The sequence below is a fragment of the Petromyzon marinus genome (genome assembly GCF_048934315.1).
Source record: "Petromyzon marinus isolate PM22_M1 ecotype Great Lakes invasive population chromosome 70 unlocalized genomic scaffold, UKy_Petmar_22M1.pri1.0 chr70_unloc.2, whole genome shotgun sequence".
In the NCBI taxonomy this organism is placed as follows: domain Eukaryota; kingdom Metazoa; phylum Chordata; class Hyperoartia; order Petromyzontiformes; family Petromyzontidae; genus Petromyzon; species Petromyzon marinus.
This window is the reverse complement of record NW_027422604.1, coordinates 199,158-329,162: the sequence shown is the minus strand read 5'-3', so window position 1 is coordinate 329,162 and position 130,005 is coordinate 199,158. Positions and strand designations below refer to the sequence as shown.

The 130,005-nt window shown below is 54.9% G+C and overlaps 4 protein-coding genes across 13 annotated transcripts in view; 3 read left to right on the top strand and 1 right to left on the bottom strand.

Moving 5' to 3' along the window:
• The first annotated feature begins 8,556 nt into the window (after positions 1-8,556).
• On the top strand, positions 8,557-47,465 carry LOC142908099 (monocarboxylate transporter 14-like). 4 transcript variants are annotated; one of them, XR_012931596.1, is made up of 6 exons: positions 8,557-9,133; positions 14,529-14,672; positions 15,389-16,707; positions 19,581-19,866; positions 40,471-40,851; positions 40,907-47,465. XR_012931596.1 is itself a non-coding variant. In XM_076058308.1 (5 exons), exons 1-5 carry the CDS (start codon positions 8,557-8,559, stop codon positions 40,743-40,745), a joined length of 2,601 nt encoding a protein of 866 aa, XP_075914423.1. In that variant the 3' UTR covers positions 40,746-47,465. The 4 variants fall into 4 exon arrangements, 1 of the variants encoding a protein (XP_075914423.1); XR_012931598.1 differs by having other exon boundaries at positions 40,471-44,686; positions 45,099-47,465; XR_012931597.1 differs by having other exon boundaries at positions 40,471-44,686; positions 44,742-47,465.
• A 7,447-nt stretch (positions 47,466-54,912) lies between these two features.
• Positions 54,913-93,577, top strand: LOC142908100 (uncharacterized). Of its 7 annotated transcripts, none has more exons than XM_076058309.1 (12): positions 54,913-55,219; positions 58,987-59,093; positions 60,735-60,841; positions 64,276-64,374; positions 66,194-66,298; positions 68,739-68,794; positions 70,070-70,435; positions 79,658-79,732; positions 81,571-81,653; positions 85,757-85,925; positions 89,171-89,521; positions 90,443-93,577. In XM_076058309.1, exons 1-12 carry the CDS (start codon positions 55,088-55,090, stop codon positions 90,659-90,661), a joined length of 1,869 nt encoding a protein of 622 aa, XP_075914424.1. In that variant the 5' UTR covers positions 54,913-55,087; the 3' UTR covers positions 90,662-93,577. The 7 variants fall into 7 exon arrangements, with proteins under 7 accessions (XP_075914424.1, XP_075914425.1, XP_075914426.1 ...); XM_076058310.1 differs by having other exon boundaries at positions 54,914-55,219; positions 90,476-93,577; XM_076058311.1 differs by having other exon boundaries at positions 54,915-55,219; positions 90,503-93,577.
• An 18,560-nt stretch (positions 93,578-112,137) lies between these two features.
• LOC142908098 (mid1-interacting protein 1-B-like) lies at positions 112,138-114,553 on the top strand. Its single transcript, XM_076058307.1, has one exon. It carries the CDS (start codon positions 113,905-113,907, stop codon positions 114,538-114,540), a length of 636 nt encoding a protein of 211 aa, XP_075914422.1. The 5' UTR covers positions 112,138-113,904; the 3' UTR covers positions 114,541-114,553.
• Positions 114,554-124,954: 10,401 nt separating this feature from the next.
• The window catches only part of LOC142908106 (tetraspanin-7-like), a 21,782-nt gene continuing 16,731 nt past the window's right edge, over positions 124,955-130,005 (bottom strand). Inside the window, exons 6-8 of the mRNA XM_076058333.1 lie at positions 128,180-128,263; positions 127,560-127,629; positions 124,955-126,270 (exon numbers count right to left, since the gene is read on the bottom strand). Coding sequence (XP_075914448.1) covers positions 127,561-127,629; positions 128,180-128,263 — 153 coding nt within the window. The 3' untranslated portion in view covers positions 124,955-126,270; position 127,560. The remainder of the gene's footprint in view (positions 126,271-127,559; positions 127,630-128,179; positions 128,264-130,005) is intronic.

Genomic DNA, 130,005 nt, shown 5'->3' with positions numbered 1-130,005 from the left:
ACAGTACACACAGTGTGAACACACACAGTACACACACAGTGTACACACACAGTGTACACACATACAGTGTACACACACAGTACACAGAGCACACACACAGTGTACACACAGTAAACACACACACAGTGTACACACAGTGTACACACAGTACACACACAGTACACAGAGCACACACACAGTGTACACACAATGTACACACACACACTACGCACACAGTGTACACACACACAGTGCACACACAGTGTACACACACAGTGTACACACACAGTAAACAGAGCACACACAGTGTACACACACACAGTACACACACAGTGTACACACACAGTGCACACACACACACACACAGTACACACACAGTGTACACACACACAGTGTATATTATGTTGTGTATGTGTGTGGTGTGTTGTGTGTTGTGTGCTGTGTATGTGTGTTGTGTATGTGTGTTGTGGGGTGTGGGTGTGTGGGGTGTGGGTGTGTGTGTGTTTTGTGGTGGTGTGTGTTTTGTGTGTGTGATTTGTGTGGTGTGTGTTGTGTGCGTGTTGTGTATGTGTGGTGTGTGGTGTGTTGTGTATGTGTGGTGTGTTGTGTATGTGTGGTGTGTTGTGTATGTGTGTTGTGGGGTGTGTGGTGTGTGTGTTGTTTGGGGTGTGTGTTGTGTGTGTGTTGTGGGTTGTGTGTTCTGTGTGTGTGGTGTGTGTGTGTGTTTTGTGTGTGTGGTGTGTGTGTTTTGTGTGTGTGGTGTGTGTGTTTTGTGTGAGATTTGTGTGGTGTGTTGTATGTGTGGTGTGTGTTGTGTGTGTGTTGTGTGTGTGGTGTGTGTGTGTGGTGTGTGTGTTGTGTATGTGTGGTGTGTGTGTGTGTTGTGTATGTGTGGTGTGTGTGTGTGGTGTATGTGTGGTGTGTGTGTGTGGTGTATGTGTTGTGTTGTGTGTGTGTGGTGTATGTGTTTGTGTTGTGTGTGTGTGGTGTATGTGTTTGTGTTGTGTGTGTGGTGTGTGTGTGTTTGTGTTGTGTGTGTGTGTTTGTGTTGTGTGTGTGGTGTGTGTGTGTTTGTGTTGTGTGTGCGGTGTGTGTGTGTTTGTGTTGTGTGTGCGGGGTGTGTGTGTTTGTGTTGTGTGTGCGGTGTGTGTGTGTGGTGTGTGTTGTGTATGTGTGGTGTGTGTTGTGTATGTGTGGTGTGTGTTGTGTGTGTGTGGTGTATGTGTTGTGTGTGTGTGGTGTATGTGTTGTGTGTGTGTGGTGTATGTGTTGTGTGTATGTGTCTGTGTGGTGTATATGTGTGTGTTGAGTGTGTTGTATATGTGTGGGGTGTGTGGGTTGTGTGTTTCTGTGTTATGTGGGATGTGTGGTGTGTGTGTGGGGTGTTGTTTGTGGGATGTGGTGTGTTGTGTGTTGTGTGGGGTGTGTGTGTGTGTGTGTTGTGCGGGTGTGTTGTGTGTGGTGTGTGTGCTGTGTGTGTTGTGTGGGGTGTGTGGTGTGTGTTGTGTGGGGTGTGTGGTGTGCGTTGTGTGGGATGTGTGGTGTGTGTGTGTGTGGTGTGTGTGCTGTGTGTGTTGTGTGGGTGTGTGTTGTGGGTTGTTGTTTGTGGGGTGTGTGGTGTGTGTGTGTTGTGGGTTGTTGTTTGTGGGATGTGGTGTGTCATGTGGTGTGTTGTGTGTTGTTGTTTGTGGGATGTGGTGTGTCATGTGGTGTGTTGTGTGGGGTGTGTGTGTGTGTTGTGGGATGTGGTGTGTCATGTGGTGTGTTGTGTGGGGTGTGTGTGTGTGTTGTGGGTTGTGTGTTGTGTGGTGCGTGTATTGTGGGTTGTGTGTTTTGTGTGTTGGGTGTGTTGTGTGTGTGTTGTGTGTGTGGTGTGTGTGGTGTGTGTGTGGTGTGTGTTTTGTGTGTGTGGTGTGTGTGTTTTGTGGTGTGTGTTTTGTGTGTGTGGTGTGTGTTTTGTGTGTGTTTTGTGTGTGTGGTGTATGTGTTGTGTGTGTGGTGTATGTGTTGTGTGTGTGGTGTGTGTTTTGTGTGTGTGGTGTGTGTTTTGTGTGTGTGGTGTATGTGTGTGTGTGATGTATGTGTTGTGTGTGTGTGTGGTGTATGTGTTGTGTGTGGTGTATGTGTTGTGTGTGGTGTATGTGTTGTGTTGTGTGTGTTGCGTGGTATGTTGTGTATGTGTGTTGTGTGTGTGTTGTGTGTGTTGTGTATGTGTGGTGTGTTTGGGGTGTGTTGTGGGTTGTGTGTTTTGTACGTGGTGTGTGTTGTGTGTGTGTTGTGTGTGTGATTTGTGTGTTGTGGGGTACGTGGTGTGGGTGTGGGCTGTGTTTGGTGTGTGTTTTGTGTGTGGATTGTGTTGTGTATATTATGTTGTGTATGTGTGGTGTGTTGTGTGTATGTGTGTTGTGTGTTGTGTATGTGTGTTGTGGGGTGTGGGTGTGTGTGTGTTGTGTGGGGTGTGTGTTGTGTGTGTGGGGTGTGTGTGTTGTGTGTGTGTTTTGTGTGTGTGGTGTGTGTGTGTTTTGTGTGTGTGGTGTGTGCGTGTGTCTTTTGTGTGTGTGGTGTGTGTGTGTGTTTTGTGTGTGATTTGTGTGGTGTGTTGTATGTGTGTGATTTGTGTGGTGTATTGTATGTGTGGTGTGTGTTGTGTGTTGTGGGGTGTGGGTGTGTGTGTGTGTTGTGTGGGGTGTGTGTGGTGTGTGTGTGTTTTGTGGTGTTGTGTATGTTTTGTGTGTGTGGTGTGTGTGTTTTGTGTGGTGTGTTGTATGTGTGGTGTGTGTTGTGTGCGTGTTGTGAATGTGTGGTGTGTTGTGTATGTGGGGTGTGTGGTGTGTGTGTTGTTTGGGGTGTGTGTTGTCTGTGTGTGTTGTGGGTTGTGTGTTCTGTGTGTGCGGTGTGTGTGTGTGTTTTGTGTGTGTGGTGTGTGTGTGTTTTGTGTGAGATTTGTGTGGTGTGTTGTATGTGTGGTGTGTATTGTGTATGTGTTTGTGTTGTGTGTGTGGTGTGTGTGTGTGTGGTGTATGTGTGTGTGGTGTGTGTGTGGTGTATGTGTGTGTGTGGTGTATATGTATGTGTGTGGTGTATATGTATGTGTGGTGTATATGTATGTGTGGTGTATATGTGTGTGTTGTGTGTGGTGTGTATGTGTGGTGTGTGTGGGTTGTGTGTTTCTGTGTTGTGTCGGATGTGTGGGTCTGTGTGTTGGGTGTTGTTTGTGGGATGTGGTGTGTTGTGTTGGGTGTGTGGTGTGTGTGTGTGTTGCGTGGTATGTTGTGTATGTGTGTTGTGTGTGTGTTGTGTGTGTTGTGTGGGTGTGTGTTGTGGGTTGTTGTTTGTGGGATGTGGTGTGTCATGTGGTGTGTTGTGTGGGGTGTGTGTGTGTGTTGTGGGATGTGGTGTGTCATGTGGTGTGTTTTGTGGGGTGTGTGTGTGTGTGTGTCGTGTGGTGTGTATATTGTGGGTTGTGTGTTTTGTGTGTGCGATGTGTGTGTTTTGTGTGTTGTGTGTGTGTTTTGTGTGTGTGGTGTATGTGTTGTGTGTGTGTGTGTGGTGTATGTGTTGTGTGTGTGGTGTATGTGTTGTGTGTGTGTGTGTGGTGTATGTGTGTGTGTGGTGTATGTGTGGTGTATGTGTGTGTGTGGTGTATGTGTTGTGTGTGTGTGTGGTGTATGTGTTGTGTGTGTGTGGTGTATGTGTTGTGTGTGTGTGGTGTATGTGTTGTGTGTGTGTGGTGTATGTGTTGTGTGTGTGTGTGGTGTATGTGTTGTGTGTGTGTGTGGTGTATGTGTTGTGTGTGTGTGTGTGGTGTATGTGTTGTGTGTGTGTGTGTGGTGTATGTGTTGTGTGTGTGTGTGTGGTGTATGTGTTGTGTGTGTGTGTGTGGTGTATGTGTTGTGTGTGTGTGTTGTATGTGTTGTGTGTGTGTGTGTGGTGTATGTGTTGTGTGTGTGTGTGGTGTATGTGTTGTGTGTGTGTGTGGTGTATGTGTTGTGTGTGTGTGGTGTATGTGTTGTGTGTGTGTGTGGTGTATGTGTTGTGTGTGTGTGTGGTGTATGTGTTGTGTGTGTGTGTGGTGTATGTGTTGTGTGTGTGTGTGGTGTATGTGTTGTGTGTGTGTGTGGTGTATGTGTTGTGTGTGTGGTGTATGTGTTGTGTGTGTGGTGTATGTGTTGTGTGTGTGTGGTGTATGTGTTGTGTGTGTGTGTGGTGTGTGTGTATGTGGTGTGGTGTGTGTGTATGTGGTGTGGTGTGTGTATGTGGTGTGTTTGTGTGGTGTGTGTGTTGTATGTGTGTGGTGTGTGTGTGTATGTGTGTGGTGTGTGTGTGTATGTGTGTGTTATGTATGTGTGTTGTGTATATTGTGTGTGTGTGTGGTTTGTGTGTGTATGTGGTGTGTGTGTATGTGTGTGTTATGTATGTGTGTTGTGTTTTGTGTGTATACGAGTCTGTGTGTGTCTTGGGAGCGGTGGTGCAGCGGTTAACGCTCACGGCCACCGCCAGTGACGATTATCTGAACCGGTCCTGGACCTCCCCTAGGTCGACTCAGCCTCAAATGAGTACCTGGTGTAGCGCTGTGTAGTAAACATCGTCACTGGGGAGACAAAGGCGGCCGGGCGTGGTACTGGCCACCCACCCCCTCGTGTGCCACAGTGCCGGTAGCCTTCACAGGTGCTGCTCGCTAACAGCACTTGCCCCTACAGCCTGTCAGAGGCTACACGGGGGATCTTTGTCTTTGTGTAGGTGCTGCTGCTACTCGCTACTAACAGCACTTGCCCCTACAGCCTGTTAGAGGCTACACGGGGGATCTTTGTCTGTGTATAGGTGCTGCTGCTACTCGCTACTAACAGCACTTGCCCCTACAGCCTGTTAGAGGCTACACGGGGGATCTTTGTCTGTGTATAGGTGCTACTACTCGCTAACAGCACTTGCCCCTACAGCCTGTTAGAGGCTACCTGGGGGACCTTTAGCCTTTGTGTCTTTGGGGGGGTTGGGGGGTTAAGCCACTTCATTTATTTTTTCCGCTCTGCTGCTGCTGCTGATGATTAATGATGATAATGGTGGTGATGGTGGTGGTGGTGATGACTCGTGTGTGTGTGTGTGTGTGGGGGGGGCCTTCAGAGGATTAAATATATAATAGGCGACGTTTCAGGCAAAGGCTCTTCTTCATGGCACGTTAATAGCCACTCACTCAGTCACACACTCACTCACTCACACACTCACACACTCACTCACACACTCGCTCACACACTCGCTCACACACTCACACACACACTCGCTCACACACACTCATTCACACCCACACACCCACTCACTCACACACTCGCTCACACACTCACAAACACACTCACGTAAACACTAGCTCACCCACTCACTCACCGACCCACTCACACACTCACACACCCACTCTCCTAACCACTTGGTCATACACTCACCCACCTACTCACTTTCTCAACTGCCCACTCACACACTCACTCTCACCTAACCACTTACACACTCACTCACACACTCGCTCACACACTCGCTCACCTACCCACTCACACACTCACTCACACACTCGCTCACACACTCACTCACCTACCCACTCACACACTCACTCACACACTCACTCACACACTCGCTCACACACTCACTCACCTACCCACTCACACACTCACTCACACACTCGCTCACACACTCACTCACCTACCCACTCACACACTCACTCACACACTCGCTCACACACTCGCTCACACACTCACTCACCCACCTACTCACTCTCACTCACACACTCGCTCACCCACTAGCTCACCCACCCACCCACTCTCTCACCTAGTGAGTCATACACTCACTCATCCACCTACTCACTAAACTACCAACTCACACACTCACTCTCTCACCTACCCACTGACACACTCACTCACACACTCACTTACACACTCACTCACCCACCTACTCACTCTCTCAACTACCCACTCGCCCACCCACAGGGTCTATGACACGGCCATTGTGAACCCCCTGAGAGAGAGAGACACCCAGACCCAGGACTAGAACCCAGACTCTCAGTGTCTTTGACACGGCCATCGTGAACCCCCTGAGAGAGAGAGGCACCCAGACCCAGGGCTCTAACCCAGGCCCTCAGTGTCTCTGACACGGCCATTGTGAACCCCCTGAGAGAGACACCCAGACCCAGGGCTTGAACCCAGACTCTCAGTGTCTCTGTCACGGCCATTGTGAACCCCCTGAGAGACAGAGACACCCAGACCCAGGGCTCTAACCCAGGCTCTCAGTGTCTCTGACACAGCCATTGTGAACCCCCTGAGAGAGAGAGACACCCAGACCCAGGGCTTGAACCCAGACTCTCAGTGTCTCTGACACGGCCATTGTGAACCCCCTGAGAGAGAGACACCCAGACCCAGGGCTAGAACCCAGACTCTCAGTGTCTCTGACACGGCCATTGTGAACCCCCTGAGAGACACCCAGACCCAGGGCTCTAACCCAGACTCTCAGTGTCTCTGACACGGCCATCGTGAACCCCCTGAGAGAGAGACACCCAGACCCAGGGCTTGAACGCAGACTCTCAGTGTCTCTGACACGGCCATCGTGAACCCCCTGAGAGACACCCAGACCCAGGGCTCTAACCCAGACTCTCAGTGTCCCTGACACGGCCATTGTGAACCCCCTGAGAGACAGAGACACCCAGACCCAGGGCTCTAACCCAGACTCTCAGTGTCTCTGGCACGGCCATTGTGAACCCCCTGAGAGACACCCAGACCCAGGGCTCTAACCCAGACTCTCAGTGTCCCTGACACGGCCATTGTGAACCCCCTGAGAGAGAGACACCCAGACCCAGGGCTCTAACCCAGACTCTCAGTGTCTCTGACACGGCCATTGTGAACCCCCTGAGAGAGAGAGACACCCAGACCCAGGGCTCGAACCCAGACTCTCAGTGTCTCTGACACGGCCATCGTGAACCCCCTGAGAGAGAGACACCCAGGGCTAGAACCCAGGCTCTCAGTGTCTCTGACACGGCCATTGTGAACCCCCTGAGAGACACCCAGACCCAGGGCTCTAACCCAGACTCTCAGTGTCTCTGACACGGCCATTGTGAACCCCCTGAGAGACACCCAGACCCAGGGCTCTAACCCAGACTCTCAGTGTCCCTGACACGGCCATTGTGAACCCCCTGAGAGAGAGACACCCAGACCCAGGGCTCTAACCCAGACTCTCAGTGTCTCTGACACGGCCATTGTGAACCCCCTGAGAGAGAGAGACACCCAGACCCAGGGCTCGAACCCAGACTCTCAGTGTCTCTGACACGGCCATCGTGAACCCCCTGAGAGAGAGACACTCAGACCCAGGGCTAGAACCCAGGCTCTCAGTGTCTCTGACACGGCCATTGTGAACCCCCTGAGAGACACCCAGACCCAGGGCTCTAACCCAGACTCTCAGTGTCTCTGACACGGCCATTGTGAACCCCCTGAGAGGCACCCAGACCCAGGGCTCGAACCCAGACTCTCAGTGTCTCTGACACGGCCATCGTGAACCCCCTGAGAGGCACCCAGACCCAGGGCTCGAACCCAGACTCTCAGTGTCTCTGACACGGCCATCGTGAACCCCCTGAGAGGCACCCAGACCCAGGGCTCGAACCCAGGCCCTCAGCGTGCCGGGCCTCTGCGCCGCGTCTCCACGAGGCAACGCGCTGCCCCGGTGGACCCCACCGATACTCATTAACCGGCCCAACTCCTCCCGGCGGTTAACCGGATCACTCATTTACCGGGCCAGAGGTCCCAGCGTGCGGCCTCTCCACTTGCAGGCTACCTGGGACCACCTTTGTCTTTGTGTCATGTCACGTGAGATGAGAGCCCTTGCCCCAGCTGTCTGTGTGAGCTACCTGGGACTACCTTTGTCTTTGTGTCATGTCACGTGAGATGAGAGCCCTTGCCCCAGCTGTCTGTGTGAGCTACCTGGGGCTACCTTTGTCTTTGTGTCATGTCACGTGAGATGAGAGCCCTTGCCCCAGCTGTCTGTGTGAGCTACCTAGGGCTACCTTTGTCTTTGTGTCATGTCACGTGAGATGAGAGCCCTTGCCCCAGCTGTCTGTGTGAGCTACCTAGGGCTACCTTTGTCTTTGTGTGTGATCCACATCCCAACCTCATGCACCCTTTCATCTTTTGCAGCGTCTCAAAACAGCATCATCATCAGTAGCACCACCACCATCATCATCATCAGCAGCAGCACCATCATCACCACCAGCAGCAGCACCATCATCACCACCAGCAGCAGCACCATCATCACCACCAGCAGCAGCACCATCATCACCACCAGCAGCAGCACCATCATCACCACCAGCAGCAGCACCACCAGCACCATCATCAGCAGCACCACCATCATCATCAGCAGCAGCACCATCATCACCACCAGCAGCAGCACCACCAGCACCATCATCAGCAGCACCACCATCATCATCAGCAGCAGCACCATCATCACCACCAGCAGCAGCACCACCATCATCATCATCAGCAGCACCACCATCATCATCAGCAGCAGCACCATCATCATCAGCAGCACCACTACCAGCACCACCACCGCCGGCTGACCATGGGTGTGTGTGGACCTCACCTCGCCCCGCTGGACGCTCGCGATGCTGACGGCGGCGAAGACGACGAAGACGACGACGATGGCGGTGGTGGTGGTGGTGGGCACGGCGGGGGCAGGAGCGGTGGTGGCGGTGGTGGTGGTGGTGGCCACGGTGGAGACAGCAGAGGCGGTGGTGGTGGTGGTGGTGGTGGGCACGGCGGGGGCAGGAGTGGTGGTGGTGGCGGTGGCCACGGTGGAGACAGCAGAGGCGGTGACATCCTCCGTCCGCACGGACCCCACAGCGCTGCTCACCGCAAGCGACGAGGAGGAGACTACGACGATGCCTCCTCCTCCTCCTCGTCGTGGAGGAGGAGGAGGAGGTTGGAGCAGGATGAGGATGAGGATGAGGAGGATGAGGAGGCGTGTGCCACGTGGGGGTGGGTGGTGGTCTTCTCCTCCTTCTGGATCCACGTCCTCACGCTCGGCTTCCAGATGGCCGTGGGAGTCCTCAACGTGGCCTGGCTCCAGGAGTTCGGGGCCAGCAGAGGAACGACCGCCTGGGTTGGCTCCCTGTCCATGGGCGTCACGCTGGTGGTGGGTGAGTCTGGTGGTGGTGTGGTGGGGGTGGTGGGTGTGGTGTGCTGGGGGTGATCTCCCAAGCGAAATGCTGAGGGAGGGTGGGGTTTGTGCACAGACTGCCCTATATGACATCATAACAACAGTCTGGACCACTTGACGGGTTCCGCAGGATTGGAAGGATGCCCTGGTGGTCCCCCTCTTTAAGGGAGGGGGACCGCACAGACTGTAACAACTACAGGGGCATCTCACTCCTCAGTGTGCCGGGAAAGGTCCTGGCAAGGATTATTCAACATCGCCTCGCCAGGCACGCTGAGGAGAGGCTTGCGGAGCCCCAATGCGGTTTCAGGAAAAGGCGGTCCTGCACAGATGCCATATTTTCTGTCCGTCTGCTACAGCAGAGGTGTAGAGAATTCCAACAAGACCTACATCTCTGCTTTATTGACCTGGTCAAGGCCTATGATACCATCAGTAGGCCTGGGCTCTGGGTCGTTCTTCGTGCTTTTGGAGTCCCTGACCCCCTGCTCACGATCATTAAGGACCTTCATGATGGTGAGCGGGCCCGGGTAAAACTACGTGGCCGGGAGTCAGAGCCATTCCCTGTACACCTTGGGGTGCGACAGGGATGTCCTCTGGCTCCCACATTATTTAACATCTATTTTGACCACTTAGTTCGTGAAGCCTTCAATAGCTGTACCGGGGGAATCTCCATTTGGTACAGATGTAATCGGAGGCTGATCGATGCCCGGGTGTGGTCAAGGGATGGCTCCCTATTGCTCAACCATGTTATGTATGCCGATGATTTGGTATTAGCTGCTCATTCAGAGGAGGAGTTGGTGACGCTGCTGCTGAGACTGGAGCGTGCCACTAAGAGATAGGCGCATTACCATCAGCCCCACCAAAACTAAGCACCTGCCTGGGTATTTTGTATCATCGGACACTCCACCCCCACAATTCCCAATCGGTGATGGGGCAGTTGTGGAGAGAGTGGAGAGTTTTCAATACTTGGGCAGTGTGCTTATGACCGGCTCCAGTTTAACAGCAGAGGTCTCACTCCGAATCAGTCGAGCGGCAATAAAGCTACCTGGTCTGTCGCTCCACACTAAGCTTCAGGTCTTCTCGGCCACGGTCATTCCCTCCCTCTACGCTTGTGAAACGTGGACCCCCTTAATGGAACATCTTTGCCGGTTAGAAACATTTAGGCTAGCCTGCCTTTCGATCCATCCTGGGTTTAACCAGGCTGGATTGTGTGAGGAGCTCACAAATCCTTGAAAAACATGCGTTTTTCTATATTTTGTTGTTGTTATTCTGTCTCTCACTGTTCAAATAAACCTACCATTCAAATTATAGACTGATAATTTCTTTGTCAGTGGGCAAACGTACAAAATCAGCAGGGGATCAAATACTTTTTTCCCTCACTGTATGTCCGTCCACTTCACGAAGGGGGCCCTAAAGATCATCCAAATAACTAGCGACCTCTCTCAATTGCTTTCTCCCCCCGTTGATGAACATTTTTCGAAAAATTATTGAGCTACCAAATTAGCAGTTTTCCCGTCCGACAGCAATCTCCTGCATCGAAACCAATCTGGGTTCCGGAAAAAAAATACCGCGCCACATCTGCTGCATCAGACTCTCTGAATCACAGACACGGTAGTCCTTGATGACAATCAGTAATGCTCCAGTCTTTTTCCTCGCTTGTCCAAAGCCTTTTGATACAGTCGACCACGACATTCCAGATTTGAAGCTTTTCGTGACTGCAAGGATTCATACGCTTTGGTTTTTTTCGGTAAAGTCGCGGCGTAGGTAAATAAAATAATAATAATTAACGCTTCAGTGCGTCTCAGAGTTGTCTGTGACGAGGGATTATCCAGTAGTCGTGGGGCGTGGAGAGAGGCCGGGTAGGGGAGGGGGGGAGGAGCCATGGTGATTGTGGGGGCGTGGCTTGGGCTGGGAGGTAAAGTTGAGCAGCCGATGGTGCGATGGGAGGCAACGACTTGGGCCGAGACTGAGGCTTCGTGATGCAGATGACGGAAGTAGATAAGCAAGCCAGGATTGAGCCTCGTTTTGTCATGCTGCCGGGTGGGTAAATTTCCCTTGGTAAAACGAAGTTGCCTCCGTTTCTCCGGACACGCAGGAGAATGGTTAACAACAAAAAATGTTTTAACCTCTTTTCTCGCACCCAAATCGTATTCACAGATGGTTGGAGGTCAAACGGTGTTAAGATAACAGAAATGGGGTTCCGCAGAGTTCCATCCTCAGCCCCCTCTTGTTCTCTCTTTATGTCCAACGGCTTGGGCACTGACCCGGATCATTCCAGGGTCAATCTGTTTGCGGATGACGCGATGCTGATTACTGCTGGCCGCTCTCCGGATGACGTGATTGCTAGGCTCCAGGGTGATTTCAACAAACTGCAACATCAGCTGGTTGCTCTTAAAACTAGTCCTTGAATACCTCCAAAAACCAAGGTGCTATGCTTCTCACCAGGACTAAAGCAGGAAGTTCATTTCCCCCCCCCCCCCCAATTATTTTACTTAAATAATCATCGAATAGAGCAAGTCAAGATCTATAAGTATCTTGGGGTCACCTTTGATTCAAAACTGCATTTTCATAATCACATTGATTTTATTGGTAAAACTAAAAAATACAAAAATTGGTTTTCTGTATCGACACAAGCACTGCTTCCCCCCAATGTTCCGCTTGGAATTGATAAAAAGCTACCACACTCCCTCTACTTGATTACTGTGACATCGTGTATAAATCAGCCCCAAGTACTGTACTGAAGAAGCTTGACTCAATGTATCACTCGGCCTTGAGATTTGCATTGAACTGCCCATACAGGACTCGCCACTGAGATCTCTACATTGGGTCAAACTTAACATCCCTTAATGTTCGACGGCCTGTGCACCAGACCTTATTTATTCACGATGTACTTACAAAAAAAATCCGCAGACTACCTGCTGCTGACCGGCTCCAGTTTAACAGCAGAGGTCTCACTCCGAATCAGTCGAGCGGCAATATCTTTTCATTGGTTGCGTAACGCTGTGTGGAAGCTACCTGGTCTGTCGCTCCGCACTAAGCTTCAGGTCTTCTCGGCCACGGTCATTCCCTCCCTTCTCTACGATTGCGAAACGTGGACCCCCCTAATGGAACATCTTCGCCGGTTGGAAACATTTAGGCTGGCCTGCCTACGATCCATCCTGGGTTTAACCAGGCTGGATTGTGTGAGGAGCTCACAAATTCTTGAAAGATCTGGGCAAGGTCCCATCGGTGAGCTCCTCCGGCGGGCAAGGCTGCAATGGCTGGGTCATGTAACCCGCATGCCCAGCCACCGCATGCCGAAACAGCTTTTGTTCGGCCGGATCGAGGGGGCTAAACGGGCGCGGCATGGGCTAGAGAAGAGATGGTACAGGAGGACGTGGAGCTGAGTGTACTTGCCGATGACTGGTACCAGCGGCGGTACCAAGATCGGCCTCTGTGGAGGAGGCTCATGAAGGACGCTACTGAGCAGTTGGAGGCAGTCGCCCTCCAACAACAACGGAGGGCGGAGGAGCGACACTCACAACAACGAGCGGAGCGACGCTCACAACAACGAGCGGAGCGCCGGGTGGCTATAGCACAGCAGGTTGGCACAGTAGGGGGCACAGGTGGTGCATCAGCCTGTCATCTCAGTCAGTCGACCCGTGGCACCTGGGTCTGCCCCGTGACCTCCTGCCAGCGGGCGTTCGACACTCCACGTGGCCTCAAGGTGCACATGTCCTGGCACAAGCGTCGTGGTGACGTCACCGCCACTTAGTGGCGAATGGCGGTTGTTGTTGTCCGTGTGTGTGTCACTGTGTGTGTCACTATGTGTGTGTCACTGTGTGTGTGTCACTGTGTGTGTCACTGTGTGTGTCACTGTGTGTGTGTCACTGTGTGTGTCACTGTGTGTGTCACTGTGTGTGTGTGTCACTGTGTGTGTGTGTCACTGTGTGTGTCACTGTGTGTGTGTGTCACTGTGTGTGTCACTGTGTGTGTGTCACTGTGTGTGTGTCACTGTGTGTGTCACTGTGTGTGTCACTGTGTGTGTGTGGGGAGCGATAGTGTAGCGGTTAGCGCGCTGCGCTATGAACCTGGCGACCCGGGTTCGTTTCCCGCTCACGGACAACACCAGTGACGGTTATCTGAACCGGTCCCGGGCCTCCCCTAGGTCGACTCAGCCTCAAATGAGTACCTGGTGCGGTGTGTAAACATTGCCACTAGGGAGACAAAGGCGGTCGGGCGTGGTGCTGGCCACCCACCCCCTCGTGTACCGTTCCGGCCTTCATAGGTGCTCGCTAACAGCACTTGCCCCAACAGTCTGTTAAGGCTATATGGGGGATCTTTGCTTTGTTTTGTGTGTCACTGTGTGTGTGTCACTGTGTGTGTGTGTCACTGTGTGTGTGTCACTGTGTGTGTCACTGTGTGTGTGTCACTGTGTGTGTGTCACTGTGTGTGTCACTGTGTGTGTGTGTCACTGTGTGTGTCACTGTGTGTGTGTGTCACTGTGTGTGTCACTGTGTGTGTGTCACTGTGTGTGTCACTGTGTGTGTCACTGTGTGTGTGTGTCACTGTGTGTGTGTCACTGTGTGTGTGTCACTGTGTGTGTGTCACTGTGTGTGTCACTGTGTGTGTCACTGTGTGTGTGTCACTGTGTGTGTCACTGTGTGTGTGTCACTGTGTGTGTGTCACTGTGTGTGTCACTGTGTGTGTGTCACTGTGTGTGTCAGTGTGTGTGTCACTGTGTGTGTGTCACTGTGTGTCACTGTGTGTGTCACTGTGTGTGTGTCACTGTGTGTGTCACTGTGTGTGTGTGTCACTGTGTGTGTGTGTGTCACTGTGTGTGTCACTGTGTGTGTCACTGTGTGTGTGTGTCACTGTGTGTGTCACTGTGTGTGTGTGTCACTGTGTGTGTCACTGTGTGTGTGTCACTGTGTGTGTCACTGTGTGTGTGTGTGTGTCACTGTGTGTGTCACTGTGTGTGTCACTGTGTGTGTGTGTGTCACTGTGTGTGTCACTGTGTGTGTCACTGTGTGTGTGTGTGTCACTGTGTGTGTCACTGTGTGTGTGTCACTGTGTGTGTCACTGTGTGTGTGTCACTGTGTGTGTCACTGTGTGTGTCACTGTGTGTGTGTGTGTGTCACTGTGTGTGTCACTGTGTGTGTCACTGTGTGTGTGTGTGTGTCACTGTGTGTGTCACTGTGTGTGTCACTGTGTGTGTGTGTGTGTCACTGTGTGTGTCACTGTGTGTGTCACTGTGTGTGTGTCACTGTGTGTGTCACTGTGTGTGTGTCACTGTGTGTGTCACTGTGTGTGTGTGTCACTGTGTGTGTCACTGTGTGTGTGTGTGTCACTGTGTGTGTCACTGTGTGTGTCACTGTGTGTGTCACTGTGTGTGTCAGGCCCTCTGGCTGGTCACCTCGTGGACCGCTATGGCTGTCGCCCCGTGGCCTTAGTGGGCGGGGTCATCACGGCCGCCTCCTGGGGCCTCAGCGCCTTCGCTCAGAGCATCCACTTCCTGTTGCTGTCCTTCGGCATTCTGGGAGGTGAGCGGACCCGGGGTACCTCGTCAGTCACCTCGTCAGTCACCCAGTCAGGCAGGCAGTCAGGCAGGCAGTCACCTCGTCAGTCACCTCGTCAGTCACCCAGGCAGGCAATCAGTCACCCAGTCAGGCAGGCAGTCACCTCATCGCCAATTGTCACTGCATCGCCAGTCACCTAACCCAGCAAACAGTCACCCAGCCACTCACTCACTCACTCACCCAGCCACCCACCCACCCAGCTAGTCACCCACCCACCCACCCAGCCACTCACTCACTCACTCACCCACCCAGCCACTCACTCACTCACCCAGCCAGCCACTCACCCAGCTAGTCACCCACCCACCCAGCCACTCACTCACCTACCCAGCTAGCCACCCATCCAGCTAGCCACCCACCCAGCTAGTCACTCACTCACCCAGCCACTCACTCACCCACCCAGCCACTCACCCACCCACACAGCTAGCCACCCACCCACACAGCTAGCCACCCACCCACCCACTCACTCACTCAGCCACCCACCCACCCAGCCACTCACCCACCCAGCCACTCGCCCACCCAGCTAGTCACCCACCCACCCAGCTAGTCACCCACCCACCCACCCAGCTAGTCACCCACCCACCCAGCCACCCACCCACCCACTCACTCACCCAGCCACCCACCCACCCACTCACCCACCCACCCACCTCCTCCCCCCCCACTCCACCACCACCACCACCCAGGTATCGGCATGGGCCTCTCCTACCTGCCCGCCGTGGTGGCCGTTGGGCAGTACTTCCAGCGTCGCCGGCGGGCGCTGGCGCAGGGGCTGAGCACGACGGGCACCGGCGCCGGCACCTTCCTCGCCAACGTGGCCCTGCAGGCGCTGGGCGCCGCCTACGGCTGGCGCGGCGCCATGCTCGTCAGCTCCGGCATCAGCCTCAACCTCTGCGCTTGCGCCGCGCTCTTGCGCCCGCTGCCCGCCGGCACCGGCGGCGGCGCCGGTGCCGGTGCCGGTGACGGTAAGGAGGGGTGGTGGTACGACACGGAGGAGGAGGAGGAGGAGGGGGAGGAGTTGGGAGGGAGGTTTCGCTCCGCCCGCATCGTCTACAGCGGGGAAGTTTTTGGCGGCGGCGGCGGCGGCGACGGCGGTTCGGCCGTCGGACTCGGCACGGAGTTCGTGGCCCGGTGCGGTGACAATTCCGGCGGCCCGGACAAACCTCACGACGGCCACGGCGAGCGTGGTGACAGCCACGGCGAGCGTGGCTACGGTGACGGCGAGCGTGGCTACGGCGGCCGCCTCCCGGCACCGCTATCCAACGCCGACGACGGCGACAGTCGCCGGCAGCATCGCCCGGCGCCGCCGGATCCATCGGCCGTCCCCCTCCTCCCCCTCCTCCCCTACCCCTCGTCGGCCGTCCGTGGTGCCGAGCCACCGGCACCGGAGGCGGAGAGCCGGCGGAGGACGAGCGGGGTGCGGCGGCAGGGCCCCGTGCCGGCATCACCACCGGCATCGCCGCCACCGGCATCACCACCACCAGCAGCGCCACCGTCGCCACCACCACTGCGGGCACTGGCATCGCCGGCATTGCCACCACCGGTATCACCACCAGCAGCAGCACCACCACCACCGGTATCACCACCAGCAGCAGCACCACCACCACCGGTATCACCACCAGCAGCAGCACCACCACCGGTATCACCACCACCACCGGTATCACCACCAGCGCCACCGTCGCCACCACCACTGCGGGCACCGGCATCGCTACGGTCGCCACCTCCATCGCCGCGGCCGCCGCCACCACGGGAAGGCACCGGCGGCGTCACCGGCGTCACCGGCGTCACCGGCGCCACCGGCGTCACCGGCGCCACCGGCGTCACCGGCGGCGTGTTTGCGAACCGCTTCTTTGTCGCGTTCCTGCTGTGGGCGCTGTGCACCTACTGCAGCTTCGTGGTTCCCTTCGTCCACCTGCCCGAGATGGTGGCGCTGGCCGGCTACGGCGCCCAGAACGAGCGCTTTGCCCTCACCTCCATCATCGGCGTGCTGCACATGCTGGGCAAGGTGGGTGGGGGGGGGCACGGGGCGGGGGGGGGGGGGGGGGCACGGGGGGGGGCAAGGTGGGTGGGGGGTTCACGGGGGGGGGGTAGGGGGGTAACAAGACAAAGACCCCCCCCCGCGTGTAACCTGAACGAGCTGTTGGGGCAAGCGCTGTGCGCTACCACTGCGGTAGTAAGTAGTAGTAGTAGCGCGGTAGCAGCGCTGCTGCTACAGTTGTAGCGCTGCTACCGCCATTCGCCACTAAGTGGCGGTGACGTCACCACGACGCTTGTGCCAGGCCATGTGCACCTTGAGGCCACGTGAAGTGTCGAACGCCCGCTGGCAGGAGGTCACGGGGCAAACCCAGGTGCCACGGGTCGACTGACTGAGATGACTGGCTGATGCACACCTGTGCCCCCTACTGTGCCAACCTGCTGCGCTTTAGCCACCCGGCGCTCCGCTCGTTGTTGTGAGCGTCGCTCCTCCACCCTCCGTTGTTGTTGGAGGGCGACTGCCTCCAACTGCCCAGTAGCGTCCTTCACGAGCCCACTCCACAGAGGCCGATCTTGACACCGCTGGTACCAGTCATCGGCAAGTCCACTCAGCTCCACGTCCTCCTGTACCACATCACTCCATCTCTTCTCTAGCCCGTGCCCCGCCCGCTTAGCCCCCTCCATCTGGCCAGACAAAAGCTGTTTCAGCATGCGGTGGCTGGGCATGCGGGCTACATGACCCAGCCATCGCCCAGATCTTTCAAGGATTTGTGAGCTCCTCACACAATCCAGTCTGGTTAAACCCAGGATGGATCGTAGGCAGGCCAGCCTAAATGTTTCTAACCGGCGAAGATGTTCCATTAGGGGGGTCCACGTTTCGCAAGCGTAGAGAAGGGAGGGAATGACCGTGGCCGAGAAGACCTGAAGCTTAGTGCGGAGCGACAGACCAGGTAGCTTCCACACAGCGTTACGCAACCGATGAAAAGATATTGCCACTCGACTGATTCGGAGTGAGACCTCTGCTGTTAAACTGGAGCCAGTCATAAGCACACTGCCCAGGTATGGGAAACTCTCCACTCTCTCCACAACTGCCCCATCACCGATTGGGAGTTGTGGGGGTGGAGTGTCTGATGGTACAAAATACCCAGGCAGGTGCTTAGTTTTGGTGGGGCTGATGGTAAGGCCCCACCTCTTAGTGGCACGCTCCAGTCTCAGCAGCAGCGTCTCCAACTCCTCCTCTGACTGAGCAGCTATTACCAAGTCATCAGCATACATAACGTGGTTGAGCAATAGGGAGCCATCCCTTGACCGCACCCGGGCATCGATTAGCCTCCCATTATATCTGTACCATATGGAGATTCCCCCGGTACAGCTATTGAAGGCTTCACGAACTACGTGGTCAAAATAGATGTTAAATAATGTGGGAGCCAGAGGACATCCCTGTCGCACCCCAAGGTGTACAGGGAATGGCTCTGACTCCCGGCCACGTAGTTTTACCCGGGCCCGCTCACCATCATGAAGGTCCTTAATGATCGTGAGCAGAGGGTCAGGTACTCCAAAAGCACGAAGAACGACCCAGAGCCCAGGCCTACTGATGGTATCATAGGCCTTGACCAGGTCAATAAAGCAGAGATGTAGGTCTTGTTGGAATTCCCTACACCTCTGCTGTAGCAGACGGACAGAAAATATGGCATCTGTGCAGGACCGCCCTTTCCTGAAACCGCATTGGGGCTCCGCAAGCCTCTCCTCAGCGTGCCTGGCAAGGCGATGCTGAATAATCCTTGCCAGGACCTTTCCCGGCACACTGAGGAGTGAGATGCATCTGACTCATCGGCTTTGCCTGCATCCCTTCACGGATGTTCATCTTCGGTGGGGGCATAAGTAACCACGACCACCATTCCTCGCCTCCGGTTGATGGGAAGGCGAGCCCAAAGTAGCCTGGGGCTTACAGTTTCCCACACCTCACCGCCACGCTCCCACGCCCCCTTCATTCTTTTGTTCAAAAGAAGACCCACACCCTGTTGTTTGGCAGTCTGCTGCCCCGAGTAGAGGACTGTCCACCCCTCATGGTGGCAGGAGCCAGAGCCGGTCCACCGGACCTCCTGAATGCCGCATAGATCCAGGCGGTACCGGTCCAGCTCCCGACAGAGGAGTGGCAGCCTCTCCTCTGCAGTGAGCGTTCGAACATTCCACGTGGCCAACCGTAGTGGCTTTTCGTTGTTTCTGGAGTGGCCCCGAGGGTAGGTATTCAATCTCCTGGCTCCGCCAATTGGGGTTTGGCCAGGAGACGTCATAGACGCCTGGCCCCCCGGGGCCTCCGGCACAAGCTTAGTTGTTACATATTTCAGTTTAATTCGTAGTTTCGTGGTAATTAATTGAAGGTGGAGGGGTTACCAGCCCCTCGCACCCGTCCAGAGCCCCCGTTTAGCCCCTGTGGTGGACACATATGCCATGAGGGGAGGAGCCAATCAAAATTGGATCTCCCCCCACAGCGCTGTCCACGACAGAGTTGCCCGTCCGGCACCGCGAGGAGGTAGGGGGTTGTTTTGCCGGACACACACACAGACACACACACACAGACACACACACAGATACACACACACAGACACACACTAACCCCTATACAAACACAGTGACACACACACAGACAAAGATCCGCCGTGTAGCCTCTAACAGGCTGTAGGGGCAAGTGCTGTTAGCAGCGATTTGCAGCACCTATACACAGACAAAGATCCCCCGTGTAGCCTCTACCAGGCTGTAGGGGCAAGAAGCCTTCCGTGGCACACGGGGGGGGGGGGTGGGGTGGTGTTGGTGTTGGTGCCAGCGCCACTCTCGGCCGCCTTTGTCTCTCCCCCGTGGGTTTGGGGGGGGGCGACGTTTAAAACGGCGCGCGCCCTACCGCAGGTGTCGCTGGGCGCTCTGAGCGACGTCCCCCACGTGGACACTTGGGGCCTCTTTGTGGCCACCAACGCGGCCCTGGGGCTCGCCATCGGCCTGTTCCCCGTGGCGGCGCTGGGCGGCTACACCGGCATGGCGTGCGCGTGCGCCGCCATCGGCTTCGCCAGCGGCTACTTCTCGCTGCTGGCGTGCGTCACCGGAGACCTGGTGGGGACGCCTCGCCTGGCGCGAGCCTTCGGCCTGGTGCTGTTCGCTGATGGAGTCTCGGCCACGCTGGGCCCGCCGCTGGCCGGTGAGCGTGGCGGCACGCGTCTCCTGTACCACACCGTGTCTCCTGTACCACACCGTGTCTCCTGTACCACACCGTGTCTCCTGTACCACACCGTGTCTCCTACACCGTGTCTCCTGTACCACACCGTGTCTCCTGTACCACACCGTGTCTCCTACACCGTGTCTCCTGTACCACACCGTGTCTCCTGTACCACGCCGTGTCTCCTGTACCACACCGTGTCTCCTGTACCACGCCGTGTCTCCTACAACGTGTCTCCTGTACCACACCGTGTCTCCTGTACCACGCCGTGTCTCCTGTACCACGCCGTGTCTCCTGTACCACACCGTGTCTCCTGTACCACACCGTGTCTCCTGTACCACACCGTGTCTCCTGTACCACACCGTGTCTCCTACACCGTGTCTCCTGTACCACACCGTGTCTCCCGTACCACACCGTGTCTCCTGTACCACGCCGTGTCTCCTGTACCACACCGTGTCTCCTGTACCACACCGTGTCTCCTGTACCACACCGTGTCTCCTGTACCACACCGTGTCTCCTGTACCACACCGTGTCTCCTGTACCACGCCGTGTCTCCTGTACCACACCGTGTCTCCTGTACCACACCGTGTCTCCTACACCGTGTCTCCTGTACCACACCGTGTCTCCCGTACCACACCGTGTCTCCTACACCGTGTCTCCTGTACCACACCGTGTCTCCCGTACCACGCCGTGTCTCCTGTACCACACCGTGTCTCCTGTACCACACCGTGTCTCCTACACCGTGTCTCCTGTACCACACCGTGTCTCCTACACCGGGTCTCCTGTACCACACCGTGTCTCCTGTACCACACCGTGTCTCCTACACCGTGTCTCCTGTACCACGCCGTGTCTCCTGTACCACACCGTGTCTCCTGTACCACACCGTGTCTCCTACACTGTGTCTCCTGTACTACGCCGTGTCTCCTGTACCACGCCGTGTCTCCTACACCGTGTCTCCCGTACCACGCCGTGTCTCCTACACCGTGTCTCCTGTACCACGCCGTGTCTCCTGTACCACACCGTGTCTCCTGTACCACACCGTGTCTCCTGTACCACACCGTGTCTCCTACACCGTGTCTCCTGTACCACACCGTGTCTCCTGTACCACACCGTGTCTCCTGTACCACACCGTGTCTCCTACACCGTGTCTCCTGTACCACACCGCGTCTCCTGTACCACACCGTGTCTCCCGTACCACGCCGTGTCTCCTGTACCACACCGTGTCTCCTGTACCACACGGTGTCTCCTATACCACACCGTGTCTCCTGTACCATGTCTCCTGTACCACACCGTGTCTCCTACACCATGTCTCCTGTACCACACCGTGTCTCCTACACCGTGTCTCCTGTACCACACCGTGTCTCCTACACCGTGTCTCCTGTACCACACCGTGTCTCCTGTACCACGCCGTGTCTCCTGTACCACACCGTGTCTCCTACACCGTGTCTCCTGTACCACACCGTGTCTCCTGTACCACACCGTGTCTCCTGTACCACACCGTGTCTCCTGTACCACACCGTGTCTCCTACACCGTGTCTCCTGTACCACACCGTTTCTCCTACACCGTGTCTCCTGTACCACACCGTGTCTCCTGTACCACACCGTGTCTCCTGTACCGTGTCTCCTGTACCACGCCGTGTCTCCTGTACCACACCGTGTCTCCTGTACCACACCGTGTCTCCTACACCGTGTCTCCTGTACCACACCGTGTCTCCTGTACCACACCGTGTCTCCTGTATTACACCGTGTCTCCCGTACCACACCGTGTCTCCTGTACCACACCGTGTCTCCTGTACCACACCGTGTCTCCTGTACCACACCGTGTCTCCTGTACCACACCGTGTCTCCTACACCGTGTCTCCTGTACCACACCGTGTCTCCCGTACCACACCGTGTCTCCTACACCGTGTCTCCTGTACCACACCGTGTCTCCCGTACCACGCCGTGTCTCCTGTACCACACCGTGTCTCCTGTACCACACCGTGTCTCCCGTACCACACCGTGTCTCCTGTACCACGCCGTGTCTCCTGTACCACACCGTGTCTCCTACACCGTGTCTCCCGTACCACGCCATGTCTCCTGTACCACACCGTGTCTCCTGTACCACACCGTGTCTCCTGTACCACACCGTGTCTCCCGTACCACACCGTGTCTCCTGTACCACACCGTGTCTCCTGTACCACACCGTGTCTCCTACAACGTGTCTCCTGTACCACACCGTGTCTCCCGTACCACACCGTGTCTCCTACAACGTGTCTCCTGTACCACACCGTGTCTCCTGTACCACACTGTGTCTCCTGTACCACACCGTGTCTCCTGTACCACACTGTGTCTCCTGTACCACACTGTGTCTCCTGTACCACGCCGTGTCTCCTGTACCACGCCGTGTCTCCTGTACCACACCGTGTCTCCTACACCGTGTCTCCTGTACCACGCCGTGTCTCCTGTACCACACCGTGTCTCCTGTACCACACCGTGTCTCCCGTACCACACCGTGTCTCCCGTACCACACCGTGTCTCCTGTACCACACCGTGTCTCCTGTACCACACCGTGTCTCCTACACCGTGTCTCCTGTACCACACCGTGTCTCCTGTACCACACCGTGTCTCCTGTACCACACCGTGTCTCCTACACCGTGTCTCCTGTACCACACCGTGTCTCCTGTACCACACCGTGTCTCCTGCACCGTGTCTCCTGTACCACAGCGTGTCTCCTGTACCACGCCGTGTCTCCTGTACCACACCGTGTCTCCTCTACCACGCCGTGTCTCCTACACCGTGTCTCCCGTACCACGCCGTGTCTCCCGTACTACGCCGTGTCTCCCGTACCACGCCGTGTCTCCTGTACCACACCGTGTCTCCTGTACCACGCCGTGTCTCCTGTACCACACCGTGTCTCCCGTACCACACCGTGTCTCCTGTACCACACAGTGTCTCCTCTACCACGCCGTGTCTCCTACACCGCGTCTCCTGTACCACACCGTGTCTCCTGTACCACACCGTGTCTCCTGCACTGTGTCTCCTGTACCACACCGTGTCTCCTGTACTACACCGTGTCTCCTGTACCACACCGTGTCTCCTGCACTGTGTCTCCTGTACCACAGCGTGTCTCCTGTACCACGCCGTGTCTCCTGTACCACACCGTGTCTCCTCTACCACGCCGTGTCTCCTACACCGTGTCTCCCGTACCACACCGTGTCTCCCGTACCACGCCGTGTCTCCTGTACCACGCCGTGTCTCCTGTACCACACCGTGTCTCCTACACCGTGTCTCCTGTACCACACCATGTCTCCTGTACCGTGTCTCCTGTACCACACCATGTCTCCTGTACCACACCGTGTCTCCTACACCGTGTCTCCTGTACCACACCGTGTCTCCTGTACCACACCGTGTCTCCTACACCGTGTCTCCTGTACCACACCGTTTCTCCTACACCGTGTCTCCTGTACCACACCGTGTCTCCTGTACCACACCGTATCTCCTGTACCGTGTCTCGTGTACCACGCCGTGTCTCCTGTACCACACCGTGTCTCCTGTACCACACCGTGTCTCCTACACCGTGTCTCCTGTACCACACCGTGTCTCCTGTACCACACCGCGTCTCCTGTACCACACCGCGTCTCCTGTACCACGCCGTGTCTCCTGTACCACACCATGTCTCCTACACCGTGTCTCCTGTACCACGCCGTGTCTCCTGTACCACACCGTGTCTCCTACACCGCGTCTCCTGTACCACACCGCGTCTCCTGTACCACGCCGTGTCTCCTGTACCACACCGTGTCTCCTACACCGTGTCTCCTGTACCACACCGTGTCTCATGTACCACGCTGTGTCTCCTGTACCACGCCGTGTCTCCTGTACCACACCGTGTCTCCCACACCGTGTCTCCTGTACCACACCGTGTCTCCTGTACCACACCGTGTCTCCTGTACCACACCGTGTCTCCTGTACCACACCGTGTCTCCTACACCGTGTCTCCTGTACCACACCGTGTCTCCTGTACCACACCGTGTCTCCTACACCGTGTCTCCTGTACCACACCGTGTCTCCTGTACCACACCGTGTCTCCTGTACCACGCCGTGTCTCCTGTACCACACTGTGTCTCCTGTACCACACCGCGTCTCCTGTACCACACCGCGTCTCCTGTACCACGCCGTGTCTCCTGTACCACACCGTGTCTCCTGCACCGTGTCTCCTGTACCACAGCGTGTCTCCTGTACCACGCCGTGTCTCCTGTACCACACCGTGTCTCCTCTACCACGCCGTGTCTCCTACACCGTGTCTCCCGTACCACACCGTGTCTCCCGTACCACGCCGTGTCTCCTGTACTACGCCGTGTCTCCTGTACCACACCGTGTCTCCTGTACCACACCGTGTCTCCCGTACCACGCCGTGTCTCCTGTACCACACCGTGTCTCCTGTACCACACCGTGTCTCCTGCACCGTGTCTCCTGTATCACAGCGTGTCTCCTGTACCACGCCGTGTCTCCTGTACCACACCGTGTCTCCTCTACCACGCCGTGTCTCCTGTACCACACCGTGTCTCCCGTACCACGCCGTGTCTCCTGTACCACACCGTGTCTCCTGTACCACGCCGTGTCTCCTGTACCACACCGTGTCTCCTGTACCACACCGTGTCTCCTGTACCACGCCGTGTCTCCTGTACCACACCGTGTCTCCTACACCGCGTCTCCTGTACCACACCGTGTCTCCTGCACTGTGTCTCCTGTACCACAGCGTGTCTCCTGTACCACGCCGTGTCTCCTGTACCACACCGTGTCTCCTACACCGTGTCTCCTGTACCACACCGTGTCTCCTGCACTGTGTCTCCTGTACCACAGCGTGTCTCCTGTACCACACCGTGTCTCCTGTACCACACCGTGTCTCCTACACCGTGTCTCCTGTACCACACCGTGTCTCCTGTACCACACCGTGTCTCCTGCACCGTGTCTCCTGTATCACAGCGTGTCTCCTGTACCACGCCGTGTCTCCTGTACCACACCGTGTCTCCTGTACCACGCCGTGTCTCCTGTACCACACCGTGTCTCCTACACCGTGTCTCCTGTACCACACCATGTCTCCTGTACCACACCGTGTCTCCTGTACCACACCGTGTCTCCTACACCGTGTCTCCTGTACCACACCGTGTCTCCTGTACCACACCGTGTCTCCTGTACCACACCGTGTCTCCTACACCGTGTCTCCTGTACCACACCGTGTCTCCTGTACCACACCGTGTCTCCTGCACCGTGTCTCCTGTATCACAGCGTGTCTCCTGTACCACGCCGTGTCTCCTGTACCACACCGTGTCTCCTGTACCACGCCGTGTCTCCTGTACCACACCGTGTCTCCTACACCGTGTCTCCTGTACCACACCATGTCTCCTGTACCACACCGTGTCTCCTCTACCACACCGTGTCTCCTACACCGTGTCTCCTGTACCACACCGTGTCTCCTGTACCGTGTCTCCTGTACCACACCGTGTCTCCTGTACCACACCATGTCTCCTGTACCGTGTCTCCTGTACCACACCGTGTCTCCTGTACCACACCGTGTCTCCTACACCGTGTCTCCTGTACCACACCGTGTCTCCTGTACCACACCGTGTCTCCTGTACCGTGTCTCCTGTACCACGCCGTGTCTCCTGTACCACACCGTGTCTCCTGTACCACACCGTGTCTCCTACACCGTGTCTCCTGTACCACACCGTGTCTCCTGTACCACACCGCGTCTCCTGTACCACACCGCGTCTCCTGTACCACGCCGTGTCTCCTGTACCACGCCGTGTCTCCTGTACCACACCGTGTCTCCTGTACCACACCGTGTCTCCTACACCGTGTCTCCTGTACCACACCGTGTCTCCTGTACCACACCGCGTCTCCTGTACCACACCGCGTCTCCTGTACCACACCGTGTCTCCTGTACCACACCGTGTCTCCTGTACCACACCGTGTCTCCTGTACCACACCGTGTCTCCTACACCGCGTCTCCTGTACCACACCGTGTCTCCTGTGCCACACCGTGTCTCCTGTACCACACCGTGTCTCCTGTACCACACCGTGTCTCCCGTACCACACCGTGTCTCCTGTACCACACCGTGTCTCCCGTACCACACCGTGTCTCCTGTACCACACCGTGTCTCCTGTACCACACCGTGTCTCCTGTACCACACCGTGTCTCCTACACCGTGTCTCCTGTACCACACCGTGTCTCCCGTACCACACCGTGTCTCCTACACCGTGTCTCCTGTACCACACCGTGTCTCCCGTACCACGCCGTGTCTCCTGTACCACACCGTGTCTCCTGTACCACACCGTGTCTCCTACACCGTGTCTCCTGTACCACACCGTGTCTCCCGTACCACACCGTGTCTCCTGTACCACGCCGTGTCTCCTGTACCACACCGTGTCTCCTACACCGTGTCTCCCGTACCACGCCGTGTCTCCCGTACCACACCGTGTCTCCCGTACCACACCGTGTCTCCTGTACCACACCGTGTCTCCTGTACCACACCGTGTCTCCGACAACGTGTCTCCTGTAACACACCGTGTCTCCCGTACCACACCGTGTCTCCTACAACGTGTCTCCTGTACCACACTGTGTCTCCTGTACCACGCCGTGTCTCCTGTACCACACCGTGTCTCCTACACCGTGTCTCCTGTACCACACCGTGTCTCCTGTACCACACCGTGTCTCCTGTACCACACCGTGTCTCCTACACCGTGTCTCCTGTACCACACCGTGTCTCCTGTACCACACCGTGTCTCCTGCACCGTGTCTCCTGTACCACAGCGTGTCTCCTGTACCACGCCGTGTCTCCTGTACCACACCGTGTCTCCTCTACCACGCCGTGTCTCCTACACCGTGTCTCCCGTACCACACCGTGTCTCCCGTACCACGCCGTGTCTCCTGTACTACGCCGTGTCTCCTGTACCACACCGTGTCTCCTGTACCACACCGTGTCTCCTGTACCACACCGTGTCTCCTGCACCGTGTCTCCTGTATCACAGCGTGTCTCCTGTACCACGCCGTGTCTCCTGTACCACACCGTGTCTCCTCTACCACGCCGTGTCTCCTACACCGCGTCTCCTGTACCACACCATGTCTCCTGTACCGTGTCTCCTGTACCACACCGTGTCTCCTGTACCACACCGTGTCTCCTACACCGTGTCTCCTGTACCACACCGTTCCTCCTACACCGTGTCTCCTGTTCCACACCGTGTCTCCTGTACCACACCGTGTCTCCTGTACCGTGTCTCCTGTACCACGCCGTGTCTCCTGTACCACACCGTGTCTCCTGTACCACACCGTGTCTCCTACACCGTGTCTCCTGTACCACACCGTGTCTCCTGTACCACACCGCGTCTCCTGTACCACACCGCGTCTCCTGTACCACGCCGTGTCTCCTGTACCACACCGTGTCTCCTGTACCACACCGTGTCTCCTGTACCACACCGTGTCTCCTGTACCACACCGTGTCTCCTACACCGCGTCTCCTGTACCACACCGTGTCTCCTGTGCCACACCGTGTCTCCTGTACCACACCGTGTCTCCTGTACCACACCGTGTCTCCCGTATCACACCGTGTCTCCTGTACCACACCGTGTCTCCCGTACCACACCGTGTCTCCTGTACCACACCGTGTCTCCTGTACCACACCGTGTCTCCTGTACCACACCGTGTCTCCTACACCGTGTCTCCTGTACCACACCGTGTCTCCCGTACCACACCGTGTCTCCTACACCATGTCTCCTGTACCACACCGTGTCTCCCGTACCACGCCGTGTCTCCTGTACCACACCGTGTCTCCTGTACCACACCGTGTCTCCTACACCGTGTCTCCTGTACCACACCGTGTCTCCCGTACCACACCGTGTCTCCTGTACCACGCCGTGTCTCCTGTACCACACCGTGTCTCCTACACCGTGTCTCCCGTACCACGCCGTGTCTCCCGTACCACACCGTGTCTCCCGTACCACACCGTGTCTCCTGTACCACACCGTGTCTCCTGTACCACACCGTGTCTCCGACAACGTGTCTCCTGTAACACACCGTGTCTCCCGTACCACACCGTGTCTCCTACAACGTGTCTCCTGTACCACACTGTGTCTCCTGTACCACGCCGTGTCTCCTGTACCACGCCGTGTCTCCTGTACCACGCCGTGTCTCCTGTACCACACCGTGTCTCCTACACCGTGTCTCCTGTACCACGCCGTGTCTCCTGTACCACGCCGTGTCTCTTGTACCACGCCGTGTCTCCTGTACCACACCGTGTCTCCTACACCGTGTCTCCTGTACCACGCCGTGTCTCCTGTACCACACTGTGTCTCCTGTACCACGCCGTGTCTCCCGTACCACACCGTGTCTCCTGTACCACGCCGTGTCTCCTACACCGTGTCTCCTGTACCACACCGTGTCTCCTGTACCACGCCGTGTCTCCTACACCGTGTCTCCTGTACCACACCGTGTCTCCTACACCGTGTCTCCTGTACCACACCGTGTCTCCTGTACCACACCGTGTCTCCTGTACCACGCCGTGTCTCCTGTACCACGCCGTGTCTCCTACACCGTGTCTCCTGTACCACACCGTGTCTCCTGTACCACACCGTGTCTCCTGTACCACACTGTGTCTCCTGTACCACGCCGTGTCTCCTACACCGTGTCTCCTGTACCACACCGTGTCTCCTACACCGTGTCTCCTGTACCACACCGTGTCTCCTGTACCACACCATGTCTCCCGTACCACACCGTGTCTCCTGTACCACGCCGTGTCTCCTACACCGTGTCTCCTGTACCTCGCCATGTCTCCTGTACCACACCGTGTCTCCTGTACCACACCGTGTCTCCTACACCGTGTCTCCTGTACCACACCGTGTCTCCCGTACCACACCGTGTCTCCTGTACCACGCCGTGTCTCCTGTACCACACCGTGTCTCCTGTACCACACCGTGTCTCCTACACCGTGTCTCCCGTACCACGCCGTGTCTCCTGTACCACACCGTGTCTCCTGTACCACACCGTGTCTCCTGTACCACACCGTGTCTCCCGTACCACACCGTGTCTCCCGTACCACACCGTGTCTCCTGTACCACACCGTGTCTCCTACACCGTGTCTCCCGTACCACGCCGTGTCTCCTGTACCACACCGTGTCTCCTGTACCACACCGTGTCTCCTGTACCACACCGTGTCTCCTGTACCACACCGTGTCTCCTGTACCACACCGTGTCTCCTACAACGTGTCTCCTGTACCACACCGTGTCTCCCGTACCACACCGTGTCTCCTACAACGTGTCTCCTGTACCACACCGTGTCTCCTGTACCACACCGTGTCTCCTGTACCACGCCGTGTCTCCTACACCGTGTCTCCTGTACCACACCATGTCTCCTACACCGTGTCTCCTGTACCACACCGTGTCTCCTGTACCACACCGTGTCTCCTGTACCACACCATGTCTCCCGTACCACACCGTGTCTCCTGTACCACGCCGTGTCTCCTACACCGTGTCTCCTGTACCACGCCATGTCTCCTGTACCACACCGTGTCTCCTGTACCACACCGTGTCTCCTACACCGTGTCTCCTGTACCACTCCGTGTCTCCCGTACCACACCGTGTCTCCTGTACCACGCCGTGTCTCCTGTACCACACCGTGTCTCCTACACCGTGTCTCCCGTACCACGCCGTGTCTCCTGTACCACACCGTGTCTCCTGTACCACACCGTGTCTCCTGTACCACACCGTGTCTCCCGTACCACACCGTGTCTCCCGTACCACACCGTGTCTCCCGTACCACACCGTGTCTCCTGTACCACACCGTGTCTCCTACAACGTGTCTCCTGTACCACACCGTGTCTCCCGTACCACACCGTGTCTCCTACAACGTGTCTCCTGTACCACACCGTGTCTCCTGTACCACACTGTGTCTCCTGTACCACGCCGTGTCTCCTGTACCACGCCGTGTCTCCTGTACCACGCCGTGTCTCCTACACCGTGTCTCCTGTACCACGCCGTGTCTCCTGTACCACACTGTGTCTCCTGTACCACGCCGTGTCTCCTGTACCACACCGTGTCTCCTGTACCACACCGTGTCTCCCGTACCACACCGTGTCTCCTGTACCACGCCGTGTCTCCTACACCGTGTCTCCTGTACCATACCGTGTCTCCTGTACCACGCCGTGTCTCCTACACCGTGTCTCCTGTACCACACCGTGTCTCCTACACCGTGTCTCCTGTACCACACCGTGTCTCCTGTACCACACCGCGTCTCCTGTACCACACCGCGTCTCCTGTACCACGCCGTGTCTCCTGTACCACACCGTGTCTCCTGTACCACACCGTGTCTCCTGTACCACACCGTGTCTCCTGTACCACACCGTGTCTCCTACACCGCGTCTCCTGTACCACACCGTGTCTCCTGTGCCACACCGTGTCTCCTGTACCACACCGTGTCTCCTGTACCACGCCGTGTCTCCTGTACCACACTGTGTCTCCTGTACCACGCCGTGTCTCCTGTACCACACCGTGTCTCCTGTACCACACCGTGTCTCTTGTACCACACCGTGTCTCCTGTACCACACCGTGTCTCCTACACCGTGTCTCCTGTACCACACCGTGTCTCCCGTACCACACCGTGTCTCCTACACCGTGTCTCCTGTACCACACCGTGTCTCCCGTACCACGCCGTGTCTCCTGTACCACACCGTGTCTCCTGTACCACACCGTGTCTCCTACACCGTGTCTCCTGTACCACACCGTGTCTCCCGTACCACACCGTGTCTCCTGTACCACGCCGTGTCTCCTGTACCACACCGTGTCTCCTACACCGTGTCTCCCGTACCACGCCGTGTCTCCCGTACCACACCGTGTCTCCCGTACCACACCGTGTCTCCTGTACCACACCGTGTCTCCTGTACCACACCGTGTCTCCGACAACGTGTCTCCTGTAACACACCGTGTCTCCCGTACCACACCGTGTCTCCTACAACGTGTCTCCTGTACCACACTGTGTCTCCTGTACCACGCCGTGTCTCCTGTACCACACCGTGTCTCCTACACCGTGTCTCCTGTACCACACCGTGTCTCCTGTACCACACCGTGTCTCCTGTACCACACCGCGTCTCCTGTACCACGCCGTGTCTCCTGTACCACGCCGTGTCTCCTACACCGTGTCTCCTGTACCACACCGTGTCTCCTGTACCACACCGTGTCTCCTGTACCACACCGTGTCTCCTACACCGTGTCTCCTGTACCACACCGTGTCTCCTGTACCACACCGCGTCTCCTGTACCACACCGTGTCTCCTGTACCACACCGTGTCTCCTGTACCACACCGTGTCTCCTGTACCACACCGTGTCTCCTACACCGCGTCTCCTGTACCACACCGTGTCTCCTGTGCCACACCGTGTCTCCTGTACCACACCGTGTCTCCTGTACCACACCGTGTCTCCCGTACCACACCGTGTCTCCTGTACCACACCGTGTCTCCCGTACCACACCGTGTCTCCTGTACCACACCGTGTCTCCTGTACCACACCGTGTCTCCTGTACCACACCGTGTCTCCTACACCGTGTCTCCTGTACCACACCGTGTCTCCCGTACCACACCGTGTCTCCTACACCGTGTCTCCTGTACCACACCGTGTCTCCCGTACCACGCCGTGTCTCCTGTACCACACCGTGTCTCCTGTACCACACCGTGTCTCCTACACCGTGTCTCCTGTACCACACCGTGTCTCCTGTACCACACCGTGTCTCCTACACCGTGTCTCCTGTACCACACCGTGTCTCCTGTACCACACCGTGTCTCCTACACCGTGTCTCCTGTACCACACCGTTTCTCCTACACCGTGTCTCCTGTACCACACCGTGTCTCCTGTACCACACCGTGTCTCCTGTACCACACCGTGTCTCCTGTACCACACCGTGTCTCCTACACCGTGTCTCCTGTACCACACCGTGTCTCCTGTACCACACCGCGTCTCCTGTACCACACCGCGTCTCCTGTACCACGCCGTGTCTCCTGTACCACGCCGTGTCTCCTGTACCACGCCGTGTCTCCTGTACCACACCGTGTCTCCTACACCGTGTCTCCTGTACCACGCCGTGTCTCCTGTACCACACTGTGTCTCCTGTACCACGCCGTGTCTCCTGTACCACACCGTGTCTCCTGTACCACACCGTGTCTCCCGTACCACACCGTGTCTCCTGTACCACGCCGTGTCTCCTGTACCACACCGTGTCTCCTGTACCACACCGTGTCTCCTACACCGTGTCTCCTGTACCACACCGTGTCTCCCACACCGTGTCTCCTGTACCACACCGTGTCTCCTGTACCACACCGTGTCTCCTGTACCACACCGTGTCTCCTGTACCACACCGTGTCTCCTACACCGTGTCTCCTGTACCACACCGTGTCTCCTGTACCACACCGTGTCTCCTACACCGTGTCTCCTGTACCACACCGTGTCTCCTGTACCACACCGTGTCTCCTGCACCGTGTCTCCTGTACCACAGCGTGTCTCCTGTACCACGCCGTGTCTCCTGTACCACACCGTGTCTCCTCTACCACGCCGTGTCTCCTACACCGTGTCTCCCGTACCACACCGTGTCTCCCGTACCACGCCGTGTCTCCTGTACTACGCCGTGTCTCCTGTACCACACCGTGTCTCCTGTACCACACCGTGTCTCCTGTACCACACCGTGTCTCCTGCACCGTGTCTCCTGTATCACAGCGTGTCTCCTGTACCACGCCGTGTCTCCTGTACCACACCGTGTCTCCTCTACCACGCCGTGTCTCCTACACCGCGTCTCCTGTACACACCGTGTCTCCTGTACCACCCCGTGTCTCCTGTACCACACCGTGTCTCCTGTACCACGCCGTGTCTCCTGTACCACACCGTGTCTCCTACACCGTGTCTCCTGTACCACACCATGTCTCCTGTACCGTGTCTCCTGTACCACACCGTTCCTCCTACACCGTGTCTCCTGTACCACACCGTGTCTCCTGTACCACACCGCGTCTCCTGTACCACACCGCGTCTCCTGTACCACGCCGTGTCTCCTGTACCACACCGTGTCTCCTGTACCACACCGTGTCTCCTGTACCACACCGTGTCTCCTGTACCACACCGTGTCTCCTACACCGCGTCTCCTGTACCACACCGTGTCTCCTGTGCCACACCGTGTCTCCTGTACCACACCGTGTCTCCTGTACCACGCCGTGTCTCCTGTACCACACCGTGTCTCCTACACCGTGTCTCCCGTACCACGCCGTGTCTCCCGTACCACACCGTGTCTCCCGTACCACACCGTGTCTCCTGTACCACACCGTGTCTCCCGTACCACACCGTGTCTCCTGTACCACACCGTGTCTCCTGTACCACACCGTGTCTCCTGTACCACACCGTGTCTCCTGTACCACACCGTGTCTCCTACACCGTGTCTCCTGTACCACACCGTGTCTCCCGTACCACACCGTGTCTCCTGTACCACACCGTGTCTCCTGTACCACACCGTGTCTCCTGTACCACACCGTGTCTCCTGTACCACACCGTGTCTCCTGTACCACACCGTGTCTCCTACACCGTGTCTCCTGTACCACACCGTGTCTCCCGTACCACACCGTGTCTCCTACACCGTGTCTCCTGTACCACACCGTGTCTCCCGTACCACGCCGTGTCTCCTGTACCACACCGTGTCTCCTACACCGTGTCTCCTGTACCACACCGTGTCTCCCGTACCACACCGTGTCTCCTGTACCACGCCGTGTCTCCTGTACCACACCGTGTCTCCTACACCGTGTCTCCCGTACCACGCCGTGTCTCCCGTACCACACCGTGTCTCCCGTACCACACCGTGTCTCCTGTACCACACCGTGTCTCCCGTACCACACCGTGTCTCCTGTACCACACCGTGTCTCCTGTACCACACCGTGTCTCCTGTACCACACCGTGTCTCCTGTACCACACCGTGTCTCCTACACCGTGTCTCCTGTACCACGCCGTGTCTCCTGTACCACACCGTGTCTCCTACACCGTGTCTCCCGTACCACGCCGTGTCTCCCGTACCACACCGTGTCTCCCGTACCACACCGTGTCTCCTGTACCACACCGTGTCTCCTGTACCACACCGTGTCTCCGACAACGTGTCTCCTGTAACACACCGTGTCTCCCGTACCACACCGTGTCTCCTACAACGTGTCTCCTGTACCACACTGTGTCTCCTGTACCACGCCGTGTCTCCTGTACCACGCCGTGTCTTCTGTACCACGCCGTGTCTCCTGTACCACACCGTGTCTCCTACACCGTGTCTCCTGTACCACGCCGTGTCTCCTGTACCACACTGTGTCTCCTGTACCACGCCGTGTCTCCTGTACCACACCGTGTCTCCTGTACCACACCGTGTCTCCCGTACCACACCGTGTCTCCTGTACCACGCCGTGTCTCCTACACCGTGTCTCCTGTACCACACCGTGTCTCCTGTACCACGCCGTGTCTCCTACACCGTGTCTCCTGTACCACACCGTGTCTCCTACACCGTGTCTCCTGTACCACACCGTGTCTCCTGTACCACACCGTGTCTCCTGTACCACGCCGTGTCTCCTGTACCACGCCGTGTCTCCTACACCGTGTCTCCTGTACCACACCGTGTCTCCTACACCGTGTCTCCTGTACCACACCGTGTCTCCTGTACCACACCATGTCTCCCGTACCACACCGTGTCTCCTGTACCACGCCGTGTCTCCTACACCGTGTCTCCTGTACCTCGCCATGTCTCCTGTACCACACCGTGTCTCCTGTACCACACCGTGTCTCCTACACCGTGTCTCCTGTACCACACCGTGTCTCCCGTACCACACCGTGTCTCCTGTACCACGCCGTGTCTCCTGTACCACACCGTGTCTCCTGTACCACACCGTGTCTCCTACACCGTGTCTCCCGTACCACGCCGTGTCTCCTGTACCACACCGTGTCTCCTGTACCACACCGTGTCTCCTGTACCACACCGTGTCTCCTACAACGTGTCTCCTGTACCACACCGTGTCTCCTGTACCACACCGTGTCTCCTGTACCACGCCGTGTCTCCTACACCGTGTCTCCTGTACCACACCGTGTCTCCTACACCGTGTCTCCTGTACCACACCGTGTCTCCTGTACCACGCCGTGTCTCCTACACCGTGTCTCCTGTACCACGCCATGTCTCCTGTACCACACCGTGTCTCCTGTACCACACCGTGTCTCCTACACCGTGTCTCCTGTACCACACCGTGTCTCCCGTACCACACCGTGTCTCCTGTACCACGCCGTGTCTCCTGTACCACACCGTGTCTCCTACACCGTGTCTCCCGTACCACGCCGTGTCTCCTGTACCACACCGTGTCTCCTGTACCACACCGTGTCTCCTGTACCACACCGTGTCTCCCGTACCACACCGTGTCTCCCGTACCACACCGTGTCTCCTGTACCACACCGTGTCTCCTGTACCACACCGTGTCTCCTACAACGTGTCTCCTGTACCACACCGTGTCTCCCGTACCACACCGTGTCTCCTACAACGTGTCTCCTGTACCACACCGTGTCTCCTGTACCACACTGTGTCTCCTGTACCACGCCGTGTCTCCTGTACCACGCCGTGTCTCCTGTACCACGCCGTGTCTCCTACACCGTGTCTCCTGTACCACGCCGTGTCTCCTGTACCACACTGTGTCTCCTGTACCACGCCGTGTCTCCTGTACCACACCGTGTCTCCTGTACCACGCCGTGTCTCCTACACCGTGTCTCCTGTACCACACCGTGTCTCCCGTACCACACCGTGTCTCCTGTACCACGCCGTGTCTCCTACACCGTGTCTCCTGTACCATACCGTGTCTCCTGTACCACGCCGTGTCTCCTACACCGTGTCTCCTGTACCACACCGTGTCTCCTGTACCACACCGTGTCTCCTGTACCACGCCGTGTCTCCTGTACCACGCCGTGTCTCCTACACCGTGTCTCCTGTACCACACCGTGTCTCCTGTACCACACCGTGTCTCCTGTACCACACCGTGTCTCCTACACCGTGTCTCCTGTACCACACCGTGTCTCCTGTACCACACCGTGTCTCCTGTACCACACCGTTTCTCCTACACCGTGTCTCCTGTACCACACCGTGTCTCCTGTACCACACCGTGTCTCCTACACCGTGTCTCCCGTACCACACCGTGTCTCCCGTACCACGCCGTGTCTCCTGTACTACGCCGTGTCTCCTGTACCACACCGTGTCTCCTGTACCACACCGTGTCTCCCGTACCACGCCGTGTCTCCTGTACCACACCGTGTCTCCTGTACCACACCGTGTCTCCTACACCGTGTCTCCTGTACCACACCGTGTCTCCTACACCGTGTCTCCTGTACCACGCCATGTCTCCTGTACCACGCCGTGTCTCCTGTACCACACCGCGTCTCCTGTACCACGCCATGTCTCCTGTACCACGCCGTGTCTCCTGTACCACACCGTGTCTCCTGTACCACACCGTGTCTCCTACCCCGTGTCTCCTGTACCACGCCATGTCTCCTACCCCGTGTCTCCTGTACGACGCCGTGTCTCCTGTACCACACCGTGTCTCCTGTACCACACCGTGTCTCCTGTACCACACCGTGTCTCCTACACGTGTCTCCTGTACCACACCGTGTCTCCCGTACCACACCGTGTCTCCTACACCGTGTCTCCTGTACCACACCGTGTCTCCTACACCATGTCTCCTGTACCACACCGTGTCTCCCGTACCACGCCGTGTCTCCTGTACCACACCGTGTCTCCTGTACCACACCGTGTCTCCTACACCGTGTCTCCTGTACCACACCGTGTCTCCCGTACCACGCCGTGTCTCCTACACCGTGTCTCCTGTACCACGCCATGTCTCCTGTACCACACCGTGTCTCCTGTACCACACCGTGTCTCCTACACCATGTCTCCTGTACCACACCGTGTCTCCCGTACCACACCGTGTCTCCTATACCGTGTCTCCTATACCACACCGTGTCTCCTACACCGTGTCTCCTGTACCACACCGTGTCTCCTGTACCACGCCGTGTCTCCTGTACCACACCGTGTCTCCTGTACCACACCGTGTCTCCTACACCGTGTCTCCTGTACCACGCCGTGTCTCCTGTACCACACCGTGTCTCCTGTACCACACCGTGTCTCCTACACCGTGTCTCCCGTACCACACCGTGTCTCCTGTACCACGCCGTGTCTCCTACACCGTGTCTCCTGTACCACACCGTGTCTCCTGTACCATGCCGAGTCTCCTACACCGTGTCTCCTGTACCACACCGTGTCTCCTACACCGTGTCTCCTGTACCACACCGTGTCTCCTGTACCACACCGTGTCTCCTGTACCACACCGTGTCTCCTGTACCACGCCGTGTCTCCTGTACCACGCCGTGTCTCCTGTACCACACCGTGTCTCCTGTACCACGCCGTGTCTCCTACACCGTGTCTCCTGTACCACACCGTGTCTCCTACACCGTGTCTCCTGTACCACACCGTGTCTCCTGTACCACACCGTGTCTCCTGTACCACACCGTGTCTCCTGTACCACACCGTGTCTCCTACACCGTGTCTCCTGTACCACACCGTGTCTCCTGTACCACACCGTGTCTCCTGTACCACACCGTGTCTCCTGTACCACACCGTGTCTCCTACACCGTGTCTCCTGTACCACACCGTGTCTCCTGTACCACGCCGTGTCTCCTGTACCACGCCGTGTCTCCTGTACCACACCGTGTCTCCCGTACCACGCCGTGTCTCCCGTACCACACCGTGTCTCCTGTACCACACCGTGTCTCCTACACCGTGTCTCCCGTACCACACCGTGTCTCCTGTACCACACCGTGTCTCCTACACCGTGTCTCCTGTACCACAGCGTGTCTCCTGTACCACGCCGTGTCTCCTGTACCACACCGTGTCTCCTCTACCACGCCGTGTCTCCTACACCGTGTCTCCCGTACCACGCCGTGTCTCCTGTACCACGCCGTGTCTCCTGTACCACACCGTGTCTCCCGTACCACACCGTGTCTCCTACACCGTGTCTCCTACACCGTGTCTCCTGTACCACACCGTGTCTCCTGTACCACGCCGTGTCTCCTGTACCACACCGTGTCTCCTGTACCACACCGTGTCTCCCGTACCACGCCGTGTCTCCTGTACCACACCGTGTCTCCTACACCGTGTCTCCTGTACCACACCGTGTCTTCTACACCGTGTCTCCTGTACCATGCCGTGTCTCCTGTACCACACCGTGTCTCCTACACCGTGTCTCCTGTACCACGCCGTGTCTCCTGTACCACACCGTGTCTCCCGTACCACACCGTGTCTCCCGTACCACGCCGTGTCTCCCGTACCACGCCGTGTCTCCCGTACCACACCGTGTCTCCCGTACCACGCCGTGTCTCCCGTACCACGCCGTGTCTCCCGTACCACGCCATGTCTCCCGTACCACGCCGTGTCTCCTGTACCACACCGTGTCTCCTACACCATGTCTCCTACACCGTGTCTCCTGTACCACGCTGTGTCTCCTACACCGTGTCTCCTGTACCACACCGTGTCTCCTGTACCACGCCGTGTCTCCTGTACCACACCGTGTCTCCTGTACCGTGTCTCCTGTACCACACCGTGTCTCCTGTACCACACCGTGTCTCCTGTACCGTGTCTCCTGTACCACACCGTGTCTCCTACACCGTGTCTCCTACACCATGTCTCCTGTACCACGCCGTGTCTCCTGTACCACGCCGTGTCTCCTACACCGTGTCTCCTGTACCACGCCATGTCTCCTGTACCACACCGTGTCTCCTGTACCACACCGTGTCTCCTGTACCACGCCGTGTCTCCTACACCGTGTCTCCTGTACCACGCCGTGTCTCCTGTACCACACCGTGTCTCCTGTACCACACCGTGTCTCCTGTACCACGCCGTGTCTCCTGTACCACGCCGTGTCTCCTGTACCACACCGTGTCTCCTGTCCCGTGTCTCCTGTACCACACCGTGTCTCCTAACCCGTGTCTCCTACACCGTGTCTCCTACACCGTGTCTCCTACACCGTGTCTCCTGTACCACACCGTGTCTCGTACACCGTGTCTCCTACACCATGTCTCCTGTACCGTGTCTCCTGTACCACGCCGTGTCTCCTACACCGTGTCTCCTGTACCACGCCGTGTCTCCTGTACCACGCCGTGTCTGCTGTACCACACCGTGTCTCCTGTACCACGCCGTGTCTCCTACACCGTGTCTCCTACACCGTGTCTCCTGTACCACGCCGTGTCTCCTACACCGTGTCTCCTACACCGTGTCTCCTGTACCACACCGTGTCTCCTGTACCACGCCGTGTCTCCTGTACCACGCCATGTCTCCTACGCCGTGTCTCCTCTACCACGCCGTGTCTCCTACACTGTGTCTCCTGTACCACACCGTGTCTCGTACACCATGTCTCCTACACCGTGTCTCCTGTACCGTGTCTCCTGTACCACGCCGTGTCTCCTACACCGTGTCTCCTGTACCACGCCGTGTCTCCTGTACCACACCGTGTCTCCTCTACCACGCCGTGTCTCCTACACCGTGTCTCCTGTACCACGCCGTGTCTCCTGTACCACACCGTGTCTCCTCTACCACGCTGTGTCTCCTACACTGTGTCTCCTGTACCACACCGTGTCTCCTGTACCACACCGTGTCTCCTGTACCACGCCGTGTCTCCTGTACCACACCGTGTCTCCTACACCGTGTCTCCTGTACCACACCGTGTCTCCTGTACCACACCGTGTCTCCTCTACCACGCCGTGTCTCCTACACCGTGTCTCCTGTACCACACCGTGTCTCCTGTACCACACCGTGTCTCCTGTACCACACCGTGTCTCCTGTACCACGCCGTGTCTCCTACACCGTGTCTCCTGTACCACACCGTGTCTCCTACACTGTGTCTCTTGTACCGTGTCTCCTGTACCACGCCGTGTCTCCTGTACCACACCGTATCTCCCGTACCACACCGTGTCTCCTGTACCACGCCGTGTCTCCTACACCGTGTCTCCTGTACCACGCCGTGTCTCCTACACCGTGTCTCTTGTACCACACCGTGTCTCCTGTACCACACCGTGTCTCCTGTACCACACCGTGTCTCCTGTACCACACCGTGTCTCCTGTACCACACCGTGTCTCCTACACCGTGTCTCCTGTACCACGCCGTGTCTCCCGTACCACGCCGTGTCTCCTGTACCACGCCGTGTCTCCTGTACCACACCGTGTCTCCTACACCGTGTCTCCTGTACCACGCCGTGTCTCCTACACCGTGTCTCCTGTACCACATCCTGTCTCCTGTACCGTGTCTCCTGTACCGTGTCTCCTACACCGTGTCTCCCGTACCACACCGTGTCTCCTGTACCACGCCGTGTCTCCTACACCGTGTCTCCTACACCGTGTCTCCTGTACCACGCCGTGTCTCCTACACCGTGTCTCCTACACCGTGTCTCCTACACCGTGTCTCCTACACCGTGTCTCCTGTACCACGCCGTGCCGCCTGTAGGCTGACAGCGAGGCTGTGTGCGGGTGCGTGCAGGCTGGCTGTACGACGCCACGCACAGCTACAGCTACCCCTTCTACGTGTGCGGCCTCCTCTACATGGTCGGCACGGCGCTGCTTCTCACGAGGCCCTGCCTGGAGGCCCCGCCGGGCGCCGCAGGGGAGCTGCCGGATCACCGCCGCCGTCACCGCCACCGTGGCGGTGGTGGCGGTGGTGGCGGTGACGGTGGTGATGGTGGCGGTGGTGGCGGTGGTGGTGATCGCCAGCGACGGGATGCACGCTCATCACGGCGCCCGTCCGTGGCCGTGTGAAGGTCGGATTAGGGGTGTAGGGTTACTGGTAGTGGCTAGTGAAGGAGTTGGTTAGTGGCTAGTGAAGGAGTTGGTTAGTGGCTAGTGAAGGAGTTGATAGTGGCTAGTGAAGGAGTTGGTTGGTGGCTAGTGAAAGAGTTGGTTAGTGGCTAGTGAAGGAGTTGAAGGAGTTGGTTAGTGGCTAGTGAAGAAGTTGATAGTGGCTAGTGAAGGAGTTGATAGTGGCTAGTGAAGGAGTTGATAGTGGCTAGGGAAGGAGTTGAAGGAGTTGGTTAGTGGCTAGTGAAGGAGTTGATAGTGGCTAGTGAAGGAGTTGGTTAGTGGCTAGTGAAGGAGTTGGTTAGTGGCTAGTGAAGGAGTTGGTTAGTGGCTAGTGAAGGAGTTGATAGTGGCTAGTGAAGGAGTTGGTTAGTGGCTAGTGAAGGAGTTGGTTAGTGGCTAGTGAAGGAGTTGGTTAGTGGCTAGTGAAGGAGTTGATAGTGGCTAGTGAAGGAGTTGGTTAGTGGCTAGTGAAGGAGTTGGTTAGTGGCTAGTGAAGGAGTTGGTTAGTGGCTAGTGAAGGAGTTGGTTAGTGGCTAGTGAAGGAGTTGGTTAGTGGCTAGTGAAGGAGTTGGTTAGTGGCTAGTGAAGGAGTTGATAGTGGCTAGTGAAGGAGTTCATAGTGGCTAGTGAAGGAGTTGATAGTGGCTAGTGAAGGAGTTGATAGTGGCTAGTGAAGGAGTTGGTAGTGGCTAGTGAAGGAGTTGGTTAGTGGCTAGTGAAGGAGTTGATAGTGGCTAGTGAAGGAGTTGGTTAGTGGCTAGTGAAGGAGTTGGTTAGTGGCTAGTGAAGGAGTTGGTTAGTGGCTAGTGAAGGAGTTGATAGTGGCTAGTGAAGGAGTTGATAGTGGCTAGTGAAGGAGTTCGTAGTGGCTAGTGAAGGAGTTGGTTAGTGGCTAGTGAAGGAGTTGGTTAGTGGCTAGTGAAGGAGTTGGTTAGTGGCTAGTGAAGGAGTTGGTTAGTGGCTAGTGAAGGAGTTGAAGTGGCTAGTGAAAGAGTTCATAGTGGCTAGTGAAGGAGTTGATAGTGGCTAGTGAAGGAGTTGATAGTGGCTAGTGAAGGAGTTGGTAGTGGCTAGTGAAGGAGTTGGTTAGTGGCTAGTGAAGGAGTTGATAGTGGCTAGTGAAGGAGTTGGTTAGTGGCTAGTGAAGGAGTTGGTTAGTGGCTAGTGAAGGAGTTGGTTAGTGGCTAGTGAAGGAGTTGGTTAGTGGCTAGTGAAGGAGTTGATAGTGGCTAGTGAAGGAGTTCATAGTGGCTAGTGAAGGAGTTGATAGTGGCTAGTGAAGGAGTTGATAGTGGCTAGTGAAGGAGTTGGTAGTGGCTAGTGAAGGACATGGTTAGTGGCTAGTGAAGGAGTTGATAGTGGCTAGTGAAGGAGTTGGTTAGTGGCTAGTGAAGGAGTTGATAGTGGCTAGTGAAGGAGTTGGTTGGTGGCTAGTGAAAGAGTTGGTTAGTGGCTAGTGAAGGAGTTGAAGGAGTTGGTTAGTGGCTAGTGAAGAAGTTGATAGTGGCTAGTGAAGGAGTTGATAGTGGCTAGTGAAGGAGTTGATATTGGCTAGGGAAGGAGTTGAAGGAGTTGGTTAGTGGCTAGTGAAGGAGTTGATAGTGGCTAGTGAAGGAGTTGGTTAGTGGCTAGTGAAGGAGTTGGTTAGTGGCTAGTGAAGGAGTTGATAGTGGCTAGTGAAGGAGTTGGTTAGTGGCTAGTGAAGGAGTTGGTTAGTGGCTAGTGAAGGAGTTGGTTAGTGGCTAGTGAAGGAGTTGATAGTGGCTAGTGAAGGAGTTGGTTAGTGGCTAGTGAAGGAGTTGGTTAGTGGCTAGTGAAGGAGTTGGTTAGTGGCTAGTGAAGGAGTTGGTTAGTGGCTAGTGAAGGAGTTGGTTAGTGGCTAGTGAAGGAGTTGGTTAGTGGCTAGTGAAGGAGTTGATAGTGGCTAGTGAAGGAGTTCATAGTGGCTAGTGAAGGAGTTGATAGTGGCTAGTGAAGGAGTTGATAGTGGCTAGTGAAGGAGTTGGTAGTGGCTAGTGAAGGAGTTGGTTAGTGGCTAGTGAAGGAGTTGATAGTGGCTAGTGAAGGAGTTGGTTAGTGGCTAGTGAAGGAGTTGGTTAGTGGCTAGTGAAGGAGTTGGTTAGTGGCTAGTGAAGGAGTTGATAGTGGCTAGTGAAGGAGTTGATAGTGGCTAGTGAAGGAGTTCGTAGTGGCTAGTGAAGGAGTTGGTTAGTGGCTAGTGAAGGAGTTGGTTAGTGGCTAGTGAAGGAGTTGGTTAGTGGCTAGTGAAGGAGTTGGTTAGTGGCTAGTGAAGGAGTTGAAGTGGCTAGTGAAAGAGTTCATAGTGGCTAGTGAAGGAGTTGATAGTGGCTAGTGAAGGAGTTGATAGTGGCTAGTGAAGGAGTTGGTAGTGGCTAGTGAAGGAGTTGGTTAGTGGCTAGTGAAGGAGTTGATAGTGGCTAGTGAAGGAGTTGGTTAGTGGCTAGTGAAGGAGTTGGTTAGTGGCTAGTGAAGGAGTTGGTTAGTGGCTAGTGAAGGAGTTGGTTAGTGGCTAGTGAAGGAGTTGATAGTGGCTAGTGAAGGAGTTCATAGTGGCTAGTGAAGGAGTTGATAGTGGCTAGTGAAGGAGTTGATAGTGGCTAGTGAAGGAGTTGGTAGTGGCTGGTGAAGGACATGGTTAGTGGCTAGTGAAGGAGTTGATAGTGGCTAGTGAAGGAGTTGGTTAGTGGCTAGTGAAGGAGTTGGTTAGTGGCTAGTGAAGGAGTTGGTTAGTGGCTAGTGAAGGAGTTGATAGTGGCTAGTGAAGGAGTTGATAGTGGCTAGTAAAGGAGTTCGTAGTGGCTAGTGAAGGAGTTGGTTAGTGGCTAGTGAAGGAGTTGGTTAGTGGCTAGTGAAGGAGTTGGTTAGTGGCTAGTGAAGGAGTTGGTTAGTGGCTAGTGAAGAAGTTGGTTAGTGGCTAGTGAAGGAGTTGGTTAGTGGCTAGTGAAGGAGTTGGTTAGTGGCTAGTGAAGAAGTTGGTTAGTGGCTAGTGAAGGAGTTGGTTAGTGGCTAGTGAAGGAGTTGGTTAGTGGCTAGTGAAGGAGTTGGTTAGTGGCTAGTGAAGGAGTTGGTTAGTGGCTAGTGAAGGAGTTGATAGTGGCTAGTGAAGGAGTTGATAGTGGCTAGTGAAGGAGTTGATAGTGGCTAGTGAAGGAGTTCATAGTGGCTAGTGAAGGAGTTGATAGTGGCTAGTGAAGGAGTTGGTTAGTGGCTAGTGAAGGAGTTGGTTAGTGGCTAGTGAAGGAGTTGATAGTGGCTAGTGAAGGAGTTGATAGTGGCTAGTGAAGGAGTTCATAGTGGCTAGTGAAGGAGTTCATAGTGGCTAGTGAAGGAGTTGATAGTGGCTAGTGAAGGAGTTGGTTAGTGGCTAGTGAAGGAGTTGGTTAGTGGCTAGTGAAGGAGTTGATAGTGGCTAGTGAAGGAGTTGATAGTGGCTAGTGAAGGAGTTGATAGTGGCTAGTGAAGGAGTTGATAGTGGCTAGTGAAGGAGTTGATAGTGGCTAGTGAAGGAGTTGAAGGAGTTGGTTAGTGGCTAGTGAAGGAGTTGATAGTGGCTAGTGAAGTAGTTGAAGGAGTTGGTTAGTGGCTAGTGAAGGAGTTGGTTAGTGGCTAGTGAAGGAGTTGGTTAGTGGCTAGTGAAGAAGTTGATAGTGGCTAGTGAAGGAGTTGATAGTGGCTAGTGAAGGAGTTGGTTAGTGGCTAGTGAAGGAGTTGGTTAGTGGCTAGTGAAGGAGTTGGTTAGTGGCTAGTGAAGGAGTTGGTTAGTGGCTAGTGAAGGAGTTGATAGTGGCTAGTGAAGGAGTTGATAGTGGCTAGTGAAGGAGTTGATAGTGGCTAGTGAAGGAGTTCATAGTGGCTAGTGAAGGAGTTGATAGTGGCTAGTGAAGGAGTTGGTTAGTGGCTAGTGAAGAAGTTGGTTAGTGGCTAGTGAAGGAGTTGAAGGAGTTGGTTAGTGGCTAGTGAAGAAGTTGATAGTGGCTAGTGAAGGAGTTGATAGTGGCTAGTGAAGAAGTTGGTTAGTGGCTAGTGAAGGAGTTGGTTAGTGACTAGTGAAGGAGTTGGTTAGTGGCTAGTGAAGTAGTTGGTTAGTGGCTAGTGAAAGAGATGGTTAGTGGCTAGTGAAGGAGTTGATAGAGGCTAGTGAAGGAGTTGATAGTGGCTAGTGAAGGAGTTGATAGTGGCTAGGGAAGGAGTTGAAGGAGTTGGTTAGTGGCTAGTGAAGGAGTTGATAGTGGCTAGTGAAGGAGTTGGTTAGTGGCTAGTGAAGGAGTTGGTTAGTGGCTAGTGAAGGAGTTGAAGGAGTTGGTTAGTGGCTAGTGAAGAAGTTGATAGTGGCTAGTGAAGGAGTTGATAGTGGCTAGTGAAGGAGTTGGTTAGTGGCTAGTGAAGGAGTTGATAGTGGCTAGTGAAGGAGTTGGTTAGTGGCTAGTGAAGGAGTTGGTTAGTGGCTAGTGAAGGAGTTGGTTAGTGGCTAGTGAAGGAGTTGATAGTGGCTAGTGAAGGAGTTGGTTAGTGGCTAGTGAAGGAGTTGGTTAGTGGCTAGTGAAGGAGTTGGTTAGTGGCTAGTGAAGGAGTTGATAGTGGCTAGTGAAGGAGTTCATAGTGGCTAGTGAAGGAGTTGATAGTGGCTAGTGAAGGAGTTGATAGTGGCTAGTGAAGGAGTTGGTAGTGGCTAGTGAAGGAGTTGGTTAGTGGCTAGTGAAGGAGTTGATAGTGGCTAGTGAAGGAGTTGGTTAGTGGCTAGTGAAGGAGTTGGTTAGTGGCTAGTGAAGGAGTTGGTTAGTGGCTAGTGAAGGAGTTGATAGTGGCTAGTGAAGGAGTTGATAGTGGCTAGTGAAGGAGTTCGTAGTGGCTAGTGAAGGAGTTGGTTAGTGGCTAGTGAAGGAGTTGGTTAGTGGCTAGTGAAGGAGTTGGTTAGTGGCTAGTGAAGGAGTTGGTTAGTGGCTAGTGAAGGAGTTGATAGTGGCTAGTGAAAGAGTTCATAGTGGCTAGTGAAGGAGTTGATAGTGGCTAGTGAAGGAGTTGATAGTGGCTAGTGAAGGAGTTGGTAGTGGCTAGTGAAGGAGTTGGTTAGTGGCTAGTGAAGGAGTTGATAGTGGCTAGTGAAGGAGTTGGTTAGTGGCTAGTGAAGGAGTTGGTTAGTGGCTAGTGAAGGAGTTGGTTAGTGGCTAGTGAAGGAGTTGGTTAGTGGCTAGTGAAGGAGTTGATAGTGGCTAGTGAAGGAGTTCATAGTGGCTAGTGAAGGAGTTGATAGTGGCTAGTGAAGGAGTTGATAGTGGCTAGTGAAGGAGTTGGTAGTGGCTAGTGAAGGACTCGGTTAGTGGCTAGTGAAGGAGTTGATAGTGGCTAGTGAAGGAGTTGGTTAGTGGCTAGTGAAGGAGTTGGTTAGTGGCTAGTGAAGGAGTTGGTTAGTGGCTAGTGAAGGAGTTGATAGTGGCTAGTGAAGGAGTTGATAGTGGCTAGTGAAGGAGTTCGTAGTGGCTAGTGAAGGAGTTGGTTAGTGGCTAGTGAAGGAGTTGGTTAGTGGCTAGTGAAGGAGTTGGTTAGTGGCTAGTGAAGGAGTTGATAGTGGCTAGTGAAGGAGTTCATAGTGGCTAGTGAAGGAGTTGATAGTGGCTAGTGAAGGAGTTGATAGTGGCTAGTGAAGGAGTTGGTAGTGGCTAGTGAAGGAGTTGGTTAGTGGCTAGTGAAGGAGTTGATAGTGGCTAGTGAAGGAGTTGGTTAGTGGCTAGTGAAGGAGTTTGTTAGTGGCTAGTGAACGAGTTGGTTAGTGGCTAGTGAAGGAGTTGATAGTGGCTAGTGAAGGAGTTGATAGTGGCTAGTGAAGGAGTTCGTAGTGGCTAGTGAAGGAGTTGGTTAGTGGCTAGTGAAGGAGTTGGTTAGTGGCTAGTGAAGGAGTTGGTTAGTGGCTAGTGAAGGAGTTGGTTAGTGGCTAGTGAAGAAGTTGGTTAGTGGCTAGTGAAGGAGTTGGTTAGTGGCTAGTGAAGGAGTTGGTTAGTGGCTAGTGAAGAAGTTGGTTAGTGGCTAGTGAAGGAGTTGGTTAGTGGCTAGTGAAGGAGTTGGTTAGTGGCTAGTGAAGGAGTTGGTTAGTGGCTAGTGAAGGAGTTGGTTAGTGGCTAGTGAAGGAGTTGATAGTGGCTAGTGAAGGAGTTGATAGTGGCTAGTGAAGGAGTTGATAGTGGCTAGTGAAGGAGTTCATAGTGGCTAGTGAAGGAGTTGATAGTGGCTAGTAAAGGAGTTGGTTAGTGGCTAGTGAAGGAGTTGGTTAGTGGCTAGTGAAGGAGTTGATAGTGGCTAGTGAAGGAGTTGATAGTGGCTAGTGAAGGAGTTGATAGTGGCTAGTGAAGGAGTTGATAGTGGCTAGTGAAGGAGTTCATAGTGGCTAGTGAAGGAGTTGATAGTGGCTAGTGAAGGAGTTGGTTAGTGGCTAGTGAAGGAGTTGGTTAGTGGCTAGTGAAGGAGTTGATAGTGGCTAGTGAAGGAGTTGATAGTGGCTAGTGAAGGAGTTGATAGTGGCTAGTGAAGGAGTTGGTTAGTGGCTAGTGAAGGAGTTGGTTAGTGGCTAGTGAAGGAGTTGGTTAGTGGCTAGTGAAGGAGTTGGTTAGTGGCTAGTGAAGGAGTTGATAGTGGCTAGTGAAGGAGTTGATAGTGGCTAGTGAAGGAGTTGATAGTGGCTAGTGAAGGAGTTCATAGTGGCTAGTGAAGGAGTTGATAGTGGCTAGTGAAGGAGTTGGTTAGTGGCTAGTGAAGTAGTTGGTTAGTGGCTAGTGAAGGAGTTGATAGTGGCTAGTGAAGGAGTTGATAGAGGCTAGTGAAGGAGTTGATAGTGGCTAGGGAAGGAGTTGATAGAGGCTAGTGAAGGAGTTGATAGTGGCTAGTGAAGGAGTTGATAGTGGCTAGGGAAGGAGTTGAAGGAGTTGGTTAGTGGCTAGTGAAGGAGTTGATAGTGGCTAGTGAAGGAGTTGGTTAGTGGCTAGTGAAGGAGTTGGTTAGTGGCTAGTGAAGGAGTTGAAGGAGTTGGTTAGTGGCTAGTGAAGAAGTTGATAGTGGCTAGTGAAGGAGTTGATAGTGGCTAGTGAAGGAGTTGGTTAGTGGCTAGTGAAGGAGTTGATAGTGGCTAGTGAAGGAGTTGGTTAGTGGCTAGTGAAGAAGTTGGTTAGTGGCTAGTGAAGAAGTTGATAGTGGCTAGTGAAGGAGTTGATAGTGGCTAGTGAAGGAGTTGGTTAGTGGCTAGTGAAGGAGTTGGTTAGTGGCTAGTGAAGGAGTTGATAGTGGCTAGTGAAGGAGTTGATAGTGGCTAGGGAAGGAGTTGAAGGAGTTGGTTAGTGGCTAGTGAAGGAGTTGATAGTGGCTAGTGAAGGAGGTGAAGGAGTTGGTTAGTGGCTTGTGAAGGAGTTGGTTAGTGGCTAGTGAAGGAGTTGGTTAGTGGCTAGTGAAGGAGTTGGTTAGTGGCTGGTGAAGAAGTTGATAGTGGCTAGTGAAGGAGTTGATAGTGGCTAGTGAAGAAGTTGGTTAGTGGTTAGTGAAGGAGTTGATAGTGGCTAGTGAAGGAGTTGATAGTAGCTAGTGAAGGAGTTGGTTAGTGGCTAGTGAAGGAGTTGATTAGTGGCTAGTGAAGGAGTTGGTTAGTGGCTAGTGAAGGAGTTGATAGTGGCTAGTGAAGGAGTTAATAGTGGCTAGTGAAGGAGTTGAAGGAGTTGGTTAGTGGCTAGTGAAGGAGTTGATAGTGGCTAGTGAAGTAGTTGAAGGAGTTGGTTAGTGGCTAGTGAAGGAGTTGGTTAGTGGCTAGTGAAGGAGTTGGTTAGTGGCTAGTGAAGGAGTTGATAGTGGCTAGTGAAGGAGTTGATAGTGTCTAGTGAAGGAGTTGGTTAGTGGCTTGTGAAGGAGTTGGTTAGTGGCTAGTGAAGGAGTTGGTTAGTGGCTAGTGAAGGAGTTGGTTAGTGGCTAGTGAAGAAGTTGATAGTGGCTAGTGAAGGAGTTGATAGTGGCTAGTGAAGGAGTTGGTTAGTGGCTAGTGAAGGAGTTGATAGTGGCTAGTGAAGGAGTTGGTTAGTGGCTAGTGAAGGAGTTGGTTAGTGGCTAGTGAAGAAGTTGATAGTGGCTAGTGAAGGAGTTGATAGTGGCTAGTGAAGGAGTTGATAGTAGCTAGTGAAGGAGTTGGTTAGTGGCTAGTGAAGGAGTTTATTAGTGGCTAGTGAAGGAGTTGGTTAGTGGCTAGTGAAGGAGTTGATAGTGGCTAGTGAAGGAGTTGATAGTGGCTAGTGAAGGAGTTGATAGTGGCTAGTGAAGGAGTTGATAGTGGCTAGTGAAGGAGTTGATAGTGGCTAGTGAAGGAGTTGATAGTGGCTAGTGAAGGAGTTGAAGGAGTTGGTTAGTGGCTAGTGAAGGAGTTGATAGTGGCTAGTGAAGTAGTTGAAGGAGTTGGTTAGTGGCTAGTGAAGGAGTTGGTTAGTGGCTAGTGAAGGAGTTGGTTAGTGGCTAGTGAAGAAGTTGATAGTGGCTAGTGAAGGAGTTGATAGTGGCTAGTGAAGGAGTTGGTTAGTGGCTAGTGAAGGAGTTGGTTAGTGGCTAGTGAAGAAGTTGATAGTGGCTAGTGAAGGAGTTGATAGTAGCTAGTGAAGGAGTTGGTTAGTGGCTAGTGAAGGAGTTGGTTAGTGGCTAGTGAAGGAGTTGATAGTGGCTCTTGAAGGAGCTGTGATGAAGGAGACTCCTCCAGATGCACTTCCTACTGAGAGCATGAGCGGTGATAAGGGGGTAAGTGGATGAGTGAATGAGTGGGTGAGTGTGTGGGTGAGTGGGTGTGTGGGTGAGTGAGTGAGTGAATGAGTGTGTGGGTGAGTGTGTGGGTGAGTGGGTTAGTGGGTGGGTGTGTGGGTGTGTGGGTGAGTGTGTGAGTGAGTGGGTGAGTGGGTGAGTGAGTGAGTGGGTGAGGGTGTGAGTGGGTGTGTGAGTGGGTGAGTGGGTGTGATTGGGTGAGTGTGAGTGGGTGAGTGGGTTTGAGTGTGTGTGGGTGTGTGAGTGGGTGAGTGAGTGAGTGGGTGTGAGTGGGTGAGTGGGTGAGTGGGTGAGTGGGTGAGTGGGTGAGTGAGTGAGTGGGTGAGGGTGTGAGTGGGTGTGTGAGTGGGTGTGATTGGGTGAGTGTGAGTGGGTGAGTGGGTTTGAGTGTGTGTGAGTGTGTGAGTGTGTGGGTGAGTGGGTGGGTGTGTGAGTGGGTGAGTGAGTGAGTGGGTGTGAGTGGGTGAGTGGGTGAGTGGGTGGGTGGGCGAGGGTGTGAGTGAGTGTGTGAGTGGGTGGGTGAGTGAGTGTGTGGGTAGGTGAGTGAGTGTGTGGGTAGGTGAGTGGGTGAGTGAGTGAGTGGGTGTGAGTGGGTGTGAGTGGGTGTGAGTGGGTGAGTGAGTGGGTGTGAGTGGGTGTAAGTGTGTCTGTGTGTGTGCGAGTGCACGCATGTTGCATGTTGCATGTGACGACGTGTGACCACGTGACCACGTGCTCACGCGCGTTCTCAGTTGACGTTGGGGGAGCGGTGGCGCTCCGGTTGGGGCGTGACGCGGCGGGCAACCCCGGACCCTCCCCTAGGTCCACTCGGCCTCAAACGGGAGTAGCCGCTGCGAGGGGGAGACAAAGGCGGCCGGGCGGGGGTGGTAGGTGGGCGGGAGGGGGGGATCGAGCGTTGCCCCCTCGCGTGAAGTGTTGGATTATCTCCGGGCATTCCTCCTCGCGTAAGTGGCGATGAATGCACGGCAAGTGACCACCATCACCACCATCACCACCATCATCACCACCACCATCACCACCATCACCACCATCATCACCACCACCATCACCACCATCACCACCACCGCCAGCATCATCATCACCATCACCACCATCATCACCACCACCATCATCACCATCATCACCACCACCATCATCACCATCACCACCACCACGATCCGAACCGCTCCTGGGGCCCCTCTCCCCTAGGTCGACTCGGCCTCGAATGAGCACTTGCTGCAGCGGTGGGCAGTTAAACGTCGCCACCGGGGAGACAAAGGCGGCCGGGGCGTGCGTGGTGCTGGCCACCCACACAGACCCCCCCCTCGTGTGCTACTGTGGCCGCCCTTCACCGGCACCGCAGCAGCTGTCACGTGCTGCTGCTCGCTCCTCGCAGCACGTGACACCCACGGCACGTGGCACCCACGGCACGTGGCACCCACGGCACGTGACACCCACGGCACGTGGCACCCACTGCACGTGGCACCCACTGCACGTGGCACCCACGGCACGTGGCACCCACTGCACGTGGCACCCACTGCACGTGACACCCACTCCACGTGGCACCCACGGCACGTGACACCCACGGCACGTGGCACCCACTGCACGTGACACCCACTCCACGTGGCACCCACGGCACGTGACACCCACGGCACGTGGCACCCACAGCAGACAGCTGTCTGCTCCCACAGGCTGCTCCACAGGCTGCGACGGGGCTTTGGGGACGCTGTCTTTGTGTCGGAGACGGGGTAGCCACTGCCGACGGCGCGGGCGATTGTAACAGCAGCAGCAGCAACAGCAGTAACAGCAGCAGTAGCAGCAACAACAGTAACAGCAGCAGTAGCAGCAACAGGGGTAGCAGCAACAGGGGTAGCAGCAACAGCGGCAGCAGCAACAGCGGTAGCAGCAACAGCGGTAGCAGCAACAGCGGCAGCAACAGCAGCGGTAGCAGCAACAGCAGCAGTAGCAACAACAACAACAGCAGCAACAACAGCAGCAGTAGCAGCAGCAACATCAGCAACAACAGCAGCAGTAACAGCAGCAGTAGCAACAGCAACAACATCAGCAACAACAGTAGCAGCAGCAACAACATCAGCAACAACAACAGCAGTAGCAGCAGCAGCAGCAAGGAGACAGCCTCACTTGTGTGTGTGAGTGCATCCCCCACCCTCCCAACTATTAAATACAAAAACCGCTTGGGACGTGGATGATGACGATGATGATGTCAGTCACGTCTTACAGCCCAACGCGTTTTAATAATAAAACACGAGGACGAGACCCCCACACTCCACCCCATCCGCCCCTACTACTGCTACGACTACTATATATAGAATGTGTAATAATGTATAATTATTGTATATAGCGCTGCGTGTCATTAAAACAAACCACCCGGGACTTGTGCAAACATTCAGCCTGCCGACTCCACTCTCAAATCCATCACCACCACCACCCCGTACGGCACCGCGAGATACTCGGGTTGCGTGTGGGTTGCGTGTGGGTTGCATTGGTTGCGTGCGGGGGGTGCCCTTAGGTTAGACCACACAGCAGCGATCAACGCACATCCCTACTGGCAGCAGGCTCACGCACAGGGACAGCTGCCGCTGGGGGTGCCCCTAGGCCAGACCACACAGCAGCAGTCACCACCACCCGTCGTGATGAGCAGGCTCACGCACAGGGACAGCTGCCGCTGGGGGTGCCCCTAGGCCCGCTGTCCACCCAGCAGTAGTCTAAATGAGTCGACCACAGTGAGGCCTACGATCGGCAGGTCACGTGTGGTGGTGTAAAGTGTGGGTATCCCCCCCACCAATCTAGAGCCCCCACCGAGGCCTCTATTCCCCCAGCAATGGCGGTGAGCGGGGGCACTTGCAGGTGCTGCCCCTCTATAATTTGCACCACTCACCAACCCACCCACTCACTTGCCCACTCAGTCGGCAACTGACTCGCTCAACCACCCATTTACTCACCCACCCACTCACCCATTTACTCACCCACTCACTCGCCAAACAACCCACCCACTCACCTACCCATTTACTTACTCACCCAACCACCCACCCACTCACCCACCCATTTACGCACCCTATCACTCACCCAACCACCCACTCACTCAACCATCCACTCACTTACTGAACCACCCACCCACTCGCCCATCAACTCACTCATCCACCCACTCACCCACTTACCCACCCACTCACCCATTTACTCACCCACTCACCAAACCACCCACTCACCCACCTATTTACTCACCCACTCACTCACCCACCCACTCACCCAACCACCCACTGAACCATCCACTCATTAATCCACACACCCACTCACCCACCCACACTCACTGAACCACTCACCCACTCGCTCACTCATCCACCCACTCACCAACTCGCTCACTCATCCACCCACTCACTCGCTCACTCATCCACCCACCCACTCACTCACCCACTCGCTCACTCATCCACCCACTCACCCACTCACCCACTGGCTCACTCATCCACTCGCTCACCCACTCACTCACCCACCGACCCACTCACTCACCCACTCACTCACTCATCCACTCACCCATTTAGCCACTCGCTGTCCGCTCGGCATCCCAGTCACGTGTCAACAGAGACGACGCGGGTAGCGAGGAGAGTTATGGCCCAGCGGACCTAGGGGATAGCGCTGGGTTCCACTGACACTGATCGCCGGAGTGGGAAACAAAGAGGGTGGCCCACAAGTCAGGACACATAGGGGTTGTTATTATTATACAGGGTGGCCCATAAGTCAGGACACATAGGGGTTGTTATTATTATACAGGGTGGCCCACAAGTCAGGACACATAGGGGTTATTATTATACAGGGTGGCCCATAAGTCAGGACACATAGGGGTTATTATTATACAGGGTGGCCCACAAGTCAGGACACAGGGGTTATTATTATACAGGGTGGCCCACAAGTCAGGACACAGAGGTTGTTATTGTACAGGGTGGCCCATAAGTCAGGACACATAGGGGTTGTTATTATTATACAGGGTGGCCCATAAGTCAGGACACATAGGGGTTATTATTATACAGGGTGGCCCACAAGTCAGGACACATAGGGGTTGTTGTTGTACAGGGTGGCCCACAAGTCAGGACACATAGGGGTTGTTATTATACAGGGTGGCCCACAAGTCAGGACACGGGTTGTTATTATTGTACAGGGTGGCCCACAAGTTAGGACACATAGGGGTTGTTATTATACAGGGTGGCCCACAAGTTAGGACACATAGGGGTTGTTGTTGTACAGGGTGGCCCACAAGTCAGGACACATAGGGGTTGTTGTTATTATACAGGGTGGCCCATAAGTCAGGACACATAGGGGTTGTTGTTATTATACAGGGTGGCCCATAAGTCAGGACACATAGGGGTTGTTGTTAGTATACAGGGTGGCCCATAAGTCAGGACATAGGGGTTGTTGTTATTATACAGGGTAGCCCATAAGTTAGGACACATAAGGGTTGTTATTATACAGAGTGGCCCACAAGTCAGGACACATAGGGGTTGTTGTTATTATACAGAGTGGCCCACAAGGTAGGACACATAGGGGTTGTTATTATACAGAGTGGCCCACAAGGTAGGACACATAGGGGTTGTTGTTATTGTACAGGGTGGCCCACAAGTCAGGACACATAGGGGTTGTTATTATACAGAGTGGCCCATAAGTTAGGACACATAGGGGTTGTTATTATTGTACAGGGTGGCCCACAAGTCAGGACACATAGGGGTTGTTGTTATACAGGGTGGCCCACAAGGTAGGACACATAGGGGTTGTTGTTATTGTACAGGGTGGCCCACAAGTCAGGACACATAGGGGTTGTTGTTATTGTACAGGGTGGCCCACAAGTCAGGACACATAGGGGTTGTTGTTATTGTACAGGGTGGCCCACAAGTTAGGACACATAGGGGTTATTATACAGGGTGGTTATCGCGCAGTAAAAGCACACGGTCTATATTCTTACGATGTGACGTCATATCACATTCTCTCTGTTGGCAACGTCATCGCGTAATCCCGGCGCGTTTTGTGCCGTGACGTTTTCACACAGCCACCGCACACACACATTACGCGATGACGTCATCACGCCTTCAATTCTATACGCGATGACGTCACGTCGTAAGTACCCGCGGGTTTTTAATAAAATCTATTCAATATGAAGTACGGTGATAGTGGGGGGTGGATTGCATCGTGACATCATCACGTAGCCAACTCGCGTACACGTTGCGCGATGACGTCATCACACATTACAAATCTGTCAACGATGACGCCTCGTAAGTACCCGCGATTTATTTTTTTTAAAAAACATTTTATTTACGTGTTGACGTCATCACGTGCGGTGGCGTTTAATCGTGACGTCATCACGTAGCCACGGGGGCCCCCCCACCGCGTGATTACTTACGCGTTGACGTCATCACGCACGGTTCCCTCGCCTGAAATAATTGAAAATAAGCCAAATATCGAAATCAAACGTTGCGTTAACAAATAGATAAACGTCGCCAGCATTGATCGTCATCGCGGACACAATGACGAGGCCTCAGCAGGTGAAGGAGAATGTTACTCCTACATCGAGCGCGAGCAAGAATAATAATAAGAATAATAAGCGGAGCTCTGAGGCGAACGAGAGGAAGCGGTGCAAGGCTGACGCCATGACCAAGGTGAATTTTTTAAATTATTATTTACAACAACAACCATCACAACAACCATAACAATAACAACAACAAACATTATTAGCATGCGGTATTGATTTTTTTTTCCAATGGAACAAACAAAAATTTGGCGTCAATTTGTGAGGGGGGGGAGACGGAACGGGGAGTGGGACGTCCTTGGCGGAGACGGAACGGGGAGTGGGAACGTCCATGAGGGAGAAGGAACGGGGAGTGGGAACGTCCATGAGGAGACGGAACGGGAGTGGGAACGTTCATAGGGAGATGGAACGGGGAGTGGGAACGTCCATGGGGAGATGGAACGGGGAGTGGGAACGTTCATGAGGAGACGGAACGGGGAGTGGAACGTTCATGGGGGAGACGGAACGGGGAGTGGGAACGTTCATGGAGGAGACGGAACGGGGAGTGGAACGTTCACAGGGGAGACGGAACAGGGAGTGGAACGTTCATGAGGGAGACGGAACGGGGAGTGGGAACGTTTATGGGGGAGACGGAACGAGGAGTGGGAACGTTCATGAGGAGACGGAACGGGGAGTGGGAACGTTCATGAGGGAGACAAAACGGGGAGTGGAACGTCCTTGGGGGAGACGGAACGGGGAGTGGAACGTCCTTGGGGGAGACGGAACGGGGAGTGGGAACGTCCATGAGGGAGAAGGAACGGGGAGTGGGAACGTCCATGAGGAGACGGAACGGGGAGTGGGAACGTTCATAGGGAGACGGAACGGGGAGTGGGAACGTCCATGAGGAGACGGAACGGGGAGTGGGAACGTTCATGAGGAGACGGAACGGGGAGTGGACCGTTCATGGGGGAGACGAAACGGGGAGTGGGAACGTTCATGGAGGAGACGGAACGGGGAGTGGGAACGTTCATGGGGGAGACGGAACGGGGAGTGGGAACGTTAATGGGGAGACGGAACGGGGAGTGGAACGTCCATGAGGAGACGGAACGGGGAGTGGAACGTCCATGAGGAGACGGAACGGGGAGTGGGAACGTTCATGAGGGAGACGGAACGGGGAGTGGAACGTCCTTGGGGGAGACGGAACGGGGAGGGGGAACGTTCATGGGGGAGACGGAACGGGGAGTGGGAGCGTCCATGGGGAGACGGAACGGGGAGTGGGAACGTCCATGGGGGAGACGGAACGGGGAGTGGGAACGTTCATGGGGGAGACAAAACGGGGAGTGGGAACATTCATGGGAGAGACGGAACGGGGAGTGGGGACGTTCATGGAGGAGACGGAACGGGGAGTGGAACGTTCATGGGAGAGACGGAACGGGGAGTGGTAACGTTCATGGGGAGACGGAACGGGGAGTGGGAACGTTCATGGGGGAGACGGAACGGGGAATGGAACGTTCATGGGGGAGACGGAACGGGGAGTGAAACGTTCATGGGAGAGACGGAACGGGGAGTGGAACGTTCATGGAAGAGACGGAACGGGGAGTGGGACGTCCTTGGGGGAGACGGAACGGGGAGGGGGAACGTTCATGGGGGAGACGGAACGGGGAGTGGGAACGTCCATGAGGAGACGGAACGGGGAATGGAACGTCCATGGGGAGACGGAACGGGGAGTGGAACGTTCATGAGGGAGACAAAACGGGGAGTGGAACGTCCTTGGGGGAGACGGAACGGGGAGTGGGAACGTACATGGGGGAGACGGAACGGGGAGTGGGAGCGTCCATGGGGAGACGGAACGGGGAGTGGAACGTTCTTGGGGAGACGGAACGGGAGTGGGAACGTTCATGAGAAGGAACGGGGAGTGGGTAGTCCATGGGGAGACGGAACGGGGAGTGGGAACGTTCATGGGGGAGACGGAACGGGGAGTGGGAACGTCCATGGGGAGACGGAACGGGGAGTGGGAACGTTAATGGGGGAGACGGAACGGGGAGTGGGAACGTTCATGGGGAGACGGAACGGGGAGTTGGAACGTTCATGAGGAGACGGAACGGGGAGTGGGAACGTTCATGGGGAGACGGAACGGGGAGTGGGAACGTCCATGAGGAGACGGAACAGGGAGTGGGAACGTCCATGGAGGAGACGGAACGGGGAGTGGGAACGTTCATGGGGGAGACGGAACGAGGAGTGGGAACGTTCATGAGGAGACGGAACGGGGAGTGGGAACGTTCATGAGGGAGACGGAACGGGGAGTGGGAACGTTCATGAGGGAGACGGAACGGGGAGTGGGAACGTTCATGAGGAGACGGAACGGGGAGTGGGAACGTCCATGAGGAGACGGAACGGGGAGTGGGAACGTTCATGAGGAGACGGGACGTCCATGGGGGAGACGGAACGGGGAGTGGAACGTCCATGGGGGAGACGGAATGGGGAGTTGGAACGTTCATGAGGAGACGGAACGGGGAGTGGGAACGTCCATGAGGAGACGGAACGGGGAGTGGGAACGTCCATGAGGAGACGGAACGTCCATGGGGGAGACGGAACGGGGAGTGGAACGTCCATGGGGGAGACGGAACGGGGAGTTGTACGTCCATTGGAGAGACGGAACGCAATAGTAGTAATCGGTGTTTGTACCCAACTTCTCGGTTGAAATTGTGTCCGTGTCTATAAATATGGATGGCTTCATGAATGAACCTTTGTTGATAGCCAGTGGGCTTGCAAAGTGCCTTCGTCTTAGAGAAATCAATTTTCTTGTGAGCCCACCAGTAAACACAAAACATTACAAATAACGCGTTCTTTGAAACGTAGAACAACGCCAAATGCCACCACGCGTGTCAGGGCACTCCTACAGCTCGGGTGAGCAGCTTCATCTATGGGATACATCTTTTGGCAGTCGCAAAAATTGTGAAAAAGAATCATTATTGTTCGTAATTATTTCCCTGGCCATAACAGAGGAGTTGTGTTTAAGATACTGTTTGGTTCTTTCGGTAAAGTCACGTCAGTTAAAAAAAAAATTGCCTGCTACTCCAAATATACAGCAGGCGGTCAGGGTTGGGATCGAACCCACGATCTCCTGCATACCAGGCCAGGGAGATAACATCTCCTAGCCACTATGGCGTTACACTCACCCACCCACTCACCCACCCACTCACCCACCCACCCACCCACTCACCCACCCACCCACTCACCCACCCACCCACCCACTCACCCACCCACTCACCCACCCATCCACCCACCCACTCACCCACTCACCCACTCACCCACCCACTCACCCACCCACCCACTCACCCACCCGTTTACCCACCTACTCATCCACCCAACCACTCACCCATGCACTCACCCACCCACTCACTCACCCACCCGTTCACCGATCCACTCACCCACTCACTTACCCACCCACTCATTCACTCACCCACTCACTCACCCACCCGTTCACCCACCCTACGCATCTACGCACTCACCCACCCACCCATTCACCCACCCACCCACTCAACCACCCGTTCACCCACTCACCCACGCATTCACCCACCCACTCACTCACCCACCCGTTCACCGATCCACTCACCCACTCACTCACCCACCCACCCACTTACCCACCCACTCGTTCACTCACCCACTCACTCACCCACCCGTTCACCCACCCACGCATCTACCCACTCACCCACCCACGCATCTACCCACTCACCCACCCACTCACCCACCCACCCACTCACCCACCCGTTCAACCACCCACCCACTCACTCACCCACCCGTTCACCCACCCACGCATCTACCCACTCACCCACCCACCTACCTACTCACCCACCACCCACTCACCCACCCATCTACCCACCCACCCACCCACTCGCTGACCATGGCCGTGTGTAGGTGGTGGTGAGGAGGCTCCCACCGTCTCTGGACCGCGATCAACTCCTGGACCACGTCTCTCCCCTCCCCCTTCACGACTACTTCCACTTCTGTGCCGGCGACGGGAGGTGAGCGGTGTGTCACCCAGTGTGTCACCCAGTGTGTCACCCAGTGTGTTACCCGGTGTGTCACCCAGTGTGTCACCCGGCGTGTCACCCGGCGTGTCACCCGGCGTGTCACCCAGTGTGTCACCTGGTGTGTCACCCGGTGTGTCACCCGGCGTGTCACCCAGTGTGTCACCCGGCGTGTCACCCAGTGTGTCACCCAGTGTGTCACCCGGTGTGTCACCCGGTGTGTCACCCGGTGCGTCACCCGGTGTGTCACCCGGCGTGTCACCCGGCGTGTCACCCGGCGTGTCACCCGGCGTGTCACTCGGCGTGTCACCCAGTGTGTCACCCAGTGTGTCACCCGGCGTGTCACCCGGCGTGTCACCCGGTGTGTCACCCGGCGTGTCACTCGCTGTGTCACCCGGCGTGTCACCCGGTGTGTCACCCAGTGTGTCACCCAGTGTGTCACCCGGTGTGTCACCCAGTGTGTCACCCGGCGTGTCACCCGGCGTGTCACCCGGTGTGTCACCCGGTGTGTCACCCGGCGTGTCACTCACTGTGTCACCCGGTGTGTCACCCAGTGTGTCACCCAGTGTGTCACCCGGTGTGTCACCCAGTGGGTCACCCGGCGTGTCACTCACTGTGTCACCCGGTGTGTCACCCAGTGTGTCACCCAGTGTGTCACCCGGTGTGTCACCCAGTGGGTCACCCGGTGTGTCACTCGGCGTGTTACCCGGCGTGTCACTCGGCGTGTCACCCGGCGTGTCACCCAGTGTGTCACCCGGCGTGTCACCCGGCGTGTCACCCGGCGTGTCACCCAGTGTGTCACCCAGTGTGTCACCCAGTGTGTCACTCGGTGTGTCACCCGGCGTGTTACCCAGTGTGTCACTCGGTGTGTCACCCGGAGTGCCACCTGGTGTGTCACCCAGTGTGTCACCCGGCGTGTCACCCGGTGTGTCACCCGGTGTGTCACCCAGTGTGTAACCCGGTGTGTCACCCGGTGTGTCACCCGGTGTGTCACCCAGTGTGTCACCCGGTGTGTCACTCACTGTGTCACCCGGCGTGTCACTCAGTGTGTCACCCAGTGTGTCACCCGGTGTGTCACCCAGTGTGTCACCCAGTGTGTCACCCGGCGTGTCACCCGGCGTGTCACTCACTGTGTCACCCGGCGTGTCACTCAGTGTGTCACCCAGTGTGTCACCCGGTGTGTCACCCAGTGGGTCACCCGGTGTGTCACCCAGTGTGTCACCCGGTGTGTCACCCGGCGCGTCACCCTGTGTGTCACCCAGTGTGTCACCCGGCGTGTCACCCGGCGTGTCACTCACTGTGTCACCCGGCGTGTCACCCAGTGGGTCACCCGGTGTGTCACCCGGTGTGTCACCCGGTGTGTCACCCGGTGTGTCACCCGGTGTGTCACTCGGCGTGTTACCCGGCGTGTCACCCGGCGTGTCACCCAGTGTGTCACCCTGCATCACTCGGGGTGGGGGGGGTGGCTAGGAGATGTTAACTACCTCGCCTGGTATGTAGGAGGTCGTAGGTTCGATCCCGGACCCTGACGACACCTGCCACTGTATATTTGGAGTCTGCGTCTCTCTCTCATCATCATCATCATCACGGTGACTAGATGTTTACTACCCGTGGAATGGAACCCACGGGTGGCAGTTCACAGGTGAACTGCTTCTCGAGGTTCTACATCAACTTCCGGAACTCGGAGGACATCCCACACTTCCGCGAGCGCTTCGACGGCTACGTCTTCGTCGACAAGCACGGTGAGGCCGCCAGTTACACCTCCACCCCTCCCTCCACCCCTCCCTCCCTCCACCCCTCCCTCCACCCCTCCCTCCCTCCCTCCACCCCCCCGGTATTGTCTGTCTGTCTTGTCTGTTTGTCTTGTCTGTTTGTCTTGTCTGTTTGTCTTGTCTGTCTGTCTTGTCTGTCTTGTCTGTCTTGTCTGTCTGTCTGTTTGTCTTGTCTGTCTGTCTGTCTTGTCTGTCTGTCTGTTTGTCTTGTCTGTCTGTCTTGTCTGTCTGTCTGTCTTGTCTGTCTTGTCTGCCTGCCTGTCTGTCTGTCTGTTTGTCTTGTCTTGTCTGTCTGTCTGTCTTGTCTGTCTGTCTTATCTGTTTGTCTGTCTGTTTGTCTTGTCTGTCTGTCTGTCTTGTCTGTCTGTCTTATCTGTCTGTCTGTCTGTTTGTCTTGTCTGTTTGTCTTGTCTGTCTGTCTTGTCTGTCTGTCTGTCTTGTCTGTCTGTCTTGTCTGCCTGCCTGTCTGTCTGTCTGTTTGTCTTGTCTGTCTGTCTGTCTGTCTTGTCTGTCTGTCTTATCTGTTTGTCTGTCTGTTTGTCTTGTCTGTCTGTCTGTCTTGTCTGTCTGTCTTATCTGTTTGTCTGTCTGTCTGTCTGTTTGTCTTGTCTGTTTGTGCCTGTCTGTCTGCCTGCCTGTCTGTCTGTCTGTCTTGTCTGTCTGTCTGTCTGCCTGCCTGTCTGTCTGTCCGTCTGTCTGTCTGCCTGACTACCTGCCTGTCTGTCTGTCTTGTCTGACTGTCTTGTCTGTCTATCTGTCTGTCTTGTCTGTCTGCCTGTCTGTCTGTCTTGTCTCTCTGTCTTGTCTGTCTGCCTGTCTGCCTGTCTGTCTGTCTGTCTTGTCTGTCTGCCTGTCTGTCTGTCTTGTCTGCCTGTCTGTCTGTCTTTTCTGCCTGCCTGCCTGTCTGTCTGCCTGTCTGTCTTGTCTGTTTGTGCCTGCCTGTCTGCCTGCCTGTCTGTCTGCCTGCCTGTCTGTCTTGTCTGTCTGTCTGTCTGTCTGCCTGCCTGTCTGTCTGTCTGTCTGCCTGACTACCTGCCTGTCTGTCTGTCTTGTCTGACTGTCTTGTCTGTCTATCTGTCTGTCTTGTCTGTCTGCCTGTCTGTCTGTCTTGTCTCTCTGTCTTGTCTGTCTGCCTGTCTGCCTGTCTGTCTGTCTGCCTTGTCTGTCTGCCTGTTTGTCTGCCTGTCTGTCTTGTCTGTCTGCCTGTCTGTCTATCTGTCTTGTCTGCCTGTCTGTCTGTTTTTTCTGCCTGCCTGCCTGTCTGTCTGCCTGTCTGTCTTGTCTGTTTGTGCCTGCCTGTCTGCCTGTCTGTCTGTCTGTCTGCCTGTCTGTCTGTCTTGTCTGTCTGCTTGTCTGTCATGTCTGTCTGTCTGCCTGTCTGTCTTGTCTGTCTGCCTGTCTGTCTTGTCTGCCTGACTGCCTGTCTGTCTGTCTGCCTGACTGCCTGTCTGTCTGTCTGTCTGTCTGCCTGTCTGTCTTGTCTGTCTACCTGTCTGTCTGTCTTGTCTGCCTGTCTGTCTTTTCTGCCTGCCTGCCTGTCTGTCTGCCTGTCTGTCTTGTCTGTTTGTGCCTGCCTGTCTGCCTGTCTGTCTGTCTGCCTGTCTGTCTGTCTGTCTGCCTGTCTGTCTGTCTTGTCTGTCTGCTTGTCTGTCATGTCTGTCTGTCTGCCTGTCTGTCTTGTCTGTCTGTCTGCCTGACTGCCTGTCTGTCTGCCTGACTGCCTGTCTGTCTGTCTGCCTGTCTGTCTTGTCTGCCTGACTGCCTGTCTGTCTGTCTGCCTGTCTGCCTGTCTTGTCTGCCTGACTATCTGTCTTGTCTGTCTGTCTGCCTGCCTGCCTGTCTGCCTGTCTGTCTTGTCTGCCTGACTGCCTGTCTGCCTGTCTGTCTGTCTGCCTGACTGCCTGTCTGTCTGCCTGTCTGTCTTGTCTGCCTGACTGCCTGTCTCTCTGTCTGCCTATCTGTCTGTCTGCCTGTCTGTCTTGTCTGCCTGACTATCTGTCTTGTCTGTCTGTCTGCCTGCCTGTCTTGCCTTGTCTGCCTGACTGCCTGTCTGTCTGTCTGTCTGCCTGTCTGTCTTGTCTTGTCTGCCTGACTGCCTGTCTGTATGTCTTGTCTCTTTGTACCTGTCTGTCTGTCTGCCTGCCTGTCTGTCTTGTCTGTCTGCCTGTCTGTCTGCCTATCTGCCTGTCTGTCTGTCTGCCTGCCTGCCTGCCTGTCTGTCTGTCTGCCTGTCTGTCTGTCTGCCTGCCTGTCTGTCTGCCTGTCTGCCTGTCTGTCTGCCACCCCCCGATGTGCAACTGTGTGGACATCAGCGAAGAATCTGATTCCTCATGCTGCAGTCTAAAATAAATAAGTAATAATAAGAGATTCATCTTCTTTGGTTCTTTCGGTAAAGTCACGTAGAATGAGAATAAAATAAATAAGTAATAATAATAATGAGAGACTCCGATGCTGGGTTTGATGTCGGCTCGCCTGCTGATGCCGCCGCCGCCGCTACGTGGCGCTGTTTGCCCGCCCGGCGTGATCCCGACGATGTCCACAGTGTGTGCGGCTACGCACCGTGGACTTCGCGTTCGCACCGTGAGTGGACACCCGCGCTAATCGGAGGCACGGGGTGGGAAGGAAAATAAACCAAACACAACAAGGATCACAGCAGCAGCAGCAGGGTCTTGAGACTCAAGGTGAGGCTTTAACTACCTCGCCTGGTACGCAGGAGGTCGTGGGTTCGATCCCGACCCTAACAACGCCTGCTGCTGCTGTATATTTGGAATCTGCGTCTCTCTCTCATCATCACGGTGGCTAGGAGATGTTGACTACCTCGCCTGGTACGCAGGAGGTTGTGGGTTCGATCCCGACCCTAACGATGCCTGCTGCTGCTGTATATTTGGAGTCTGCGTCTCTCTCTCATCATCACGGTGGCTATGAGATGTTGACTACCTCGCCTGGTACGCAGGAGGTCGTGGGTTCGATCCCGACCCTGACGATGCCTGCTGCTGCTGCTGTATATTTGGAGTCTGCGTCTCTCTCTCATCATCACGGTGGCTATGAGATGTTGACTACCTCGCCTGGTACGCAGGAGGTCGTGGGTTCGATCCCGACCCTGACGACGCCTGCTGCTGTATATTTGGAGTCTGCGTCTCTCTCATTCTCCCCGTAGTGGTCACTGCGTGGATTTGTCTCGAGGGCCCTCCGTTTCTTCCCTCCACATTGAGCGTTCAGAGTGTTTGGCTGCTGATCGCTTTCCACACGGTGGCGATGACGACGATGCGATCATCGTGATGGCCATGCGGGGGCCGCTTCTGAAAAACAATCACGTCACAGCTCAACGGGGACCTACACCTGGTGAAATACATCATCACGATGAATATTTATATCAAAAAATCATCTCTGTCTGTCTCTGTCAGGCCAGGAGTATCCAGCCATTGTCGAATTTGCTCCCTATCAGAAGATTCCTAAAAAGAAGTCTTCCCACAGAGACACCAAGACCGGGTCAATCACTGAGGGTGAGAGCTGCTCACCAATCACACTCACCCACTCACTCACCCACTCACTTACTCACCCACCCACTCACCCACTCACTAACCCACTCACTCACCCACTCACTCACCCACCCACTCAGCCACTCACTCACCCACTCACTCACCCACTCACCCACCCACTCACACACTCACACACACACCCACTCACTCACACACTCACTCACCCACTCAGCCACTCACTCACCCACTCACTAACCCACTCACTCACCCACCCACTCAGCCACTCACTCACCCACTCACTCACCTACTCACCCACCCACTCACACACTCACACACACACCCACTCACTCACACACTCACTCACCCACTCAGCCACTCACTCACCCACTCACACACTCACACACACACCCACTCACTCACACACTCACACACTCACTCACCCACTCAGCCACTCACTCACACACTCACACACTCACCCACTCACTCACACACTCAGCCACTCACTCACCCACTCACACACTCACACACACCCACTCACTCAGACATTCACTCACTCACCCACTCACTCACACACTCACCCACTGACTCACCCACTCACCCACTCACTCACTCACCCACTCACCCACTCACTCACTCACCCACTCACCCACTCACTCACCCACTCACTCACTCACACACTCGCTCACTCACACTCACACTCACTCAGCCACTCACCCACTCACTCAGCCACTCACCCACTCACTCACTCACACTCACTCAGCCACTCACCTACTCACTCAGCCACTCACTCACCCACTCACTCACTCAGCCACTCACTCACCCACTCACTCGCCCACTCACACACTCACCCACTCACCCACTCACTCACCCACTCACTCACTCACACTCACTCACTCAGCCACTCACTCACCCACTCACTCAGCCACTCACTCATCCACTCACTCACCTCACCCACTCACTCATCCACTCACTCACTCACCCACTCTCTCACTCACTCACACTCACTCATCCACTCACTCATCCACTCACTCACCCACTCACCTCACCCACTCACTCACCCGCTCGCATACTCACTCATCCACTCACTCACCTCACCCACTCACCTACTCACTCACCCACTCACCTCACCCACTCACTCACCCACCCACACACCTACCCACCCACACACTCACTCACTCACCCACCCACCCACTCACACACTCACTCACCCACTCACCCACTCACTCACCCACACACTTACCCACTCACTCACCCACTCACTCACCCACCCATTCACTCACTCACTCACCCACACACCCACCCACACACTCACACACTCACAGACTCACTCACACACTCACTCACCCACTCACCCACTCCCCCACTCACTCAGCCACTCACACACGCACCCACTCACTCATCCACTCACTCACATACTCACATACTCACTCATCCACTCACTCACTCACCTACCCACTGGATGATGATGACGACGATGATGACGATGAAGACGACGATGATGATGACGACGATGATGACGATGATGATGATGATGACGATGACGATGATGATGATGACGATGATGACGATGATGACGATGATGATGATAACGATGATGACGACGATGATGATGACGATGACGATGATGATGTTGCGTGTGTGGAGTAGATGCTGACTACCGCAGGTTCCTGGCCGACAGGCAGATGGTGAGGATCGTGACGATGATGACGATGATGACGATGATGATGATGATGACGATGATGATGACGACGATGATGACGATGACGACGACGATGATGACGATGATGATGATAACGATGATGACGATGATGATGATGATGACGATGTTGCGTGTGTGGAGTAGATGCTGACTACCGCAGGTTCCTGGCCGACAGGCAGACCGTGAGGATCGTGACCAGCCCGGAGCTTCTGCTGGAGGAGGTGGAGATGAAAAACAAAGACATCCTCGGTGAAATCATCATCATCACAATCATCACCACCGTCATCGCAATCATCATCGTCATCGCAATCATCATCGTCATCACAATCATCACCACCGTCATCGCAATCATCACCACCGTCATAGCAATCATCACCGTCATCACAATCATCACCACCGTCATCGCAATCATCATCATCGCAATCATCGTCATCACAATCATCACCGTCATTGCAATCACCGTCATCGCAATCATCATCGTCGTCATCACAATCATCACCGTCATCGCAATCATCATCACCGTCATCACAATCATCACCACCGTCATCGCAATCATCATCACCGTCATCGCAATCATCGTCACCGTCATCACAATCATCACCACCGTCATCACAATCATCACCACCGTCATCGCAATCATCATCACCGTCATCACAATCATCACCACCGTCATCACAATCATCACCGTCATCACAATCATCACCACCGTCATCGCAATCATCATCCTCATCACAATCATCACCGTCATCGCAATCATCATCACAGTCATCGCAATCATCACCGTCATCGCAATCATCACCATTATCGCAATCATCACCATCATCGCAATCATCATCACCGTCATCGCAATCATCACCACCATCATCACAATCATCACCACCGTCATCGCAATCATCACCACCGTCATCGCAATCATCACCACCGTCATCACAATAATCACCACCATCATCGCAATCATCACCACCGTCATCACAATCATCATCACCGTCATCACAATCATCATCACCCTCATCGCAGTCATCACCACCGTCATCACAATCATCATCACCGTCATCACAATCATCATCACCGTCATCACAATCATCACCACCGTCATCGCAATCATTACCACCGTCATCGCAATCATCACCACCGTCATCGCAATCATCGTTGTAGTCATCATAATCATCACCGTAATCATCATCATAGTCATCATAATCAACATCTTCACTATAATTAATCATCGTTGTAATCAACATCATTTTAATCGGCATAAAATCATGATTATCATAGTGAGTAAGTGGTGAGTGAGTGGTGAGTGAGTGGTGAGCGAGCGAGTGAGTGGTGAGTGAGTGGTGAGCGAGCGAGTGAGTGGTGAGCAAGCGAGTGGTGAGTGAGTGGTGAGCAAGTGAGTGGTGAGCGAGTGAGTGAGCGAGTGGTGAGCGAGTGGTGAGTGAGTGGTGAGCGAGTGAGTGAGTGAGTGGTGAGTGAGTGAGTGGTGAGCGAGTGAGTAGTGAGTGAGTGGTGAGCGAGTGGTGAGCGAGTGGTGAGTGAGTGAGTGGTGAGCGAGTGAGTAGTGAGTGAGTGGTGAGTGAGTGGTGGTGAGTGAGCGAGTGGTGAACGAGTGGTGAGCGAGTGGTGAGTGAGTGAGTGAGTGGTGAGCGAGTGGTGAGCGAGTGGTGAGCGAGTGGTGGTGAGTGAGCGAGTGGTGAGCGAGTGGTGAGCGAGTGGTGAGTGAGTGGTCAGCGAATGGTGAGCGAGTGAGTAGTGAGTGAGTGAGTGGTGGTGAGTGAGCGAGTGGTGAGCGAGTGGTGAGCGAGTGGTGAGTGAGTGAGTAGTGAGTGGTGGTGAGTGAGTGAGTGGTGAGCGAGTGGTGAGCGAGTGAGTAGTGAGTGAGTGGTGAGCGAGTGGTGAGCGAGTGAGTGGTGAGTGAGTGGTGAGCGAGTGAGTGGTGAGCGAGTGGTGAGTGAGTGAGTGGTAAGTGGTGAGCGAGTGGTGAGTGAGTGGTGAGCGAGTGGTGAGTGAGTGGTGAGTGAGTGAGTGGTGAGTGAGTGGTGAGCGAGTGGTGAGTGAGTGAGTGGTGAGTGGTGAGTGAGTGGTGAGTGAGTGAGTGGTGAGCGAGTGGTGAGTGAGTGAGTGAGTGGTGAGCGAGTGGTGAGTGAGTGGTGAGTGAGTGGTGAGCGAGTGGTGAGTGAGTGGTGAGTGAGTGAGTAGTGAGTGAGTGGTGAGTGAGTGGTGAGTGAGTGGTGAGTGAGTGAGTAGTGAGTGAGTGAGTGGTGAGTGAGTGGTGAGCGAGTGAGTGGTGAGTGAGTGAGTGGTAAGTGGTGAGCGAGTGGTGAGTGAGTGGTGAGTGAGTGGTGAGCGAGTGGTGAGTGAGTGGTGAGTGAGTGAGTGGTGAGCGAGTGAGTGAGTGAGTGGTGAGTGAGTGGTGAGTGAGTGGTGAGCGAGTGGTGAGTGAGTGGTGAGTGAGTGGTGAGCGAGTGGTGAGTGAGTGGTGAGTGAGTGGTGAGTGAGTGAGTGGTGAGTGAGTGGTGAGCGAGTGAGTGAGTGAGTGGTGAGTGAGTGGTGAGTGAGTGGTGAGCGAGTGGTGAGTGAGTGGTGAGTGAGTGGTGAGTGAGTGAGTGGTGAGTGAGTGGTGAGCGAGTGAGTGGTGAGTGAGTGAGTAGGGAGTGAGTGGTGAGCGAGTGGTGAGCGCCGCACTGTGCCCCAGACAGGAAGACAACGCCACTGCTGGAGTTCCTGAGGAGCAAGAAGATGGCGAAGCTGGTGAGTAGCAGCCCACCCTGTACAACAACAACAACACCAACAACAACAACAACACCAACAACACCAACAACAACACCAACACCTTGTACACCAACAACAACAACACCCTGTACACCACCACCAACAACAACAACAACACCCCCACCCTGTACACCACCAACAACAACAACACCAACAACAACAACACCCCCACCCTGTACACCACCAACAACAACAACAACACCACCAACAACACCAACAACACCACCAACAACACCACCAACAACAACAACACCAACAACAACACCAACAACAACAACACAACAACAACACCACCAACAACAACACCACCAACAACACCACCAACAACAACACCACCAACAACACCACCAACAACACCAACAACAACACCACCAACAACACCAACAACAACAATAACACCACCAACAACAACACCACCAACAACAACACAACCAACAACAACACCACCAACAACAATAACACCACCAACAACAACAACAATAACACCACCAACACCAACAACAACACCAACAACAACACAACCAACAACAACACAACCAACAACAACAACACCACCAACAACAATAACACCACCAACAACAACAACAACACAACCAACACCACCAACAACAACAACACCACCAACAACAACAACACCACCATCAACAACAACACCAACAACACCACCATCAACAACAACACCACCATCAACAACAACACCAACAACACCACCATCAACAACAACACCAACAACAACACAACCAACAACACCACCACCAACAACACCAACAACAACACCACCAACAACAACACCACCAACAACAACAACACCACCAACAACAGCACCACCAACAACAACGACACAACCAACAACAGCACCCCCGCCTTGTACACCACCACCAACAGCACCAACAACAACAACATCAACAACAGCGCCACTACCGCCACCAACAACAACAGCGCCACGGCCAACAGCACCACCACCACGACTGCCACGGCCACCACCACCTCCCACCACCACCGCCACCGCCGCCACCACCACCACCACCGCCACCACCACCACCTCCCACCACCGCCACCACCACCGCCACCACCACCACCCACCACCACCTCCCACCACCACCACCTCCCACCACCACTAACGCCACCACCACCACCGCCACCACTGCCACCTCCCACCACCGCCACCACCTCCCACCACCGCCACCACCACCACTTCCCACCACCACCGCCACCACCACCGCCACCACCTAAACAGAGCGTGGTGGTCAGCAGCAGCAGCAGCAGCGACGTCGACGCTTCAGCCTGCGTAGGAAGGCGCCTGTCGAGACGGCACTTGCAGGAGCTGCGCCTTTGTCGCAGCAGCAGCAGCAGCAGCGCAAGGAGGAGCGTCGGCGCAGGGAGGTGGAGCGCAAGCGTCACCGCCGGGCCCACGACGACACAACAACAACAACAACGATGACGACAGCGGAGGACGTGGCAGCAACAACAACAACAACATCACTGCAGCAGGACCTGACGACAACAACAACAACGACGCAGGACGCCACAATAACATCAACAACAGCAGCAGCAGCAGCGGCAGCAGCGCAGGAGGCGAGCCGGGAGAAGTCGACGCAGGGGGGAAGGAAGCCCCTAGGGGTGAGGGAGACATCGTCTGTCTGTGTGTGTCTGTCTGTGTGTGTGTCTGTGTGTGTGTCTGTGTGTGTGTGTCTGTGTGTGTGTCTGTGTGTGTGTCTGTCTGTGTGTGTGTCTGTGTGTGTGTCTGTGTGTGTGTGTCTGTGTGTGTGTCTGTGTGTGTGTCTGTCTGTGTGTGTCTGTCTGTGTGTGTCTGTGTGTGTGTGTCTGTCTGTGTGTGTCTGTGTGTGTGTCTGTCTGTGTGTGTCTGTCTGTGTGTGTCTGTCTGTGTGTGTGTCTGTGTGTGTCTGTCTGTGTGTGTGTCTGTGTGTGTGTCTGTCTGTGTGTGTCTGTCTGTGTGTGTCTGTCTGTGTGTGTGTCTGTGTGTGTGTCTGTCTGTGTGTGTCTGTCTGTGTGTGTGTCTGTGTGTGTGTCTGTGTGTGTGTCTGTGTGTGTGTGTGTCTGTGTGTGTCTGTCTGTGTGTGTGTCTGTGTGTGTGTGTGTCTGTGTGTGTGTCTGTGTGTCTGTGTGTGTCTGTGTATGTGTGTCTGTCTGTGTGTGTGTCTGTGTGTGTGTCTGTGTGTGTGTCTGTGTGTGTGTGTCTCTGTGTGTGTGTCTGTGTGTGTGTGTCTGTGTGTGTGTCTGTGTGTGTGTCTGTGTGTGTGTGTCTGTGTGTGTCTGTCTGTGTGTGTGTCTGTGTGTGTGTCTGTCTGTGTGTGTCTGTCTGTGTGTGTCTGTGTGTGTGTGTGTCTGTCTGTGTGTGTCTGTCTGTGTGTGTCTGTCTGTGTGTGTCTGTGTGTGTGTGTGTCTGTCTGTGTGTGTCTGTCTGTGTGTGTGTCTGTCTGTGTGTGTGTCTGTCTGTGTGTGTGTCTGTGTGTGTGTGTGTCTGTGTGTGTGTGTCTGTGTGTGTGTGTCTGTGTGTGTGTGTCTGTGTGTGTGTCTGTGTGTGTGTCTGTGTGTGTGTCTGTGTGTGTGTGTCTGTGTGTGTGTGTCTGTGTATGTGTGTGTGTCTGTGTGTGTGTCTGTGTGTGTGTGTCTGTGTGTGTGTGTGTCTGTCTGTGTGTGTCTGTCTGTGTGTGTCTGTCTGTGTGTGTCTGTGTGTGTGTGTGTGTCTGTCTGTGTGTGTCTGTCTGTGTGTGTGTCTGTCTGTGTGTGTGTCTGTCTGTGTGTGTGTCTGTGTGTGTGTGTGTCTGTGTGTGTGTGTCTGTGTGTGTGTGTCTGTGTGTGTGTGTCTGTGTGTGTGTCTGTGTGTGTGTCTGTGTGTGTGTCTGTGTGTGTGTGTCTGTGTGTGTGTGTCTGTGTATGTGTCTGTCTGTGTGTGTCTGTCTGTGTGTGTGTCGGGAGCTGGACCGGTACCGCCTGGATCTATGCGGCATTCAGGAGGTCCGGTGGACCGGCTCTGGCTCCTGCCACCATGAGGGGTGGACAGTCCTCTACTCGGGGCAGCAGACTGCCAAACAACAGGGTGTGGGTCTTCTTTTGAACAAAAGAATGAAGGGGGCGTGGGAGCGTGGCGGTGAGGTGTGGGAAGCTGTAAGCCCCAGGCTACTTTGGGCTCGCCTTCCCATCAACCGGAGGCGAGGAATGGTGGTCGTGGTTACTTATGCCCCCACCGAAGATGAACATCCGTGGAGGGATGCAGGCAAAGCCGATGAGTCAGATGCCTTCTATGACCTCCTGTCACAGGTGCTGGCTAAAGTGGCCCCTCGGGATAGAGTCATCATGTTGGGTGACTTCAATGCCCGAGTTGGTCATGATACTGGCACCTGGTCTGGAGTGATTGGAGGGCATGGGCCAGATCAGCTCAATAACAATGGTAGGAGGCTGCTAGATTTTTGTGCAGCCCATGGGCTTGTAATTACCAACACGCTGTTCCGGCATCGGCGCATCCACACAACATCATGGATGCATGCCGGGTCCAAGCAAGAACATCTGCTGGACTACATAGTGACGGACCAGCGAATGCGAGCCCATGTCCTTGACACCAGGACCTACCGTGGAGCTGATCTGCCCTCTGACCATCGACTAGTCATCTGTAAGATGCGCCTGCCATTCTTCCACTCCGGTGGTGGGTGTACACCCAGGACCCCATTCCAACCTAAAGTGGCCTGGTCTCAGTTATCTGATGAAAGTTGCAAGCGAGAATTTCATCATCGCTTGCGGCTGGGATTGGCATCGTCCCCGACTCCTCCTGATGTCGAGGGTAAATGGGCGAGGTTTAGGACTGTGACTCATGCAGCTGCAATGGCTGCTTTGGGTACGCGGTCCAGACCTCCCCAGACACCCTGGATGACAGAGGAGTTGTTCAGGATGGTTGAGAAAAAGCGACAGGCCCACTGTCATCGGCTACAGAATCCCACGTCAGAGAATGAGGAGGCTTACCGCAGCCTTCGCTCGGAGGTTCGGAGAGCCGTGAGGCGCTGCAAGGATGGGTGGTGGTCGCGGGTTGCTGAGGAGATGGAGTCTGCCTCAGTGGCCCGTGATCACAAATCGCTATTTAACTCCATCAAAAAAGTAACCTGCAGCGCCACACCTATTACCATCATTAGGGGAAAAAACGGTGATCCAATTTCCGACCCCCAGGAACAGGTTCGCAGATTTGCTGAGCATTTCTGTGAGGTCCTGGGGGAGGGAAAATCCCACAGCCAGGAAAACATCGTGGCACAAAGTGAGGATGACCCTGCTGAGGCTGCGGTGCCTCAAATATTGGATGAAGTCACCCCCTGTGAGTGGCTGGCTGAGGTGCCATCTGCTGAGGAAGTATTGAAGGCGATCCGGAGTCTGAGACCAGGAAAGGCAGCGGGCAGAGATGATCTCCCAAGCGAAATGCTGAGGGAGGGTGGCGTTTGTGCACAGACTGCCCTATATGACATCATAACAACAGTCTGGACCACTGGACGGGTTCCGCAGGATTGGAAGGATGCCCTGGTGGTCCCCCTTTTTAAGAAGGGGGACCGCACAGACTGTAACAACTACAGGGGCATCTCACTCCTCAGTGTGCCGGGAAAGGTCCTGGCAAGGATTATTCAGCATCGCCTTGCCAGGCACGCTGAGGAGAGGCTTGCGGAGCCCCAATGCGGTTTCAGGAAAGGGCGGTCCTGCACAGATGCCATATTTTCTGTCCGTCTGCTACAGCAGAGGTGTAGGGAATTCCAACAAGACCTACATCTCTGCTTTATTGACCTGGTCAAGGCCTATGATACCATCAGTAGGCCTGGGCTCTGGGTCGTTCTTCGTGCTTTTGGAGTACCTGACCCTCTGCTCACGATCATTAAGGACCTTCATGATGGTGAGCGGGCCCGGGTAAAACTACGTGGCCGGGAGTCAGAGCCATTCCCTGTACACCTTGGGGTGCGACAGGGATGTCCTCTGGCTCCCACATTATTTAACATCTATTTTGACCACGTAGTTCGTGAAGCCTTCAATAGCTGTACCGGGGGAATCTCCATATGGTACAGATATAATGGGAGGCTAATCGATGCCCGGGTGCGGTCAAGGGATGGCTCCCTATTGCTCAACCACGTTATGTATGCTGATGACTTGGTAATAGCTGCTCAGTCAGAGGAGGAGTTGCAGACGCTGCTGCTGAGACTGGAGCGTGCCACTAAGAGGTGGGGCCTTACCATCAGCCCCACCAAAACTAAGCACCTGCCTGGGTATTTTGTACCATCGGACACTCCACCCCCACAACTCCCAATCGGTGATGGGGCAGTTGTGGAGAGAGTGGAGAGTTTCCCATACCTGGGCAGTGTGCTTATGACTGGCTCCAGTTTAACAGCAGAGGTCTCACTCCGAATCAGTCGAGCGGCAATATCTTTTCATCGGTTGCGTAACGCTGTGTGGAAGCTACCTGGTCTGTCGCTCCGCACTAAGCTTCAGGTCTTCTCGGCCACGGTCATTCCCTCCCTTCTCTACGCTTGCGAAACGTGGACCCCCCTAATGGAACATCTTCGCCGGTTAGAAACATTTAGGCTGACCTGCCTACGATCCATCCTGGGTTTAACCAGACTGGATTGTGTGAGGAGCTCACAAATCCTTGAAAGATCTGGGCAGGGTCCCATCGGTGAGCTCCTCCGGCAGGCAAGGCTGCGATGGCTGGGTCATGTAGCCCGCATGCCCAGCCACCGCATGCCGAAACAGCTTTTGTTTGGCCGGATTGAGGGGGCTAAGCGGGCGCGGCACGGGCTAGAGAAGAGATGGAGTGATGTGGTACAGGAGGACGTGGAGCTGAGTGGACTTGCCGATGACTGGTACCAGCGGTGTCAAGATCGGCCTCTGTGGAGGAGGCTCGTGAAGGATGCTACTGGGCAGTTGGAGGCAGTCGCCCTCCAACAACAACGGAGGGCGGAGGAGCGACGCTCACAACAGCGAGCGGAGCGCCGGGTGGCTAAAGCACAGCAGGTTGGCACAGTAGGGGGCACAGGTGGTGCATCAGCCAGTCATCTCAGTCAGTCGACCCGTGGCACCTGGGTCTGCCCCGTGACCTCCTGCCAGCGGGCGTTCGACACTTCACGTGGCCTCAGGGTGCACATAGCCTGGCACAAGCGTCGTGGTGACGTCACCGCCACTTAGTGGCGAATGGCGGTTGTTGTTGTTGTTGTTGTGTGTGTGTCTGTGTGTGTGTCTGTGTGTGTGTGTCTGTGTGTGTGTGTGTGTCTGTGTGTCTGTGTGTGTGTGTGTCTGTCTGTGTGTCTGTGTGTGTGTCTGTGTGTGTGTGTCTGTGTGTGTGTGTGTGTCTGTGTGTGTGTGTGTCTGTGTGTGTGTGTCTGTGTGTCTGTCTGTGTGTGTCTGTCTGTGTGTGTGTCTGTGTGTGTGTGTGTCTGTGTGTGTGTGTGTCTGTGTGTGTGTGTCTGTGTGTCTGTCTGTGTGTGTCTGTCTGTGTGTGTGTCTGTGTGTGTGTCTGTGTGTGTGTGTGTCTGTGTGTGTGTCTGTGTGTGTGTGTCTGTGTGTGTCTGTGTGTCTGTCTGTGTGTCTGTCTGTGTGTGTCTGTGTGTGTGTCTGTGTGTGTGTCTGTGTGTGTCTGTGTGTGTGTCTGTGTGTGTGTGTCTGTGTGTGTCTGTGTGTCTGTCTGTGTGTCTGTCTGTGTGTGTCTGTGTGTGTCTGTGTGTGTCTGTGTGTGTGTCTGTGTGTCTGTGTGTGTGTCTGTGTGTGTGTGTCTGTGTGTGTGTGTCTGTGTGTGTGTGTCTGTGTGTGTGTGTCTGTGTGTGTGTGTGTGTCTGTGTGTGTGTGTCTGTGTGTGTCTGTGTGTGTCTGTGTGTGTGTCTGTGTGTGTGTGTGTCTGTGTGTGTGTCTGTGTGTGTGTCTGTGTGTGTGTCTGTGTGTGTGTCTGTGTGTGTCTGTCTGTGTGTGTCTGTGTGTGTGTCTGTGTGTGTGTGTGTGTGTGTCTGTGTGTGTCTGTCTGTGTCTGTGTGTGTGTGTCTGTGTGTGTCTGTCTGTGTGTGTGTCTGTGTGTGTGTCTGTGTGTGTGTGTGTGTGTCTGTGTGTGTGTCTGTGTGTGTGTCTGTGTGTGTGTGTCTGTGTGTGTGTTGACCACGTAGTTCGTGAAGCCTTCAATAGCTGTACCGGGGGAATCTCCATATGGTACAGATATAATGGGAGGCTAATCGATGCCCGGGTGCGGTCAAGGGATGGCTCCCTATTGCTCAACCACGTTATGTATGCTGATGACTTGGTAATAGCTGCTCAGTCAGAGGAGGAGTTGGAGACGCTGCTGCTGAGACTGGAGCGTGCCACTAAGAGGTGGGGCCTTACCATCAGCCCCACCAAAACTAAGCACCTGCCTGGGTATTTTGTACCATCGGACACTCCACCCCCACAACTCCCAATCGGTGATGGGGCAGTTGTGGAGAGAGTGGAGAGTTTCCCATACCTGGGCAGTGTGCTTATGACTGGCTCCAGTTTAACAGCAGAGGTCTCACTCCGAATCAGTCGAGCGGCAATATCTTTTCATCGGTTGCGTAACGCTGTGTGGAAGCTACCTGGTCTGTCGCTCCGCACTAAGCTTCAGGTCTTCTCGGCCACGGTCATTCCCTCCCTTCTCTACGCTTGCGAAACGTGGACCCCCCTAATGGAACATCTTCGCCGGTTAGAAACATTTAGGCTGGCCTGCCTACGATCCATCCTGGGTTTAACCAGACTGGATTGTGTGAGGAGCTCACAAATCCTTGAAAGATCTGGGCAGGGTCCCATCGGTGAGCTCCTCCGGCAGGCAAGGCTGCGATGGCTGGGTCATGTAGCCCGCATGCCCAGCCACCGCATGCCGAAACAGCTTTTGTTTGGCCGGATTGAGGGGGCTAAGCGGGCGCGGCACGGGCTAGAGAAGAGATGGAGTGATGTGGTACAGGAGGACGTGGAGCTGAGTGGACTTGCCGATGACTGGTACCAGCGGTGTCAAGATCGGCCTCTGTGGAGGAGGCTCGTGAAGGATGCTACTGGGCAGTTGGAGGCAGTCGCCCTCCAACAACAACGGAGGGCGGAGGAGCGACGCTCACAACAGCGAGCGGAGCGCCGGGTGGCTAAAGCACAGCAGGTTGGCACAGTAGGGGGCACAGGTGGTGCATCAGCCAGTCATCTCAGTCAGTCGACCCGTGGCACCTGGGTCTGCCCCGTGACCTCCTGCCAGCGGGCGTTCGACACTTCACGTGGCCTCAGGGTGCACATAGCCTGGCACAAGCGTCGTGGTGACGTCACCGCCACTTAGTGGCGAATGGCGGTTGTTGTGTCTGTGTGTCTGTGTGTGTGTGTGTCTGTCTGTGTGTCTGTGTGTGTGTGTCTGTGTGTGTGTGTGTCTGTGTGTCTGTGTGTGTGTGTGTGTCTGTCTGTGTGTCTGTGTGTGTGTCTGTGTGTGTGTGTGTCTGTGTGTCTGTGTCTGTGTGTGTGTGTGTCTGTGTGTCTGTCTGTGTGTGTCTGTCTGTGTGTGTGTCTGTGTGTGTGTGTGTCTGTGTGTCTGTCTGTGTGTGTCTGTCTGTGTGTGTGTCTGTGTGTGTGTCTGTGTGTGTGTGTGTGTGTCTGTGTGTGTGTCTGTGTGTGTGTGTCTGTGTGTGTGTGTCTGTGTGTGTCTGTGTGTCTGTCTGTGTGTGTCTGTGTGTGTGTCTGTGTGTGTGTCTGTGTGTGTGTGTCTGTGTGTGTCTGTGTGTCTGTCTGTGTGTCTGTCTGTGTGTGTCTGTGTGTGTCTGTGTGTGTCTGTGTGTGTGTGTGTCTGTGTGTGTGTGTGTCTGTGTGTGTGTGTCTGTGTGTGTGTGTGTGTGTCTGTGTGTGTCTGTCTGTGTCTGTCTGTGTGTGTCTGTGTGTGTGTCTGTGTGTGTGTGTGTCTGTGTGTGTGTCGGTGTGTGTGTCTGTGTGTGTGTGTGTCTGTGTGTGTGTCTGTGTGTGTCTGTCTGTGTGTGTCTGTGTGTGTGTCTGTGTGTGTGTGTGTCTGTGTGTGTGTCTGTGTGTGTGTGTGTCTGTGTGTGTGTCTGTGTGTGTCTGTCTGTGTGTGTCTGTGTGTGTGTCTGTGTGTGTGTCTGTGTGTGTGTCTGTCTGTGTGTGTGTCTGTGTGTGTGTGTCTGTGTGTGTGTCTGTGTGTGTCTGTCTGTGTGTGTCTGTGTGTGTGTCTGTGTGTGTGTGTGTGTCTGTGTGTGTGTCTGTGTGTGTGTCTGTGTGTGTCTGTCTGTGTGTGTCTGTGTGTGTGTCTGTGTGTGTGTGTCTGTGTGTGTGTCTGTGTGTGTGTCTGTGTGTGTGTCTGTGTGTGTCTGTCTGTGTGTGTCTGTGTGTGTGTCTGTGTGTCTGTCTGTGTGTGTGTGTCTGTGTGTGTGTCTGTGTGTCTGTCTGTATGTCTGTCTGTGTGTGTGTGTGTCTGTGTGTGTGTCTGTGTGTGTGTCTGTCTGTGTGTCTGTCTGTGTGTGTCTGTCTGTGTGTGTCTGTCTGTGTGTGTGTCTGTGTGTGTGTGTCTGTGTGTGTGTCTGTGGGTGTCTGTGTCTGTCTGTGTGTCTGTGTGTGTGTCTGTGTGTGTGTGTGTGTCTGTGTGTCTGTGTGTGTGTGTCTGTCTGTGTGTGTCTGTCTGTGTGTGTGTCTGTGTGTGTGTCTGTGTGTGTGTCTGTGTGTGTGTGTGTCTGTGTGTGTGTGTGCCTGTGTGTGTGTCTGTGTGTGTGTGTGTCTGTGTGTGTCTGTGTGTCTGTCTGTGTGTGTGTCTGTGTGTGTCTGTGTGTGTGTGTCTGTGTCTGTGTGTGTCTGTGTGTGTGTCTGTGTCTGTGTGTGTGTCTGTGTGTGTGTCTGTCTGTGTGTGTCTGTCTGTCTGTGTGTGTGTCTGTCTGTGTATGTCTGTGTGTCTGTGTGTGTGTCTGTGTGTGTGTGTGTCTGTGTGTGTGTCTGTGTATGTGTGTCTGTCTGTGTGTGTCTGTCTGTGTGTGTCTCTGTGTGTCTGTCTGTGTGTGTGTGTCTGTGTGTGTGTCTGTGTGTCTGTGTGTTTGTGTCTGTGTGCGTGTCTGTTTGTGTGTCTGTGTGTGTGTCTGTGTGTGTCTGTGTGTGTGTCTGTGTGTGTGTCTGTGTGATTGTGTCTGTGTGTGTCTGTGTGTCTGTCTGTGTGTGTGTCTGTCTGTGTGTGTGTCTGTCTGTGTGTGTGTGTCTGTGTGTGTATGTGTGTCTGTCTGTGTGTCTGTGTGTGTGTCTGTCTGTGTGTGTCTGTCTGCGTGTGTGTGTCTGTCTGTGTGTGTCTGTCTGTTGCGTGTCTCTCTCTCCCAGGTCAGTGCATGGATTTTTTCTCCGGTCGCTCCGCTTTTTCTCTCCACATTGAGGATTAACGTCACCGCGCGTTTTGAGCGATTTGCTGCTGCTGTCAATTTCAAACGCGATAAGCCACTTGCTGACATGTCATTTGTTGATGGCCAGGTCGCTACTGATAAAGAGCTACATAGCTTATAGTTTATAGTTTAAATATCTTGATTTGAAGCTTTCGTGACTGCAGGAATCCACGCTCTGTGGTTCTTTCTGTAAAGTCATCACGTGGTGGGTAGAACTAAAATTAATCAAATCCCGACGTTTCGATGGCAAACACAAGCCGCTTGTGTCGCCATCGAAACGTCGGGATTTGATTTATTTTATTTTATTTCTACCTACCACGTGATGACTTTACAGAAACAACCAAAGATTATGTTTAAATAGCTTGTCATGAACCGCACGTGATCGCGGTACGAATGTGAGTTGGCCTCCTCTTCCACGCGTGGCGACTGTAAACCCCACGTGCTCCGTGTGGCTCTTCCCTCTCCCAAGGTGTTGAGAAAACCGGACGTGGATGAGGTTCCCGAGGATTCTGGGAGGTTCCTAACGGGGCGGAAATACGACAAGGTAGCCAGCCGCCAACGCTGACAGCCTGGGTTCGAGCCCTGGGTCTGGGTGTCTCTCTCAAGGGGTTCACAATGGCCATGTCGGAGACACTGACAGTCTGGGTTCAAGCCCTGGGTCTGGGTGTCTCTCTCAAGGGGTTCACAATGGCCATGTCGGAGACACTGAGAGCCTGGGTTCAAGCCCTGGGTCTGGGTGTCTCTCTCTTTCTCAGGGGGCTCACGATGGCTGTGTCAGAGACACTGAGAGCCTGGGTTCAAGCCCTGGGTCTGGGTGTCTCTCTCTCTCTCAGGGGGTTCACAATGGCCATGTCAGAGACACTGAGAGCCTGGGTTCAAGCCCTGGGTCTGGGTGTCTCTCTCTCTCGCTGCTCACGATGGCCGTGTCAGACACACTGAGAGCCTGGGTTAGAGCCCTGGGTCTGGGTGTCTCTCTCCCAGGGGGTTCACGATGGCCGTGTCAGAGACACTGAGAGTCTAGGTTCAAGCCCTGGGTCTGGGTGTCTCTGTCTCTCAGGGGGTTCACGATGGCCGTGTCAGAGACACTGAGAGTCTGGGTTCAAGCCCTGGGTCTGGGTGTCTCTCTCTCTCTCAGGGGGTTCACGATGGCCATGTCAGAGACACTGAGAGCCTGGGTTCTGCCAGGAGGTGCTACAGCACATGAGCGGACTAATCTGTGCATGCGTGTGTGTGGGCGTGTGTGTACGTGGAAGCTACCTGGTCTGTCGCTCCGCACTAAGCTTCAGGTCTTCTCGGCCACGGTCATTCCCTCCCTTCTCTACGCTTGCGAAACGTGGACCCCCCTAATGGAACATCTTCGCCGGTTAGAAACATTTAGGCTGGCCTGCCTACGATCCATCCTGGGTTTAACCAGACTGGATTGTGTGAGGAGCTCACAAATCCTTGAAAGATCTGGGCAGGGTCCCATCGGTGAGCTCCTCCGGCAGGCAAGGCTGCGATGGCTGGGTCATGTAGCCCGCATGCCCAGCCACCGCATGCCGAAACAGCTTTTGTTCAGCCGGATTGAGGGGGCTAAGCGGGCGCGGCACGGGCTAGAGAAGAGATGGAGTGATGTGGTACAGGAGGGCGTGGAGCTGAGTGGACTTGCCGATGACTGGTACCAGCGGTGTCAAGATCGGCCTCTGTGGAGGAGGCTCGTGAAGGACGCTACTGGGCAGTTGGAGGTAGTTGCCCGCCAACAACAACGGAGGGCGGAGGAGCGACGCTCAGAACAACGAGCGGAGCGCCGGGTGGCTAAAGCACAGCAGGTTGGCACAGTAGGGGGCACAGGTGGTGCATCAGCCAGTCATCTCAGTCAGTCGACCCGTGGCACCTGGGTCTGCCCCGTGACCTCCTGCCAGCGGGCGTTCGACACTTCACGTGGCCTCAGGGTGCACATAGCCTGGCACAAGCGTCGTGGTGACGTCACCGCCACTTAGTGGTGAATGGCGGTTGTTGTTGTGTACGTGTGTGTGTGCGTGCGTGTGTGTGCGTGCGTGTGCGTGCGTGGGGAGCGGTGGTGCAGCGGTTAGCGCTGTGCTACAAACCCAGTGACCCAGGTTTGATTCCCGCTCACGGCCAAGACCGGTGACGATTATCTGAACCGGTCCTGGGCCTCCCCTAGGTCGACTCGGCCTCAAATGAGTACCTGGTGCGGTGTGTAGTAAACATTGCCACTAAGGAGACAAAGGCGGCCGGGCGTGGTGCTGGCCACCCACCCCCTCGTGTGCCGTGCCGGCCTTCATAGGTGCCGCTCGCTAGCAGCACTTGCCCCTACAGTCTGTTAGAGGCTACACGGGGGATTTTTGTCGTTATTTTTTGCGCGTGCGTTCGTGCGTGTAGAGCGAGTGCTGCACAGAGCAGAAGTTCTCACACAGAAGCTGGCACTGTGGCCTCAGGACACACGGAAAAGCGCGCACACAAAGGTACACCTCCATGTCTAGACACCGGGTCTCAGGGTCAGTGTCTAGACACCGGGTCTCAGGGTCAGTGTCTAGACACCGGGTCTCAGGGTCAGTGTCTAGACACTGGGTCTCAGGGTCAGTGTCTAGACACCGGGTCTCAGGGTCAGTGTCTAGACACCGGGTCTCAGGGTTAGTGTCTAGACACCGGGTCTCAGGGTCAGTGTCTAGACACCGGGTCTCAGGGTCAGTGTCTAGACACCGGGTCTCAGGGTTAGTGTCTAGACACCGGGTCTCAGGGTCAGTGTCTAGACACCGGGTCTCAGGGTCAGTGTCTAGACACCGGGTCTCAGGGTCAGTGTCTAGACACCGGGTCTCAGGGTCAGTGTCTAGACACCGGGTCTCAGTGTCAGTGACTAGGGACCAGGTCTCAGGGTCAGTGTCTAGACACCGGGTCTCAGGGTCAGTGTCTAGACACCGGGTCTCAGGGTCAGTGTCTAGACACCGGGTCTCAGGGTTAGTGTCTAGACACCGGGTCTCAGGGTCAGTGTCTAGACACCGGGTCTCAGGGTCAGTGTCTAGACACCGGGTCTCAGGGTTAGTGTCTAGACACCGGGTCTCAGGGTCAGTGTCTAGACACCGGGTCTCAGGGTCAGTGTCTAGACACCGGGTCTCAGGGTCAGTGTCTAGACACCGGGTCTCAGGGTCAGTGTCTAGACACCGGGTCTCAGTGTCAGTGACTAGGGACCAGGTCTCAGGGTCAGTGTCTAGACACCGGGTCTCAGGGTCAGTGTCTAGACACCAGATCTCAGGGTCAGTGTCTAGACACCGGGTCTCAGGGTCAGTGTCTAGACACCGGGTCTCAGGGTCAGTGACTAGGGACCAGGTCTCAGGGTCAGTGACTAGACACCGGGTCTCAGTGTCAGTGTCTAGACACCGGGTCTCAGGGTCAGTGTCTAGACACCAGGTCTCAGGGTCAGTGTCTAGACACTGGGTGTCAGTGTCTAGACACCGGGTCTCAGGGTCAGTGTCTAGACACCGGGTCTCAGGGTCAGTGTCCAGACACCGGGTCTCAGGGTCAGTGTCTAGACACCGGGTCTCAGGGTCAGTGTCTAGACACCGGGTCTCAGGGTCAGTGTCTAGACACCGGGTCTCAGGATCAGTGTCTAGACACCAGGTCTCAGGGTCAGTGTCTAGACACCGGGTCTCAGGGTCAGTGTCTAGACACCGGGTGTCAGTGTCTAGACACCGGGTCTCAGGGTCAGTGTCTAGACACCGGGTCTCAGGGTCAGTGTCCAGACACCGGGTCTCAGGGTCAGTGTCTAGACACCGGGTCTCAGGGTCAGTGTCTAGACACCGGGTCTCAGTGTCAGTGTCTAGACACCAGGTCTCAGGGTCAGTGTCTAGACACCGGGTCTCAGGGTCAGTGTCTAGACACCGGGTCTCAGGGTCAGTGTCTAGACACCGGGTCTCAGTGTCTAGACACCGGGTCGCAGGGTCAGTGTCTAGACACCGGGTCTCAGGATCAGTGTCTAGACACCGGGTCTCAGGGTCAGTGTCTAGACACCGGGTCTCAGTGTCTAGACACCGGGTCTCAGGGTCAGTGTCTAGACACCGGGTCTCAGGGTCAGTGTCTAGACACCGGGTCTCAGGGTCAGTGTCTAGACACTGGGTCTCAGGGTCAGTGTCTAGACACCAGATCTCAGGGTCAGTGACTAGACACCGGGTCTCAGGGTCAGTGTCTAGACACCGGGTCTCAGGGTCAGTGTCTAGACACCGGGTCTCAGGGTCAGTGTCTAGACACCGGGTCTCAGTGTCAGTGTCTAGACACCGGGTCTCAGGGTCAGTGTCTAGACACCGGGTCTCAGGGTCAGTGACTAGACACCGGGTCTCAGGGTCAGTGTCTAGACACCGGGTCTCAGGGTCAGTGTCTAGACACCGGGTCTCAGGGTCAGTGTCTAGACACCGGGTCTCAGGGTCAGTGTCTAGACACCGGGTCTCAGGGTCAGTGTCTAGACACCAGATCTCAGGGTCAGTGACTAGACACCGGGTCTCAGTGTCAGTGTCTAGACACCGGGTCTCAGTGTCAGTGTCTAGACACCGGGTCTCAGGGTCAGTGTCTAGACACCGGGTCTCAGGGTCAGTGACTAGACACCGGGTCTCAGGGTCAGTGTCTAGACACCGGGTGTCAGTGTCTAGACACCGGGTCTCAGAGTCAGTGTCTAGACACCGGGTCTCAGGGTCAGTGTCTAGACACCGGGTCTCAGGGTCAGTGTCTAGACACCGGGTCTCAGGGTCAGTGTCTAGACACCGGGTCTCAGGGTCAGTGTCTAGACACCGGGTCTCAGGATCAGTGTCTAGACACCAGGTCTCAGGGTCAGTGTCTAGACACCGGGTCTCAGGGTCAGTGTCTAGACACCGGGTGTCAGTGTCTAGACACTGGGTCTCAGGGTCAGTGTCTAGACACCGGGTCTCAGGGTCAGTGTCCAGACACCGGGTCTCAGGGTCAGTGTCTAGACACCGGGTCTCAGGGTCAGTGTCTAGACACCGGGTCTCAGTGTCAGTGTCTAGACACCAGGTCTCAGGGTCAGTGTCTAGACACCGGGTCTCAGGGTCAGTGTCTAGACACCGGGTCTCAGGGTCAGTGTCTAGACACCGGGTCTCAGTGTCTAGACACCGGGTCGCAGGGTCAGTGTCTAGACACCGGGTCTCAGGATCAGTGTCTAGACACCGGGTCTCAGGGTCAGTGTCTAGACACCGGGTCTCAGTGTCTAGACACCGGGTCTCAGGGTCAGTGTCTAGACACCGGGTCTCAGGGTCAGTGTCTAGACACCGGGTCTCAGGGTCAGTGTCTAGACACTGGGTCTCAGGGTCAGTGTCTAGACACCAGATCTCAGGGTCAGTGACTAGACACCGGGTCTCAGGGTCAGTGTCTAGACACCGGGTCTCAGGGTCAGTGTCTAGACACCGGGTCTCAGGGTCAGTGTCTAGACACCGGGTCTCAGTGTCAGTGTCTAGACACCGGGTCTCAGGGTCAGTGTCTAGACACCGGGTCTCAGGGTCAGTGACTAGACACCGGGTCTCAGGGTCAGTGTCTAGACACCGGGTCTCAGGGTCAGTGTCTAGACACCGGGTCTCAGGGTCAGTGTCTAGACACCGGGTCTCAGGGTCAGTGTCTAGACACCGGGTCTCAGGGTCAGTGTCTAGACACCAGATCTCAGGGTCAGTGACTAGACACCGGGTCTCAGTGTCAGTGTCTAGACACCGGGTCTCAGTGTCAGTGTCTAGACACCGGGTCTCAGGGTCAGTGTCTAGACACCGGGTCTCAGGGTCAGTGACTAGACACCGGGTCTCAGGGTCAGTGTCTAGACACCGGGTGTCAGTGTCTAGACACCGGGTCTCAGAGTCAGTGTCTAGACACCGGGTCTCAGGGTCAGTGTCTAGACACCGGGTCTCAGGGTCAGTGTCTAGACACCGGGTCTCAGGGTCAGTGTCTAGACACCGGGTCTCAGTGTCAGTGACTAGGGACCAGGTCTCAGGGTCAGTGTCTAGACACCGGGTCTCAGGGTCAGTGTCTAGACACCGGGTCTCAGGGTCAGTGTCTAGACACCGGGTCTCAGGGTCAGTGTCTAGACACCGGGTCTCAGGGTCAGTGTCTAGACACCAGGTCTCAGTGTCAGTGTCTAGACACCGGGTCTCAGGGTCAGTGTCTAGACACCGGGTCTCAGGGTCAGTGTCTAGACACCGGGTCTCAGGGTCAGTGTCTAGACACCGGGTCTCAGGGTCAGTGTCTAGACACCAGATCTCAGGGTCAGTGACTAGACACCGGGTGTCAGTGTCTAGACACCGGGTCTCAGGGTCAGTGTCTAGACACTGGGTCTTAGTGTCAGTGTCTAGACACCGGGTCTCAGGGTCAGTGTCTAGACACCGGGTCTCAGGGTCAGTGTCTAGACACCGGGTCTCAGGGTCAGTGTCTAGACACCGGGTCTCAGGGTCAGTGTCTAGACACCGGGTCTCAGGGTCAGTGTCTAGACACCAGATCTCAGGGTCAGTGACTAGACACCGGGTGTCAGTGTCTAGACACCGGGTCTCAGGGTCAGTGTCTCCACTCCCGGTTGTCCGTTCAGCCGTGCCTGGGACTCCCGGCGTGATGACCGCTCCGCTGTGGAGGCCGTGCCGGACGCCGGTGAAGAAGCGCCGGGAGCCGGCACAGCCCCAGGCGCGTGGGCACGCAGCTCCAACTTCGGCGGCAAGCAGTGGAATGAGGCCTCGCAGCCCTGCCGTGGAGCGTTCCAGGTAGCACGCCTGATTAGAACGCGGGTACTCTGTGGGTACTCTGTGGGTACTCTGTGGGTACTCTGTGGGTCTCTGTGATGTGTCTGTGATGTGTCTCTGTGAGTGTCTCTGTGATGTGTCTCTGTGATGTGTCTCTGTGTGTGTCTCTGTGATGTGTCTCTGTAAGTGTCTCTGTGTGTGTCTCTGTGTGGGTACTCTGTGAGTGTCTCTGTGTGTGTCTCTGTGTGTGTGTCTCTGTGAGTGTCTGCGTGTGTGTCTCTGTGTGTGTTTCTGTGTGTGTGTCTCTGTGAGTGTCTCTGTGTGTGTCTGTGTGTGTGTCTCTGTGAGTGTCTCTGTGTGTGTCTCTGTGTGTGTCTGTGTGTGTGTCTCTGTGTGTGTGTCTCTGTGATGTCTCTGTGATGTCTCTGTGAGTGTCTCTGTGTGTGTCTCTGTGAGTGTCTCTGTGAGTGTCTCTGTGTGTCTCTGTGATGTCTCTGTGTGTGTGTCTGTGAGTGTCTCTGTGAGTGTCTCTGTGTGTGTCTCTGTGTGTGTTTCTGTGATGTCTCTGTGAGTGTCTCTCTGTGATGTCTCTGTGTGTGTCTCTGTGAGTGTCTCACTGTGATGTCTCTGTGAGTGTCTCTGTGTGTGTCTCTGTGTGTGTCTCTCTGTGTGTCTCTGTGATGTCTCTGTGTGATGTCTCTGTGATGTGTCTCTGTGTGTGTCTCTGTGATGTGTCTCTGTAAGTGTCTCTGTGTGTGTCTCTGTGTGGGTACTCTGTGAGTGTCTCTGTGAGTGTCTCTGTGTGTCTGTCTCTGTGAGTGTCTGTGTGTGTGTCTCTGTGAGTGTCTCTGTGAGTGTTTCTGTGTGTGTCTCTGTGTGGGTACTCTGTGAGTGTCTCTGTGAGTGTCTCTGTGATGTGTCTCTGTGAGTGTTTCTGTGTGTGTGTCTCTGTGTGTGTCTCTGTGTGGGTACTCTGTGGGTACTCTGTGGCTACTCTGTGTGTCTCTGTGATGTGTCTCTGTGAGTGTCTCTGTGAGTGTTTCTGTGTGTGTCTCTGTGTGGGTACTCTGTGTGGGTACTCTGTGAGTGTCTCTGTGAGTGTCTCTGTGTGTGTCTCTGTGATGTGTCTCTGTGTGTGTCTCTGTGATGTGTGTCACTGTGTGTGTCACTGTGTGTGTCACTGTGTGTGTGTGTCACTGTGTGTGTCTCTGTGTGTGTCTCTGTGTGTGTGTCTCTGTGAGTGTCTGCGTGTGTGTCTCTGTGTGTGTTTCTGTGTGTGTGTCTCTGTGAGTGTGTCTGTGTGTGTCTGTGTGTGTGTCTCTGTGAGTGTCTCTGTGTGTGTCTCTGTGTGTGTCTGTGTGTGTGTCTCTGTGTGTGTGTCTCTGTGATGTCTCTGTGATGTCTCTGTGAGTGTCTCTGTGTGTGTCTCTGTGAGTGTCTCTGTGAGTGTCTCTGTGTGTCTCTGTGATGTCTCTGTGTGTGTGTCTGTGAGTGTCTCTGTGAGTGTCTCTGTGTGTGTCTCTGTGTGTGTTTCTGTGATGTCTCTGTGAGTGTCTCTGTGAGTGTCTCTGTGTGTGTCTCTGTGATGTCTCTGTGTGTGTCTCTGTGTGTGTCTCTGTGTGTGTCTCTGTGAGTGTCTCTGTGAGTGTCTCTGTGTGTGTCTCTGTGTGTGTTTCTGTGATGTCTCTGTGAGTATCTCTCTGTGATGTCTCTGTGTGTGTCTCTGTGAGTGTCTCACTGTGATGTCTCTGTGAGTGTCTCTGTGTGTGTCTCTGTGTGTGTCTCTCTGTGTGTCTCTGTGATGTCTCTGTGTGATGTCTCTGTGTGTGTCTCTGTGTGTGTCTCTGTGTGTGTATCTGTGTGATGTCTCTGTGAGTGTCTCTGTGAGTGTCTCTGTGATGTCTCTATAATGTCTCTGTGAGTGTCTCTGTGAGTGTCTCTGTGTGTGTTTCTGTGTGTGTATCTGTGTGATGTCTCTGTGAGTGTCTCTGTGAGTGTCTCTGTGATGTCTCTGTAATGTCTCTGTGAGTGTCTCTGTGAGTGTCTCTGTGTGTGTCTCTGTGTGTGTCTCTGTGTGATGTCTCTGTGAGTGTCTCTGTGATGTCTCTGTAATGTCTCTGTGAGTGTCTCTGTGAGTGTCTCTGTGTGTGTCTCTGTGTGTGTTTCTGTGTGTGTCTCTGTGAGTGTCTCTGTGAGTGTCTCTGTGATGTCTCTGTGAGTGTCTCTGTGAGTGTCTCTGTGTGAGTGTCTCTGTGTGAGTGTCTCTGTGTGAGTGTCTCTGTGTGTGTCTCTGTGTGTGTGTCTCTGTGTGAGTGTCTCTGTGTGATGTCTCTGTGTGTGTTTCTGTGTGTGTGTCTCTGTGTGATGTCTCTGTGTGTGTCTCTGTGTGTGTGTCTCTGTGTGAGTGTCTCTGTGTGTGTGTCTCTGTGTGATGTCTCTGTGTGTGTCTCTGTGTGTGTGTCTCTGTGTGTGTCTCTGTGTGTGTCTCTGTGTGATGTCTCTGTGAGTGTCTCTGTGATGTCTCTGTAATGTCTCTGTGAGTGTCTCTGTGAGTGTCTCTGTGTGTGTCTCTGTGTGTGTTTCTGTGTGTGTCTCTGTGAGTGTCTCTGTGAGTGTCTCTGTGATGTCTCTGTAATGTCTCTGTGAGTGTCTCTGTGAGTGTCTCTGTGTGTCTCTCTGTGTGTGTTTCTGTGTGTGTCTCTGTGAGTGTCTCTGTGAGTGTCTCTGTGATGTCTCTGTGTGAGTGTCTCTGTGTGTGTCTCTGTGAGTGTCTCTGTGAGTGTCTCTGTGAGTGTCTCTGTGTGAGTGTCTCTATGTGAGTGTCTCTGTGTGTGTGTCTCTGTGTGTGTCTCTGTGTGTGTGTCTCTGTGTGAGTGTCTCTGTGTGATGTCTCTGTGTGTGTTTCTGTGTGTGTGTCTCCGTGTGATGTCTCTGTGTGTGTCTCTGTGTGTGTGTCTCTGTGTGAGTGTCTCTGTGTGTGTGTCTCTGTGTGTGTCTCTCTGTGTGTGTCTCTGTGTGTGTCTCTGTGAGTGTCTCTGTGTGTGTCTCTGTGAGTGTCTCTGTGTGTGTGTTTCTGTGATGTCTCTGTGTGTGTGTCTTTGTGAGTGTCTCTGTGATGTCTCTGTGAGTGTCTCTCTGTGTGTGTCTCTGTGTGATGTCTCTGTGTGTGTCTCTGTGTGTGTTTCTGTGTGTGTGTCTCTGTGTGTGTCTCTGTGAGTGTCTCTGTGTGTGTGTCTCTGTGATGTCTCTCCTGCGACCCTTCGTAGGCAGTGGTGGGGGTCGACGCTCGAGCGGCCAGGGGTCTTGGATTTTGGGGTGCGAGGAAATCGGCTGTGCCGGCTGTGTCGGCTGTGCCTGTGCCGGCTGTATCGGCTGTGCCGGCTGTGCCGGCTGTGCCGGCTGTATCGGCTGTGCCGGCTGTGCCGGCTGTGCCGGCTGTGTCGGCTGTGTCGGCTGTGCCGGCTGTGCCGGCTGTATCGGCTGTGCCGGCTGTGTCGGCTGTATCGGCTGTGCCGGCTGTGCCGGCTGTGCCGGCTGTGCCGGCGGTGGCGACGGCTGTGCCGGATGAGGGGAGGAGGCTGGAGTCCCCCGGCAGCAGGCAGCGGCCTCACCACAAGGTGCCGGTGGTGTGGGGTCGCGACCCCTAGCCCCGACCTTCCACCCCCGACCCCCACCCCTGACTACCCCAAGCCCCCACCCCAACCCCCACCCTCACCCTTGATCGCCCCCACCGTTGACCCCTGACCCCCCACCAAGCCCCCCCCCCCCCCCCCCCCCCCCCCGTGTGCGTGCCATAGTGGGGGCGCTGCCGCTCACACCAACAGCACTTGCCCCCACAGGCTGTTAAGGCTGCACGGGGGATCTTTGTCTTTCTGTGTGTGTGTGATGTGTGTGTGTGATGTCTGTGTGTGTTGTGTGTGTGGTGTGTGTGTGGTGTGTGTGTGATGTGTGTGTGGTGTGTGGTGTGTGTGGTGTGTTTGTGGTGTGTGTGGTGTGTGTGTTGTGTGTGTGGTGTGTTGTGTGTGTGTGTTGTGTGTGTGGTGTGTGTGTGGTGTGTGTGTGTGTTTTGTGTGGTGTGTGTGTGGTGTGTGTGGTGTGTGTGTTGTGTGTGGTGTGTGTGGTGTGTGTGTGTGGTGTGTGTGTGTGGTGTGTGTGTGGTGTGTGTGTGATGTGTGTGTTGTGTGTGTGGTGTGTTTGTGGTGTGTGTGTTGTGTGTGTGGTGTGTTGTGTGGTGTGTGTGTGGTGTGTGTGTGTTTTGTGTGGTGTGTGTGTGGTGTGTGTGTTGTGTGTGGTGTGTGTGGTGTGTGTGTGTGGTGTGTGTGTGTGTGTGGTGTGTGTGTGTGTTTTGTGTGGTGTGTGTGTGGTGTGTGTGGTGTGTGTGTTGTGTGTGGTGTGTGTGGTGTGTGTGTGTGGTGTGTTGTGTGGTGTGTGTGTGGTGTGTGTGTGTTTTGTGTGGTGTGTGTGTGGTGTGTGTGTTGTGTGTGGTGTGTGTGTGTGGTGTGTGTGTGTGGTGTGTGTGTGTGTGGTGTGTTATTTAGGAGCGTGCATCCGTTCGTCTGTCCCACGCTCAGCCCTGCCCCTGGCCTTGTCCCGAGCAGGAGGGACCCCGGCTTCCGAGGGGCAATGCCGGCCGGCTGGGGGCATTCCCTCCGTGTCGACCTCCGGCCGCAACAACGACAACAACAACAACAACAACCACCGCATCCACCGCTACAGCAGCGCTGCCACAGCCACAGCTTGCCCCGGACATGCCCTGAGCTTCGCCTGCCCCCTTCGACCTGAGGGGATCACGCGGAATGCCCTTCGTGTGTGTGTGTGTCTGTGTGTGTGTCTGTGTGTATGTATATCTGTGTGTAATGCCCTTCGTGTGTGTGTGTGTCTGCGTGTGTGTCTGTGTCTGTGTGTATGTATATCTGTGCGTAATGCCCTTAGTGTGTGTGTGTGTGTCTGTGCCTAATGCCCTTCGTGTGTGTGTGTGCATAATGCCCTTAGTGTGTGTGTGTGTCTGTGTGTATGTATATCTGTGCGTAATGCCCTTAGTGTGTGTGTGTGTGTCTGTGCCTAATGCCCTTCGTGTGTGTGTCTGTGTGTAATGCCCTTCGTGTGTGTGTGTGTCTGTGCGTATTGCCCTTCGTGTGTGTGTCTGTGTGTGTGTGTGAGGAGCGATAGTGTAGCGGTTAGCGCTACGCTGCGCTATGAACCTGGTGATCCAGGTTTGATTCCTGCTCACGGCCAACACCAGTGACGATTATCTGAACCGGTCCCGGGCCTCCCCTAGGTCGACTCAGTACCTGGTGCGGTGTGTAAACATCGTCACTGGGGAGACAAAGGCGGTCGGGCGTGGTGCTGGCCACCCACCCCCTCGTGTACCGTTTCGGCCTTCATAGGTGCTCGCTAACAGCACTTGTCCCTACAGTCTGTTAAGGCTATACGGGGGATCTTTGTGTGTGAACGCCACGTAATGCCCTTCGTGTGTGTGTGTGTACTACACGTAATGCCCTTCGTGTGTGTGTGTGAACGCCACGTAATGCCCTTCGTGTGTGTGTGTGTACAACACGTAATGCCCTTCGTGTGTGTGTGTGTACTACACGTAATGCCCTTCGTGTGTGTGTGTGTACTACACGTAATGCCCTTCGTGTGTGTGTACTACACGTAATGCCCTTCGTGTGTGTGTGTGTACTACACGTAATGCCCTTCGTGTGTGTGTACTACACGTAATGCCCTTCGTGTGTGTGTGTGAACAACACGTAATGCCCTTCGTGTGTGTGTGTGTACTACACGTAATGCCCTTCGTGTGTGTGTACTACACGTAATGCCCTTCGTGTGTGTGTGTGTACTACACGTAATGCCCTTCGTGTGTGTGTGTGTACTACACGTAATGCCCTTCGTGTGTGTGTACTACACGTAATGCCCTTCGTGTGTGTGTGTGAACAACACGTAATGCCCTTCGTGTGTGTGTGTACAACACGTAATGCCCTTCGTGTGTGTGTACTACACGTAATGCCCTTCGTGTGTGTGTGAACAACGCATAATGCCCTTCGTGTGTGTGTGTACTACACGTAATGCCCTTCGTGTGTGTGTGTACAACACGTAATGCCCTTCGTGTGTGTGTGTGTGTACTACGCGTAATGCCCTTCGTGTGTGTGTGTGAACAACGCATAATGCCCTTCGTGTGTGTGTGTACTACACGTAATGCCCTTCGTGTGTATGTGAACAACACGTAATGCCCTTCGTGTGTGTGTGTGTGTGTACTACACGTAATGCCCTTCGTGTGTGTGTACTACACGTAATGCCCTTCGTGTGTGTGTGTGAACAACACGTAATGCCCTTCGTGTGTGTGTGTGTACTACACGTAATGCCCTTCGTGTGTGTGTGTGTACTACACGTAATGCCCTTCGTGTGTGTGTGTGAACAACACGTAATGCCCTTCGTGTGTGTGTGTACTACAGATAATGCCCTTCGTGTTTGTGTGTGTACTACACGTAATGCCCTTCGTGTGTGTGTGTGTGTGTGAACAACACGTAATGCCCTTCGTGTGTGTGTGTGTACTACACGTAATGCCCTTCGTGTGTGTGTGTGTGAACAACACGTAATGCCCTTCGTGTGTGTGTGTACTACAGATAATGCCCTTCGTGTTTGTGTGTGTACTACACGTAATGCCCTTCGTGTGTGTGTGTGAACAACACGTAATGCCCTTCGTGTGTGTGTGTGTACTACACGTAATGCCCTTCGTGTGTGTGTGTGTACAACGCGTAATGCCCTGCTCGACTGCCCTTGTACCATAGTTGAAATGCCCTGACCTGCCCTTCAACAACCCTTAATCACACGCAATGCCCTGACCTGCTGCCCTGCAGAGTACATGAATGATATTTACTGCCCTGCAATGTGGATTACAGTCACGCTCTGCTGCCCTTCGCTGCCCTTGTATATTATGCCCGGGCATGCCCTCCGTGGACTGCCAATCTGCCCATCACACATGCGAAACGTATGCCATGTCCTGAACTGCCCTTTAAGGGTTATAGTTGACTGCCCTGCCTGCCCTGCCCTTGTATAAAGCATCACACCCTGACCTGCCCTCGAATGCCCTTTGATGATATTCATACTTGGCTCCAGAATGCATGCCGGTTGTGACGTGTAATGCCCTGAGCTGCCCTACGTGACGTGTAATGCCCTGCGCTGCCCTACGTGATGTGTAATGCCCTGCGCTGCCCTACGTGACGTGTAATACCCTGCGCTGCCCTACGTGATGTGTAATGCCCTGCGCTGCCCTACGTGACGTGTAATGCCCTGCACTGCCCTACGTGACGTGTAATGCCCTGCGCTGCCCTACGGGATGTGTAATGCCCTGCGCTGCCCTGTGTGATGTGTAATCCCCTGCGCTGCCCTACGTGACGTGTAATGCCCTGCGCTGCCCTACGTGACGTGTAATGCCCTGCACTGCCCTACGTGACGTGTAATGCCCTGGTGGCCAACTACAAGAAACGTCTGACCTCTGTGATTGCCAACAAGGGTTTTGCCACCAAGTACTAAGTCATGTTTTGCAGAGGGGTCAAATACTTATTTCCCTCATTAAAATGCAAATCAATTTATAACATTTTTGACATGCGTTTTTCTGGATGTTTTTTGTTGTTATTCTGTTTCTCACTGTTCAAATAAATCTACCATTAAAATGATATACTGATAATTTCTTTGTCAGTGGGCAAACGTACAAAATCAGAAGTGTTAAGTCTATGGGCAGTGTTGAGTCTATGGGCAGTGTTGAGTCCATGGGCAGTGCTGAGTCTATGGGCAGTGTTGAGTCTATGGGCAGTGTTGAGTCTATGGGCAGTGCTGAGTCTATGGGCAGTGTTGAGTCTATGGGCAGTGTTGAGTCTATGGGCAGTGCTGAGTCTATGGGCAGTGCTGAGTCTATGGGCAGTGTTGAGTCTATGGGCAGTGCTGAGTCTATGGGCAGTGTTGAGTCTATGGGCAGTGCTGAGTCTATGGGCAGTGCTGAGTCTATGGGCAGTGCTGAGTCTATGGGCAGTGTTGGGTCTATGGGCAGTGTTGAGTCTATGGGCAGTGTTGAGTCTATGGGCAGTGCTGAGTCTATGGGCAGTGCTGAGTCTATGGGCAATGCTGAGTCTATGGGCAGGGCTGAGTCTATGGGCAGTGTTGAGTCTATGGGCAGTGTTGAGTCTATGGGCAGTGTTGAGTCTATGGGCAGTGTTGAGTCTATGGGCAGTGTTGAGTCTATGGGCAGTGCTGAGTCTATGGGCAGTGTTGAGTCTATGGGCAGTGCTGAGTCTATGGGCAGTGCTGAGTCTATGGGCAGTGCTGAGTCTATGGGCAGTGCTGAGTCTATGGTCTATGGGCAGTGTTGAGTCTATGGGCAGTGTTGAGTCTATGGGCAGTGCTGAGTCTATGGGCAGTGTTGAGTCTATGGGCAGTGCTGAGTCTATGGGCAGTGTTGAGTCTATGGGCAGTGTTGAGTCTATGGGCAGTGCTGAGTCTATGGGCAGTGCTGAGTCTATGGGCAGTGCTGAGTCTATGGGCAGTGCTGAGTCTATGGGCAGTGCTGAGTCTATGGGCAGTGTTGAGTCTATGGGCAGTGTTGAGTCTATGGGCAGTGCTGAGTCTATGGGCAGTGCTGAGTCTATGGGCAGTGCTGAGTCTATGGGCAGGGCTGAGTCTATGGGCAGTGTTGAGTCTATGGGCAGTGTTGAGTCTATGGGCAGTGTTGAGTCTATGGGCAGTGTTGAGTCTATGGGCAGTGTTGAGTCTATGGGCACTGCTGAGTCTATGGGGAGTGTTGAGTCTATGGGCAGTGTTGAGTCTATGGGCAGTGTTGAGTCTATGGGCAGTGTTGAGTCTATGGGCAGTGTTGAGTCTATGGGCAGTGTTGAGTCTATGGGCAGTGTTGAGTCTATGGGCAGTGTTGAGTCTATGGGCAGTGTTGAGTCTATGGGCAGTGTTGAGTCTATGGGCAGTGTTGAGTCTATGGGCAGTGTTGAGTCTACGGGCAGTGTTGAGTCTACGGGCAGTGTTGAGTCTATGGGCAGTGTTGAGTCCATGGGCAGTGCTGAGTCTATGGGCAGTGTTGAGTCTATGGGCAGTGTTGAGTCTATGGGCAGTGCTGAGTCTATGGGCAGTGTTGAGTCTATGGGCAGTGTTGAGTCTATGGGCAGTGCTGAGTCTATGGGCAGTGCTGAGTCTATGGGCAGTGTTGAGTCTATGGGCAGTGCTGAGTCTATGGGCAGTGTTGAGTCTATGGGCAGTGCTGAGTCTATGGGCAGTGCTGAGTCTATGGGCAGTGCTGAGTCTATGGGCAGTGTTGAGTCTATGGGCAGTGTTGAGTCTATGGGCAGTGTTGAGTCTATGGGCAGTGTTGAGTCTATGGGCAGTGTTGAGTCCATGGGCAGTGCTGAGTCTATGGGCAGTGCTGAGTCTATGGGCAGTGCTGAGTCTATGGGCTATGGGCAGTGTTGAGTCTATGGGCAGTGTTGAGTCTATGGGCAGTGCTGAGTCTATGGGCAGTGTTGAGTCTATGGGCAGTGCTGAGTCTATGGGCAGTGTTGAGTCTATGGGCAGTGCTGAGTCTATGGGCAGTGCTGAGTCTATGGGCAGTGCTGAGTCTATGGGCAGTGCTGAGTCTATGGGCAGTGTTGAGTCTATGGGCAGTGCTGAGTCTATGGGCAGTGCTGAGTCTATGGGCAGTGTTGAGTCCATCGGCAGTGCTGAGTCTATGGGCAGTGCTGAGTCTATGGGCAGTGCTGAGTCTATGGGCTATGGGCAGTGTTGAGTCTATGGGCAGTGTTGAGTCTATGGGCAGTGCTGAGTCTATGGGCAGTGTTGAGTCTATGGGCAGTGCTGAGTCTATGGGCAGTGTTGAGTCTATGGGCAGTGTTGAGTCTATGGGCAGTGCTGAGTCTATGGGCAGTGCTGAGTCTATGGGCAGTGCTGAGTATGGGCAGTGCTGAGTCTATGGGCAGTGTTGAGTCTATGGGCAGTGCTGAGTCTATGGGCAGTGCTGAGTCTATGGGCAGTGCTGAGTCTATGGGCAGGGCTGAGTGTATGGGCAGTGTTGAGTCTATGGGCAGTGTTGAGTCTATGGGCAGTGTTGAGTCTATGGGCAGTGTTGAGTCTATGGGCAGTGCTGAGTCTATGGGCAGTGCTGAGTCTATGGGCAGTGCTGAGTCTATGGGCAGTGTTGAGTCTATGGGCAGTGCTGAGTCTATGGGCAGTGTTGAGTCTATGGGCAGTGTTGAGTCTATGGGCAGTGCTGAGTCTATGGGCAGTGCTGAGTCTATGGGCAGTGCTGAGTCTATGGGCAGTGCTGAGTCTATGGGCAGGGCTGAGTCTATGGGCAGTGTTGAGTCTATGGGCAGTGTTGAGTCTATGGGCAGTGTTGAGTCTATGGGCAGTGCTGAGTCTATGGGCAGTGCTGAGTCTATGGGCAGTGCTGAGTCTATGGGCAGTGTTGAGTCTATGGGCAGTGCTGAGTCTATGGGCAGTGTTGAGTCTATGGGCAGTGTTGAGTCTATGGGCAGTGCTGAGTCTATGGGCAGTGCTGAGTCTATGGGCAGTGCTGAGTCTATGGGTAGTGCTGAGTCTATGGGCAGTGCTGAGTCTATGGGCAGTGTTGAGTCTATGGGCAGTGTTGAGTCTATGGGCAGTGCTGATTCTATGGGCAGTGCTGAGTCTATGGGCAGTGCTGAGTCTATGGGCAGGGCTGAGTCTATGGGCAGTGTTGAGTCTATGGGCAGTGTTGAGTCTATGGGCAGTGTTGAGTCTATGGGCAGTGTTGAGTCTATGGACACTGCTGAGTCTATGGGCAGTGTTGAGTCTATGGGCAGTGTTGAGTCTATGGGCAGTGTTGAGTCTATGGGCAGTGTTGAGTCTATGGGCAGTGTTGAGTCTATGGGCAGTGTTGAGTCTATGGGCAGTGTTGAATCTATGGGTAGTGTTGAGTCTATGGGCAGTGCTGAGTCTATGGGTAGTGCTGAGTCTATGGGCAGTGCTGAGTCTATGGGCAGTGCTGAGTCTATGGGCAGTGTTGAGTCTATGGTGCAGTGTTGAGTCTATGGGCAGTGTTGAGTCTATGGGCAGTGTTGAGTCTATGGGCAGTGTTGAGTCCATGGGCAGTGCTGAGTCTATGGGCAGTGCTGAGTCTATGGGCAGTGCTGAGTCTATGGGCTATGGGCAGTGTTGAGTCTATGGGCAGTGTTGAGTCTATGGGCAGTGCTGAGTCTATGGGCAGTGTTGAGTCTATGGGCAGTGCTGAGTCTATGGGCAGTGTTGAGTCTATGGGCAGTGCTGAGTCTATGGGCAGTGCTGAGTCTATGGGCAGTGCTGAGTCTATGGGCAGTGCTGAGTCTATGGGCAGTGTTGAGTCTATGGGCAGTGCTGAGTCTATGGGCAGTGCTGAGTCTATGGGCAGTGTTGAGTCCATGGGCAGTGCTGAGTCTATGGGCAGTGCTGAGTCTATGGGCAGTGCTGAGTCTATGGGCTATGGGCAGTGTTGAGTCTATGGGCAGTGTTGAGTCTATGGGCAGTGTTGAGTCTATGGGCAGTGCTGAGTCTATGGGCAGTGTTGAGTCTATGGGCAGTGTTGAGTCTATGGGCAGTGCTGAGTCTATGGGCAGTGCTGAGTCTATGGGCAGTGCTGAGTCTATGGGCAGTGCTGAGTCTATGGGCAGTGCTGAGTCTATGGGCAGTGCTGAGTCTATGGGCAGGGCTGAGTCTATGGGCAGTGTTGAGTCTATGGGCAGTGTTGAGTCTATGGGCAGTGTTGAGTCTATGGGCAGTGTTGAGTCTATGGGCAGTGCTGAGTCTATGGGCAGTGCTGAGTCTATGGGCAGTGCTGAGTCTATGGGCAGTGTTGAGTCTATGGGCAGTGCTGAGTCTATGGGCAGTGTTGAGTCTATGGGCAGTGTTGAGTCTATGGGCAGTGTTGAGTCTATGGGCAGTGCTGAGTCTATGGGCAGTGCTGAGTCTATGGGCAGTGCTGAGTCTATGGGCAGTGCTGAGTCTATGGTCTATGGGCAGTGTTGAGTCTATGGGCAGTGTTGAGTCTATGGGCAGTGCTGAGTCTATGGGCAGTGTTGAGTCTATGGGCAGTGCTGAGTCTATGGGCAGTGTTGAGTCTATGGGCAGTGTTGAGTCTATGGGCAGTGCTGAGTATATGGGCAGTGCTGAGTCTATGGGCAGTGCTGAGTCTATGGGCAGTGCTGAGTCTATGGGCAGTGCTGAGTCTATGGGCAGTGTTGAGTCTATGGGCAGTGTTGAGTCTATGGGCAGTGCTGAGTCTATGGGCAGTGCTGAGTCTATGGGCAGTGCTGAGTCTATGGGCAGGGCTGAGTCTATGGGCAGTGTTGAGTCTATGGGCAGTGTTGAGTCTATGGGCAGTGTTGAGTCTATGGGCACTGCTGAGTCTATGGGCAGTGTTGAGTCTATGGGCAGTGTTGAGTCTATGGGCAGTGTTGAGTCTATGGGCAGTGTTGAGTCTATGGGCAGTGTTGAGTCTATGGGCAGTGTTGAGTCTATGGGCAGTGTTGAGTCTATGGGCAGTGTTGAGTCTATGGGCAGTGTTGAGTCTATGGGCAGTGTTGAGTCTATGGGCAGTGTTGAGTCTATGGGCAGTGCTGAGTCTATGGGCAGTGTTGAGTCTATGGGCAGTGTTGAGTCTATGGGCAGTGTTGAGTCTATGGGCAGTGCTGAGTCTATGGGCAGTGCTGAGTCTATGGGCAGTGCTGAGTCTATGGGTAGTGCTGAGTCTATGGGCAGTGCTGAGTCTATGGGCAGTGTTGAGTCTATGGGCAGTGTTGAGTCTATGGGCAGTGCTGATTCTATGGGCAGTGCTGAGTCTATGGGCAGTGCTGAGTCTATGGGCAGGGCTGAGTCTATGGGCAGTGTTGAGTCTATGGGCAGTGTTGAGTCTATGGGCAGTGTTGAGTCTATGGGCAGTGTTGAGTCTATGGACACTGCTGAGTCTATGGGCAGTGTTGAGTCTATGGGCAGTGTTGAGTCTATGGGCAGTGTTGAGTCTATGGGCAGTGTTGAGTCTATGGGCAGTGTTGAGTCTATGGGCAGTGTTGAGTCTATGGGCAGTGTTGAATCTATGGGTAGTGTTGAGTCTATGGGCAGTGCTGAGTCTATGGGTAGTGCTGAGTCTATGGGCAGTGCTGAGTCTATGGGCAGTGCTGAGTCTATGGGCAGTGTTGAGTCTATGGTGCAGTGTTGAGTCTATGGGCAGTGTTGAGTCTATGGGCAGTGTTGAGTCTATGGGCAGTGTTGAGTCCATGGGCAGTGCTGAGTCTATGGGCAGTGCTGAGTCTATGGGCAGTGCTGAGTCTATGGGCTATGGGCAGTGTTGAGTCTATGGGCAGTGTTGAGTCTATGGGCAGTGCTGAGTCTATGGGCAGTGTTGAGTCTATGGGCAGTGCTGAGTCTATGGGCAGTGTTGAGTCTATGGGCAGTGCTGAGTCTATGGGCAGTGCTGAGTCTATGGGCAGTGCTGAGTCTATGGGCAGTGCTGAGTCTATGGGCAGTGTTGAGTCTATGGGCAGTGCTGAGTCTATGGGCAGTGCTGAGTCTATGGGCAGTGTTGAGTCCATGGGCAGTGCTGAGTCTATGGGCAGTGCTGAGTCTATGGGCAGTGCTGAGTCTATGGGCTATGGGCAGTGTTGAGTCTATGGGCAGTGTTGAGTCTATGGGCAGTGTTGAGTCTATGGGCAGTGCTGAGTCTATGGGCAGTGTTGAGTCTATGGGCAGTGTTGAGTCTATGGGCAGTGCTGAGTCTATGGGCAGTGCTGAGTCTATGGGCAGTGCTGAGTCTATGGGCAGTGCTGAGTCTATGGGCAGTGCTGAGTCTATGGGCAGTGCTGAGTCTATGGGCAGGGCTGAGTCTATGGGCAGTGTTGAGTCTATGGGCAGTGTTGAGTCTATGGGCAGTGTTGAGTCTATGGGCAGTGTTGAGTCTATGGGCAGTGCTGAGTCTATGGGCAGTGCTGAGTCTATGGGCAGTGCTGAGTCTATGGGCAGTGTTGAGTCTATGGGCAGTGCTGAGTCTATGGGCAGTGTTGAGTCTATGGGCAGTGTTGAGTCTATGGGCAGTGTTGAGTCTATGGGCAGTGCTGAGTCTATGGGCAGTGCTGAGTCTATGGGCAGTGCTGAGTCTATGGGCAGTGCTGAGTCTATGGTCTATGGGCAGTGTTGAGTCTATGGGCAGTGTTGAGTCTATGGGCAGTGCTGAGTCTATGGGCAGTGTTGAGTCTATGGGCAGTGCTGAGTCTATGGGCAGTGTTGAGTCTATGGGCAGTGTTGAGTCTATGGGCAGTGCTGAGTATATGGGCAGTGCTGAGTCTATGGGCAGTGCTGAGTCTATGGGCAGTGCTGAGTCTATGGGCAGTGCTGAGTCTATGGGCAGTGTTGAGTCTATGGGCAGTGTTGAGTCTATGGGCAGTGCTGAGTCTATGGGCAGTGCTGAGTCTATGGGCAGTGCTGAGTCTATGGGCAGGGCTGAGTCTATGGGCAGTGTTGAGTCTATGGGCAGTGTTGAGTCTATGGGCAGTGTTGAGTCTATGGGCACTGCTGAGTCTATGGGCAGTGTTGAGTCTATGGGCAGTGTTGAGTCTATGGGCAGTGTTGAGTCTATGGGCAGTGTTGAGTCTATGGGCAGTGTTGAGTCTATGGGCAGTGTTGAGTCTATGGGCAGTGTTGAGTCTATGGGCAGTGTTGAGTCTATGGGCAGTGTTGAGTCTATGGGCAGTGTTGAGTCTATGGGCAGTGTTGAGTCTATGGGCAGTGTTGAGTCTACGGGCAGTGTTGAGTCTACGGGCAGTGTTGAGTCTACGGGCAGTGTTGAGTCCATGGGCAGTGCTGAGTCTATGGGCAGTGCTGAGTCTATGGGCAGTGTTGAGTCTATGGGCAGTGTTGAGTCTATGGGCAGTGCTGAGTCTATGGGCAGTGTTGAGTCTATGGGCAGTGTTGAGTCTATGGGCAGTGCTGAGTCTATGGGCAGTGCTGAGTCTATGGGCAGTGTTGAGTCTATGGGCAGTGCTGAGTCTATGGGCAGTGTTGAGTCTATGGGCAGTGCTGAGTCTATGGGCAGTGCTGAGTCTATGGGCAGTGCTGAGTCTATGGGCAGTGCTGAGTCTATGGGCAGTGTTGAGTCTATGGGCAGTGTTGAGTCTATGGGCAGTGTTGAGTCTATGGGCAGTGTTGAGTCTATGGGCAGTGTTGAGTCCATGGGCAGTGCTGAGTCTATGGGCAGTGCTGAGTCTATGGGCAGTGCTGAGTCTATGGGCTATGGGCAGTGTTGAGTCTATGGGCAGTGTTGAGTCTATGGGCAGTGCTGAGTCTATGGGCAGTGTTGAGTCTATGGGCAGTGCTGAGTCTATGGGCAGTGTTGAGTCTATGGGCAGGGCTGAGTCTATGGGCAGTGTTGAGTCTATGGGCAGTGTTGAGTCTATGGGCAGTGTTGAGTCTATGGGCAGTGTTGAGTCTATGGTGCAGTGTTGAGTCTATGGGCAGTGTTGAGTCTATGGGCAGTGTTGAGTCTATGGGCAGTGTTGAGTCCATGGGCAGTGCTGAGTCTATGGGCAGTGCTGAGTCTATGGGCAGTGCTGAGTCTATGGGCTATGGGCAGTGTTGAGTCTATGGGCAGTGTTGAGTCTATGGGCAGTGCTGAGTCTATGGGCAGTGTTGAGTCTATGGGCAGTGCTGAGTCTATGGGCAGTGTTGAGTCTATGGGCAGTGCTGAGTCTATGGGCAGTGCTGAGTCTATGGGCAGTGCTGAGTCTATGGGCAGTGCTGAGTCTATGGGCAGTGTTGAGTCTATGGGCAGTGCTGAGTCTATGGGCAGTGCTGAGTCTATGGGCAGTGTTGAGTCCATGGGCAGTGCTGAGTCTATGGGCAGTGCTGAGTCTATGGGCAGTGCTGAGTCTATGGGCTATGGGCAGTGTTGAGTCTATGGGCAGTGTTGAGTCTATGGGCAGTGCTGAGTCTATGGGCAGTGTTGAGTCTATGGGCAGTGCTGAGTCTATGGGCAGTGTTGAGTCTATGGGCAGTGTTGAGTCTATGGGCAGTGCTGAGTCTATGGGCAGTGCTGAGTCTATGGGCAGTGCTGAGTCTATGGGCAGTGCTGAGTCTATGGGCAGTGCTGAGTCTATGGGCAGTGCTGAGTCTATGGGCAGGGCTGAGTCTATGGGCAGTGTTGAGTCTATGGGCAGTGTTGAGTCTATGGGCAGTGTTGAGTCTATGGGCAGTGTTGAGTCTATGGGCAGTGCTGAGTCTATGGGCAGTGCTGAGTCTATGGGCAGTGCTGAGTCTATGGGCAGTGTTGAGTCTATGGGCAGTGCTGAGTCTATGGGCAGTGTTGAGTCTATGGGCAGTGTTGAGTCTATGGGCAGTGTTGAGTCTATGGGCAGTGCTGAGTCTATGGGCAGTGCTGAGTCTATGGGCAGTGCTGAGTCTATGGGCAGTGCTGAGTCTATGGTCTATGGGCAGTGTTGAGTCTATGGGCAGTGTTGAGTCTATGGGCAGTGCTGAGTCTATGGGCAGTGTTGAGTCTATGGGCAGTGCTGAGTCTATGGGCAGTGTTGAGTCTATGGGCAGTGTTGAGTCTATGGGCAGTGCTGAGTATATGGGCAGTGCTGAGTCTATGGGCAGTGCTGAGTCTATGGGCAGTGCTGAGTCTATGGGCAGTGCTGAGTCTATGGGCAGTGTTGAGTCTATGGGCAGTGTTGAGTCTATGGGCAGTGCTGAGTCTATGGGCAGTGCTGAGTCTATGGGCAGTGCTGAGTCTATGGGCAGGGCTGAGTCTATGGGCAGTGTTGAGTCTATGGGCAGTGTTGAGTCTATGGGCAGTGTTGAGTCTATGGGCACTGCTGAGTCTATGGGCAGTGTTGAGTCTATGGGCAGTGTTGAGTCTATGGGCAGTGTTGAGTCTATGGGCAGTGTTGAGTCTATGGGCAGTGTTGAGTCTATGGGCAGTGTTGAGTCTATGGGCAGTGTTGAGTCTATGGGCAGTGTTGAGTCTATGGGCAGTGTTGAGTCTATGGGCAGTGTTGAGTCTATGGGCAGTGTTGAGTCTATGGGCAGTGTTGAGTCTACGGGCAGTGTTGAGTCTACGGGCAGTGTTGAGTCTACGGGCAGTGTTGAGTCCATGGGCAGTGCTGAGTCTATGGGCAGTGCTGAGTCTATGGGCAGTGTTGAGTCTATGGGCAGTGTTGAGTCTATGGGCAGTGCTGAGTCTATGGGCAGTGTTGAGTCTATGGGCAGTGTTGAGTCTATGGGCAGTGCTGAGTCTATGGGCAGTGCTGAGTCTATGGGCAGTGTTGAGTCTATGGGCAGTGCTGAGTCTATGGGCAGTGTTGAGTCTATGGGCAGTGCTGAGTCTATGGGCAGTGCTGAGTCTATGGGCAGTGCTGAGTCTATGGGCAGTGCTGAGTCTATGGGCAGTGTTGAGTCTATGGGCAGTGTTGAGTCTATGGGCAGTGTTGAGTCTATGGGCAGTGTTGAGTCTATGGGCAGTGTTGAGTCCATGGGCAGTGCTGAGTCTATGGGCAGTGCTGAGTCTATGGGCAGTGCTGAGTCTATGGGCTATGGGCAGTGTTGAGTCTATGGGCAGTGTTGAGTCTATGGGCAGTGCTGAGTCTATGGGCAGTGTTGAGTCTATGGGCAGTGCTGAGTCTATGGGCAGTGTTGAGTCTATGGGCAGTGCTGAGTCTATGGGCAGTGCTGAGTCTATGGGCAGTGCTGAGTCTATGGGCAGTGCTGAGTCTATGGGCAGTGTTGAGTCTATGGGCAGTGCTGAGTCTATGGGCAGTGCTGAGTCTATGGGCAGTGTTGAGTCCATGGGCAGTGCTGAGTCTATGGGCAGTGCTGAGTCTATGGGCAGTGCTGAGTCTATGGGCAGTGCTGAATCTATGGGCAGTGTTGAGTCTATGGGCAGTGCTGAGTCTATGGGCAGTGTTGAGTCTATGGGCAGTGTTGAGTCTATGGGCAGTGCTGAGTCTATGGGCAGTGCTGAGTCTATGGGCAGTGCTGAGTCTATGGGCAGTGCTGAGTCTATGGGCAGGGCTGAGTCTATGGGCAGTGTTGAGTCTATGGGCAGTGTTGAGTCTATGGGCAGTGTTGAGTCTATGGGCAGTGTTGAGTCTATGGGCAGTGCTGAGTCTATGGGCAGTGCTGAGTCTATGGGCAGTGCTGAGTCTATGGGCAGTGTTGAGTCTATGGGCAGTGTTGAGTCTATGGGCAGTGCTGAGTCTATGGGCAGTGTTGAGTCAATGGACAGTGTTGACTCAGTGTTGACTCAACACTGCCTATAGACTCAACACTGCCCGTAGACTCAACACTGCCCATAGACTCAACACTGCCCATAGACTCAACACTGCCCATAGACTCAACACTACCCATAGACTCAACACTGCCCATAGACTCAACACTGCCCATAGACTCACCACTGCCCATAGACTCACCACTGCCCGTAGACTCAACACTGCCTATAGACTCAACACTGCCCATAGACTCAACACTGCCCATAGACTCAACACTGCACCTTAGACTCAACACTACCCATAGACTCAACACTGCCCACAGACTCAACACTGCCCATAGACTCACCACTGCATCATAGACTCAACACTGCCCATAGACTCAACACTGCCCATAGACTCACCACTGCCCATAGACTCACCACTGCCCGTAGACTCAACACTGCCCGTAGACTCAACACTGCACCATAGACTCAGCACTGCCCATAGACTCAACACTACCCATAGACTCAACACTGCCTATAGACTCAACACTGCCCGTAGACTCAACACTGCCCGTATACTCAACATTGCCTATAGACTCAACACTACCATAGACAACACTGCCCATAGACTCAGCACTGCCCGTAGACTCAACACTACCATAGACAACACTGCCCATAGACTCAACACTGCCCGTAGACTCAACACTGCCCATAGACTCAACACTACCTATAGACTCAACACTGCCCATAGACTCAACACTGCCTATAGACTCAACACTGCCCGTAGACTCAACACTGCCCATAGACTCAACACTGCCCATAGACTCAACACTGCCCATAGACTCAACACTACCCATAGACTCAACACTGCCCATAGACTCAACACTGCCCATAGACTCACCACTGCCCATAGACTCAACACTGCCCGTAGACTCAACACTCCCCATAGACTCAACACTACCCATAGACTCAACACTGCCTATAGACTCAACACTGCCCATAGACTCAACACTACCCACAGACTCAACACTGCCCGTAGACTCAACACTGCCCATAGACTCAACACTGCCCATAGACTCAACACTGCACCATAGACTCAACACTACCCATAGACTCAGCACTGCCCATAGACTCACCACTGCATCATAGACTCAACACTGCCCATAGACTCAACACTGCCCATAGACTCACCACTGCCCATAGACTCACCACTGCCCGTAGACTCAACACTGCCTATAGACTCACCACTGCATCATAGACTCAACACTGCCCATAGACTCAACACTGCCCATAGACTCACCACTGCCCATAGACTCACCACTGCCCGTAGACTCAACACTGCCCGTAGACTCAACACTGCACCATAGACTCAGCCCTGCCCATAGACTCAACACTACCCATAGACTCAACACTGCCCGTAGACTCAACACTGCACCATAGACTCAGCACTGCCCATAGACTCAACACTACCCATAGACTCAACACTGCCTATAGACTCAACACTGCCCGTAGACTCAACACTGCCCGTATACTCAACATTGCCTATAGACTCAACACTACCATAGACAACACTGCCCATAGACTCAGCACTGCCCGTAGACTCAACACTACCATAGACAACACTGCCCATAGACTCAACACTGCCCGTAGACTCAACACTGCCCATAGACTCAACACTACCTATAGACTCAACACTGCCCATAGACTCAACACTGCCTATAGACTCAACACTGCCCGTAGACTCAACACTGCCCATAGACTCAACACTGCCCATAGACTCAACACTGCCCATAGACTCAACACTACCCATAGACTCAACACTGCCCATAGACTCAACACTGCCCATAGACTCACCACTGCCCATAGACTCAACACTGCCCGTAGACTCAACACTCCCCATAGACTCAACACTACCCATAGACTCAACACTGCCTATAGACTCAACACTGCCCATAGACTCAACACTACCCACAGACTCAACACTGCCCGTAGACTCAACACTGCCCATAGACTCAACACTGCCCATAGACTCAACACTGCACCATAGACTCAACACTACCCATAGACTCAGCACTGCCCATAGACTCACCACTGCATCATAGACTCAACACTGCCCATAGACTCAACACTGCCCATAGACTCACCACTGCCCATAGACTCACCACTGCCCGTAGACTCAACACTGCCTATAGACTCACCACTGCATCATAGACTCAACACTGCCCATAGACTCAACACTGCCCATAGACTCACCACTGCCCATAGACTCACCACTGCCCGTAGACTCAACACTGCCCGTAGACTCAACACTGCACCATAGACTCAGCACTGCCCATAGACTCAACACTACCCATAGACTCAACACTGCCCGTAGACTCAACACTGTACCATAGACTCAGCACTGCCCATAGACTCAACACTACCCATAGACTCAACACTGCCTATAGACTCAACACTGCCCGTAGACTCAACACTGCCCGTATACTCAACATTGCCTATAGACTCAACACTACCATAGACAACACTGCCCATAGACTCAGCACTGCCCGTAGACTCAACACTACCATAGACAACACTGCCCATAGACTCAACACTGCCCGTAGACTCAACACTTCCCATAGACTCAACACTACCTATAGACTCAACACTGCCCATAGACTCAACACTGCCCGTAAACTCAACACTGCCTATAGACTCAACACTACCTTAGACAACACTGCCCATAGACTCAGCACTGCCCGTAGACTCAACACTGCCCATAGACTCAACACTGCCTATAGACGCAACACTTCCATAGACAAAACTGCCCATAGACTCAGCACTGCCCGTAGACTCAACACTGCCCATAGACTCACCACTGCATCATAGACTCAACACTGCCCATAGACTCAACACTGCCCATAGACTCAACACTGCCCATAGACTCAACACTACCCATAGACTCACCACTGCCCATAGACTCACCACTGCATCATAGACTCAACACTGCCCATAGACTCAACACTGCCCATAGACTCACCACTGCCCATAGACTCGCCACTGCCCGTAGACTCAACACTGCCCGTAGACTCAACACTGCACCATAGACTCAGCACTGCCCATAGACTCAACACTACCCATAGACTCAACACTGCCTATAGACTCAACACTGCCCGTAGACTCAACACTGCCCGTATACTCAACACTGCCTATAGACTCAACACTACCATAGACAACACTGCCCATAGACTCAGCACTGCCCGTAGACTCAACACTGCCCATAGACTCAACACTGCCTGTAGACTCAACACTGTCCGTAGACTCAACACTGCCCATAGACTCAACACTGCCCATAGACTCAACACTGCACCATAGACTCAACACTGCCCATAGACTCAACACTACCCATAGACTCACCACTGCCCATAGACTCAACACTACCCATAGACTCAACATTGCCCATAGCCTCAACACTGCCCATAGACTCAACACTGCCTATAGACTCAACACTGCCTATAGACTCAACACTACCCATAGACTCAACACTGCCCATAGACTCAACACTGCCCATAGACTCACCACTGCCCATAGACTCAACACTGTCCATAGACTCAACACTCCCCATAGACTCAACACTACCCATAGACTCAACACTGCCCGTAGACTCAACACTGCACCATAGACTCAGCACTGCCCATAGACTCAACACTACCCATAGACTCAACACTGCCTATAGACTCAACACTGCCCGTAGACTCAACACTGCCCGTATACTCAACACTGCCTATAGACTCAACACTACCATAGACAACACTGCCCATAGACTCAGCACTGCCCGTAGACTCAACACTGCCCATAGACTCAACACTGCCTGTAGACTCAACACTGTCCGTAGACTCAACACTGCCCATAGACTCAACACTGCCCATAGACTCAACACTGCACCATAGACTCAACACTGCCCATAGACTCAACACTACCCATAGACTCACCACTGCCCATAGACTCAACACTACCCATAGACTCAACATTGCCCATAGCCTCAACACTGCCCATAGACTCAACACTGCCTATAGACTCAACACTGCCTATAGACTCAACACTACCCATAGACTCAACACTGTCCATAGACTCAACACTGCCCATAGACTCACCACTGCCCATAGACTCAACACTGTCCATAGACTCAACACTCCCCATAGACTCAACACTACCCATAGACTCAACACTGCCTATAGACTCAACACTGCCCATAGACTCAACACTGCCCATAGACTCAACACTACCCATAGACTCACCACTGCCCATAGACTCAACAATACCCGTAGACTCAACACCGCCCATAGAGTCAACACTGCACTATAGACTCAACACTACGCGTAGACTCAACATTGCCCATAGCCTCAACACTGCCCATAGACTCAACACTGCCCATAGACTCACCACTGCCCATAGACTCGCCACTGCCCGTAGACTCAACACTGCCCGTAGACTCAACACTGCCTATAGACTCAACACTGCCCGTAGACTCAACACTGCCCGTATACTCAACACTGCCTATAGACTCAACACTACCATAGACAACACTGCCCATAGACTCAGCACTGCCCGTAGACTCAACACTGCCCATAGACTCAACACTGCCTGTAGACTCAACACTGTCCGTAGACTCAACACTGCCCATAGACTCAACACTGCCCATAGACTCAACACTGCACCATAGACTCAACACTGCCCATAGACTCAACACTACCCATAGACTCACCACTGCCCATAGACTCAACACTACCCATAGACTCAACATTGCCCATAGCCTCAACACTGCCCATAGACTCAACACTGCCTATAGACTCAACACTGCCTATAGACTCAACACTACCCATAGACTCAACACTGCCCATAGACTCAACACTGCCCATAGACTCACCACTGCCCATAGACTCAACACTGTCCATAGACTCAACACTCCCCATAGACTCAACACTACCCATAGACTCAACACTGCCTATAGACTCAACACTGCCCATAGACTCAACACTGCCCATAGACTCAACACTACCCATAGACTCACCACTGCCCATACACTCAACAATACCCGTAGACTCAACACCGCCCATAGAGTCAACACTGCACTATAGACTCAACACTACGCGTAGACTCAACATTGCCCATAGCCTCAACACTGCCCATAGACTCAACACTGCCCATAGACTCAACACTACTCATAGACTCAACACTGCCCATAGACTCAACACAGATGGAGATTAGTCTACACACTGCTTTAGGAGGGATATAGATGGAACAGATGGAGATTCGTCCACACACTGCTGTCGGAGGAAGTGAGATGGAACAGATGGAGATTAGTCCACTCACTAAGTAGTGGTGACATCACCACGGCACTTGTGCCAAGCTAGGTGCACTAGGAGGCCTATCAAGTGAAGTGTTGAAGGCTCGCGGCTGACAGGTCACGGGACAGGACTCCAGGTGCCATGGGTTGACTGCTGTGCCAGGCTAGGTGCAGTGTCCCCCACTAGGCCAACTCGCTGCATTTTATCCGCCCTGCGCTCCGCTCGTTGTTGTGAGCATCGCTCCCTCTGCCCTCCGCTGTTGCTGGAGTGCGACTGCCTTCAACTGCCCAGTAGCATCAGCAGCGTCCTTCACGAGCCTCCTCCACCACCACTACCATCACCACCACCACTACCATCACCACTACCATCACCACCACTACTACCACCACTACCACCACCACTACCATCACCACCACTACTACCATCACCACTACCATCACCACCACTACTACCATCACCACTACCATCACCGCAATCATCACCACTACCATCACCAATAAAATCACCACTACCATCACCACCACTAACATCACCACCACTACCATCTCCACCACTACTATCACCACTACTACTACCACCACTACCATCACCACCACTACTACCATCACCACTACCATCACCACCACCACTACCATCACCACCACCACTACCATCACCACCACTACTACCACCACTACCATCACCACCACTACCATCACCACCACTACTACCACCACTACCATCACCACCACTACCATCACCACCACTACTACCACCACTACCATCACCACCACTACTACCATCATTACTACCATCATTACTACCACCACTACTACCACCACTACCATCACCACCACTACTACCATCATTACTACCATCATTACTCCATCACCATAATCATCACCACTACCATCACCACCACTACCATCACCACCACTACCATCACCACTACCATCACCACAATCATCACCACTACCATCACCACCACCACTACCAACACTACCATCACCACCACTACTACCATCACCACTACCATCACCACCACTACTACCATCACCACTACCATCACCGCAATCATCACCACTACCATCACCAATAAAATCACCACTACCATCACCACCACTAACATTACCACCACTACCATCTCCACCACTACTATCACCACTACTACTACCACCACTACCATCACCACAACTACTACCATCACCACTACCATCACCACTACCATCACCACCACCACTACCATCACCACCACTACTACCACCACTACCATCACCACCACTACCATCACCACCACTACTACCACCACTACCATCACCACCACTACCATCACCACCACTACCATCACCACCACTACTACCATCATTACTACCATCATTACTACCACCACTACTACCACCACTACCATCACCACCACTACTACCATCATTACTACCATCATTACTCCATCACCATAATCATCACCACTACCATCACCACCACTACCATCACCACCACTACCATCACCACTACCATCACCACAATCATCACCACTACCATCACCACCACTACCATCACCACCACTACCATCACCACTACCATCACCACCACCACTACCATCACCACTACCATCACCACCACTGCCATCACCACCACTACCATCACCACCACTACCACTACCATCACCACCACTACCATCACCACAATCATCACCACTACCATCACCACCACTACTAGTGTGCTGATCTTAAAGGTGCATTGAAAAAATTGATACTCCGACTGATGCTCCTGTTGTTTGTGGAGTGACTCATTCAGCCGGCTATGGCTCTAGGGTTTGGTGTTACATGTTATTTATGTAGTTTATTGTAAAAATTCGGTCACAGTCCCAATGATCACTGTTACGTTGCAATTATGGGTTTATTTTTTTGGTGATTTGGAAAAGTTTTTTGGGTTGGCCATGTTTGTTTTGTTGTAGTACGGAGTTAGACTGATGGCTTTAATCTTAGTTGTCTTGTGGTGGTTGTTGTTGTTGGACTTGCATTCCACTGGGAGTTTTTGCACAGAGCGTTGGTGTACGGTGTTTTCTTCAGGAATATTTTGATGGTTTTTTCCCTGGATTTTCTGTTTGCACAGTCACACAAAGTCACTTTAAGATGTTTTTCTTGTTCGCGTTTTTGTTTTATTGTTTGTTGCGCTTGCACTCGATTCAAGAGCCGAATGTCTCACAGAGCTATACCAACATAAATGTAACTTTGAACTATGAACTCACCACCATCACCACGTGACCGCGACCCGACACACGAAGATCTGGGCGGGGCTGTCTGAGGGGCGGGGCTGGGCTGTCTGAGGGGCGGGGCTGGGCTGTCTGAGGGACCGGGTTGGGCGTCCGAGGGGCGGGGCTGGGCGTCAGGGTTTCTAATTGGTTGGATAGGGGGAGGGGCGGGGCTGGGTGTGTGAGGGAGTTCGGGGCTGGGGGGCGGGGCTGTACGCGTGAGGGTGGCGCCGGGCTCGCGCGCGCACCGCTTGGCGTGCTTCCATTGGTCCGTCGCCGAGGGGTTCGTTGTGCCCCCTCCCCCCATAATCCGCAGCTCCACCAATGGGATGGCGCCTTCGCGCTGCGCCTTCCCCCCCTCCGACGTGTCAATGACCTCGAGTAGCCCCCCACCCTTGCCGGAAGCAACGGGGGGGGAAGAGCCCCACACCCCCCCACCGCACCCCGCCCTTCGTTGCCAGGGGCAACCGCGGGGGTATAAATAGCAGGGCGGTGGCTGTAGTCGGCCCATTAATAAGCGTGGACGGCGACTGTCAGTGGCGACTCGGACAGGCGACTGTCAGTGGCGACTGTCAGTGGCGACTCGTACAGGCGACTGTCAGTGGCGACTTCCGCACAGGCGACTGTCAGTGGCGACTTGTACAGGCGACTGTCAGTGGCGACTCGTACAGGCGACTGTCAGTGGCGACTCGTACAGGCGACTGTCAGTAGCGACTCGTACAGGCGACTGTCAGTGGCGACTCGTACAGGCGACTGTCAGTAGCGACTCGCACAGGCGACTGTCAGTGGCGACTTCCACAGGCGACTGTCAGTGGCGACTCGTACAGGCGACTGTCAGTGGCGACTCGTACAGGCGACTGTCAGTGGCGACTTCCGGAGGCGACTGTCAGTGGCGACTCGTACAGGCGACTGTCAGTGGCGACTCGTACAGGCGACTGTCAGTGGCGACTTCCGGAGGCGACTGTCAGTGGCGACTTCCGCAGGCGACTGTCAGTGGCGACTCGTACAGGCGACTGTCAGTGGCGACTCGTACAGGCGACTGTCAGTGGCGACTCGTACAGGCGACTCGTACAGGCGACTGTCAGTGGCGACTCGTACAGGCGACTCGTACAGGCGACTCGTACAGGCGACTCGTACAGGCGACTTCCACAGGCGACTCGTACAGGCGACTTCCGCAACAGTTGTGAGCAAGGCGACTGCGTGTGGAGTCTGGTTTACTCTCTCGCCAGCAGCAAAACCTGCGAGCAACTCCCGGACAACGAACTTCAGGCAACTTTCAAGACCGACTTCGCGTCCAAGCAACGCCCACCAAAGCGACTTCCGGGCAACTTTCAAAGCGACTCGTCCGCACAAAATCCCACCAAAGCGACTTTGTGGGGGCGACTTTGATTGGGCGACTCGTCCGCACGAAATCCCACCAAAGCGACTTGTGTGGGCGACTTTCAAGCGACTCATCCGCACGAAATCCCACCAAAGCGACTTGTGGGCAACTTTCAAAGCGACTCGTCGGCACGAAATCCCACCAAAGCGACTTGTGTGGGCGACTTTCAAAGCGACTCGTCCGCACGAAATCCCACCAAAGCGACTTGTGGACAACTTTCAAAGCGACTCGTCCGCACGAAATCCCACCAAAGCGACTTGTGTGGGCGACTTTCAAAGCGACTCATCCGCACGAAATCCCACCAAAGCGACTTGTGGGGGCGACTTGCAAGCGACTCGTCGGCACGAAATCCCACCCAAGCGACTTGTGGGGGCGACTTTCAAGCGACTCATCCGCACGAAATCCCACCAAAGCGACTTGTGGACGACTTTCAAAGCGACTCGTCGGCACGAAATCCCACCAAAGCGACTTGTGGACAACTTTCAAAGCGACTCGTCGGCACGAAATCCCACCCAAGCGACTTTGTGGGGGCGACTTTCAAGCGACTCGTCGGCACGAAATCCCACCAAAGCGACTTGTGGGGGCGACTTTGATTGGGCGACTCGTCGGCACGAAATCCCACCAAAGCGACTTGTGGGGGCGACTTTGATTGGGCGACTTCCCCCGCACCAACTCCCACCGGGGGCGACTTGCGGGCCACTCCCAAGCGGCGACTCCTCCTCGTGCTGCTGCTGCTGCTGCTGCCCACGGGGATCCCAGCGACTTCGACGCAACTTTCTGGGAGCGGCGGTGTCGGTGGTGTCGTCGGCAACTGATCCGAGATGCACAGGCGACAGTCTCTGTTCGAGGCCATGGAGCGCTTCGTGTCGGCCGTGGGCGAGATGGACGGCACTGTGATGGTGCCCAGCCTGCTGCGCGACCTCCCGGCGCGGCACGCGAGCGACTCCGCCACCTCGTCGTTGTCGACAGACGAGCGCGACTTGTTCGCCCTGTACGCCCAGCTCAAGAGCGTTCGCTCTCAGATCGAGTGGGGGGCGCTGCCGCCCTCGGCGGGCACCGGCGGCGCGTCGGGTGGCGGAGGGCATCGCGACAAGAAGAAGAGGCAGCAGCAGCAGAAACGCCAACAACAACAACAGGTCGTCAACAACAACAACAACAATGTCGTCGTTGCTGTAAATCAGCAGCAGCAGCAGAATGGAGGCTCCAGTGTGGGAGGATTGCCATTGAAGACGACTCTGGACGTGCTCATGGCGCAGGAGATTGATGGTGGTGGTGATGGTGGTGATGATGATGATGAGGTTGATGATGATGGTGGTGATGATGATGATGTGGAACAGAGGTTCCGCCTGCACGTGACCGGCCTGCACGTGGCCCTGCACGAGATGACGCAGCTGGCGCGCGCACTCACGCGCAGGTACAAGCAGGAGGTGAACCTGGGCAGCGTGGGGGCCATGTAGGGGGGTGGGGTCAGTGGGGGGCATGGGGGGGGCGGGGTCAGTGGGGGCCATGGGGGAGGCTGGGTCAGTGGGGGGCATGGGGCGGGGTCAGTGGGGGGTCAATGGGGGGTCAGTGGGGGGCATGGGGGGGTCAGTGGTGTGTGTCGGGGGTTCACGCAGCCCCCGCCGTGTGTGGGTCGAGGCGCTGTCTCCCCTCGCCTGCTCATGGACCCCCCCCCCCCATGGCCAACATCGCCCCCCCAAGAATGACGACTTCACCACCACCCCCACACATCCACCACCACCACCCCCACACATCCACCACCACCCTCACATCCACCACCACCACCCTCACATCCACCACCACCCTCACATCCACCACCACCCTCACACATCCACCACCACCACCCTCACACATCCACCACCACCACCCTCACATCCACCACCACCCTCACACATCCACCACCACCCTCACACATCCACCACCACCCTCACACATCCACCACCACCCTCACACATCCACCACCACCACCCTCACATCCACCACCACCACCCCCACACATCCACCACCACCACCCTCACATCCACCACCACCACCACACATCCACCACCACCCTCACACATCCACCACCACCACCCTCACATCCACCACCACCCTCACACATCCACCACCACCACCCTCACATCCACCACCACCACCCCCACACATCCACCACCACCACCCTCACATCCACCACCACCACCACACATCCACCACCACCACCACCCTCACACATCCTCCACCACCACCCTCACACATCCACCACCACCCCCACACATCCACCACCACCCCCACACATCCACCACCACCACCACCCTCACACATCCACCACCACCCTCACACATCCACCACCACCCCCACACATCCACCACCACCCTCACACATCCACCACCACCACCACACATCCACCACCACCCCCACACATCCACCACCACCACCCTCACACATCCTCCACCACCACCCTCACACATCCACCACCACCCCCACACATCCACCACCACCCCCACACATCCACCACCACCACCACCCTCACACATCCACCACCACCCTCACACATCCACCACCACCCCCACACATCCACCACCACCCTCACACATCCACCACCACCACCACACATCCACCACCACCACCACCCCCACACATCCACCACCACCACCCTCACACATCCACCACCACCCTCACACATCCACCACCACCCTCACACATCCACCACCACCCTCACACATCCACCACCACCACCCTCACACATCCACCACCACCTTCACACATCCACCACCACCCTCACACATCCACCACCACCACCCCCACACATCCACCACCACCACCCTCACACATCCACCACCACCACCCTCACACATCCACCACCACCACCCTCACACATCCACCACCACCACCCTCACACATCCACCACCACCACCCTCACACATCCACCACCACCACCCTCACACATCCACCACCACCACCCTCACATCCACCACCACCACCCCCACACATCCACCACCACCACCCTCACATCCACCACCACCACCACACATCCACCACCACCACCCTCACACATCCACCACCACCACCCTCACACATCCACCACCACCACCCTCACACATCCACCACCACCACCCTCACACATCCACCACCACCACCTTCACACATCCACCACCCTCACACATCCACCACCACCACCTTCACACATCCACCACCCTCACACATCCACCACCACCACCCTCACATCCACCACCACCACCCTCACACATCCACCACCACCACCTTCACACATCCACCACCACCCCCACATATCCACCACCACCACCCCCACACATCCACCACCACCCCCACACATCCACCACCACCACCCCCACACATCCACCACCACCACCCTCACACATCCACCACCACCCTCACACATCCACCACCACCACCCCCACACATCCACCACCACCCCCACACATCCACCACCACCCCCACACATCCACCACCACCACCCCCACACATCCACCACCACCCTCACACATCCACCACCACCACCCTCACACATCCACCACCACCCTCACACATCCACCACCACCACCCTCACACATCCACCACCACCACCCTCACACATCCACCACCACCACCTTCACACATCCACCACCACCACCCTCACACATCCACCACCACCACCCTCACACATCCACCACCACCACCCTCACACATCCACCACCACCACCTTCACACATCCACCACCACCACCCTCACACATCCACCACCACCACCCTCACACATCCACCACCACCACATTCACACATCCACCACCCTCACACATCCACCACCACCACCTTCACACATCCACCACCACCACCCTCACACATCCACCACCACCCCCACACATCCACCACCACCCTCACACATCCACCACCACCACCCCCACACATCCACCACCACCCCCACACATCCACCACCACCACCCCCACACATCCACCACCACCACCCCCACACATCCACCACCACCCTCACACATCCACCACCACCACCCTCACACATCCACCACCACCCTCACACATCCACCACCACCACCCCCACACATCCACCACCACCCTCACACATCCACCACCACCACCCTCACACATCCACCACCACCCTCACACATCCACCACCACCCTCACACATCCACCACCACCACCCTCACACATCCAGTACCACCACAACCACCCACACCGCGCCCATTCAAGACCGACGCAGTAGCAGCAGTAGCAGCAGCAGGAGGCGGAGCAGCAGCAGCAGGAGGATCTCTCCGTAACTCTGTGGCTGCCCGCTTGATGATCCTCATGGTGCTGATGGTGATGATGATGATGGCGCTGATGGTGATGATGCTGATGATGGCTGCTGTTGTAATTAACTGGCGGAACGTCATGGGAACTCGAGAAGCGATGTTGCTGGTGGTGTAATGCTGAACTAGTATACTACACTATACACTACACTATATACACTACACACTATATACACTACACACTATATACACTACACACCACACTACACTATACACACTACACTATACACTACACTTCTATACACTACACTATACACTACACTACTACACACGACACTTCTATACACTACACCACTACACTTCTATACACTACACTATTACTGTAAATGTTGTGGATTTATTGTCCAACACACAACCGTTCAGTTCTGTATTAGTAAACTACACTATACACTACATCACTACGCTACACCACCATACACTATAATTGTAAATGTTGTAGTGGGTTTAACTCTCCAACTCACAGCAACCGGTTAGTGCTGTATTAGTAACGAATTGTAAATGTTGTAGTGGGTTTAACTCTCCAACACACAGCAACCGGTTAGTGCTGTACTTTTAACGAATTGTAAATGTAGTAGTGGGTTTAACTCTCCAACACAGAGCAACCGGTTAGTGATGTACTAGTAACGAATTGTTAATGTTGTAGTGGGTTTAACTCTCCAACATACAGCAACCGGTTAGTGCTGTACTAGTAACGAATTGTAAATGTAGTAGTGGGTTTAACTCTCCAACACACAGCAACCGGTTAGTGCTGTACTAGTAACGAATTGTAAATGTTGTAGTGGGTTTAACTCTGCAACACACAGCAACCGGTTAGTGCTGTACTAGTAACGAATTGTAAATGTTGTAGTGGGTTTAACTCTCCAACACAGCAACCGGTTAGTGCTGTACTAGTAACGAATTGCCACGTTCTGTTCATGTGACGACCTCTTACAAATTGGCTGTGTAGGTGGTATCGTGTTGAACACAATGTATATATTTACGCGATCTCACCCAAAAGCACACTCGATTGTGGATAATGTTTTTATTTGTCAGCAGCTGTAAGTCCCCGCTGAGCTCCTGTGTCGTAGTCGCTCTAAATCAGAAGCGACGCCCCTGATGGCATCACAAACTAGAGCAGCTCAACCACGTGGCAGTGGCTTCATCACCATCACCACGTGGACAGATCATACAGATGCAGAGACCCACAGAGACCCACAGAGACCCACAGAGACCCACAGAGACCCACAGAGACCCACAGAGACCCACAGAGACCCACAGAGACCCACAGAGACCCACAGAGACCCACAGAGACCCACAGATCATAGAGACAGAGACCCACAGATCATAGAGACAGAGACCCACAGAGACCCACAGAGACCCACAGAGACCCACAGAGACTCACAGAGACCCACAGAGACCCACAGAGACCCACAGAGACCCACAGAGACCCACAGAGACCCACAGAGACCCACAGAGACCCACAGAGACCCACAGAGACCCACAGAGACCCACAGATCATAGAGACAGAGACCCACAGAGACCCACAGAGACCCACAGATCATAGAGACAGAGACCCACAGAGACACCCAGTGTTTTGGGCTGATGGCGTTTTGAGTGTTTCTGGGTATAGAGTGTGTAGGGGTGGTGAGTGTGTAGGGGTGGTGAGTGTGTAGGGGTGGTGAGTGTGTAGGGGTGGTGAGTGTGTAGGGGTGGTGAGTGTGTAGGGGTGGTGAGTGTGTAGGGGTGGTGAGTGTGTAGGGGTGGTGAGTGTGTAGGGGTGGTGAGTGTGTAGGGGTGGTGAGTGTGTAGGGGTGGTGAGTGTGTAGGGGTGGTGAGTGTGTAGGGGTGGTGAGTGTGTAGGGGTGGTGAGTGTGTAGGGGTGGTGAGTGTGTAGGGGTGGTGAGTGTGTAGGGGTGGTGAGTGTGTAGGGGTGGTGAGTGTGTAGGGGTGGTGAGTGTGTAGGGGTGGTGAGTGTGTAGGGGTGGTGAGTGTGTAGGGGTGGTGAGTGTGTAGGGGTGGTGAGTGTGTAGGGGTGGTGAGTGTGTAGGGGTGGTGAGTGTGTAGGGGTGGTGAGTGTGTAGGGGTGGTGAGTGTGTAGGGGTGGTGAGTGTGTAGGGGTGGTGAGTGTGTAGGGGTGGTGAGTGTGTAGGGGTGGTGAGTGTGTAGGGGTGGTGAGTGTGTAGGGGTGGTGAGTGTGTAGGGGTGGTGAGTGTGTAGGGGTGGTGAGTGTGTAGGGGTGGTGAGTGTGTAGGGGTGGTGAGTGTGTAGGGGTGGTGAGTGTGTAGGGGTGGTGAGTGTGTAGGGGTGGTGAGTGTGTAGGGGTGGTGAGTGTGTAGGGGTGGTGAGTGTGTAGGGGTGAGGATGTTAGAAAGCTCGTTCCTAGACGAGATGTGAACCGCCAAACGGTAGGCGGAGCGGTGATGCACTGCTGATGATGACTCTGGTGAGCGGAGCGGTGATGCACTGCTGATGATGACTCTGGTGAGCGGAGCGGTGATGCACTGCTGATGATGACTCTGGTGAGCGGAGCGGTGATGCACTGCTGATGATGACTCTGGTGAGCGGAGCGGTGATGCACTGCTGATGATGACTCTGGTGAGCGGGTGGTGAGGCACTGCTGATGATGACTCTGGTGAGCGGGTGGTGAGGCACTGCTGATGATGACCCATGGTGAGCGGGTGGTGAGGCACTGCTGATGAGCCTGGTGAGCGGTGATGCACTGCTGCTGCTGATGATGACCCTGGAGAGGGGTTGGAGGGAGCTGTCCAGATGGGTGTGGGATGAGTCCCCAGCGTCGCGCTCAATAAAGAGTCGCACTGGGGAGTCGACATGCCTCGTGTCACTCGCTGTGTGTGTGTGTACACACGTGTGTGTATGTACACGTGTGTGTATGTAGACGTGTGTGTGTACACGTGTGTGTGTGTACACAGTGTGTGTGTGTGTGTACACAGTGTGTGTGTGTACACAGTGTGTGTGTGTACACGTGTGTGTGTGTACACAGTGTGTGTGTGTACACACGTGTGTGTGTATACACGTGTGTATACACACACACGTGTGTCCACGTGTACGTGTGTACACGTGTGTGTGTACACACCTGTACGTGTGTACACGTGTGTGTACACACAAATGTGTGTACACGTGTGCGTGTGTACACGTGTGTGTGTGTACACATGTGTGTACACACCTGTGTGTGTGTACACACGTGTATGTACACGTGTGTACGTACACGTGTGTGTGTGTACTCGTGTGTGTGTCCGCGTGTACGTGTGTCCACGTGTGTGTGTGTACACGTGTGTGTGTGTATATACACGTGTGTGTGTGTACACGTGTGTGTGTATATACACGTGTGTGTGTGTACACGTGTGTGTGTGTATATACACGTGTGTGTGTGTACACGTGTGTGTGTGTATACACGTGTGTGTGTGTACACGTGTGTGTGTGTGTATACACGTGTGTATGTACACGTGTACGTGTGTGTCACCGTGATGATGATGAGAGAGACGCAAACTCCAAATAGCAGCAGGCGTGGTCAGGGTCCTGGATGGAACCCACGACCTCCTGCGTACCAGGCGTGGTCAGGGTCCTGGATGGAGCCCACGACCTCCTGCGTACCAGGCGAGGTCAGGGTCCTGGATGGAGCCCACGACCTCCTGCGTACCAGGCGTGGTCAGGGTCCTGGATGGAGCCCACGACCTCCTGCGTACCAGGCGAGGTCAGGGTCCTGGATGGAGCCCACGACCTCCTGCGTACCAGGCGTGGTCAGGGTCCTGGATGGAACCCACGACCTCCTGCGTACCAGGCGAGGTCAGGGTCCGGGATGGAACCCACGACCTCCTGCGTACCAGGCGTGGTCAGGGTCCTGGATGGAGCCCACGACCTCCTGCGTACCAGGCGAGGTCAGGGTCCTGGATGGAGCCCACGACCTCCTGCGTACCAGGCGTGGTCAGGGTCCGGGATGGAACCCACGACCTCCTGCGTACCAGGCGAGGTCAGGGTCCTGGATGGAACCCACGACCTCCTGCGTACCAGGCGTGGTCAGGGTCCTGGATGGAACCCACGACCTCCTGCGTACCAGGCGAGGTCAGGGTCCGGGATGGAACCCACGACCTCCTGCGTACCAGGCGAGGTCAGGGTCCGGGATGGAACCCACGACCTCCTGCGTACCAGGCGAGGTCAGGGTCCGGGATGGAACCCACGACCTCCTGCGTACCAGGCGAGGTCGTCAACATCTCCCAGCTCGTCAGAGGAGCCCGCTCACAGCACTTGCCCCAAACAGTCGGCGCAAGGCTACACGGGGCGCCTTTAGCTTTGTGTTACCTCTGGTGGGAGTGGGGGTGGTGGTGGGGGGTGGGGGTGTGGCGGGGGTGTGGTGGTGGTGGGGGGTGTGGTGGGGGGTGGTGGTGGGTGGGGGTGTGGTGGTGGTGGTGGGGGGTGTAGTGTGGTGGGAGGAGCGATGGTCACAACAACGAGCGGAGCGCCGGGTGGCTAAAGCACAGCAAGTTGGCACAGCAGGGGGCATAGGTGGTGCATCAGCCAGTCATCTCAGTCATTCGACCCGTGACCTCCGCCTGCCAGCGGCGTTCCACACTTCACGTGGTGGCCTCAAGGTGCACCCAGCCTGGCACAGGCGTCGTGGTGACGTTACCGCCACTTAGCGGCGAATAGCGGTTGTTGTTGGTGGTGGTAGTGGTGGTAGTGGTGGTGATAGTGGTGGTAGTGGTGGCAGTGGTGGTGATAGTAGTAGTGGTAGTAGTGGTGGTGGTAGTGGTGGTGATAGTGGTGGTGATAGTGGTAGTGGTGGTGATAGTGGTGGTGATAGTGCTAGTGGTGGTGATAGTGGTGGTGATAGTGGTAGTGGTAGTAGTGGTGGTGGTAGTGGTGGTGATAGTGCTAGTGGTGGTGATAGTGGTGGTGATAGTGGTAGTGGTAGTAGTGGTGGTGGTAGTGGTGGTGATAGTGCTAGTTGGTGGTGATAGTGGTAGTGGTGGTGGTCGTGGTGGTGGTGGTAGCAGTGGCAGTGGTGGTGATAGTGGTGATGGTTGTGGTGGAGGTAGTGGTGGTACTAGTAGTGGTGGTAGTGGTTGTGGTGGCGGTGATGGTGGTGGTGGCGATGGTGGCGGTGGTGATGGTGGAGGTAGTGGTGGTAGTGGTTGTGGTGGCGGTGGTGGTGATGGTGGTGGTGGCGATGGTGGCGGTGGTGGTTGTGGTGGCGATGGTGGTAGTGGTTGTGGTGGTTGTGGTGACGGTGGTGGTGATGGTGGTAGTGGTGGTGGCGGTGATCACAGTAGTTGACACCACCACAGGCACGCGGCCTTTGACTACGACTCTCACCAACAACAACATCGTGATTATGATTATTATCGATCTTGTTTATTACATGATTATTGATCAAACAAAGGCAAATATACCCCCACCCCCAGGTAGCCTCTAACAGGCTGTAGGGGCAAGTGCTGTGAGTAGCGAGCAGCACCTACAGACACACAGATAAAGATCCCCCGTGTAGCCTCTAACAGGCTGTAGGGGCAAGTGCTGTGAGTAGCGAGCAGCACCTATAGACACAGACAAAGGTCCCCCGTGTAGCCTCTAACAGAGGGGGTGGGGGGCCAGCGCCACGCCCGGCCGCCTTTGTCTCCCCCCCAGTGCTGGCGATGATGACGACACCACCGCACCGCGTGACTCATTTGAGGCTGAGTCGACCTAGGGGCGGAGGCCCAGGACCGGTCCCTGTCGGGTTCGTAGCGCGGCACAGCGCTACCCACACAGACACACAGACACACACAAACACCCACACACACACACACAGACACACACACACAGACACACACACACAGACACACAGACACAGACACACACACACAGACACACACACACACAGACACACACACAGACACACACACAGACACACACAGACACAGACAGACACACACACACAGACACACACACACAGACACACACACAAACACCCACACACACACAGACACAGACAGACACACACACACAGACACACACACACAGACACACACACACAGACACACACACACACAGACACACACACACACACAGACACAGACAGACACACACACACAGACACACACACACAGACACACACACACAGACACACACACACAGACACACACACACACAGACACACACACACACAGACACACACAGACACACACACACACAGACACACACACACACAGACACACACACACAGACACACACACACACACAGACACACACACACACACACAGACACACACTGACACACACAGACACACACACACAGACACACACACAGACACACACACACAGACACACACAGACACACACACAGACACACACACAGACACACACACAGACACACACACACACAGACACACACACACACAGACACACACACAGACACACACACAGACACACACACACACACAGACACACACACACAGACACACACACACAGACAGACACACACAGACAGACACACACACACAGACACACACACACACACACAGACACACACACAGACAGACACACACACAAACACACACAGACACACACACAGACACACACACACAGACACACAGACAGACACACACAGACAGACACACACAGACAGACACACACACAAACACACACACACACACAGACACACACACACAGACAGACACACACACAGACACACACACAGACACACACACACACACAGACACACACACACAGACAGACACACACACAGACACACACACAGACACACACACACACAGACACACACAGACAGACACACACACAGACACACACACAGACACACACACAGACACACACAAACAGACACACACACCCACACACACACAGACACACACACAGACACACACACAAACACAGACACACACACAAACACACACACACACCCACAGACAGACACACACACAAACACACACACACACCCACACACAGACAGACACACACACAAACACACACAGACACACACAGACAGACACACACAAACACACACAGACACACACACAGACACACACACACAGACACACACACAGACACACACACACAGACACACACACACAGACACACACACACACAGACACACACACAGACACACACACAGACACACACAAACACACACACAGACAGACACACACACACACACACCTACACCCACACACACACAGACACACACACAAACACACACACACAGACACACACACAGACACACACCTACACACAGACACACACACAGACACACACACACACAGACACACACAGACACACACACACACAAACACACACATACACACAGACACACACACAGACACACAGACAGACACACACAGACAGACACACACAGACAGACACACACACACACACAAGCACACACAGACACACACACAGACACACACACACAAACACACACATACACACAGACACACACACAGACACAGACAGACACACACACAGACAGACACACACACACAGACACACACACACACAAGCACACACAGACACACACACACACAGACACACACACAGACACAACAACAACCGCCATTCGCCACTAAGTGGCGGTGACGTCACCACGACGCTTGTGCCAGGCCATGTGCACCTTGAGGCCACGTGAAGTGTCGAACGCCCGCTGGCAGGTCACGGGGCAGACCCAGGTGCCACGGGTCGACTGACTGAGATGACTGAGATGACTGGCTGATGCACCACCTGTGTCCCCTACTGTGCCAACCTGCTGTGCCTTATCCACCCGGAGCTCCGCTCGTTGTTGTGAGCGTCGCTCCTCCGCCCTCCGTTATTGTTGGAGGACGACTGCCTCCAACTGCCCAGTAGCATCCTTCACGAGCCTCCTCCACAGAGGCCGATCTTGACACAACAGGTAGTGGGGTCAACAGGTGGTGGGGTCAACAGGTGGAGGGGTCAACAGGTGGAGGGGTCAACATGTGGTGGGGTCAACAGATGGTGGGGTCAACAGGTGGAGGGGTCAACAGGTGGAGGGGTCAACAGGTGGAGGGGTCAACGGGTGGTGGGGTCAACAGGTGGAGGGGTCAACAGCTGGTGGGGTCAACAGGTGGTGGGATCAACAGGTGGAGGGGTCAACAGGTGGTGGGGTCAACAGATGGTGGGGTCAACAGATGGTGGGGTCAACAGGTGGAGGGGTCAACAGGTGGAGGGGTCAACAGGTGGAGAGGTCAACAGGTGGAGAGGTTAACAGGTGGAGGGGTCAACAGATGGTGGGGTCAACAGGTGGAGGGGTCAACAGCTGGTGGGGTCAACAGGTGGAGAGGTCAACAGCCGGTGGGGTCAACAGGTGGAGGGGTCAACAGATGGAGGGGTCAACAGTTGGAGCAGTCAACAGGTGGTGGGGTCAACAGGTGGAGAGGTTAACAGGTGGAGGGGTCAATAGCTGGTGGGGTCAACAGCTGGTGGGGTCAACAGGTGGAGAAGTCAACAACTGGTGGGGTCAACAGGTGGAGAGGTCAACAGCTGGTGGGGTCAACAGGTGGAGAGGTCAACAGCTGGTGGGGTCAACAGGTGGAGAGGTCAACAGGTGAAGAGGTTAACAGGTGGAGGGGTCAACAGCTGGTGGGGTCAACAGGTGGTGCGGTCAACAGGTGGTGGGGTCAACAGATGGTGGGGTCAACAGGTGGAGGGGTCAACAGGTGGAGGGGTCAACAGGTGGAGCAGTCAACAGGTGGTGGGGTCAACAGGTGGAGGGGACAACAGCTGGTGGGGTCAACAGGTGGAGAGGTCAACAGGTGGAGGGGTCAACAGCTGGTGGGGTCAACAGGTGGAGAGGTCAACAGCTGGAGGGGTCAACAGCTGGTGGGGTCAACAGGTGGAGAGGTCAACAGCTGGAGGGGTCAACAGCTGGTGGGGTCAACAGCTGGCAACTGTTCCCGCCCCGCGTGACCTGCAACACACGTAAACAGGGGTTGGCAGGTTTCAGGCAACGCGTCCCAGGCAACATGTTGCATGCAACGTGTTAGAGGCAACGAGCTGCTGGCAACGAATTACAGGCAACGTGTCATAGGTTAACATGTCACAGGCAACTCATTGCAACGGGTTGGTTACAGGCAACTCATGACAACATTACGGGCAACATGTTCCATTCAACATGTCATAGGCAACTGATGGCAACGGATTGGTGGCGACAGGCAACTGACTGCAACGAATTATGGACAACATGTCACAGGCAGCTCATGGAACTGGGTTGGTTACAGGCAGCTCAAGGCAGCATTTTACAGGCAACTTGTTACGGGCAACAACATATCACGGGCAACTCATTGCAACGGGTTGGTGACAGGAAACTCGTGGCAACGTATTAAGGGCAACGTTTCGCGTGCGACAAGTCGTGGGCAACCCGTGGCAATGTTTCACGGGCAACTCGCCACGGGCAACTCGCCACGGGCAACTCGCCACGGGCAACTCGTCACGGGCAACTCGTCACGGGCAACTCGCCACGGGCAACTCGTCACGGGCAACTCGTCACGGGCAACTCGTCACGGGCAACTCGCCACGGGCAACTCGCCACGGGCAACTCGTCACGGGCAACTCGCCACGGGCAACTCGTCACGGGCAACTCGTCACGGGCAACTCGCCACGGGCAACTCGCCACGGGCAACTCGCCACGGGCAACTCGCCACGGGCAACTCATTGCAACGGGTTGGTGACAGGAAAATCACGGCGACGTGTTACGGGCGACGTGTTACAGGCGACGTGTTACGGGCGACGTGTTACGGGCGACGTGTTACGGGCGACGTGTTACGGGCGACGTGTTACGGGCGACGTGTTACGGGCGACGTGTTACGGGCGACGTGTTACGGGCGACGTGTTACGGGCGACGTGTTACAGACGACGTGTTACGGGCGACGTGTTACGGGTGACGTGTTACAGGTGACGTGTTACGGGCGACGTGTTACGGGCGACGTGTTACGGGCGACGTGTTACAGGCGACGTGTTACGGGCGACGTGTTACAGGCGACGTGTTACGGGCGACGTGTTACGGGCGACGTGTTACGGGCGACGTGTTACGGGCGACGTGTTACGGGCGACGTGTTACGGGCGACGTGTTACGGGTGACGTGTTACGGGCGACGTGTTACGGGCGACGTGTTACAGGCGACGTGTTACGGGCGACGTGTTACGGGCGACGTGTTACGGGCAGCAACTCGTGGCGGGCAACTGGTGGCGGGCAACTGACCTCACACCATCTCGTACTGGTTGGCGTTGATGTGTCTGGCGAGGCAGCAGGAGATCGCAATGCCAAACACCTGCGGGCACACAGACGCAGGCAAAGGTCCCCAGGTAGCCCAAGCTGTCTGCCGGGAAGGGGGGAGGTCAAGTGCTGGCGGTTTTGACTGGGCCCACCGCACCACCGGGCAGACATTTGAGGCCGAGTCGACCTAGGGGAAGGCCCCGACAGCAAAGCGTGGCGGTGACCTCAGGTAGGTGGGTAGGTGAGTAGGTAGGTGAGTAGGTAGGTGAGTAGGTAGGTGAGTAGGTGGGTGAGTAGGTGAGTAGGTGAGTAGGTGGATGAGTAGGTAGGTGAATAGGTGAGTAGGTGAGTAGGTAGGTGAGTAGGTGGGTGAGTAGGTGAGTAGGTGAGTAGGTGGATGAGTAGGTAGGTGAGTAGGTGAGTAGGTAGGTGAGTCGGTGAGTAGGTGAGTAGGTGGGTGAGTCGGTGAGTCGGTGAGTAGGTGAGTAGGTGAGTAGGTAGGTGAGTAGGTGGGTGAGTCGGTGAGTAGGTGAGTAGGTGAGTAAGTGAGTAGGTGGATGAGTAGGTAGGTGAGTAGGTGTGTAGGTAAGTGAGTCGGTAGGTACCTGCGAGAAGGCGATGCCGAAGGCGATGCCGGCTATCACAGCGAGGTGCTGCTGCATGAAGCTGGTGACGAGCGTGAAGCAACCCTGCAGCACACAGTGACACACACAGTGACACACACACAGTGACACACACACACAGTGACACAACAACAACAACAACCGCCATTCGCCACTAAGTGGCGGTGACGTCACCACGACGCTTGTGCCAGGCTATGTGCACCGTGAGGCCACGTGAAGTGTCGAACGCCCGCTAGCAGGAGGTCACGGGGCAGACCCAGGTGCCACGGGTCGACTGACTGAGATGACTGGCTGCTGCACCACCTGTGCCCCCTACTGTGCCAACCTGCTGTGCTTTAGCCACCCGGCGCTCCGCTCGTTGTTGTGAGCGTCGCTCCTCCGCCCTCCGTTGTTGTTGGAGGGCGACTGCCTCGAACTGCCCAGTAGCGTCCTTCACGAGCCTCCTCCACAGAGGCCGATCTTGACACCGTTGGTACCAGTCATCGGCAAGTCCACTCAGCTCCACGTCCTCCTGTACTATATCACTCCATCTCTTCTCTAGCCTGTGCCGCGCCCGTTTAGCCCCCTCAATCCGGTCGAACAAAAGCTGTTTCGGCATGCGGTGGCTGGGCATGCGGGCTACATGACCCAGCCAACGCAGCCTTGCCTGCCGGAGGAGCTCACCGATGGGACCGTGCCCAGATCTTTCAAGAATTTGTGAGCTCCTCACACAATCCAGCCTGGTTAAACCCAGGATGGATCGTAGGCAGGCTAGCCTAAATGTTTCTAACCGGCGAAGATGTTCCATTAGGGGGGGTCCACGTTTCGCAAGCGTAGAGAAGGGAGGGAATGACCGTGGCCGAGAAGACCTGAAGCTTAGTGCGGAGCGACAGACCAGGTAGCTTCCACACAGCGTTACGCAACCGATGAAAAGTTATTGCCACTCGACTGATTCGGAGTGAGACCTCTGCTGTTAAACTGGAGCCGGTCATAAGCACACTGCCCAGGTATGGGAAACTCTCAACTCTCTCCACAACTGCCCCATCACCGATTGGGAGTTGTGGGGGTGGAGTGTCCGATGGTACAAAATACCCAGGCAGGTGCTTAGTTTTGGTGGGGCTGATGGTAAGGCCCCATCTCTTAGTGGCACGCTCCAGTCTCAGCAGCAGCGTCTCCAACTCCTCCTCTGAATGAGCGGCTATTACCAAATCATCGGCATACATAACGTGGTTGAGCAATAGGGAGCCATCCCTTGACCGCATCCGGGCATCGATCAGCCTCCCATTATATCTGTACCATATGGAGATTCCCCCGGTACAGCTATTGAAGGCTTCACGAACTACGTGGTCAAAATATATGTTAAATAATGTGGGAGCCAGAGGACATCCCTGTCGCACCCCAAGGTGTACAGGGAATGGCTCTGACTCCCGGCCACGTAGTTTTACCCGGAGCCACTCACCATCATGAAGGTCCTTAATGATCATGAGCAGAGGGTCAGGGACTCCAAAAGCACGAAGAACAACCCAGAGCCCAGGCCTGCTGATGGTATGATAGGCCTTGACCAGGTCAATAAAGCAGAGATGTAGGTCTTGTTGGAATTCCCTACACCTCTGCTGTAGCAGACGGACAGAAAATATGGCATCTGTGCAGGACCGCCCTTTCCTGAACCCGCATTGGGGCTCCGCAAGCCTCTCCTCAGTGTGCCTGGCGAGGCGATGTTGATTCATCTTTGCCAGGACTGTTCCCGGCCTCATACTGAGGCAGCGTGAGATGCCCCGGGAGTTGTGAGAGTCCCGCAAAAACCATCCCCTCAGTGGTGCCGGACGGCA

What these genes read in the sequence shown, in the direction of transcription:
- LOC142908099 (XM_076058308.1), top strand. Translation starts at nt 8,557, where the DNA reads ATGGGTGTGTGTGGACCTCACCTCGCCCCGCTGGACGCTCGCGATGCT. An exon ending in TGCTGCACATGCTGGGCAAG is followed by an intron (nt 16,708 to 19,580) that starts GTGGGTGGGGGG and finishes GCCCTACCGCAG; the next exon opens with GTGTCGCTGGGCGCTCTGAG. An exon ending in GCTGGGCCCGCCGCTGGCCG is followed by an intron (nt 19,867 to 40,470) that starts GTGAGCGTGGCG and finishes GGGTGCGTGCAG; the next exon opens with GCTGGCTGTACGACGCCACG.
- LOC142908100 (XM_076058309.1), top strand. Translation starts at nt 55,088, where the DNA reads ATGACGAGGCCTCAGCAGGTGAAGGAGAATGTTACTCCTACATCGAGC. An exon ending in TTCTGTGCCGGCGACGGGAG is followed by an intron (nt 59,094 to 60,734) that starts GTGAGCGGTGTG and finishes CACGGGTGGCAG; the next exon opens with TTCACAGGTGAACTGCTTCT. An exon ending in CGTCTTCGTCGACAAGCACG is followed by an intron (nt 60,842 to 64,275) that starts GTGAGGCCGCCA and finishes TGTCTCTGTCAG; the next exon opens with GCCAGGAGTATCCAGCCATT.
- LOC142908098 (XM_076058307.1), top strand. Translation starts at nt 113,905, where the DNA reads ATGCACAGGCGACAGTCTCTGTTCGAGGCCATGGAGCGCTTCGTGTCG.